Consider the following 127339-nt stretch of genomic DNA (forward strand, 5'->3'; position numbering starts at 1 on the left):
CTGGCAGGACTGGGCTGCCAGGCCAAGGGAGAGGCTTCAGCCTCTAGCTGCCCTCCCTGACAGCACCCGCCAACTCTGTACCATCTCCCCCAACTCTGAGCAGACACTGTACATGGCTCCCCCTGGACCACCAACAGCTCCTCCATCCAGCAGCCACCTGAGGGCCTTTGGCCACACTCAATGGCCTTTGAGTCTTGCCTCCTGCCCTGTTTATTATGCCCCCACACTGTGCCCTGGGCTTCCAGTTCCACAGCAATGAACTTGTTCCACCTTTGCAATGGCCCCATTTTACTAATGAAGAGACGGAAGACCAGAGAGGTTGAGTGGCTCACCCAAGGTCACAAAGGAAGTTAAAGAGGCAGGGTTGTGCCTTGATCCTCTGGCTCTGGGTCCAGTGTTTCTCCTGCTACAGTGGGCAAGATGACCCCACGTTCCCCTCAGATTTGCAACATGACCCATCCCTGAGGATCAGCTGGGAGCTGCCTGCCTGCCAGAAATCTGATTTCTCCTTCCTCAGAACTTGGGGTCCCCAGATCTGAGTCTCCCAGATGCCCGGGTTGGCATCTGCAGCAAACATGGGATGGGGAGAGGGAGCAAGTTTGAGAAATAAAGAGTGAGACATCAGGGCAGTCTTTGTGAACACACAGGTACCAGGCACACACACACACACGCACACACACTCACAGAAGGAAAGAGAGACGCACACACACATGGTGAGAGATGAAGCGTGGAGATGAGATGAGAAAGGAGAGAGAGGAAAGAAAAAGGAGGGAAAAGCAAATTCACACAGAGAAGGAAAAACAAAGAACCAGAAATAGCCAGAGGGAGAAAAAGACAGAAAAATACGAAATACAAAAAGACTGAAAGATACAAAATCACACACATGTACAAAGATCCAGGTAGACAGGCGCGTGAAGAGAGCCATTGTGAAAGGGGTTGAAATTCAGAAAGAGACAAAGGCTCAGAGAGAGTTAGAGACACACACACCCAGGAGACAGGAAAGGCCACCGCCAGACAGAGGAGGGATGGGGGCAAGGAGAACAGACGGAGCGAGGGAGACAGAGCTTGTGGCTCACAGCCCTCTTCCCCCATCCCTCCGCAGCCTGGGAGAGGTGAATTCTCCCAGGCCCAGCCCTCCAGCCACGGTCCACCTTCCGCCCCAGCGCCCCGGATGAAGAGCCCTGGACACAGACATCATCTGCACTGAGCAAACACTGCTTTGCCTTGAACCCAACACACCAATGGAAGGAGAGACACCTGCCTACCACTGCTCACCCAGCCCAGGCCTCAGAGCTGCTTGGTTCTTCCCACTGACTGCTGAGCCGCGAGGGTGCTGGAGGTGGGCACAACCCGCCAGCCCTCAGTGGGCCTCCACTAGGTGCCTCCCGCCCCAGGGATCCCCCACCTGGGAGGTAGCCCCCCCTGCCCACCCCCTGCTCAGATGGCCCTTCCTGGCTGCATGGCTGTGGTGGGTCACCCGACCTAAGCCTCAAAGTCCACGTCTGTGAGATGGGGATAATAGTGCCTACCTCACAGGTTGATGAGAAAATCAAAAATGGGTGCTGGTAAAACACCTGACACAAAATCTGGCATATAATACATGCTCAATAAACACTGGCTTTCTCGCATTGGGAAAGCCTGCAAAATACAGAGACAGAGGCAGGAAGGGAGGTCCAGCCGACAGGGGTCAAGGGTCCTGGGAAGGGAGAGGTCATTCCAGCTGCACCAGGGCAGACTTTGGGGGCACCTGAACCAGGCCTTGGAGCACAGGGTGTATTTAGAAGTGAGATCCAGAGATGAGTAGAGAGGGACAGGCACACTTGGTGGTGGGAGTGACACACACCAAGGCAGAGAGGCAGGGATTATCTCCAGAGCAGAGACCTACTCCATTTGGCCCAAGTGTAGGACATGTGTGGGGCATAGGGGGACCACCTAGTGCAATGCACATTTCACAGATGGGGAAACTGAGGCCAACCGAGATTAGGTGACTTCTCTAAGCTCACACAGCTGGCAAGTGACAGACCCAGCATGTGAAACCAGGCCTGGGCAACTTGGGAATTCTCCCTTTACCAAGATGCAGGTCAGCCCCGTATAGGTGAAAGCAGAGACTCGGCTGAGGGACTCTCAGGGCTTCAGAAGTTCGGTGTTTTTCTAACAGCTGAAGTCCCTGAAACCAAACCTCAGGTGAGAGAGAGTAAGTTCCTAACTACAAGGGTCAATGTCTCCCAGAGGAGCAGGTGGAGGGCATCATGAAAAGCCCAAACTTTGGCTGTGGATGCCACTGGGGTGGGTAAGGTGGTCCCGTCAGGCCTGGGGGCTAGAAGATGAGGCCAAGCCTGTGCCTGTGAAATCCTCTCCGTGTCCTGCATGAGGCATGTGGGGGTGGTCCTAGTGAAATTCCCAGGAGCCCCGGGAATTGTCTGCCTTGGGTAAGAACTGGTGTTGTTAACCTATGGTTTGAGAATGAGAGAAAATGAGGTTCAGGAGACCAAAATCCCCTGCAATTTGGTCCGACTTACCACTACAAATACATACACAGACAATTCCAAATGCTATAATGCTAATTACATTCCCCCGTGCCACCTATGGAGGGCGGGCACTGGTAAACCAGGTGCCCCGTTCTCCTGACCAGCTGGTTCGGTTTGGACCCACGCAGGCGGGGGCAGGCGCAGGAGCTGGATTGTTCTGCATGAGGAAGAGAGAACCTGAGGCTGCCAAAGGCCACCAGTGAAGGGGAGCCAGGGAAAGCAGGAGGGATAGGAGGGGAAGGCTGCCATGGTCACAAATCCAGTCACAGCATGTGCCACGGGCAGAGACTTGAGCCAATCTTTTCTAGAGCTGAGGGAGAAAATGGAACACTGGAAAGGTAGCCCAAATCTTATGATTACACAAGTGTACATTTTCCTCAAGAGAAAATCCATAATTTTGATCAGATTCTCAAAGGGGTCTGTATTCATCAGGACAGGCTAGAATGATGCTTAGTAACAAACATCCCCAAATCTCTTCAGCCAAAAGTTTCTCTCTGTCTCATTATCTCTCACTAACTGCACCAGGGCCAGCTGACGCCAGCTCCATAGTCTCCCATGTGTTGACTTGCCCTGGTCCAGATTGCTCAGAGCCTCTGCCTGACCCATCTCCATGTGCTGCCTCCATGATCTCTGATGAACAAGAAAGAACTGGAAAATCTTACAGGGGCTCTCCATGCCCACAGGCCCCAAGAGTCACACAGCTCGTTCTGTTCACTGTTCACCAGCCATAAATAGCAGTGTGGTGCGTCTAACTGCAAGGGAAGCTCAGAAGTCTTCCATGTTCCCAGAAACGGGAGGAGAACTGGATATTGATGAGTACTGGTTATATTGGGGACCCTGCAAAATGTTAGCAACATCAGGATTAGAGCAATGAGTCCCAAACTCGGATTTATAGACCAACTTTATCAGCCCTCTCCTGAGAGTTTTTGGGAAATGCAGATCCCGGGCCACCCCCTTAGTTACATTCTAGTGTCACAGATTGTATTTTTAACAAGGCTCACAGGTGCAGAACAGGTTTGGCAAAGCCTGGAGTGGAGGGTCTTCTGATCACAGGGCTAGGAGGTCATCCCGGACTCACATCTTTAAAAAAAACCTCCAGCCAGCTTGCTTTCCTCTCTCTACATCCCTTCATCCTGCCATGGAATTTCAAAGTGGAATTACGAAGCTCTCTGCAAGGATGACACCAGCTATCACTTGAAATTCTAGAACCTTGGCCTACGTTCCTCCTACCACCACTAGGATTGGGCCCGTTTTATTGGTGGGATGACTGAGGCACAGAATGCTGCACTAGACGTGGGATTGCTGATTCTCATCCCTGTCTGGTCTAAGGAAGAAACCAATCTCTTACCCTGAATACCCCAAAATCCATCCCCAGGAGATCTGCTTGCCTGGTATTTTCCAGGGCGGTGGGGCTTTAAGACACAGGTGCTCAAAGGTGCTCAAATATCCCCCATTCTGGTCAGTTCTCTCTTTGCTGCTGTTTAATTCCTCTGGAGAACGAGATTGGAAAGACAGTGCTAATTTAATTTCCCAGAATAAATAAAGATAAGACAGTAACAGAGGGTGATGAAGGGCTGGGAGCATGTAATTCACATCCCAAAACCCGGCTTCTTGCATCACAACGGCCCTCCCCATGCTGGAGCTGATTAAGCCCCAACAACTGCAGTTAATTACCTTCTTCTGTCTCCAAGGTAGGCTGGCTTCCCAGCCAAGGGTGGGCATGAAGGGGTTAGTTTGTAACCAGGCAAATGAGATATAGGGAAGGAAGGAGCCAGGGTTTGTAGACCCCTCCATTGCTCACAGATCACCCTCGTGGTGGGGGTAGGGGTGGGCATAAGGAGAATAGGTCCATTAGCCAGTGGGTCACCAATGAACCTCCAGAGCTTAGAGTCCAGTATTCCTGGAAGTTGTTTATGGGTCTCGCTGAACATGGGCTTAACAAGAGGCCGTCAAGCTGGGCTGGATCCAGGGTGCCAGCAGCAACATCATTTGTGTTCACAGGACAGCATCTCTGTGCACGTGGGGGCATTCATCTCCCTGAACCCAGGAGGTTTTCATCCCTGCACACAATAACGTTGCCCATCAGCAAAGCAAGGAGTCTTTTCATGAGACCTGCTGGGGTGCACTGTGGTGGGTGGGCATGCGGGAATACTTAGGGGCTGGTTTAGCTCTGTACACATGGGTGTGATGTAGTTAGAAGCAGCCATATTCATGCAGCCCTAGGAGTAATTTCCTGCCCTACTGCTAACTAGTTGTGTAACCTTAGCAAAGTTTCTTCTCTAAGCAAGACAGTAATAGCATCCCTGTTAAAGAGTTCTGGTAAGGACTTGAGAGATGGTGCCTGGAAAGAGCCCAGCTCAGCACCCAGACCACAGGAAGGGCTCCATGATCATGAGCTACTGTCAATGTAGGATCCTACAATGCAAGGAATCCTATGGCTCCTTCTCGGGTGAATGTAGGAGTTGTGTTTACCCATGAACACAGGGAGTGAGTTCACAGGGCCGGTTCATCATCACGGTGGCAACTGCAGCCACAGGGAGAGACCTTTCTGACACAGCCAAGGCCCCGTCCCACCTCCCTTTGTGGTCCCTATGACGAGGACTCGGTGTCTGGCCAGAGGAAGGGAACGAAGGCGGAAAGCTGTTCCTCCAGGGCCAGAGATGCTGACTTTTTGCAAAGCCGGAGACCCACTTTCCTGGAGCTAAAAATGCTTGCAGCAACAGGAAAGGAGGCCTCAGTGAGAGAGCAGGAGCCCCAGCACTGACCTGGCGGGGGACTGACAGTGGGAAGTGATTTCAACGCAGCCAAAGCCTGAACACACCTGCCGGGGAGCGGGCTGCCATTCTCACTAAATGAAGAACCTGCTGGTTGGGGAGGAGGCAAATCCCCACTGTCCTGAGACTTTGTGGCTGAGTTTTAATATCCTTTCTTGTGGAGACAAAAATGAAGACAGCTTATCTGGGGGCCCGGAAGAGAGAGATCCTGGGCTCTGGGTCAGATAGGGCTGGAATTTTTCTGGGGGTGAGGGAGAGGGTGGAGTCACAAAGATGGAAGGGATTTGGGGCTAGGAAGGCTGGACCAGGTCTGAGTTCAAGAAGGGACCTTGGCCATGAGTCGGGGGTTTAGGGAGCAGGAGCAGGTGGGACTGAGGAGAGCGAGGTGGTGGAGAGCAAAAGGGTCAGGATCAGACTGTGAACAGGGGACAGTGGAAGGTGGTGCCAACTGTGTGATGGGCTCAACCCCAGGTCACTGTTGGGCTCGATGGCCCCTCAGAAGTCTGGGCAGTTCTAGGTTGAGGAGATGGAATGAAACTGCACCGTTCCAGAGCCAGAGAATCACAGAGAGTTGGGGATGAGAAAGCTCCTGAAAAGAACCAGCCCCATAAGTAGATAGAAGGATTCCCAGGTCTAGAGATGGGAGGGATTTCTCCAACACCTCTTGAACCGTTGGATTCTTTTCAGCAAATATTCACAGACCGTGTTCTTGAGGCAGAGTGCAGTTCTCCAGCCCGCTGATGTAAGGCTTGGCCATGTGGCTTGTTCTAGCCAAGACAATGCAACAGGACATGATGTCACCCACTCTGAGCCAAGTCCTTAAGAAGGCGTCCTGTGTTGGGGCGCCTGGGTGGCTCAGTGGGTTAAAGCCGCTGCCTTCGGCTCGGGTCATGATCCCAGCGTCCTGGGATCGAGTCCCGCATCGGGCTCTCTGCTCAGCAGGGAGCCTGCTTCCTCCCTTCTCTCTCTGCCTGCCTCTCTGCCTACTTGTGATCTGTCTGTCAAATAAATAAACAAAATCTTTAAAAAAAATAAAAATTTAAAGTTAAAAATTAAAAAATAAAAAAAGAAGGCGTCCTGTGTTTCTGCTCACCCTCTTGTGTTTGTGCCATTTTGGATTAGAAGAGCACATCCCAGGAGCCACTGATCCACAGAGAATGAGAGACACGTGGAGCAGACCAGAACCCCACCCAAGGCACATCTGACTCATGTCCTGGGACAACCTGCTCCAGCGAGTCCCCAGACACACAATTAGGACAGACAACCACCTCACGCTGTAAGCCACTATGCTTCAGGTGGTGTCTTACACGTCATCACGGTGGCGATAGCTGTGGGATATTTTGACTTATAATGAATATATATCTGGTCTTCAGCCCCATTCCTGGCACAGAACTCCCCAAACTCTCGGAATTGTATAAGCGAAGAGAAAGATAAATGTGACTTTTGTTATGCTACCGATGACTTTGGGAACACATCTAAGGATGGGGGCTGGTAGCCAGGAGAGCCAACCATGTGACGAGAGGGTTGGCATGTCAGTCCCACTCTCCTGACCTCTGAGCGGAGAGAAGGGCTGAAGTTTGAGTCAGTCACCAGTGACTAATCGAGTATGCCTAGATCACAAAACCTCCATAAAAACCCAGAAGAACAGGATCTGGAGAGTTTCCAGGTTGGTGAACACCTTGAGATTTGGGGACAGGGCCTGGCATCCCCATGTCCTTCCCGCACAGCTTGCTCTCTGTGTGTCTTCCATCCAGCTGTCCCTGAGTTACATCCTCTCATTACAAGCCAGCTCTCGGGTAAGTATGATGTTTCTGATGAGTTCTGCGAGCCACTCCAGCAAATTAGTTGAACCTGAGGAAGGGGCCACAGGACGCTCTGATCTACAACAGTTTGGCCGGACGGTCAGGTGACAACCTATACTTGGCATCTGAGGTAGGGAGAAAGGGAGCAGTGTCGTCGGACGCCATCTCCAAATGAAGTTGTCACAGGACATCCGGCTGGTGTTGGCAGCCTCTGAACACATCATAGCTCAGGTCTCACTCCTAAGAGGCGGTGTTGGCCACTCCCACTGGGTGTGCTGAGGGCTCAGTTCTCCCTGTCCCCGCCCCTCCCCATCAGCCCTGGGAGGTGGGGCAGGGGGGCAGTGGTTCCCTCTCAGACCCTGTATGACAGTGGCGGGGTCACTAGGCCACTGTAAGGCATCGCAAGCTGGGGAGGAGGAGGGCTGGACAGCAGCACAGAAGGGGGGGGTGCCCAAGAGCTGGCGGGTCCCATCAGGGAGAAAGGGGCAGGTGCGTGGCAGACACTGCCCCCCGGGAACCAGTCCTCTGCAGGGATGAGCTTGGGTGTGGAGTGAGCAGTGGGGATGGCCCCTGCTCCACACACACTTCTCCGTGACCCGGGGGTCAGTTGTCTCACTGCTCTGAGCCAGGGAGAGTGACACGGCTCCCAGGGCCACAGAGGCAAGCGACACATCCTGAAACACACACCGTGCCCAGCCCAGAGCCGGGCTTATGAAGGTTCCAGGTAGATGGGGCTCCCTCCTGCCCACCCCCCACCCAGGAACATGGGCTCCGCAGTCACACTCATGTCCTGCTGCAGTGCCCCCATCTAGGGGACTCTGGGCAAGCCCCGCTCCTTCCCTGGGCCTCAGTTTCCTCGTCTACAAAATGAGGATAATAACAGTACCTCCTTCCAAATCAAGTGAAGACAGAAAATCCGCATAAAGTCTCTGGCGTGAGGATCAAAGACTGCCTCAGAGTTAGTAGGTGTCACCCCAAGCTGGGAGGACTGCAGGGGCCTTTTAAACCGTGAGGCCCTGCATCCACAGAAGGGTTGGTATTCCCACAACTGTCGTCCACCCCAGGGGTCCCCTCCAGAATTTCACATGGGCAGTTGGTGGCTGCCCATCTCCTGCCCCTGACATCTTCTCCCTCCCACCCCATCCAGCTTTGACAGGGCGGGTCTAGCTCTCTGTGGAAAGGGATTCTCCGTTCACAGAAAAATCTCATGGAAAACAGTAATATCTTCAACCTGACTAATGACAAGAGCAAAAGAGCTTCAGTATTCTTCCATCAGGCCTTTACGAACAAACGAGCTGTCCCTATATGTAAGAGGCTCATTAAAAACCATTTGGGTGGCTCAGTTGGTTGAGCATCTGATGTTTGATCTCAGCTCAGATCTTGGTCTTGGGGTTGTGAGTTCAAGCCCTGTGCTGGGTATGAAGCCTACTCAAAAAGAGAAAAAAAAAAAAACTATTTGGCAACACATGGCTCCTCCTTTTAAGCCACAGTGCATTAAAAGCAGTTCCCTCTCCACTACCTGTACCTTTTGCCTTTCTCTTCTTTTAAATGAGAGAAGACAGACACCTGGCTCTCCTCAGAGGTAAAGGCTCTGGTCCTTCACTCTGCGAGCTGGGATGGCAGTAGTGTCTTTCTCCCCACGAGCACACATACGTACACTCACACACCCACACCCGTGCACGTCTGTGGCACAGATTTGGTGCAGCCCTCAGAAGTCCTGCAGGGAGACACAGGAAACAAGATGGCGCCCGGGGCCAAGGACCTGGAAGTAGGGCTTTCGGGGTGAGAGTCTCTGTGACCAGGAGCCTCCATCTCTCCTCTGAGCAGAAGCAGGTGCTGACATCCCTGAGACTATTATCTGGTGGTCAAAGTCTGTGGCATTGGTAGCAGCTGAGAGGCATGTTGCGGAGAGGTGAGGGGGAAAGGAGGGATGGCTTTGGTTCCTCCCACCCGCATGAGGTCTGACATCTTAAAATTCACAGCATCACAGCATCTCAGGGCTGCAGGGACTCCCCTAGGCACTTATTGATAACCTGCCGTGGCAGGAGCAGGATTTATTAGGGTGTGTGTATTTGCAAGCATTCACACACGCATGCACACACACACACACACACACACACACGAGAACGTTATCTTTGCCCAGCCAGCTTCTCCCCTTCCCCTGCCCTCCAGACAAGAATGTTATCTGTGCGAGATGGTTTCTGATGTGTGTGTATGCACGTGCACGACGTCCCAGCAGGAGAATCAGCAATGGGGAGAGAAACAAAAGGAGAAGCCAAGACCACAGTCCCATAAAGAAATGAGGGAGGCGAAGAGAAACAGAGAAGAGGACAGGGCTCCGCAAATCTACTGCCTGGGGAAATTTGCGAGGGGCTCTGCGGATCCCTGATGCCAAGGGATGGGGCCCTGAGAAGCTTGTGCAGGATGCCCATGGCATCTCTGTCAGTTCTCTCCAGCCACTGCAAGCCAAATGGGAATTCCTTTTTAAATGACTGTTGGTTTGGTTTTCTCAGAGTTGAGACTGGGCTGCACAGAACCCGTTATGAGGTCACAAAGGACGCAGAGCTTTCCCTAAGGGCAGAGGCGGGGCTGGATGTAGGATGTGCGGCCCTGGGGGGTGCCCAGGACCTGGCCTGTGCCCTTGGGGTTGGAGGAGGGGGTAACACTCAGTCAGTCATTGCCCAACAAGGAGAAAGAGGAACAAAGAAGAGTCTACTGCTAGGAGTTCATTCTCTGGTCAGAGCATGTGGGGGACAAAAGTAATGAATAAAAGATGGTGCTGAAAGGAGTGAGCAAGTTAGCACTTCCCGGGTGCCGCACCGAGATCCGAGATCCTGAAGAGGACCCGCTCTACCTCCATTTTGACCTCAGACATTCTAACTGATTAAAGTTCTTGCCAGCCTATCTTTTAACTTGGGAGGGAAAAAAAAAAAAAAAACCAACAGGCAAAGCATCCTGAGATAGGAACTGAAACGAAACAACCTCTTGGAGCAACAGGGACAGCCCTGACCCCAGCAAGACCACGTGACTGACCCCAAGACAGTGACCGACTTGACCTTTACTGTTCCCCTGCTCTGACGCACCGACCTCTGTCCCACATTCTCCTAATACATGCCTGTATTATGGAGATATTTTCAGCACTTTGGAAACAGTCTTTGGGACACTAGTCCCCTGTTTTCCCCATGTCAGCCTCACTGAAATAAATCCCTTTCTTGTCCCACCACCACTGTCTCTCTCCCTTTGGATTTTTTCAGTGGCCAGTGGCCCAACCTGGTCTGTTTGGAGCCCTAGAGCCACCCTTGGGTCACAGTTATGTGGCTACAGTCTGGTCAGTGGGTGTCACCTCCCCCACCCCACAAATGAAAAAGTAGACTGACCCAAGGTCACACAGCCAGGCCAGCTGGTGCTGGGGGCAAACTCCCCCTGCCTAGCTCTACGGGTACACCCTCTCTACCCACACTCGGGGGGCAGAGGAGGGAGAGGCAATGTACAGTTTTGGGGGATCTTGGCAGGCTTGAGGGGAAGGTCACATGAGCTGAACTTGGAAGAAAGCTAAGAATTCTGACAGGCAGAGGTGACAGGACCCAGGTCATAGGGGAGGGAGGGACATTCCAGGTGGAAGAAGCCACAGGAGGAACAGCCAGGAAGTGAGGAAGCCTAGAACATCTTGGGGAATAGAGAGAAGTGGGCTTTGGTAGGATCAGCAAGTAACGGGAAAAGCAGGCAGGGGAAAAGTCCCTCCAAGGTCAAGGCCCTACACAACTCCCCCAGCCGGCCTTAATCAAATATACCAACTCAGTTTGAATCTGAGTGCTCAGATCTGTCTTTTCAGCCCCTCAGACACAGTTACTTCCCCTGCTGTCAACTAGCAGCCAACTCTCAGCCTTCTTCCCAGTCAGAAGTCAGAAGACCCTGACTTCTCAGTTGGCATGTCCAGCCTCTGCACGCCCTGCAGACTCCACCTGAGCCCACCCTAAGCCTATCACCCAGCCTCCTCTGGCTCTGTGCCCTGGACTGCTCTGAGCCAAGGCAGGGCTGGGGTCAGTGACGAGAATGGCTATTTCGAGATGCTCACCCTTCCTGCCCGTTGTTCAGATCAAAGCCACATCTTCTTACACACCATCAGAACGAGCCATTCCCCTGCTCACCACCCACCAACTGCTTGCCATCCCACTGCCCATGGCCATCAAAGCTGCCCATTCTCCCCTACTTCCCACCACCACCACGTCTCTCCTGACATTCCCACCATGGGAAGAAATACAGTTCGAGCTGTGAGGGCACTGACCCACCACGCCTAAGCTACCCACCAGCCCCTGCCATGGGGCACAGGCCAAGGCTGCAGACAATGTCTCTGTCTGATCACTACCAGGGCGTTTCTTCATCTACTCCCCCAGCCACTGCCCGTGGCGCCGTCATCTGCTTGCGGCCTATGCTCTCTCATGGAAGCGGGGGCTCATGCTTTCCTCTAGAGCACCCAACTGGGCATGACCATTACTCACTCTCTGAGACCCAGCTCAGGGCACTCCATCTCTGTCTGTGCCTGAGTTAGAGGGAACACCCATGTCAGCTCAGGGGACATGCTCAGCAACTCTGGGAGAAGGAGGAAGGTTTCTAGCTGGTTGGCAGCCAGCACCTGCCAGATGCCTGGGTTTCCACGGCGAACCTGCTGAGCCGTGGGTTCAGCATTGCCCCAGGCAGAGCGGCCCCACTGGAATGGAGATCCCCATGAAAGCAAACGCACCATGCTTCCAACGTTCTCCAGTTTCCCTCCCAATCACCTGAAGGTGCTGAACCCTGGACTCAGGCCTCGTCACTGGGCTCAGATGCTGACGTCACAGACCACACAGACTCTGGACCCAGAGGGGCCTGAGTTCAAGTCCTGTCTTGGCCACTCATGCCCTGAGTGACCTGGAGCCTGTCCTCAATCGCTCTGGACCTCGGCCTCCCACGTGCTTCTGGGGCAAAAGACGTGAGTGAAAAATGGCCCCATGGGAGGGAGAAGAGAATTCAGCTACTGTTTATTGAGAGCCTACTATGGGCCAGGCACTGTGATAAAGGCTTTGGGTGCATCCTCTTATTTCCATCTTGCAAGAGAGCGAGCTCAGCACTACAATTAGCCTCAACTTGCAGAATCACAAGAGAGTCCAATAGTGCCAGAGAGGAGAAAAGTCAGGCTCGGCTGTCAAGTGGACTTGAGGCTTGAATCCCTGCTCCAGCCCTTGACTACTGGGGGGTCCCGGGCGAGTTACTGAGCCGCTCAGAGGCTTGGTTTCCTCATTTATAAAATGGGCAGCGGCGATCTCACTGAGCACTTTTGAGAATCCTGAGAACAAATGGGTGCTGGTGTGTTGCAGTGTCCAGGCTTGGGATGCTATTTGCTGGCACTGGGAGAAGGGTGCCTGAAGCCTGGGCAGGCCTGGGGTCCTCACTCAGCCTGAGGGGCCTGTCCAGCTGTAGCTACCTCTTCTTGTTCTTCTGGCCTCCACTCCTGCCCTAAGACAACCCGTTCTCACCCTGACAGCTAAGAACCCTCCCAGCGCGCAACACAGAGCCTGGCACAAAGGAGACCTACGGAAGTACTCACTGAACAAAGGTACAGATACAAAGATTCTGTAATTCTAAGACTGTGAATTCTAGGATTCCATGGCTCAGCAATTAGAGAATCTTAAATTGCTATTATTTTTAACCCAGGGTCCCAAACTTGAGTGCCCACAGAGGCCAGACAGGGAACGTGTGTGACTCAAGCCAGATGTAAGTGTGAACACACACACCGTGTGAATAGGACAGGCTGGGAGGGCCTGGGGGGCCCCAACTCCAATCACATCTGTGGCCCGTTCTGACCCCAATGTGGCCGAATCTCCCGAGTTTTCAGGACATAACAGCTAGATTTTTCTTTTCATTTTTTTTCTTTCTTTTTTTTAAATTGTTGTTGTTGAATACCTCCATTTTTAAAAACCAGCATATTTTTTAAAGATTTATTTATTTTAGAGAGAGTGTGTGTGGGTGAGCAGGGGGAGAGCAGAGGGACAGAAGAGAAAGAATTTCAAACAGGCTCTCGCTGAGCACAGAGCCCAACACGGGGCTCAGTCTCACGACCCAGAGATCTTGACCTGAGCCTAAATCAAGAGTCCGACACTTAACCAACCGAGTCACCCAGGAACCCCCCAAACTGCCATACTTTTAAAACTAGTAATACGGGAAACTAGATGTGGGGTTTATGGAAACTCTCTGGACCATCTTTGCAATTTTCTGCAGATCTAAATCTCTTTTAAAATAAAATTTTTTTGTTAAAGAAAAATACCCACTACAGCGAAAAGAAATAGATGGGAGCTCTATCAGCCTGATGGGCAGCTGTTTGCAAACTCTGTTCTCAATCCCACAGACACTAAGGCTGTACACACAGCCACTGCCCAGGGTCTGCTCACCAGCTCCCTCACACTTCCTGGTCCAGCTGGGAGGGAGGGGCCCACAACCAGGGGCAGAGCTGGAAGGACAGAAGGGGAAAGCTGAGTAGAGCAGAAATGTCGTGGTGTGCAGCGGGGCAGTTCTGGGCAGACACGCTAGGTTGACAGGACCACACACTAGGAGAAAGAGGAGCTCTGGGGCACTACAGGTGGGACTGTAAATTGGGTCAGCCATCACTGAAACAGGGTGGAGGGGCATCGGGGTGGCTCAGCTGGCTAAGCATCCAACTTCAAGTTTTGGCTCAGGTCATGATCTCAGGGTCACTAGATGGAGCCCTGCCTGGGGCTCCAGGCTCAACAGGGAGTCGGTTTCTCTCCCTCCCTCTCCGCTGCCCCCACCCACCCATACTCTCTCTTTCTTTCTAAAACAAGTAAATAAATCTTTAAAAAAAAAAAAAGAAAGAAAGAAAGAAAACAGGATGGCGTTTCCTCAACCACTTAAAAATGGAGCTACCCTATGATTCAGCCATCCTACCTCTGGGTGTACATCTGAAGGAAATAAAATCACTATCTTCAAGAGTTATCTGCACCCCCACGTTCACAACAACATTCTTCACAAGAGCCAAGAACAAAAGCCACCTAAGTGTCCATGGGTGGATGAATGGATAAAGAAAATGCAGCATATATATGTCACATGATATATAATGAATATTATTCATCTATAAAAATTTTTAAAAAGGAAATCCTGCCATTTGCAATAATATGGATGGACCTCGAGGACATTGTGCTAAGTGAAATAAGTCAGACAAATACTGTATGATCTCATTCGTGTGTAGAATCTAAAAACAACAAACAAACAAACAAAAAACCTGAACTCATCAAAACAGAGAGCAGAATTGTGGCTGCCAGGGGTCAGGGGTACAGGAATAAGGAGATGTTGGTCAAAGTGTACAGACTTCTACTTAGAAGATGAGTGAGTTCTGGGGACCTAATGTACCACCTGGTGACTATAATTAATTATATGCCTGAAAGCTGAGAGGAGAATAGATCTTAAATATTCTCACTGCACAGGCAAAAAACAAACAAACAACGTGTAATTGTGTGAGGTGAGAGATGTGTTAACTAACCCTATTGTGGTAATCATTTTGAAATATATCTGGTGAATCAAATCATCACACTGTACACCTTAAGCTTACACGGTGTTGTATGTCAATCACATGTCAATACTGCCCCGGGGGAGGAGGCAGGGCAGAAGGTTGAGGCTTATCAGGCATTCACATGGAGAAATACAGTCGCCAGTTGGTGTATGAGCCATTTTCAGGGGAGGGGACCACTCCGGGGAGTCGTCAGTGTGTAGGAGGTATTTCTACGGGACTGGATGGTCTCCCTTTGGGGAAAACATCGATGGAGAGGAGGAAAGGGTAAAGAAGAGCCCTGGACTCTCCGTTATGGAGAAGACAGGAAGGTTGGAAGGATCCAGCTGAGGAGACTAAGAAGGACCAGCCCAAGGGATAGGGGGAAGCCCAGGGTGTGTGCCCTGGACACATGGATGATGGCGGGGGCGTGGTAGATTTTGCCATCTTGGGACACTCTTTTATCAGATGAGCAGTAATTCTGAGGGGATTCTCCGAGTCTCTGACTCCAGCAGGTGAGACCAATGATTAGGGTCTTCAGCTTTAGATTCAGACACGTCCTGACTCTGCCCCTTTCACCAACTGTGTGACTTCAGGAAAACCACTTTCCCTCTTCAGAGCTGTTTCCCTATCTGTGAGGCAGTAATCCCTTTGCCTCACCTCACGGGCCCCCGGAATCCACCTGGTCCCCGTCACGTCTGGACAGAGGGCACACAGCATCTCTGACTCCAGCCCTGCTGACAGCTAGCTGCCCTCCCTGGGGACACTACCCACATTACTGCAGGCTCAGCTCTGAGGCTTCTCTGCTTCTCTGTTCCAGGCCAGCCTTCCCTTTTGCAGGTTGTAGGCAGAACCTTGTATTGCTAGGAGCAGAGCAGGAATAGTTAAAGGAATGGTATAATGATCGTTGGCACACATAACTGGGACATCAGGTGGGTGGACCTGGCTTCAGGGATGGCAGGGGCGGGGGCAGAGGCTCAAACCATCTTCCCAGGGCTCTGTCTTCTTCCTTCTTTCTCTCAGTTCTGCATCCCTCTGTCAACAGCCCTCACAGACTGGCTTTCTCCTCACTGTGGGGAAGATGGCCACCAGCAACTCCAGATCCTTATAGCTTTCAGTCCCAGAGAAAGAAGGTCTATCTCTCTCCCAGGATCCACATGTCCAATCAGAAGATTGTGTTAATAAAAGAGAGGGGGAGGGTCTGGAGAAACACCTCAGAAGTCCTCTAGATGACCTGATGCCCCCCCTTTACCTGGAAGAACAAGGGTCTGTCTCCCTGGTGTGACCGTAGCCCCATGCAGAACGTGAGAGTGGGGTCCGTGAGGTCAGCAAGAGCAGAGAGGGGCTTGATCAAAAGGCTTAGAAGACATACTGAGTGGAAAACTCCAGGAAGCATAAGAGATGGGAAGACTGCGAGGACTGAACCCCTTATCACTGCCTCCACTGTCCCCACCCTCCCCAAGGCCCTGTTAGAGCCGATGCCCCAGGTGCTCTCCAAGGCTCTGGGCTGCCTCCTGCAACTGGGGGCAGAGTGAATAAACAACGGGAAGGCGGAAGCCTTAGAATACCCCAACTTCCTTCATCAAGGAAGCAGATCGCAAGAGGAACCAATCAGCAGGACCTCCACTCAACTGGACCAATCAGCAGGGATCCCCAGTCAGCAGGACCAATTAGAAGAATTCAGCTGTCCGGCCAATCGCGTTGAGCGCTGTTATGGGCTCCTATTAAGAAGCAAGTGGGTTGGCCTTGGTGGTGCCTCCATGTTCCCAAAGAAAGACCTAGGACTTCTGGGGATCTCCCCACCTCTCTCCATAGGGGGCACATCCTACCCTCCCCAGGAAAGAGGAAAAGGTATCCCACTGGGTGGCAGCCTTTAGAGGCATGGAGAGAGGGGTACTCTTGCCTGACATTCAGTGGCGTTGTGGATACCTTGGCAACTCCAGGCTCCTGAAGATGTCAAAATGTTATGATCTTCCTGGGAGAAGTGATGAGTGGAACCAGGTGGAAGTAGATGTAAGCCTGACTGGAGAGATGGGCTGTTAAATATGTTGCCATGGTGACCGCATCCCGGCTGCCTTCCCCACTCGCCAAGGGGGACACCACCCATTGGAGAAGAAGGTGCCTGTCACGTCCTCCTGGGGGGCCCACTCCCCAGTGTCAGTCTCATTCAGGACTGAGGACCTCCAACTTTGTTCATCCATTCCCTCACTCAGCCCATATATTTACCCAGCATCTGTTCTTCTTTGAACACCAGGGACTGTTCCCTGTCCTCAGAGAACTTGCAGTTGGGGAAGGAAGGAGACATAAAAAAACAATTGAATATAAAGTCAGGATGCTTACTGTGAAGCGAAAGAATGAGAAAACATGAGGGAGGAGAAAAAAGATGACACGATTTGGGTGTCCAGGGAGGTTCCCCTGAGGAGCCATTTGAACTAAGACCAGAAGCATCAGGAGCCAGGCGGGCAAAAAGGAAGGATAAGAGCTTTCCCAGTGCAGAGGAAACTGAGGCAAGAAGGAGACTGGAGCATCCCAGGAGCAGAGGCTACTAGCATGGCTGGAGGGAAGCTGGAAACGGACAGGGACCCAGTCAAGAGGGACCTCGCGGCCGTGCCAAGGTCTAGTGGCTTGTCCCAGGGCAGTAGGGACCATGGGAGAGATTTAAGTGGGTGTGATGTCACTGGCAAGTTTTTAAAGCTCTTTTGTCTGCACTGTGGGGAGTGGACTGGGGGAGGGGCAGGAAGAGAGAAGAATGTTCTAGGAAGGAGGAGCAGCTCAAAGGTGGATTGGACCGGAAGGAGGAGACATGTTTTAGGAACTGCCAGAAACTGGCGGCAGGCAGCATGGAGGGATGGAGAGATGCTAGAGATGAGGGTGGGGATTTGAGGCATTATGGTCGCAGCTCTGTCCTTCCCAGCTTTGTGGTCTTGGGTGAGCTCCTGAACCTCTCTGAACCTCAGAGCCCCAGAGAAGAGAAGTGACTGTCCCAAGTGTGACAGATGGTGGCAGCAGACAGCACCTGGGAGACTGAGAGCTAAGGATGGTAGGCATTAGGTTTGGCACTCTGGAGTCCCATGGACATGGGTTCAAATCCCATCTCCCACTCACCAGCTGGGTGCCTTGGTCAGGCTGCCTAACCTTGCTGGGCCTCCCATCACCTCATCTGTAATACAGGGTTGTCCTCACACTGCCTCCCTCATGGGGTCGCTGTGAGAGCTGCAGCAGGTGGTGGTTTCTGGCACCTTCATTTCATGCTTGGTAAATGGTAATTGTGGCGCTGGAATCTGGGACTTTCCCAGTCAGTCAGGGGGTTCAGACTGACTGAGGCCATCCCAGTGCAGAGCCTGGGACTCCTGCCAAAAAGAAGAGCATTAGGGCAAGACAGTGAGACACTCCCTGGGGAGAATCAGGGCCCCTCTGCCCTTTCTCTGCCCAACTCACAAAGCAACAACCACAGTGACCTCAAACAAGCTATGCATATCCCAGCCTCAGGACCTTTGCACTTGCTGTTCCCTCTGCTCCTGCTTCTCTCTGCTTTAACTAGGTTCTTCCCTTCATTTCATTTAGGTTTCAGCTTAGACATCCTCCCAATATTACCCACCCCAGCCTATCACTCTCTGACCCCTTGAATTTGACCCCCCAAATTCATGTGTTGAAACCCTAACCCCCAGTACCTCAGAATTTGACTATATTTGGAGATAGGGTCTCCAAGAGGTAAGAAAATTAAAACAAGGCTGTTAAGTGGTCCTAACCCAATTTGACCAGTGTCCTTTTAAGAAGAGGAGATTAGGACACAGAGAGACACCAAGGTATGCACATACAGAGAAAAGCCCTTTGAGGACACAGCAAGAGGGTGGTCCTCTACAAGGCAAGGAGAGAGGCTTCAAAGAAACCAAATCTGCCAGCACTTCGATCTTGGATTTCTAGCCTCCAGAATGGTGAGAAAAATTTCTGTTGCTTAAGCCCCCACGGTGGTATTGCATTATGGCAGCCTGAGCAAACTAATACACCCACTGATCCTGCTTTATTTTTCTCCCTAGCACTTATCAGCCTGGACATGATTTACCTATGTATTGGTTTATTGTCTGTCTCCTCCCCACCCCATACACTACAACAGGAGCTCACAAAGCCGCAACTTAACCTGTACTGTCCTCTCTCGCATCCCCAGACCACAGGACAGCACCTGGTGCACAGCAGATCCTCACCAAATTAAAAAAATTGGAGCCAGATATCCCTGAGCACCAAGGGTCTCATCTGCAAAACGGACCTAATAATCATGCCAGACTCAGAAGGGGTGTGAGTCTATGGTGAATAAGTGTAGGTAAATTGCCTAGCACCGGGGCACCTAGGTGGTTCAGTGGGTTAAGCCTCTGCCTTCGGCTCAGGTCATGATCTCAGGATCCTGGAATCGAGTCCCGCATCCTGCTTGTGCTCTCTCTCCTTCTCTCACTCTCTGTCAAATAAATAAATTCTTTTTTTTTTATTTTAAAGATTTTATTTATTTATTTGTCAGAGAGAGAGAGAGAGAGAGAGAGAGCACAGGCAGACAGAGTGGCAGGCAGAGGCAGAGGGAGAAGCAGGCTCCCTGCCGAGCAAGGAGCCCGATGCGGGACTCGATCCCAGGACGCTGGGATGATGACCTGAGCTGAAGGCAGCCGCTTAACCAACTGAGCCACCCAGGTGCCCCCAAATAAATAAATTCTTTAAAAAAAATTGCCTAGAACCATGCCGAGAACATAATGTACACTCCAGAAATAAGACCTGTAATTGTTGCTGTTGCTATCTTAACAGTAGTAAGGCCAATCATTCATTCATTCATTCATTCCCTCCACAAACACACACTGATAACTCTTCAGCTGCCAGGTGCTGAGGAGACAGGAAATCAGACTTGGCTTTTGACCTAGAGATGTTCAAGGTTTAGTGGGGAGACAGACCAGGGGATCAGTATACAAGGGTCACAGGTTTCACAGATAAAGGGATGTTGCTTTGTGTGTATCTGGCTAACACCCACCCATGCTCTATGTGGCTGGTGTGGAGCTGAGTTTGGATCGTGACGTAAGGTACCTGTAACACCTGGGAAGGGTTTCTCGGGTGAAGGGGTTTGGGGGGACCCAACCAGTTTTGTGCTACTGAGGATCACTCTGGTGAGTGGGCTGAAAGGGACTGGCTTGAGAATAGAGAGGCTGTTGGTGCATAAAGCTGGGGCACTGGAGGGCTTGGCCAGAGACCAGGGCAGGACCTAGTGGTCAGGACAGGCCCCAAGTCAGCTTAGAAGAAGCAGCCAGGTCCGTGGGCTTGACATAGAAACGCATGAGCTTCGCAGTGGGTTTCCCCTGCCAGGCAGAGCAGGGCTGATGGGTCGGGCTTGGTGACTGGGGTCAGAGAGCTGAGGAGGGTCGATCAAGGCATCACTTTCACAATTCACAAAGATGTCAGGAAGGAATGTTCTGTAACCAGAACCAGGACAGAAAACCTGACAGGACTAGAGAAGTTTCCTCCTACCTGAAAGCCAAAGGGAAACACATTTGTTTCCATGACACACTTATGTTTTCAGAAGACCATGTGATTGTTTTTGCACTGGAAATCTGTGAATGGAAAATTCCACCTGCCGTTCCTCCTCCAGGCACTAAACAATAGAGGAAGTTTCTGTCTGCAGCTTACTGGAGCCTGAAATTCTACCATTGGAGCTTCATTCCTATGGCTTGAGGCTTTGTCCTTTATTAAAATGCAAACTGCACGGAAGTCATGTCTTCAACACAGACTTATTTTCATTAATTCAACAAATATTTATTGACTTCTTGGTTTAAACCAGCAGTACCTAGAGGCTGGAAATAAAGAGATTAATTAAGACTTGTCCAGTTTTTTACCTTTGTTAAAAAATGATTATAAAGAAGACAACTTAGGTGATACAAACTTTATTTAACACTTCATAAAGCAGGCAGTCTCTGTTCCCAAGGACCAAAGAATTGCAAAATAGGGCAGAAGGCAGGAAGCTTTTATAGGATCAAGAATAAGGAATAAGAAAAAGAAAAAATAGGAAATGAATAAGGAAAAAGGAAATGAATGTAGAGCCCAGAGATGGTGGCATTTGAGGCTTGGCTGACTGAACATACTGCATTTCCAGTCAAGGAAACACTTAACAGTCACATGACATTTTTCTGAGTTTCTGTTTGCTGACCTGGCACCTTGGTCTGGAACAGCTCCATCTTGGACTTGGAAATTTATTTCAATACCTTCAAGGAACTGGCAGACTCTGTGTATGGGGGCTGGGGTGGAGGATAATGGGATCCCTGACCTAATGGGGCAGTGAATGATGGTGGTGGGAGCCAGGGGCTGTGGGAGCCCCCAGCAGAGATGGCCCATTTCATAGTTACAGAATGTGGAGCTTGAGCTGCAATCTAACGGATGAAGGGCCGGTGGGAGGTGGTTGAGAATCCCAGCGGGAGGGACCAGCCAGGGCAAATGAATGGGGTCATGGGCCAGGATAATGGGGTATGGGGACTACATGCCACTCATCTGGCTTGGATATAAGGTAGGACATGACAGGTGGGACCAGAGGGGTAGGGAGGGCTTCTCATTGATTGGATGCTACACGTCATCTCAGGCGGTGGCCTCTGTCCCAGCACTGTGCTACCGCCCCAGCTTCCTCCTCACCTCCTCCCACCAAGCCCACCAGACTCTCCTATGTGGAACTGCCCTGTGCCCCGATCAGTCTGAATGACCCACCGCCCCCCCCCCCAGCTCCAGAGGTGGGCCTGATTGGTTTAAATAGTCAGCCTACTCCCATCCTGCTGGTACCTGACGGGTTCAGGAAAGGGCACATGGCCCAGCTCAGGCCAATGAAAGGCCACATGTTTGCTGGGGCTCTGGGAAAGGGATCTGCCCCTCTCCTTCAAGAGAGCTCCCGGACACACCTGCTCTCTTCTTCTGGCTCCATAGAGGAAGGTGTTGGGGGCCAGGGGTGAAGGTGACGTGGGGAGGAGGGCAGAGAGGAGAGAAAGTCAGAGAAATGGGTTCTGGGTAGACCCACCCCTGCTGTCCTCAGCTGAGCCAGCAAATTCCCATTTGTTCAGCCCATTTGTTGTTACTTTCGAGTGAGAAATTCCTCACTGGTGCAGGGCATTTCTGGGGGACCGTCCTGCGTGGAACTGGAAAAGGAGGGCCTGCGGGTGCATGTACCTGAATGGGACGGTATTGGCCAAATCCTTTTCCTCTGGATTCCGTCTCCATGTACAGTTCTTACCACAAGGGAAGATCTTTTCACAGGAAACGTCTCCTGACCTCTAACACTGGCGTGACACCTAGATGCAAGTCCTGGGTGGAGAGCCCAGCATTAGGAGTCCTGGGTTCTATCCTAACCCAGCCCCCACTTGACTGAAGGGTCCAGTGGAACCACACACCCTTTCTGGGCCTCCACTGGTGATCCACTGAGCTCCCCAAGGGCAGGGATGATGACCAAGCTAGGCCTGCAGCCCCAAAACCCAGGACAGGCCTGGCACAGAATGGGTGTCAGTAAGGCTGCTGACCAATCAATGCAGGAACTGTACCTTCCTACACCAACCTCTGATGGTCAGGACCATGTGTGATGCTGACAGAGACCAGCCGCTGTTCCTCTGTCCACCCCGAGAGAGCCTCCTGAAGACCCCAGGCCCAAGTTAGAACAGCAGGAAGAGATTTAGCACTCAGGGTGCAAAGTGGAGGCCTCAGCTCACACAGAATCTCTAGAGCTGTTAAAGGCTCACTGTGCAGTTGTACTGCAGGGTAAGAAAAAAAAAGTCCCCCCAAAGCTCAACTCTTTACTTTCCAACTGCAGCTGATCTGGACAGCCATGCTCTCCTCAGTCTGCTCATCACAAGTAATGATGAAGAGCCCATGCCTGGAGATAAGACTCAAAGAATAAAATAAATCAATGGGGGCCAGCCCAGGTTTATTCCTTAAAAACAGCAAAGCCACTGCCCTACCATGCTGGCTGGCATGGGCTGCATCTCAGAGTGCAGGACACATGTCTGCATTTGCAGGCAGGATCAGGGAAGGCAGTGGCAGAGGGACTCATCTTCTCCCATGGAGGTGAGATACAACCTGAAGGCTCTGAAGGGTGAACAAGGGTTCAAGAAGATGTTATGTATGTGTGGGGTGTGTGTATGTGGTGTGTAGTTCTTGTGTGAGATGTAAGAGTGGGTCAGTGGTGAAAATAGGGATGGAAAAGGAGGAAATGGTGGATGATTATGTGAATTCCAAGCTAAAGATGTGAATTTCACCCTGTGGGCAATGTGCCCCACCACACACACACACACCCCAAAGGAATCTGGCAGTGTGCCCAGCAGTACAAGAAGCCATATGATAGACATGGAGTATCCTTCCTCTGTGCCAATTTTACTACAAAACCATGGAAAATGTCCATTATTTTGTATTTTATCCTGAAACACTCATGGATATGTGATAGAAGGCAAAATATGCATGGATTTGAACTATTAAATTGGAGAATTCAAATAACCTGTGAACTTGTGGCCAGGGTCTAGATGAAGCACTGTCTGGATGCAGATTTTAAGGTAACTTGGGTATTCCCATGTCCCGACGCCATTAGCAGGAAATTCCTTGTTTCTCCTTTTTTTTTTAATTTTTTATTTAAATTCAATTTAGTTAACATATACTATATTATCAGTGGTAGAATTTAGTGATTTATCAGTTGCATATAATACCCAGTGTTCATTACATCAAGTGCCCTCCTTAATGCCCATTACACAATTACCCCATCCCCCCCACAGACCTCCCTGCCAGCAATCCTCAGTTTGTTTCCTAGAGTTAAGAGTCTCTTATGGTTTGCCTCCTTCTCGGTTTTAATCTTATTTTATTTTTCCTTCCCTTCCTAAACTTGTCAAAATCAAACTTTGTTGTCCCTCCATGAGTGGAAGCACTCTGTCCGTGGTGCTGAAACAGGATAAAAACCATCTCAACAGGTGAGTTCAGACTTTAATGTTTCTATCCTGTCTCCATCTCTTGGAAGGTTATGAAAGAGGTAGGCTCAGAGAAGAAGCTAAACACCCTCAAAGAGCCAGGACAAATATTCATTATTATTTCCTCTTCACTTCAGGAGACAGAACCTCAGGGCAAGATAGGGCTAGAGGGTAGCGAGGGATGCTGGAGGAACAAGATTACAATTACTATGTATGACATTCACAGGTTCCAGAAAAAGCATTTTCTTGAGTTTGGAGACTTTTTCTGCTTCTTAAATACCATTCAGGGTTCTTGGAGAAGGAAAACAGCCTCAGAAGCCTTCCTTCATGGGCGCTTGGCTGGCTCAGTCAGTTAAGTGTCTGCTTTCAGCTCAGGTCATGATCCCAGGGTCCTGGGATCAAGTCCCACACCAGGCTCCCTCCTCAGCGGGGAGACTGCTTCTTCCTCTATCCTTCCCCTTACTTGTGTGTGCTCTTTCTCACTCTCTCTCGCTCTCAAAAGTGAATAAATACAATCTTTTTTTTTAAAAGCCTCCCTTCTTGAGTGTGTGTGTGTGTGTGTGTGTGTGTGTGTGTGGCTATGCATGCAGTAGATTCTATAGATGATGATATGTCTCTCATATTTTAAAAATTAACATCTCATAATTCAATTACTCAAGAGGGAAAATCTAGGACAAATATTTAGCTGACATTTTATCCCAGTTCAAAAATGTGTGCATCCTAAGTTGTTTCATCTCCACCCACAGCTCTGTGGCCATAGCCACTTGGGCAAATCTGCTAAGAAGAGAAAGCTCTGGCATCCATGTGGATAGGCTGTGCCCCTACTGAGGCTCGCTGGCGGGGGGAAGCCTGCAAGGATCTCATAATCCCAGAGAGCTGGAAAGCCAATAGCTTGGCACATCCATCCATCTGGCCCTGCAGACATGGTCCGTGGTTATACTTCCTGTCCAGCCCCTTTGGGCTACAGGGAAAGTATCCTCACCCTGATCACAAAACTCTTCAGTTTAAGGCTGCTCTGTCTCCTAATCCTGCTGGGCCAGAAAGGTCTGGTAAGGTCCAGTCCAAAGACTTTGTGTTGGCCAACTTTGATGACTGGTCAGAGCCCCAGCTTTAGACAGCTGGGTTAGTCTGGGCTTCACTCGCCCACTGAGGAATTTGGGAGATGTTATTTCACCTGCTGTGCCCCATTTGATATCAGTTGCCAACCCCAGTGTGTGCCCCAGTGTGGCTGCACACAGTCAGTGCCCCATCACTCCCTCTCCCACCTCTCTAATGTCACACCCATTGCTTATACACATGACAGTCATTTGATCATGGTTCTCCATTGACATTTCTTTGCAATTGATCTAATGACATGAAGTGTGCCTTATTATTTTTTTTAAGTAGGTCCCACACCCAGCATGGAGCTCAGAGTGAGGGGTTTCTGGGTGGCTCAGTTGATTAAGCAACTGCCTTTGGCTCAGGTCATGATCCCGGAATACCGGGATGGAGTCCTGCATCAGGGTCCCAGCTGCGTGGGGAGTCTGCCTCTCCCTCTGACCTTGTCCCCTCTCATGCTCTCTCTCACTGTCCTTCTCTCAAATAAATAAGTAAAATCTTAAAAAAAAAAAAAAAGACTTTTTAAAAAAAAGTGAGGCTTGAACACACGACCCTGAGATCAAGACCTTTACTGAAATCAAGAGTAGGATGCTTAACCAAATGAGCCACTGAGGCACCCCTGAAGTATGCCTTATTATTATAATCAGTTTAGCCACCATTATCACATAAATTGTCCTCACTAACATAATTGCTATTAGCCAAATGAAAATAATTTCTACTACCATCAACATAAAAGTTTGTTGACTCTGTTCCTTTGTGTGATCTAAGTTTTCATGCCTCTCCAGGATTCTCTCAACTTGGACAAACCCACCTTCTCTTCTGCATGAACAAGCTCACTTGTCTTCCTGCAACCTGTCAGTGGGAGGGATTCTCCAGCCCCTTCCTGAAGAATACACTAACTTACAGATTTACAGTAACTTGCCCTGCTTTGTTGCCACTCTAATTACTTTGTATTGAGAACTTACTCTGGGCCAAGCATGGTACTAAGCACTTGGACAAGATTATCCCTAAGTGAGAAACACTATTCTCATCCCTATTTTTAAGATGCAGAAATTGAAGTTTCAAAGAGTTGACCAATTGGCCCAAAGTCCCTTTCCCACCCCCCTGCACTGAGTGGTGGAGCCAGCCTTTGAGCTCAGGTCTTTCTAGAGCCCACACTTTCTGCTTGCATTTTGTGTCATGGAATGAAGATAGTCATCCTCTTCCAGATGTTTCTTCTCCTCTTCTTTGTCCTATTCTTCATTTTCTTCCCCTCACTCTTCTTTTCTTCCTCTCCATCCCCTTGTAAATCCCCTCTTCCTCCCCTTCCTCTTACCCACAGCCTAGCTCTGCCAAAGTCCCTATGGACAGGCAGCCTGAGATCTGATATTTCATATCACTTGCTGGGACTGAAAGGGAGATATGGTTTCAGAGACACTCTCCTTTATGGGGAAGAAGTTCAGGGTCTCTAGACTTAAACCTACCCTGAGACTCCCCCCGCCCCAGCTCCAAAGTCACTTGGCTAGGAGATGGCACACTGGTTTTCCCTTCACTCAGATGTGCACATAGGGCAACCCTGAGCCTCCCCTCACTGCAGACATGTGAGTGATGACAACACTGTTTGCAGATGGCTTTGACACTGTTGTATCAAAGGAGCATCTTCTGGGCTTCATGCTACCCTCAGGGCATCCTGAGAAGGAGAGCATTAGCCCCCTTGAATGGAGAAACAGGCTAAGAGTGATTTTTGAAGCCAAAGACTCTAGATCCTTCAGCTTCTCCTTGACAGATAAAGAAGCTGAAACCAAGAGAGCAGTGACCAGCGAATGTGGGGCAGGACCAGCCCCCAATGCCAGGGCCCCTTGTTCCCAGGCTGCTGCAGACACAGAATGGCGGGCATGACCCAGTCAGTCTGGGATGTTGGTTATTTTTTGTTTGGTTTTGCCTTTAGCTTCGGCACAGTCCCCAGCCTGCGTGCTCTTCCGAGAGTTTGGACAGGGGGAGCAGATCTGTCTGGATTCTGATCTAGCTCCACCACGGCCTCAGACTGTGTGACCTTGGGCAGCCCCCTCTTGGCCCCCACAGGCCTTGGCCTTCTCATCCCTGAAACCCCTTGCAGAACCAGGGAGCCGAGTGTTCATCGCTGGCGTCTGGATGTGCCCTGAGCATCCCGTTCCCCCAGGGCTTTCAAAGCTGGATGCAGTCGACAGGACTGCTTGGCTTGACAGCAACTGCTTCACTTCCCTGGCCGTGATTTTAACTCCTCCTGCCGGAAACTTGGCTCCATGAACTTGGGCTGAATAAGTTGATTTGTAGAAATTACCATTTCCTGGGGCTGCTCACATCGGAAGCAGCAGGTGGGTGCTCCGTGTGCTTCTGAATGAGCCCTGGAGTCCAGCTGGGACAAATCTATCCCTCCAAAGCGGCATCTGCTGGAAGGTGGCATTGAATTATGTCACATGACAACAGCATTTCACTGGGTTCTGGTAACCTTTATTTAACTGGAGGCGGGATCTCCCCTCCAGAGGCCCGCTTCCCTGTCTGGGGACTTTTCCTGGCAGGAGGGGTCCCGGGAGCCCACCGTGTTAAAGAGGACAGAATGGGTGAGGACAGCAGAGTGAGGGGCCTCGGAGCCACTGCAGGGGGCAGGGATTGGTCCCCTGATGGCAGAGAAGAGGCTGGCTGAGAGGGCCACACTGATGGGAAGACTGGTTTTGCCGGGTCTGTCACCCAGTGTAGACGCCCTGGACAGTGCTTGCTGTTCATCCATTCACTTTCTCAAATACTCACTCAACAGACACTTGTTGGCCAGGTATGGGCCCAGGAATGTGCCAGGTGTAGGGGATACAAAGGTGAATAAGACCTGAATTTTACCTTCAAGGGATTCAGTCTGACACAAAAGACAGACTCTGCCTCAAGAATTACATGGATAGGGTGCCTGGGTGGCTCAGTGGGTTAAGCCTCTGCCTTCAGCTCAGGTCATGATCTCAGGGTCCTGGGATCGAGTCCTGCATCTGGCTCTTTGCTCGGCGGGGAGCCTGCTTCCTTCTCTCCTCTCTCTGCCTTTCTCTCTGCCTACTTGTGACCTCTCTCTGTCAAATAAATAAATACAATCTTTGGGGGGAAAAGAGTTACAATAATAGACACTAGGGTGCAGGAGGAAAGAGCATGAACTCCCTCTGGGTAGGTGTGGGGCAGGTGGGACAGGTGTGGGGCAGATGGGGCAGGTGTGGGTCTGGTGGAGCAGGTGTGCGGCAGGTGGAGCAGGTATGTGACAGGTGGGGAAAATGTTGGACAGGTAGGACAGTCATATACCTGAGGGTGGATGCCCAAAGGCAGACCCTGAGATGAGGGCTCTGATGCCTATAGTTTATCTGGGAGGTGAGCCCAAGTGAGGGTATGGAGAGACTGAGCAAGGAAGAGAGAAAAGCCAACAGCACATGGATCAATGAGTGAGTCACAACGATGGGCACCTGGGACTCAGTCCTGCTGGGGGTGCTCCGAGGACCATGTGGAAGATGATTCAGAACCATCCTCTTGGATGGGGGGAAATGGCATTTATCCCAAGTCAGGGCATTAACTCCTCCTGTCTTCTGTACTTCTAGGTGGGACCTACTACACACACCTGTCACACAGAAAAGCAAGTTCTCCAAGTGTTAGAGAAAGAAGAAAAGAAATGCAGGCATTTGAAGTGGGGAGCAGTCAGCATGCCCTGAGTCTTCTGTAGTTCTAGGAAAACTCAGAAGGTTGAGGGCAGATGGGGTAGGACATTAAAGTGTCTGCTGTGGCATCTTAGAGAAGTTGACATTTGAGCTGAGTTGAGGAGTGAGTAGGAGTTTTCTAGCTGGAGTGGGCATGGGGAGAGGCTAATCCAGGTAGTTGGAACAGTATATGGATGGGAGGGGAAGACAGGAAAGTGGCTCCATGGGCCCAAGGATTTTGAGAAAAGAATTTATTTTAGAATTAATTAGGGGGGAAGATTTGAGCAGCCTTTATGCAAGGAAACCTTAGGTGGTGGAGTTGGAGGAGCTGACAAGGGGAAGAGAGACTGAGAGAGTAAGAGAGAGAGAGAGTACTCATTAGGGACGACTCCCCACACAGGCAGAAAGGAATGGATCCAAAGGACAGGAAGAAATTGGCCCTCCACGGGAGAGAAGAATTCTGTTCCTGAGCTGGTTGACAATAGGTTTAACTGTAGGAGAAAAGGGAGTACTCAGGGAATTCAGCTACCTACTGAGAATGAAGGAGTTGATGGCTGGTGGCAGAGGGTTTGGGGAGGATGGAGGATTTGACTAGTCCTTGAAGGTGAGGGGAGAGGGAGCAGACTGCAGGAAGGTCAGAGGAAGGATGGATGATGGCAGAGCCAGCTTATGTTGGCACTTACTACTTGGCAGTGTTGCTGGGACTCACTGAGCGCAGTGTTCCCAGCGGCTTCCCAACAGCTCGGAGCAGGAGTTGGGAAAGCAGATGGTTGCAATGGGAAATGGCGGAGTTTGGCAGGGCAGGGATGGCAAGAGGAAAATGCCATCCACCTGCAGGCGCGGTATTTCTGGGGGCAGGAAGCCTCACTGGCTTCCTCTCTCTTTTCCTACTCTTGCACCAGGAAGAGGAATGAATGAAGGTAAGAGTTGAAAAGACCCCAGCTCAGAGGAAAAGACCTGGGCTGTCATCCAGGCTCTGCTGCTTGTTTTCTGTGTAACCCTGGGCAACTCACTTCCCCTGTCTACACCTATTAATTTAGGGCTGCTCAACCTCAGCACCACTGATATCTGGAGCTAGATAATTCCCCATTGTGGGGAGCTGTCCTGTGCAGTGTGGTATTTCCAGCAGCAGACCTGGCTTTTCCCGACTCAATGCCAGGAGCACACAGACACACTCATTATGACAACCAAATGACCCCTGAGAAGCAAAATTGTTCCAAGTCAAGAACCACCGTATTTATTAGAATAATAAGAAGAAGAAGACCTATCCAGCCAACCCAGGAAGACAAAGAGGTCTCATGAGCAACACATAAAAGAATGAGAACAACGGCAGAAGAGGGACCTTTGACAGCTGATTAGAGCAGCTTGGATATGAGTAGTTATTTATCACAGCTTCTCTTCCATTTTCCCATCCGTAAAATACATGGATCAGTGGCTGAGCTGGGTCTACAATCCAGGCACTCTGCTCCCAAAGTGCAGGCTCTTTCCACTCTACAGGCCTTGTGAAATCCCAGCTTTTTGCCCTATCTCTTGAGAGGATGCCACATCCTTGTCTTTGCACAGTAACTGGATTGTTCCCAAGATGGATCTGAAAGAGCAGAGGTGAGGAGAAAGCTCAAGATGAGAAGAACAAGAGGGAGCCCAAATCCTCCAAAGACAGCGATGGAGGCTACCAAGGAGACCAGGCACCAGGATGGAGAGTGCTAAATCAGGGTCCGCTCAGGAAACAGAGCGCACACCAGTAAGTTGAACATGGAAAACTTCATATAAAGAAGTGATAATTAGGGCGCCTGGGCAGGTCAGTTGGTTACGTGTCTGCCTTCGGCTCGGGTCGTAATCCCAGGATCCTAGGATCAAGCCCCACATCAGGCTCAGTGGGGAGCCTGCTTCTCCCTCTCCCTCCGCTGCTCCCCCTGCTTATGCACACATTCTCTCTCTCTCTCTCTCTCTCTCTCAAACAAACAAATAAAAAATCTTTAAAAAAAAAAAGAAGTAATAATTAACAAAAGGGGGTTAATTACTAAAGAGAGTAAAAGAGGACTCTAAAAACATAGGAACAGCAAATGTAGAGGAAACTTACTACCCCTAGCCATGCCTGAGGTTGTAGGTGAAGAGGTCTGTGGTGTGTAAGAGTGGCCGCTAGGTGAGGAGAGCATAGCCTGAGGGTATGGTGGAGCTGGTCCCTGATGGCTGCTGAGCGGAATGTCACTGGACAGTTCCCACACTGAATAAAAGAAAACAGGAGTTCCAACACCAGGGAGAAATGTGCCTTCCACTGCTATCATCTTGCAATAATCCCTAGTCCCTCCAGTGCCCTCTATTGACAGATAATAACTTAGCACCAGCTGGTGAAGAAGAAATGTTTGTAGGGTCCTGCTCTAGTATCGCAAGGCAGGGCAAAGAAGGGTAGACTCAGCTGAGAGATAATAAAGTACTAGTGGCCACAGTCCTTGCCTTTGGCTAATCAACTTCCACATACACCTTCTACACACTTTTGAACTTCCATTCACAACACAGCAACTCTGTTTCCACATGACAAGACACCGTTGTCCTTTGTACAAATAAAGAAGCTCTTGCACTTGCCTCAAAACAAGATACATAGTACCAACATCACTGTATCCATCACTGGCTATGGGAAAGACTCCTCAAATTCAGTAGAGTCAGGCTATCTTTTTTCTAAAGTTAACCTCCAATAATCTGTATATAAATAATAATGGAAAGGAGAGAAAAGAAAATGGTTAACATACAAATATAAATTTAAGAGCATAACAGAGAAAATATGCAAGCCTACAATAGTCCTCACTTCTGTAACTGGTCACAAAGCATTGTTTTATCTATGGCTTTCTTCTTCCACTCCGCATTCCACATTTCCCCCACTCTCAACCAGAGCTTCAGCTAGTTGGGTGTTTTGGGTTTTTTTTTTTGTAACCAGGAAGAGTGAGCCAAACCTTTGCTTCTGAATCACATGAGTCATCAACTATCCTGCTAAGTTGGGCTGCTGAAGTTTTCCACTAACCTTTACGCTTGAACATGGAAGAACTAAGAGGTGCTCCAGAGAATCCTAAGTTCCAAACAAAGTCCTCTGGGCCCCCATTGTGTAGCAGCATCTTGATTTCCCCTTGGCAATCAGGATTGATCATTCCATCCAGTACAGTAACCATTTTTTTCAGCTTCAATGTTTGTTCAGTGACACAAGGGCCTTAAATGAGTAGTCTCATCCTTCCATTCATTGGAACCATCATTGTGTCCTCTCATATGCCCTCCTTGGGAGAAAAGGTCTCCAAGCCAGCAGAGTTCAGATTTGCTGAGACAAGAAGCAGAAATTGTGCAAGTGGGTGATTAAGAACAATAGTGAGAGGGGCTTGTGCCAGTTGTCATCTCTTGCTTCTCAGCTTCCAGCCCACCCTTCAGGGCTTGCTTGTGGTACTAGAACATTTCTCCATTGCAAGCATCATGTTAATCTTTGTCAACAGATGGCACTGGTGGACACTCTATCTGATCCTAGCGTACTTTGCTTCCAGTTCCTGCAGCACTAGGTGTGCACAGGGCACCAAGTGGAGCACATTCCTAGTGATATCAGCTGTAAGCCTGCAGCTGGCTTCCCAAAGGCAAGATTGTTGGGAGCCTTGGCTCTTTTCCAAGCATCCTATTCCCTGCCCTCCCCCAGACTCGGTGAGAAACTTTTTTTAAGATTTTATTTATTTATTTGACACAGAGAGAGAGAGAGCGAGAGAGCGCACAAGCGGGCAGAGTAGAAGGCAGAGGGAGAGGGAGAAGCAGACTCCCCGATAAGCAAGGAGTACAAGGCAGGGCTCGATCCCAGGACCTGAGCCAAAGGCAGTCGCTTAACCAACTACCTTCCCAGAAAGTTCAACAGCAGCCCCCATGAGCAGCTTCTGAATTTAATCAGCTCCTCAGCAGTTCTCTGCCCACTGACCTTGACCATCTCTGGCCTGGACAACCTAGTGAAGTTTCCTGCCAGCCAATAGGCTGCACCCACACCCTCTCCAACGTTCTGTATCTCAGCCATGGAGAGGATCCCCACTTCCTTTCCATATTTCATCTCTTGCATATTCTCCTTCAATTAATGGTATGCTTGAGAGTCCTCTTTTATTCCCCTCTAGTAGATTTGATGTAGTTTCTGTCTCCTGATCGGACCTTGACTGACACAGAACCACTCCCATTTCCACACCTTGATTACTGGACTCATGTATTCTAATAATGAGGGAAAGAGCACTGTACAATGGCGTCTGAGTCAAAGCGCATATGGCTACTATATGGGTTTGTCTTCCAACTGACACAGTAAGTCTTTCCACCTTAAAATAGCCATTCATTTCCAGATAATGAGTTATGTGGTAAAACCAGTTAATACCATAGCAATGATCCCACTGCTGCACTTGTTTTGTTATGAAATTAGTTCCTTGGGAAGAGGCCATTCTGGGTAGAATACCATAATGGTGGGTAAGGCGTTCTGTAAATACATGGATGGTGGTATGGACAAAACCATTACAGGTAGTAATTGCTAATCCAGATTCAGAAGATGATTCTATCCCATAAAGAGAGAATCTCTGCCCCGTGCATGATGGAAGAGATACAATGAAATCAACCTGCCACCAGGTAGATGTCTGGTCCATCCAGGGCATGGAGCCATATTGTAGGCTCATGTTGATCTTTTCTGTTAGAAGATTGAGCACTCAGTGGTGGGGTATACAAGGAAGCTCTTGGTAAGGGGAAATTCATGTTTGACACCATGAATATCCTCCATCTTTGCTACTATGGCCACTTTATTCATGGACCCATTGGATAAACACAGGGACAGTTGGGTAAAGAGACTAATCGATAACCACAAAGCACATCATACTGTTCACCTGATTACTGCAAGCCTGCACTGCAGCTGATTCCCTTTAGTGAGCATTCATGTGGAACACAAATCTTCACAGTCTGTGCCCATTCTGAAGAGTCCATCCACATACCTTTCCCCAGAATGTCACCAATCTTCTAATTATATTTCCTTCAAGTCCCTAACAATCTAGCCAAACCATCCCATTCATAACTGCTCATAAATAAGCATTGAGCCAGCCCTACTTCTGGCCATCTCTAATTCCAAAATGGACAACCAAATATACTGCTTAAAGTTTTGCCCACTGAAAAGACTTTTCCTTACCATTGTCCTTCAAGGTCACCACTGATGGGATTGTAATGCTGCAGTCTTCTGTTTTGGGCAGTACTAGCATATCAGGCAGCACCATCCATAAACCAGGCTTGAGTTTTTATTCCTCGGTCACCTGGTCATAAGGAACTCTTCATGAAGCCATAGGCATGATCTGAGAAATAGGAGGCAGTGAAGCAGGAGTGTGAATCACTGGCTCATACGATTTACTCATAGCTTCCAGGCTTGCCCAAGCATGGTTTCTTTTATACCACTCCCACCTGATGATAGACTGCTGCTGCACTAAAGCTAAATTTATGGCTAGTGGTGTCAAGGGACTCCTAAGTGAAAATCTCAGGCTGCATGATCACCTGATGTCCTATAGTTAGGCAGTCAGTCTCTACCACAGTTCAGAAGCAAGCTGGAAGCTGTTTCTCAGGGGGCAGGGGGCAGTGTTATCTGCATAAGAAGGAATATATTTACTCTAAAATCCTAGAGGTCTCCATTGTGGTACCCCTTTGGGGTCTTGTTGCAACATTCCTATTTGCTATGAAACATTTGAGAATCATTGGATCTACTGTATTATTAGGACCAACTGGTAGAAGGAATTGTACTGAAGCCTTTACTTGCTGCAGAGCCTTCTTGGGCTATGGCTCCCACTCAAAATTGAAGTCTTACAGAGATTTTGCCAATGGGGGTCAAAGTAGCACACACACAAATGCGAGGTTCCCTCCAAAATCCAAAAAAGCCTACCATGTGCTATACTCCTTTTTTCATGGTAGGTAATATAAGGTACAACAACTTGACTTTCACCTTGGAGGGGATATCTAACACATTCCATACCTTTGAACCCTCAGAAACTTCACAGAGACAATAGATCTCTGAGATTTGCTGGGATTTATTTCCCCTTCCTTGTTCACATGTGTTGTAGTTGTTACTTCCTATTCATGAGAAGCAATCAGCTTGTCATCGAGGGAGTATACCAGTGTGATGTTGTGTAGAACATCAAGATGATCACATCACCTGTGGACTATATAATAGCAGAAAGCAAGAGAATGGAGTTCGTTCCGAAGCAAGACTCTGATAGTATACTGTTAGTCCTTCCAGGTAAAAGCAAACTGTTTTCAGTGATCCTTCCCAACTGGTGTGCAGGAAACGGCAGTAGCTAGGTCAACTGCTACATACCAAGTGCTATACTAAGTTGCCTGGCTAAGGACACCATATCTGGGACAGCAGCTGCAACTGGAGTCACCACCCAGTGAGACATACAGTAATCTAGCCATTCCCCAAAGCCCATCCAACCTCTGCACAGGCCAGAGAGGCAAGCTAAAAGAGAACAGGACAGGAATCATCACTTCTGGGTATTGCAGCCTTCGTCAATATCTGAAATGTCCCCACAGATAGAGAAGTGCTTCTAGTTTACTATCATGGTAGACAGAGGAAGATTCAAGAACCTCTGCTTCGTTCTTCCTTCCATAATTGTCTTCATGAGTCAGATATGCCAAGTGGGAATTCTCCAGGTTGCCAGCTATGTCTTTTTCAATTATGCGTTCAGAAACTGGGGGAGGAATGACCCACTGGACACACCTGGGCTAAATATCTATCACCTGAATACCTAAGTCATCACTTCAACTGGTAGGTCATGGTGTTATTTTGCACCCACAAGAATTATCATAAATTCAGAGACATGGGGCACCTGGGTGGCTCAGCCATTAAGCGACTGTCTTTGGATCAGGTCATGATCCCAGGGTCGTGGGATCGAGCCCAGCATTGGGCTCCCTGCTCAGTGGGAAGCCTGCTTCTCCCTCTCCCACTCCCCCTGCTTGTGTTCCCTTTCTCACTGTGTATTCTCTCTGTCAAATAAATAAATAAAATATTTTAAAATAAGCTAATTAATTAATTAACTAATTAATTAATTCAGAGATGTGTCTAGTAATCTCCAAAGGCCTGGGTACCTTCTTTACCCAAATAGCAGTCACTCTAGTAAATAGCCATGGGTCCTTTTGGTGAAGGCTTGGAAGAAGAATTTGTGGTACATACTTATAGCACTGCTGCAGGAAACATCTTTAAGGGACCTGGCTTCCTCTTCAATCAAGGGGCTCTGATCTGAGAACTGACTTAGATCTTGAGACTGAAGAGAGGCCACAACTCTCCAACATGGTGATTCAACTCAGGTCCACCAGTCCCAGAGGTTGGGTAGTTGATTGGTTGGTTGGTTAGTTTTTCTGCTATATATAGATCAAGCAATACTTTAGTAGGCTATGCGTCTATTTCCTTCCTAGAAACACACTGATCAATTAGTAACCACTAAAGGCCCTTATGGGTTAAGGCATTCTGATTGCTAGTACCTTCCTGCTGCCTTTCATGATAAATGCAGTCTCCTTGTCTTTGGCTATCAAATACTGACACCCTCCATCACTCCAGGATCCTATCAACCCCATAAAATCAGGGAGCCCATCTTAATGACAATACGCTCCTGGCAATATCTGGGCTACAAAGCTGAACATTTACAGAACATGTTAAAGATGTAGGTTCTCATCTCACTAATACATTTCTCAATATCTTAGGAGAGTGTCTTGTGGGAATTTTCATGGAACATAGTTTGGGGGTGGCTGTGCAGGTCACACATGATAAATCCATTCCAATATATGATATGCTTAAGTCTTTGGGTTCCCTCTTCCACATCATTCCATAGAAGCTCTGGCATCTCCATTCATTAAACAAACTTGGACCTTCAGGTCCAAGTTTCAGTCAACCAGCCAAGTAAACTTTTGGATACACCTTCAGGTGCATAAGCTAACACATCAAATCCCAAATCCACATCCATGAATTCAAAATGATTTAGTATTATGTTCCACCCTTAGAATCAACTTCCATATATGTTCCCCAATATTATGTTAAATCTTGCCATTAGCAAAAATCTTGCCATTCTTCTATTGCATAAACTATCTCCTCCTGGATCCTAGTGCATACCTGACCTCTTGAAACATGCTGAAATTTGAGCCTTGTTATGGAGGGTCAACAAAGGGTGGCATGTCTTGAGGAGAATAGTCATCCCCTTCAAGGCATCTGCCCCATGGAAGGTTATCACAGGGTTTTCTCTCTTTTTTTTTTAAGGTTTTATTTGTTTATTTGACAGACAGAGATCATAAATAGGCAGAGAAGCAGGCAGAGAGAGAGAGGAAGGGAAGCAGGCTCCCTGCTGAGCAGAGAGCCCAATGGGGGGCTCGATCCCAGGACCCTGGGATCATAACCTAAGCCAAAGGCAGAGGCTTTAACCCACTGAGCCACCCAGGTGCCCCTATCACAGGGTTTTCAAACAAAAGGAAACAAATCTCCCCAGATACAAGAGGGAAAATTCTTTCCACTGATAAAAGGAGAGTCAGAGTGACTTCTTCTGAGTCCAACCAGACATCTCTATCTCAAGTTTCAGGATCCCATTCTTTCCTAATTTGTGCCCAAACTCTTATGTAAGCAGATTGGTGATGTTGTAAACTTAACTGATGTTTAAATTCTGTGACCCACACTTAAAGTTTATGTTTGATTTTCAGCAGTATCAGACCTGTGGCTACATGAAATAAGAGATTCTTGTAAGGATGCCAGGGAAGTTCTGTGGTTCTTAAACCATGATGTTTTTTAAGATTTTATTATTTATTTGATAGAGCACAAGCAGGGGGAGCAGCAGAGGGAGAGGGAGAAGCAGGCTCCCCACTGAGCAGGAAGCCCGATGCGGGGCTCGAATCCAGGACCCTGGGATCATGACCTGAGCCGAAGGTAGACACTTCACCCCCTCGAGCCATCCAGGTGCCCCAAACCATGATTTGAGCTAAGAATTAAATGACCCAAACTTATCATTTTCTCTCTAGTAAGTGCTTCAGTGCATTCGAGAATCCATCCCACGCCACAGTCCTTGCAGTCATAATTACTGATGTGATGATCGGGTGCAGGAGTCACCTGGGCTCCCAAGACACTTGCTTCACTTGGCACTGCATCCAAATCCATCACAGGTGATCATATAATTATGATGCCACTATGCTGTGGATTATTAGCATCCCAGGTGCAATTGACAAGGAGCTCAGCACTGTTCTCAAGCCCACGAGAACAACAAAACCAATCGAAATCCTAGACTTTGCTTCCTAGGACTACCCCTACTTGGAATTCTTTATCAATTATGACGCTGTCAGGAGACAGAATTCACATTTTGAACATGGAAATTTTAATACAAATAATTGTTCACAAGCAAAGGGTAGTTAAGTAAAATCTAAGGGACCCCCAGAGCAGCAAGAAAGAAGCATCCAGAAGAAAGAATGTTCTGAGAGGGGGAGGGGGAAGAAGCTATGTCTACAATGATGGAGAGTGAATAACAAATGAACTAAAGCCTGAGGAGAAGGTCTCCCCCAAGACTGACATTCAGACCTTTTTAATGAGGGAGTGGGGACCACAAGAATATTCAGCCTCTAAGTAGCTAAGAAACTTGCCAGAGAGAGTGGGCTAGCACTGGTCTGTAGAAATGGAGAGTGGGGCCAGAGGGTACATCTGGTGCTGGGCCACAAGGGCCACCAAGGTCTTGGCTCCTGCGCTGAGTTTTTTTGGTTTCTGTTTTTTTAAAAAAGGAAGGAGGACCAGAACTTGGAAGGGAAGTAATCACCTTACAGTGTCCCTCTAGCACCCTCTACTGACAAAGTCTAGCATTGCTCCAGCTAGCAAAAGACAACTGTTTACAGGGTCCAGCTCCAGTATCACAAAGCAGGGCAAAGAAGGGCGTATTTGGAGCTCAGAGATAATAAATCGGTAATCACCATGGGGCAAGGCAAGGGAGCAAAGTGTTTGTTAGGAAAGTCAGCTAAAGAAGCAGGAGATTCTCTGCCTGTTGTTGGGGGGGGGGGGGGGGGAGCAGGCAGGGACTGGAGCCCAGGAGAGAGACATCTGTCCTCAGCTGTCTTCAGAAAGAGAATGCAGTCACATAAATACACACAGCTTGAGAAAGCCCCATTGTCAGCTTTCAAATGAACAGAAAATAAAATTCCTGGACAGGTTCCCTCTTCCCACCTCTGGGAATAAGTAGGAAGTGATTTGAGATGCATTTCATTTTTCTCTAAGAGGCTTTCTCAACTCAGTGGCTCCCGCTGACTCAGGCCACCCCCACCATCTGCAGATTCAACAGATGCTTGAACACTCATTCAGCAGCATTTTCTGCAGACCTACTAGGTGCCTGCCATGAAGCCTGGGAGGCTGTTTGATTGCAGGCTTCTGCCAAGCCAGTCTGCAGCTGTCAGCGGTTGAGACAGGCTTAGCGTTAGGAAGGCAGACTGAGGGGCACTGGGTGGCTCAGTGGGTTAAGCCTGTGCCTTCGGCTCAGGTCATGGTCTCAGGGTCCTGGGATAGAGCCCTACATCGGGCTCTCTGCTCAGCGGGGAGCCTGCTTCCCCTTCTCTCTCTGCCTGCCTCTCTGCTTACTTGTGATCTCTCTCTGTCAGATAAATAAATAAAATCTTTAAAAAAAAAAAAAAAAAGGAAGGCAGACTGATTCATGAACAAGATAAATTGCCAGCAGATGACGTGGTTCCGGCTCCAATTTGCCAGGATTTCTGTGATGACTGAGGAGCAAAGGCTTTGGAGTCAAGTGACACCGCTTCTAATCTTGTCTTGGTTCTTTTCTAGCTGTGTGACCTTAAACAGTCTGCCTTACCTCTCTGGCCTGTTTCCTCATATCCAGTGGTCTTGGTAATATCTACTTCTCAGGACTGCTGGGGGGATCAGGGACAATGTCTACACTAAGTATAATGCAGGGAACTTCCAGCGCAGGTACCCAGCCTCATCAGACTAAAGCCCAAACCAAGGTTTCACCAGACAGAGAGTAGATGCTTAGGCCAGTGGCCTGATACCACTGAGCCATGTCAGCTCCAGTATCACTGATGTGGGACTAATGGTGCCCTACTTAGAACAGGCTCTTAGAGAGCACCTCGTCCCTCCTCCTCACTGGAGAGATCAGAAGACTGAGTTCCAGAGAGGGGAGACGTTTGCTCAAGGCCACACAGCATAGTGGAGGCCTAGCCAGCATCGGAACCCGATCCCATGGCATGAACATCTGGAAGACTAAAAGTAACATGCTTAGGAGGATGGGCTTCAGAGGAAGAGAGCTTGAGTCCCGGCTCTGCACCTGTCATTCACTCAACAAATCGTCACTGCGCAGGGGACACAGGGGGACCAGATGGACTTGGCCCCTGCCCTCTCACACCCTGGCGGGAGAGGCAAGGAACAACCAACCAATGAAAAGCCAGCCAGTCACCCACGGGGAGAAGGCCACAAGGGGCCTACACCGGCAAGGCCCTGAGAGTGACAGGGACAGCAGGGCAGGAGGCCACCTCAGTGCACTCAGGGAGGGCCTCTCCAGGACACACCGTCTGAGCTGGACCCAGACACCCAGAAGGACCAGCTGAGCAGAGGGAGGCCAAGGGCATCCAGGCAAAGAGCTTGAGTGGAGGAGGAGAAACAAGGCCCGAGCGAGCAGAGGAGCAGGCAGGAGGGACACGGGCAGAAGCAGGGTGGAGGCCACATCGGGCAGGGCCTTGGAGGTCATGGCCAGCCACTCAGCTTTCACCCCCGCAGAGCCATAGGTCACTGGAGGGGCTGAGTAGGCGAGTCATGTGACCTGGCTTATTTTTTCCAGACAGTCACTGTGGCTGCTGCGGTTTGTGTGACACCTGGTGGCTCTGTGACTCTGGGCAAGTCACAGGCTCCCTGAGCTTCGCTCTCTCCATCTGTACAATGGGGATGCCAGTACCGACCGCAGCGGCTTCACTGGAAGCTGAGCCGTGACCATCCACACGGGGCTCTTGGCAACGGGCCCTGGGCCTGGTGAGAGCCAGACAAAGCCCCGATCTGCTCCCTCACCCCCTCCACAGCCCTCATCCTCCTCCACCCCTGCCCCACAAACCCCCTCACCATTCAACCCCCACACCCCACCCCACACCCCCACCCCCGCGATGTAGCCCGCAGACACCTGCAGAAACCAGAGCTCCCTGCCCCCGTCCACACCACCCAGTCTCCCTGGCCCTGGGAGCACTGCGGGCCTGGTTGCTTCTCCTCCCACGTCTCAGAGGAGGCATGAAGGCCCACCAAAGGGGAGGATGGCCCCCCTGCCCCCGTGAGGAGGAAGCGCTCTGGCCCAGTCCGTGGACACCAGAGTCCCTGCTCTCGGCACCATGTGGTGAAGTGGGTTCTGCCCCAGCACGGACCCTGGGACCCCGGCCTGGCCCTAGGCCCCAGCATGTCGGCTGGGCTCCAGTCCATCCGAGGCCAGCCAGGGTGGGGGTCGGCAGGGGTCCTGGCATGGCCTGCTGTCAGTGAGGGCCGTGCAGGCGGCTTTCACGTCCAACCCCACCAAGATTCCGTCTCCCCAGTGCCCGGGATACACAGCATCTCCCAGGCAGGGGCCGCCACGGAGGCCGTGAGAAGTCATAATGGCCTCGGCCAGCTCCCACAGCTGGATTTACGATGACGCAGGAAGCAAACTCAGCTTCCAGCGCTAGTAGACAACAGGCCTGTCTGCACTTCTAGAAACGCTTTCTGCAGGGATGGGGGTCGGGGGCTTCTACCCCACACCTGCAAGGCCAGCGCTCCCGGGCAGAGCCAGGCTGGACCATCCATCCTCCTCAGGCCGCCGTGTCCCACCAAGAGGCCACCCCCGCCGACACATTGCAGAGCATTGGAAAATCAATGTTCCAGGCCATGAATTAGCCATTTGGTGCCGCATCAAGGGGCCCTCCAGCTTTCAGCAGCACCCAGAGCGGCCACAGAGCAGAACAGTGAGCGGCCCAGGCTGGGAGTCAGTGGAATGTGGGGTCGACCTGGAGCCCCAGTGGTAGAATGGCTGTGACCCAGAATGAGCCCAGTGCCTTCCCAGGCCTCTGTTTCCTCATCTCTGGAATGAAGAGACAGGATCCCCACTTTGAAGAGCCATCGTATGGATTAAGAAGGAGGTAAGGGGGCCGAATGAAAGGTCATGCAGACCGTGTTTAGGAGCCCGGACATCAGTATCCTGTGATGGCATGTACTGAGAGCCAGTCAGGTCACTACTGGACGATGCTAGTACTTTTAAACATTTTATCTCTAGACTACCTGCAAGTAGGGATTGTTATCTCAATTTTCTAGATTAGGAAACTGAGCCTGGGGTGGTTCTGAACAGGCGCAAGATCACCAGCTGGTGGCTATGCAGAGCTGGGGGAGGGACCTCAGCTCATTCTGGAGCCGGCCTTCCTCCTAATACACAGCCTGCCTTCCCAGATCCTCTGAAAAGCCATGTAAGGCCATCAGACAGACCCACACTCTCTCCTTCCTTCCCTCTCTCATGTCAACGTTTCTAGAGCACCAGCTACAAAGACCTGCCTTTGGCTCCGTAATGCATGCAGTAGGAGGAATGCAGGAACACTTCCCACCTTTTAGAAGCTCAGTACTCGATGTGGCAAAGAGTAAAGCCGCATCCACACCGCCCAGAACATGTATGTATCAGTCAGCTTTTGCTGCATAACAAACAATCCTAAAACTATGGCTTAAAAAAAAGAACAATTTATTATCTCTTCCAGTTCTGCGGTTGGTTGGGCTGTTTCTGTTAAGCTCAGTCATGCAGCTCTACTCACCTGAGAGGTCTGCCAGGCTGGAAGGCCCAAGACGGCCCCATTTGCAGTTCTGGTAGTTGGTATTGGCCATTCATGGGATGTATTCTTTTGGCTCTTCCCTGTGCCCTCAAATCTTCCAGTAGGCTAGGCAGGCTTCCTTACATGGCAGAGTTCCAAGAGGACAAAAGCAAAAGCTGCAATGCCCCTTGAGGCTTAAGATCCGGAACTCACCTGACATCACTTCTGCCATCTTCTATTGATCAAAGCAAGTCACGTTCTGTTGCTTGGCTAGTAGCTGATAGACATTTGTGATCCATCAGGTAAGGCTTAGTAGTCGATACAGACTGAGTGTGTGTGGGTTGAGGTGGTGTCTCATATACCCTAGCTACGTGGGATCATAATAAATTCTTAATTCAGATTAAAAGATGTTGGATCCTGAAGTCATTGAAACGGGTTGTATTCTCTTGCCAATGAAGAAACTGAGGTCCAGGAGTCAGGCAGTGTGAGAACAGAATCAGTACATCAAGGAGCCAGGTTCCATATGAAGAAACTGAGGCCCAGAAACACAACTTGTCTTGCCCAAGATGACACGAGTTTATGACAGAGGCAGGAGTGACTGGGATCCCTGACAGCCGGCCCTCTCCTCCTCCACTCCACCCCTAGCGGAAGCCCGAGAATGGCAACGGCTGGGATGACCATCATAGAGACAGCATGTGTCTGCCTCTGTTGTGTGTTTATAAACAGAGCCCTTTTGGCTTGCCTGGTACCATGCAAGGCTCTTAACCATGACCTCTTCTGATCCCACCAGGGTCATCTCCAGTTTACAGATGGGAACCAAGGCCCGGAGAGGGAGCTGACCTACCCAGAGTTTCACAGGTGGTGAGGCCCGTCCACCCAACCCCAAAGCCTGAGCCTCCCAGGCTATCCCCAAAAGAGCCTGACTCAGATCCAGGCCCCTGGGGGTGAGAGGCAGCTCTGTGGACCTCAGGGGTCTCAGGATAAAGCCCACTGCCTGAGAAGCTGCTTCAGAGGCCTGGGTGGAGGCAGCAATAGACAGAGTTCTCCAGAACCTGCCCCTGCAAGAAGGCCCCTGAGCGAGGCTCTGATCCACACTCGACCATTGTATGAATGGAAAAACCAAGGCCTGGCTGGACCCAGGACTCTGCCTCCCAGCCAGAGCCATCCCCCTGCACTACGAGGCTGGAGATAGGGGAGCAGGCCCCACTCAGGCTGGTCACACACACACAGGCTGCTCTGTGGCATTCAGAGAGCACATTTATTTACAAAGTGCTTTACAAACATCAGTTTATGCCTCCCCACAGCCCCCTGCGAGGTAGGTCAGTAGTCATATCTACAGTTTACAGATGGGGAAATTGAGGCACGGAATGGGGGGTGTGGCCTGTCCCATTTTAAAGAGATTTTCCCACCCACCCATGAAAAAAAAATCATAAAATTAACAAAAAAGAATTTCTCCTCCATCCCAAAATACATGTTCTTCCTCTGAACTGTAGAGGTTGCAAGCACCCCTGATCTAGCAGGGCCCCGTCCCCAGGGGGCGACCTGACCAGGAGCCATGGACACCTCAACCCCAAGGGCTGTTGTTCAACCTTGCAGATTGTCACTGGGCTGGGTGGAGCAGGACCCAGAAGTGTGGCCTGAAAAGTACAAGGGCCGAGGTGCCTTCCTTCTGCAGATGTTGGGTCAGGCAGGGAAGGGGCCCCACGGAGAAAAGGGCAAGGGATGGGAAGATCCCAGTTCGGAAGCTCAGAGCACACATCAAAGAAGTCATAGTGGGAGGGATCATGAGCAAAATATCCCGGGGCTGAGGGGGGGCAGCAGGGCAGAGGAGGGGGCCCATAGTCCCCTCTGGGGAGGACTAGTCTGATGGGTCCAGTCTCCCCAGGACCCTCAGGGGCAAGGCCAGGTGGAATTCCAGACACCAAGCCCCAATGCACCCTCTATCCGTGTCAAAAGGAAGCCACACTGGGTGGAAACCTTGTCCGGCCACAGGCTCTGCAGGGGCTCCCTCATCTCTGCCAAAGGTTGGGACAGAGTCTGAGGCTTGAGCCTAGAGTCAAGGAGCTTGAGCCTGGGTCCTCCCGAGCCAGCAGCTCTGAGCCCCTGTCACTCCACCAGGCAGTGCCAGACTCACAGCACAGATCTGCAGGGCCCTGTGGATGGGGGCTGGGCTGCGGACGCTGAGCTCCTCCTTGGCCCCCGCAGCCTGCCCATCGACAAGGTGAGAGGCCCCGCCCACAGCGGAAGGGGGCACCAAGACACCCCGGCTCACTCTACTGCTTTCCCCGCGGGAGTCGTCGTGGAGCAGAGTCAGGGGCCCAGGTGTTCCTCATCCAGTGCTGGGCCTGGCCCTGAGCACAGTGCGAGGGCCAGGCCAGGGGCCCCGCTATCTTGACTCCAGCCCCTCCAGGTACTCCAGCGCCACATCGTAGCAAAAGTGGTACTGATCCTGGGGAGAGGGAGAGGAGGACCCATGAGCCTGGTCCCTCTCCGGTACTGGAGAAGGGAAGAATGGGGGGCTAGAGGGCAAGCATGAGCCCTAGCCCATCTTTGGGGGGAAGGGCAAATGGGTTTAACTCTCTTGGCACCATCGGATCAGAACCCAGAGCCCAATGGGAGGAACCACATAGAGGACTGTGGTGTGGAGGGACATGGCCAGGCGGGGACAGGGAAGTTGGAAGTGGCCGGGCAGGGCGACAGGGCCTCTCACCAGGGTTTCCACCATATTGGGCTTGTAGTTCCTAAGTGTTTTGGCAGCAAAGAAAACATCCACCAGGTTGTGGCAGCGGATCATCTCCAGGACTGTGGCACAGGCGCAGAAGGTGCCACTGCGGCCGCCCCCGTTTCTAAATGAGACACGCATAAGGTTTGGGGTGGGGCTCAAGAGCGGCGGGGGCGGGGCGGGGGGGGGCGCACCTGGGGCTGGAACACCAGCGAACCAAGAGGAAGGAGGGTCAGGGCCTGGGAGCCCAGAGAAGAGGGGCGGAGCCAGGGAGCCCCAGAAAGGAGGGGCCAGGGAACCCCAAAGGTGAGGGGAGGGGCTTAGGGAACCCAGGAGGGAGGGGTCTGGGAGCTCAGACGCTAAGACTGGCATCTAGGCAACTAGGGAGAGAGCCTCCAGGAGAAAGATAGCAGGTTCTTAGGGAAAGGAGACTAGATACACTCCAAGAGAAAGCCACGGAGGCAAAGACAGAGATGGAGGAGGGCAACAGAGAAGCAAGCGAACACCAGAGAGCAGGATTGAAAATGAACATTGCAAGCACCAATCACCCCCAGCAACACAGACACGTGGTGAAAACACACACGTCCACACCCCCACTCCAAGGCAAACCGGCAGCCAAACACACAGAGACGATTCCTAACCCCTGTCTTCTCCCTCCTCTGTTCCCTGCAACAGTGGGGGGTGGGGTTCCCCTGGGGAGATGAGGGATGGACTAGGCCCTTGATCCCCATTTGAGGGGTCGCTCCCACTACAACCAAAGGCCACTGAGGGCCAGGCCCTGCCGACTCAGCTCCCGATCCATGTACCTGGAATAAACTGAGAGCATGAGAAGCTGGGGGTCAAAGGAGCAAGGGCACCCAGACGGGAGTGAATGCATGCATTTATGAACGGGGCATGGGAAGGAACGAATGACAGAAGCTGCATGCGTGCATACATGAACAAAGACTGGAATTCTTTGGGCTTCAAGTGTGCTACTGTCTCACGCAGTAAACAATTCGGACAGGACTCTAATTAAATTGATAAAGTCAGACACCCCACAGAGGGTTCTGGGCAGTTGCCCAGGGTTGAGTCCACACCCTGGAAATGGACTGGGTTCCTCCAGGGAAGACGGGGCCATCCTTGCCTGGCTGAGCAGAGTCTAGGCCACGGGCATCCGGAAGCCCCAGGGGGTTTTAGTGGCAGCCTTGAGGTCCTCTCTGGGCCTAGGCCTCCACCCCTCCCCCCGAGGAGGGCCTGCACTCACAGGCAGTGCACGACAGTGCGCCCGTCCCCATTCTCCGCCTGCCACTTGTCCACCTCGGCCAGCAGGTGCAGGAAGGCCTTCTTGGAGTCAGGTGTGTCCCGATACGCAGACCAGCGCAGGAACTGGAAATGCCTTACTAGCAGGTGTCCCTCCTGTAGCTGAGGGCACAGGTGGCCAGCCCGGCCGGGGCAGGAGAGGAGGAGAAGGGGATGGGGGAAGAGAATGTGAGCCCCCCGAGGTGACTTCAAGAGGGTCTCGTGAGGCTGCCCCCCAGCCACCACCCAGGTTCTCACCACGGGGCACCCAGGTCACTCACCCGAGAGACATTCTGCACCCGGAAGACACGGGCCACCAAGTCTTCATCCACGGAACCCGACACAAACTCCACGTCCATGAGGCCGTACTGCTGGCGGCCCGGCTCTGGCCAGTACTGCAGACAGGGCTGGGGACACAGACACGGAGTGGGGTGCTGAGCCGAGCCAGGCAGGGGCAGCTGCTGCTCCTGCCTGCCCCAGACCTCCACCCTGGCCCTGGGGCTCCCACACATCTTGACCCACTCATTGGCAGTCCACCTGCAGGGTCCCCCCAGCCTCTGCCACTCCCCTGTCCAAGTGCAGTACACACCTGCCTCAGCCCACTCAGGTCAGCAAAGACAAACCCTTCCAGGGTGCACGGACCGTCCTGGCTGGGCACAGTGAAAACACACACACACACACACACACACACACACTCTCACACCCCAGCAGGAGGCTGCCTTCTCTCAGGGATAGGCCTCATACCATCCCCGCCCACCCTGTCACCCCTGCCCCCCATCACCCCTACACCCCCCCCCAGCCTTCTCTCTCACTGCCTTGCTTTCCAGCATCAGCTCACAGAGGTGGGGTGTCCCTGAAGCAGCAACACAGCTCAGAACTCCCACTCCTGCCCTAGGACCCCACCATGGAGTCAGGGTCCCACATAAGCCTCCCCTCCAGGCCAGACTGGAGACAGTGGAGGGAGGAAAGGGGTGTCTCTCTCTCTCTCTCTCTCTCTCACACACACACACACACACACACACACGCACACGCACATATACAGACACACGTCCTCCAGGCCAGTAAGTCCAGAGCCCCAGCTCCTAGCCTCAGCTCTGACTGGAGTCCAGGTGAGGCTCTTCCTTCCTCTGGGTCCTGCCCACCATTTCTCTGTGAAACAGTCCCCTAGCTCCTCCCAGATGACTCCAGGCTCCTTTGGTGTCCCTCTCTGACCACGCCCACAAAGAGGGCACTACCTTCCTCTTTTTGCCTGGGATCCCAGCACTCCTTGTGTTTGGGCCTTTGCACATGCTGTTTCCTCTCCATGGATCACTCCTCCCCCATCTTCACCTGGTTAGCTCTACCCTCCCTATGCAGCTCAGCCTCAAAGGCCCCCACGGTGGGCAGCTGAGTCCACCCACTGGAAGAAGGCTACCTGGTGGAGGGGCACAGTTCTGCCCACTTCCCAGCCCTCTGGGTCGTAATCTTTTCACCCAAAGACCGTAAGTGCAAACCACAGTCCTGGACATACAGCAGGTGCTCAATAAAAAACAGCTACTTCCCTCCAATCTGACACCTTCATTCTATAGATGAGGAAACCAAGGCTCTGGGAAGGAGCGGGACCCATCTAAGGTCACTCGAGAACTAGGCGGCACAGCTAGGATCCACCCCGGGGCCCTGGGGACGTGCCCTGGAGCACACGACGCCCTGGGCAGCAGATGCCTCACCCAGGCGGTGTTGGACTGGTGCAGTTGGTTAAGCATGACAATGGAGGTGCACCCATAGTCATAGACAAGCCGCCAGAAGTCAGGCGTGGTGCTCTGCAGCGGGTGCAACGTCACGATGAAGGCCGCGCTCCGCGTGTAGCTCTGCAGGGAAACCAGAACTCAGAGAGGCCCGCTCACCATGCGACAGAGCCCCCACCACAGGCTGTCCTCCCGCTCTGCCCACCCTGAGCTGGATAGCTCTCCCCTCAGGGCCAGGCTGCCTCTGGGGGTCCTTTTCAGAGCTTGGCTGGTACACTGAGGTCTGAGTTGTTGGGTGAGCACCTCCCCACGCCCCTGGTCCCCATGCCCATGGCCTCTCGAACTAAATACAAAAGGTTCCCAAATGTGTGGCAATGGGAACTTGGGCACAGTACTTAGAAGCTAGCCAAGCTTGCTCTCTGCCTCAGGGCCTTAGCACCTGTGATTCCTGTTGCCTAGAACCAATCTCTGAACGTTTACACAGTTCTCCCTCTCACTTCTTTCTGCTCTTCAACAGTCACCTCCTCAAAGGGGCCCTCCTACCGTCTTATCAAAAATAGCCATATACTCCATACACACACTCCAAAGCCCACATTATGTATTTCTCCTGCCTGGTCGCTTTCTCCCAAAATTACCAGCGTCTGATATGCCACTGTATCTCTGTGTACTGACTGTCCCAAGCCATCACCCACATACAAAGTTCAGGAGAGCAGACATTTGGGGATATGGTCTGTGCCCAGCACATGGTAGGGGTTCAATAAATATTTGTGAATAAATACATCTCTAAGTCCCTTCCAGCTCCATGGAGGGAGGGTCTGAGAGCCCAGCCCAGGGCCCCAGGCCAGGGCCAGGCACTGATTCTGCTCCCAATCCCAGCCTCAACCCAACCAGAGCCCTCGGCTCTGCCGCCCTCCATGCCCCTGGGCTCTTGAGCCTTCCCAGATCTGGCCAGCCGCGGGAATCCCGGAGCTTTCTTCCAGGACTGAGCCCTCACGTCCGTCAGGGCCGCGTTGATGTAGTTGTTAGGGTCCCCATCGGTGGAGATGAGGAAGGGCAAGCAGCGATCGGGTGGCAGGACGTCCATGCTGCGGTTCTTATCCCGGTTCCGGGGGAGCAGGGCGATGCTGCACTCTTCCACATCCAGGGGCGGTGTGACCGAGTTCAGCGTCTACAGAGAGCAGAAGGAGCCATGGGGTGGGGGCAGGGGGAGCCAGAGGAGCAGGTGGGGAGGCGGGCAGGGCTGAGTGTGGACCTCCAGTGTTTGCTGGGCCTCCTCACGGCCCCATGAAGGAGACTAAGCTAGTTTGTTAGCCCCATGTCGTGGATGGAGAACTGAGGTCCGGAGAGAAGGGGGCGAGGACAGAGACCCCGGACCACACAGGCTCTGAACAGAGCTCTGGAGAGAGAGTCTACCTCCTCGCTCCCTGTGTAACCTTAGACAAGCCACTGTATCTCTCAGCATTATTTTTCTCAACTGTAAGGTGGTAGTAATATGCCTGCCTCGAGGGGCTATTGAGAGGATTGAGCGAGATACTGCCAAGGACCGAGCACTGCACCTGGCTCATGCAAGGCTCCACACATAAAAGGCACAGTGAGGATCCTCACTAGCTTATCAGGTGCTTTCAGGCAGACAAGGGCTGCAGTCCCACATCTCCCACAAAGCGGACTGCGGGGACCTGGCGGAGGCAGTCAGCCCTATCTGAAGAGAACGAAAGTCCAGACACCTGTCACAAGCCCGGGACTCTGGGTTATCTCCTCCACCTCATGCCTCCTATAGCCTAATCCATGGAGTCTCTGCTTATTTCTCTTGTCCTTGGGGATCCCTAACAGGGAACCCCAGTCTCTCATGATCCCCAACAGGGCTCCGAGGATCACAGGCAGCATTTCCCATGACACCAGTCTGTGCCGGCTCTCCAGTGTCGGGTGTCTAGAAGGGGCCAGCCCGCTGAACCCTGGCAGGAACCTGGAGTGTAGAGAATATCTGGGGTCCCTGCCAGCCCATGGACCATGCTGGGACTTCTCTGGAGAACCAGCCTTCCCCCATCTCCATCATGTGACATGCAGACAGTGGCTTCGCCCTCAGAACCAGGCCTGGGCAAGTCAATATGTTCCTAACTCTCTGGCCCCAGGGACTGGCTCAGGGATGGCACAGGAGAAAGTGGTCTAGGACTTCTGTTGGGGCTATAGGGAGTCCTTTTTCCAATCTCCTGACAGTAGTGACAACATGAGTCTGACACTGCTGGGGGCAAGGGTATGGGTCTAAGAAAGAAACCAAAAACAGAGGAGAGCAGTACCAAACTGGACAGAGACTATAGTGTGGCATCATAATTTAAGCTCCTGGATCCAGCCATAACTGAAGCTCCACCCTCTTTGGACTTTTCAGTTACAAGAGTCATTAAGCTGGATTTTTGTCACTTGCAACCAAAAGAATCCCAATGAATATGAACACTAAAGGGCAATATTGACATTCTTTCCTGGATGAGAACACTGAAGCTTGGGGAGCTGCTCACAACTACTTCACAAGCCTCCTCACAGCTCTTTACTGCGCCAGGACTTGAACCCGGGCTTTCTTGATTCAAAGCATGGGCTCTGCACCACTTGGAGAGGCCACCTCCTCCACTGTCTCCAAGCCCTTCTCAGTAGCCCTACTCTGTCCCTCTGTCTTGGTTCTCACTGACTCCTACAGCACTGAGGACTTCCCAATACAGACACACACACACACACACACACACACACACACACACTCCTGCCCTACCTGGAACTCTTCCCGCAGCTGGGAGGAATTACTCTGAGGATCAATGCGGATCATCTCCTTGTAGGTGGCCTTGAACTCGCTGACAGGGATGGTGGTCTCCCCACACAGGCAGGCCTCCAGGATTGCATCGTGAATGAAGATGTACTGCTCCTGGAGCAGGAGGAGAGAATGTGAGGAACCAGGAGGGGACTAGAACCTAGAGATTTGGGGGAGATGGCAGCAGGAAGAAAGTCCAAAGTTGAGGCAGGGACGCTGGAGTCCAACTAGGTATTAGTAGAGATTGGACCCACCCTACTTGAAGAAACCTTCACAGATATGTTCACTAACTTCATGTCTCATCCCTCTAATACCCCATAAGAAGCTCTGAAGGTGAGGGGAGAGCCCAGGGTCACACATCTAATGAGGATACAAATACCAACGGATCTTTCCTGCAAAACCTATGACCGTGGCCCCTTGGCTGTTTGACTCCACCCAGCCGAACACAGTGGAGCTGACTTTGGGAAGACCCTCAGAGGTCGGCAGGCCAAGTTCAGGGATCTCAGCTCTAAGGACACCCCTCTGACACACTCCACTGGCTCTGAATTCCTCCACGAAGGACCCAAATCCTGGAGCGGGCAGGGAGGGAGGGCGGCGTCTCCCTACCTCTGTCTGGATCATGTTGACCCGCCGGGAGCAGAGGGTCTTCACGCAGTTGTAAATGTCCACGACGCCCTCACACTCCGCCATGTCCAGCATCACATCCAGGACAATGTAGCAACCTGTGCGGCCAGTGCCCGCGCTGGGAAGAGAGCAGCCAGGGGCCCCATGAGAGCCTGGGGAGGGAGCCTGGGGCCTAGAAGGGAAGAGGGGGGCCTGGCCACATCTATACCACATAGGGCCCGGGGGACAGAGAGACACCCCACCCCAGCAGGGGGAGGAGCTGGGGAGAAGTCTGCAGCAGGAGCTTCGGTGAAATGTGACGCAAGGACAAGCTGCGGCCGGGCCATGGGAAGGAGGGAAGGGCAGGGGTAGCAACGGAGCTGGGCGGAGGACAAAGGTGATGCTCAGAGTTCAATCCAAGAATGTTCTTGCCTCCTAGGGAGCCCCAGATCCACACAGCCATCAAAGCCCCACACACTCGTACCTGCTCACGACTCAGGGGAGTCTCCCCAACCCACCCAGCAGATGTCATTCTCCTGAGCTCCAGGACAAATCCTGGGCAGGCTCTTATCCAACGCTCTTCCTGCTACGTGGTCATTGTAAATGGGACAGTCTCCCTGACCTGACCTGGAGCTCATCCCAAGCTGGGCTGTGTCGGACCATCTCTGGGATGCTCATGCACAGCCCTAGGGAGAGCAGAGCCCAGGGGTAGAGAGAGGACAGAAATGACTCCAAGATTTCAAGCTTGAAAATGGGGGTGTCAAAGCATTGGCAAGAGTGCGTGGTAGCGGGTCTCCCGGCCACCCCTGCTGGGGGCTGAAATCCGTACCACCACTTTGGGGGACTGGCAACAGCTACCAAAGCTGAGCTTGCCAGGCAGTGCTCCCCCCCCTCCTGTATGTATTCCCCAGAAATGCATGCATATGCTGGCCCATAGGCACGCCTTAGAACGTTCTCAGCAGCTGTATTCTTAACAGTTAACAACAGGACACAGCCCAAATACCTAGCCATCGAAGAATGGGTAAACACACTGTGGTTTACTCATCCAGGAGGACAGGCTATTAACATGGATGAATCTTACAAACATAAGCTGGAGGGGAAGAAGTCACGCAACAAAAAGCACACGCTGTGTGATTTCATTTATATGAAGTTCAAAAACACACAAAATGAATTCACACGTTAGAAGTCAGGAGCGAGACTGTTCTGGGAGCGAGGAGGTGGGCACAGCCCAGAAGGGGGCTCCCAGGGGCTTCTGGATGCTGTTAATGTTCTATTTCTTGATCTGAGAGCAGTGCTGGTTATTTCACAGGTGTGTTTAATTTACAAACACCAGTAAAGTTCCCCCATATACTTATTCTGTGGGCACTTTGCTTTAAGTATGTTATATCTCAATGAAATCTTGTTTTATTTTATTTCATTTTATTTTTTAAAGGTTTTACTTATTTATTTGACAGACATGGATCACAAGTAGGCAGGCAGAGAGAGAGGAGGAAGCAGGCTCCCTACTGAGCAGAGAGCCCGATGTGGGGCTCCATCCCTGGACTCTGGGACCATGACCTGAGCTGAAGGTAGAGGCTTTAACCCACTGAGCCACCCAGGCACCCTGAAATCTTATTTTAAAGACCGTATCTTAGGGGCACCTGGGTGGCTCAGGTCATTAAGCATCTGCCTTCTGCTCAGGTCATGATCCCAGGGTCCTGGGATCAAGCCCCACGTTGGGCTCCCTGCTCAGTGGGACGCCTGCTTCTCCCTCTCCCTCTGCCACTCCCCAAGCTTGTGCATGCCTGCGCTCCCTCTCTCTCTCTCTCTCTCTCTCAAATAAATAAATAAATAAAATCTTTATTAAGAAATAAAAATAAACAAAGATGATATCTTAAAGAAGCCTAAAGAAACCAAAGTGGTATGTGGAGGGCGGGCGAGGGAGGAGAGGGTCTGCTCTGTGGCGCTCGGGAAGCTGGGAGGAATCAAGCAGAGAAGCCAGGAGCGGGTACAGAGGCCAAGGACTTGTAGGCCCAGGGGAGTAGGTGAAACCCCAAGGTCAGAGGGAAGTTCCCCAGGAGGAGAGTGGGGGCAGGCACAGGACAGGGCCCTTCAGAGGCATGAGAAAGCTGGGGAGCCAGGGAGGAAGCAGAGCAGAGGAAGGGCAGGTGGGGTCACAGGGGCCAACTGAGGCAGGACTTGGAAGAGAAAGGGGTGATGGTCAGGAGTGGCACGGGGCATGAAGGCCACGCAGTGAGGAAAGCCCGAGGGATTCAGAGAAGGGAAGCTGAAGCCCTTCCCAGCACCTGGGCCAAACCCAGCACACAGGTGTGCAGTGCAAGGAAATGAAACCCAACCCACCTCGAGCCTCGCCAGCCCCTTACCCCCTCTGCCTCCAGGCCCAGGGCCCCCACGGGTCTCCGGCAGCACACACGGGTGCCAACCTCAAGCCACAGCTCGAAGGGCCATTGGGGGGTCAGCGTCTCCCGTCCTCTGTCTCTGAGTAGATGAACCCAAGCCCTCTCTCCTTAGGGGACCCACAACCAACCCCGCACCCAGTCCCCTTGTCCTTGGCACTCGCAGCGCCCCACCTGCAATGGATGACAACAGGTCCAGCGTCAGGCGGGGTAGAGGCCTTCACGCGCCGGATGAAGGCCAGCAGCCCCGTGGCGTGGTAGGGGACACCATGCTCCGGCCACGCGGTGAAGTGGAACTGGCGGACCTCGTGTCGGGCAGAGTAGCCTCTCTGTGGAAACAGTCACAGTCACTGCGGGCACCCCCCAGACACCTGCCAGGTGTCCAGCCGCCACGGCGAGCATCTTACCGCAGGATCTCCCTCAATGCGTCCCAATCATAAACGGAGGTGTGGGCGTTCGGGACGCATGGTGCCCGTGAGAAACCCGCAGACGGGAGAAACTGCGGGCCCGAGGGTCGACAAGACAAACACTACCCAGGAGTGGGGCCTGGGGATGGCCTGACACCTAAACCTAACTGCCAGTCGCCCGCCTCGGCCTCCCCAGGGCTGTGCCACCCAGGAGAGCACCAGGACTCTCTGGTCTTAGCCTATAGGGGAAAGTGTCTCCCTTGAGAACTTTTACAGAGGATCAAATGGGACCACAGACACAAGGATTCGGCCAGTCGCTGGCCATGTGGCCTCGTGCGTGACCCCAGCACGCCACCTCACTTTATTTGTACTACGGGACTAACAGAAATGCCGAATGCCAGCGCCTCCCGGGGCTTAACCAACATGTGCCACAGGCTCTGCACGATGCCCAGCAACGAGCAGGACCGGCACCACCAGCCACTGTTTTCACTACCATCATCTCGACATCCTCTGGGAGTCGCCGGCCAAGGCAGTTCCCGTCCTGTCCTCCCACAGCACTGCCTACAGGAAGGAGCAGCTGCCTTGCTGGGGAGGACAGTGGAGCTCTCCTCGCCCCTCCTCCTCCTGCCCTGGGAGGTCGGGAGGGATACTCTGCCCCACCCCTTCAGGCACCCCTGTAGGGACCAAAGTGACAGCAGACTTACCCGCTCCAGGGCAAAGGTGCGCACGACATACTCAGCCAGTGTCTCCGTTTTCACCAGCGTGATCTTGATGTCCCCGTACATGTCCGAGTCCTCCGGCCAGTACCGTGAGCATTTCACCTGGGGTCCCCACAGGCAGGCTCAGCAGGCCCTCTGCTGCCCTCCTTTGGCCCGCCTTACCCCCTCACCCCAAGGCCCTGCTTACCCTGCCCACCTCCACCAGCTTGGTGATCATGACAATGCTGGAACAGTGCTCCTGCCACACCATGCGCCAGAAGTCGTAGACCATCTCAGGCTTCGGCCCTGGGGCGCAGAGGGTGCTAGTCCCTGAGGCAAGGTCTCCACCCAGGGCCAGCACACCTGCTGCCCCATACCCCCACCCCAAGCCAGGAGGCTCCTGAGCCCCAATGAAGGCATCATGCTCACCCCACACACTCACCCCACCCAATGTCAGCTCGTCCCTAGAGGGCCCCCAGGGGGTGGGTAGGCTCAGAGAGGGCTGGCTGGAGACCCGGTATCCCAAATGAAACCAGGGAGGCAGAGCCGGGGGACTTGATCCTCAGTCTACAGTACCAGTGTCCCAGAGGAACAGACAGATGAACGGTTGGGGGCCAAGACAGCCAGAGGGACCCAGGCAGCCCCCAGACCCAGAGGCACAATCCACACTTGGCAGGACTGAGCCCGCCTACCCTTCTGCATGCACCACCTCAGGGACAGACAGATGGCCGAGGGAACTACAGGCACACGGAGCACACCAGGGAGACACGAGCACGGAACACGATGAGGGGCAGAAACTGGTGGGCAGATTCCAGAAGCCCCAGCCAGACAGTGGGACTCGAGCAGAGAAACAGCAGGGAGGCAGACAGGGAGTCAAGCAGGTCAGAGGGAAGGCAGAGGGGAGACGGCATTCAGCACGTGGGCGCACATGGGCAGAGCAGCAGGTACCTTGAGTGGCTATGAAGTGGTTTGACCTGTGGTAACCCTGGAACAGGAGAAGAGGCTGCAGTGAGACCCCAGAAGCAGCCCCTCGCTCCCTCTGATCTCACCTCCTCTGCCCTTTCCCAGGAGCAACACACACACACACACACACACACACACACACACGCACGGCCAGCGGCCTGCCCTCTTCCCCAGGACCTCCTAACGAAGGGGACCTTGTCCTCCCAGTCCCCCAGGAAGGATGGAACAGAAAGAGCAGCTGGGACACCAGTGTCTTGGGTCCAAACCCATCCTTACTGTGTGACCCCACAGAGGACACAATTCCTATATGCACCTAAAGGGTTGCCCCCCCCATAAACTGGGGGGATTAGCCACAGTCAGCTTACATCCCAGCTGTGTGGATACAAATAAAGTCCACGGTGATCCTGCCCAGGTTCTCAGGGTGTCCCCAGACCCCAGGCTGGGTCTCATCAGTCATCCCAGCCCCCATGGGGCAATCGGGGGGGGGGGCAGTGCCCCCTCCCCACTACATGTCATCCAGAGTTTGGGGGACCCAGTGACCCAGATGAAGGCTTCAGGTCTGAAGCAAGCAAACACATGGGCTACTCATGGCCCCCAGATAATATGGTTTTTAAATAATAATCATTTTTGAGATTGTGACCTCAATTAGGATCCCTATTATGATCACATACTGTGCTAAGCACTTTACTTACATGATCTCCCACAAAAGAGGGGAAAAGAGCTACTTCATCCTCCATTCCCAGAGCCCTCAGGCTGTGAAGAGGACCCAGTCAGGCCCAACTCCCACCCCAGGGCCACGGCCAGCCCTGCTGTCCTGCCCGCACTTGACACCCAGGGCACCCCTGCAGGCACCACAGCAGAAGTAAAAGGTGCGGCAGCACTGACGCAAGAGAGAACAATCAGGTTCACGCCTGCAGCCCAGCTCCCTGTGCCTTGGGACCCGAAGGAGCCCCGCAGTCAGACTGCCAAGGTTCAAGTCCCAGCTCGACCCCTTGCTAGCTGTGTTCCCCCAGGCAGAGCCCTTCATTTCTCTAGGCCTCGATTTTCACATCTACAAAATGGGAGCGATCACTGTATTTACCTCCTCGGGCCGTTGTGAGGAGTCAGCAAAGTAACATACCGTCAAGGGTCTGTCACCACAGCCAGCACAGAGCCGGCACCTGACCAACAGCACCTAGTATTACCGCTACTACTTTCAAGTTCAAAGAGAAGCCCCGAAGATTCCAACAGTATGGCTGTCAAGAATTCCCAGGGCAGAGGGTGGTTTACCCCAGGGGTTAAGAATCTGAGACCGGGGAGTCAGGTTGATGTGGGTTCCTATCACAGCTCTACAGAGCCGCTAAGTGACTCTGGCCATGGAAAGGGCACTCCGCAGTCTTTAATGGACACCCGTAGCTCCCAGGGATTTTGTTAAAAGGCAGATTCAGACTCAGACTCTGGCATGGGGCCCAGGATTGCACCTTTCCAACCAGCTCCCAGGTGGGACCAGTGCTGGATCTGAAAACACACTGGACTGGCCAGACTCAGTCTCCCAGAGCCTCTGCTCCCTGCTGCAGTGTGGGGATAACAGTGAGACCCACATACCTCAGAGAGACTGGAACTGGAACCCAGTTCCAGTCACCAGCAGTGAAGAGGGTCCCAGAGGCACTGGGCCCTCAGTGGTGGAACTGCTCCACAGCTGGCCGACCTCCCCAGCCACTGCCTCTACCTCAAGTCCACAGTCAAGCTGCTGGGCAAATGGGGTCCCAGGGGAAGGCCCAGCAAAGGTGCTGCCAGGGCAGCCCTCCCACCTCCAGCACCAGTCAAGCTGGGAACAGGCTACTCCACCCAAAACCTACTGGCCTGAGCATCCCTGCCTGAGAACAAGCATCTCTCCAGATTCAACAAGCATCTCCCAGGGCCAGCACCCAGGACAGCCCACAAATACAGTCCACAGCTGAGCAAGTTTTCAACAGAAACCGCACCCCCCATCTGCATATTAACTTCTTCATGCATAGGTGTGTGCCTGCACAATTAGAGAGCACTACAATGGAAAGTGTGAAATGATCAGGGGTGAAAGGAAGGTAAGCAGATCAACTGCTTGAGCTCACCCACTTTGGAGCACCTGAGAGCATCTGAGAGCGCACTGGTCCTCACCACCCCGGGCATTGCAAATCCTGGGCACCCTGCTCCTAAGGGCACACCCCCATGCCTGCCTGGAGCCTCTGGTTGGGTGGTGCTGGGGGACTGACACCTTGCATCCTGGACAAGCATCCCAGGGCCTCCTGGTGCTCCCCACCCCAGGGAGAGAACCAGAGTCTTGTAGGAGGGTCAAGGGCTCCCATGGGACTTGAGGCCCAGCTCCATGCGGACATGAGCAAGTCACTGAACTTTCCGACGGCTCTGTCATCTCATCTGACAAATGCCAGTCCCTACCTCTCAGAGTATGGGAAAGATGAAATGATGTGCCAAACGTGTTGTCACAGCGCCGGGTGGCCAGCCAATGATACTCTTGCTAACTGGCATTTGAAGACGGATTAAAGCCAAGTCTTCTGTGGCTACTGAAGAGGGTGGACAACCAAACAAGCGGGTGGGATTATGCGTTGTATGGAGACTAATGGAAAGAAATGCACCTGTATTCATCACCTCCTCATGGGGGCGCTAGGGCTGAGTATATCCACCCATTTCATGGGCCTATTCCATCTAAATCTGGGAACTTTACAAACTCTTGAGGCACGCTCAGAATAAGGGGGCTTGATCTCTGGGAGCACATCAGGGATAAAGGGTCGTCTCCAGCAGCTATAACTGTGAGGATCTTTCACTTTGTACAGACAGAAATGTGTGTCTTTCTGTATTGTCGGAAGGTTTGATAATGAACTGTACTTTTGCAATCTTTAAAAAAATATTTCTTATTTTTTAAAGGACATAAAATAGAAAGGTACCCACGAAATAGCACACAATCCCATCAGGCATCCAATATTATAAAAACAATATGCAGTTCACCCTTGAACAACATGGGGGTTTGGGGCGCTGACCTCCTGGGGAAGTTGATAATCCATACATAACTTTTGATGCCCCAAAAACTTAACTACTAATAGCATGGCTGACTGGAAGCCTTATCGAGAACATGAACAGTCCAGTAACACATATTTTGTATGTTATATGGTATTATATACTCTATTCTCATAACAAAGTGAGCTAGAGAAAAGAAAATATTATTAAGAAAATCATAAGAGAAAATACATTTATAATTTATAAATAAAAATAAGTAAAATGTAAATAAATACAAATTTCTTAAAAATTCAATAAATTCTAAAAAATTATTTATTAAAAAAAAATCCACAAGAACGTGGACCAGTGCAGTTCAAACCCATGGTGTTCAAAGGTGGAATGTATATTAAAAACCAAATTAAAGGCGCACTAGATGAATAGGACTTTTTAAAAATATTCCTAGAAGGCCCAGCGATGGCACAATTTTTAAAAATAGAATATCCAAACTGTTCCCCAAAAATAAAACATTCAAAGTAGGGCTAAATTGAGGGCAAAGTAGTTAGGGTTGAGTTTCAAGCAAACTGACCACGAAGGAACTTGAACGCCAGAGAAACTAGTTTTAAGGGGACTGGCGGGGCCACCCTTGCTTCCCTGAAGGCCCTAACCCCCAAGCAGCAGAAGACGGGGCACCCAGAGCAGCTTCCCAGCCCACCCCTCCCAGAGCCCCACAGAAGGTATGGCTAGTGAGACTCACTGGGCATGGGGAGCTGGGGGACAAAGGTGACAGAAGGCAGTGGCCGGTGAAGGGGGCCTGGGGAAGCACCCCAACCCTGATGCCCCATCTCAGGGAGGGGAAGGAATCGTTTACAACAGGGGTAGTGTCAGATCTGCAGCCCCAGACGGCCCCTGGCCAGGCTGCTGAAATGGACAGTAGGCGTTGGGCGCAGGAGTGGAAGGGAAGGAGGACAGAGACAGAGAGCGAAAGACAGCCAAAGACCATGAGAGAGTCTGAGATACCGCTGGTGAGAAGACAGGAGGAGGAGGAGACGGGGAGAGAGATACTTACTTCACGGTTTATCCGAATCTTAATGAGGCCAGTGAGGGAACAGTACAAAGCAAAAGAGACAGATATTAGGCCAGAGGCAGATGGAGGTGGACGGAGCACAGGAGTGGCCAGGATGGGCAGTGTGAGGAGGGGAGGCAGAGCAGAGATGGGGGCCGGGCTGGGCCAGAGAGCGGGGAGTGGCGTGAGCCTGGCGCGGGGCCCACGGGGACGCCAACTGGGACACTGAAGAGACCCAGAAGGGGCCCATCATCGAAGCTGCCCGAGTCTGAGAGGCCAGGCCCAGCCCGTATCCCAGTCAAGGGAGAGCATGGGAGGTGGGGGAAAAGGCAAGGAATTCCGGAAAATAGGGGGGCAGCGCATCTTTCTGGCCCCCAGAGGTAAAGAAGAGGGACAGGAGAGGTCTCCCGAGTCCCTGACTGTCCCACCTCCCAGGTACACCTCTTCCTCTCCCTTCACTCCTGCTGCTCCCTACTCCCACCCTTTCCTCTCCAGTCACCCAAACCCAGCTCAAAGCCCCCGCCTCCATGCAGCCTGCCGCGGCTAACTCTGGCCATACCACTCACTTGCTGTGTGACACTGGGAAAGTCAGTCCTCGTTTCTGGCCTGTACTTTCCCAGCTCATCTGAAATGGTTTTACCTATAGATACGTTCATGTGTCTCCCTCACTAGAAGCTACACATGCAAGGAAAGCAGGGATGGTGTCTATCTCTGGTGCCCAGCACAATGCCTGGCACGTGGTAGATGCTTGAAATAGATCTGATAAATGAATAAATGATTCTCTCCCAAACTTGGCTTGCTGTCAGGGTGGGAGAGTCTGCCCAGGGTCCCTGGGCCCTGTCCCATCTCGCCGTCATTCACACCTGGGGAGCAGACTCACCACATCTGCATGGGCCTCCTGGCTGCCCTGCCCTGGCCCTAGCCCCTTCCTCTGGTCCAGCCAGACCAGCAGCTGCTGCACTGGATGGCAGGAGAGCCTCATGGTTAGTAGCAAAGGCTTGAGAGACACAGACAGGCCGAGATCTGAGTCCCTTTTCCCCCAAGCACTAGCTCTGTGACCTTGGACGAGTAGCTCCACCTCCCTGAGTGTTTCCTCACCCGTAAAGTGAGGTCGCGATGCTAACTACCTCATGGCATGATTTCAGGGATTATAGAAATGAAATCTTTGATATAAAGTGCTTAGCACAGCGCTTGGCACCCAGTACCTGCTCCATAAACATGGGTTGTTATTCTTCAAGTACCACTCTGATCGCAGTCCAAATGCAGCAACTCCATGGGACCCCTAGGGAAAAGCCCCACCTCCTCGGCCTGCCTTCTGAGGCCTTCACCGTCCAGCCCATGCCTGCCTGCAGCCTTTCCATGAGTCATGCGAATCCCAGCTCCAAGACTCGGTCCCTCGGTGAGAGGGGCTCCTTCCTCAACTCCAGGCCTAGCTGTCTGCCCACTCCCCTTCTTTCTGCTTCATGGAAGCCCCCCCCCATCTGTCCGCCCCGCAGGAAGTTTTCCTGTGGCTTTCATCTGCCCTCCCCTCCTCTGAGCTCCCTGGCACTGACTGCAGGAGGAGGGGACACTGTGAACCCCCACGTATTCCCTGCCAGGTCGCTGGCCTGCCTGGGCAGTGAGCCTAGAATGGGCAGGGCCAGGCCAGCGGAGATGACGGCGAGGCACTCACGTCTATGTAGTTGGCGTTAATGGAGTCGGCATCGGGGCCTCCCATCATCGGGGGCAGTTTCACTCGGTGCCGATCATCTGGAAACACAAAGCAGGGGGGCCTTGGGGTGGGCAGGGACTGAGCAGGGGAATGCAGAGCTAGGGCAATGAGGGGAAGCTTCCAGAAGGCCAGAGGTATGGCACAGGCAGGAGAGCCAAGGAACCTCGAAGCTCGGGGCTGACCAGGAGGCTCTCAGCCCTGGAGGGGGCACAACAGGCCAGAGGTTAGAACCTGGGCTGCAGCACCAAGGGGGCCCAAGGTCATGTGCTACTCAGGCAAGTATTAGCTGTGTGACCTTGAACAGGGAGCTTAACCTCCCAAGCTTCAGTTTCCTTATCTGTAAAGTGGGGGTTATAATATGTGCCACATCACTGGGCTATTGAGGATTATGTAAAATAATGGTGTAATATTCAGCACATGGCTTGGCATGTGGGAGGCCCTCAGTAAGTGGCTCACTCCGGCTGTTCTCCACCCTCACCCAGGTCCCTCCCACCCACGGCCCCAGACGCAGGCCCTTCCCCAAGACTCACAGGCAGGCACGGGCTCTTGCCGGCTGCCCTTGACCTTGTCTTTCTTCTTTGTGGCATCCCAGCCTTCAAAGAAGCTCTGCCAGAAGGGAAAATAGAGGGGTAGTCAGTGGGGGAGGGAAATCCCTCCCCTCGTAAGACCCCATCCCGTAACAGGATGGGAGCGGGACCACAGATAAGGACCAGATTCAGGGTTAAACTTGGAGCCTGAGATCAAGTCACTGCATATCCCTTTATCAGCAAGGGACTAAGTTCAAAACCAAGCAGCGTGAAGGGAAGGAAGAGAGAAGAGTGGGGGGTGGGTATCAGAGTTCACAAGACACTTCAGAGCAAGGGTCAGGTTTAATGTACACGTAAGGGGTTTGAGTTGGGAAGAAGGCAAAAGTGAGGTCAAATTAAGATTAGAATAAGGTGGTGTCAGAGTCCAGGTGGAGGGAGAATGGGATTCGAATCAGAGTTCCAGCAGAATTTAGGATGATAGTTAGGGTCAAAGTCAAGATTGGGTGTTAGGTTAGAGGTCAGGGCCCCTCTTGGTGGTCAGAGTCATATTAGGGAGAGGATGAGGATCATGACCAGGGTCCAGATGGAGACTGAGAGAAGACTGGAGGTCAGATATCAAGTCACGATCAGGACGAGTGTCAGAAACCAGGTCAGTCCGGGATTGGGGTCAAGGTCAAGGTAAAAAAAAAAAAAAATTAGGTTGAGTTAGGGACTATCAGAGCAAAGGTCCATCCAGGGTGAGGCTTAGGGTTGCCAGGGTCTGGGTCCACAGCAAGCAAGAGCCAGGCAGGGCCCCGGCAAGGCATCCTGGCTGGCCGGGGACCCCACACCTCATACTCCTGCTTGAAGCCATAGCCCTCGGCCGTCTTCATCTGGTTGATGTGCTGCAGGAGGTCGGCCACACGCACCGCAGGGTGCAGCTGCCCCGTGTGGTATGGGGAGCCCTTCCGGCCACAGGGACGCCTCGGGGAGCCCCCCAGCAGGCTGCTGGCCTCGGTGACCCCACTGTTGCGCTGGTCTCCTGCAGTCAGAGAGAGGAAAGGGGGTTCCTGACGCACACTACCCCCTTGCCTGGGGTGCCCCATCTGGACTCAAGGTCGGGGAGGGGTGCATGGCCAATGCGGACGTGGTTCCTGGAGCCAAGCAGCCTGGCTGGGCCCACCCTGTGGGCCCCGGGGCAAGTCCCTTCCCGTCTGCATGTTTTTCCATCTGTAACATGAGCAGACTGGGTCACGTGGCCTCTGAGGGCCCTTCCGGCCCAGCCCTTCTGGCCCTGCTGTGATCCTGGGGTCCCTGACTCCCTCCTGTTGCTCCCCAGCCTGGACCACCCCTCTGTGACTTCACTGAACTGCCTGCAGGGGCCAGCGCTCAGCAGAGCCCGGGAGAGCCCCCCTCTTCTCCCTCTCTTCCAGAGAACAATCTGGAACAATTGGCAACTCCCAGTAATTACCCCCATTCAAAGACAAGCAAATCCCGAAATTAGCTGCTGCTGCCACCCCCTCCACAGATTAACGGGAGACACCTGAATAGCAGCTTTTCTCCTGCGCCAGCATTTCCATTGTCAGCCTGGGCGGTAGCCTCAGCCAACTGGGGAACAGGTCGAGAGGTTCACAGTGACGCTCACACGCACTCACAGACACACTCACACACACACACATACGCACACACCCTAGGAAAACTATCCCCTCCCTCCAGACCCACCTGATCCCCGCTCTTCTGGTCAGCATCCCCAGGGGCATCCCACCCTGGTCCCCCAGCTCAGGCCCCAGGACTGAGCAAAGTGCCCAGCTCAGTCACACCCACCTCTGGACACTCGCCCTCATACAATTAACACTCATTTCTGTCCTCCTGTCCTGGGTACGATGCAGGGCCTCAGTCAAGGATAGCCCTCCCCACTTCTCATGGCTCTTCTCTGCCCAGGTCTGAGCTGGCAGGGGCAGGTGGGAAACCCCCAGTGGGGCCCAGGTGCCAGCCCCTTCCCTTCCTACCACCTCCAACATCCTTCTCCTTCTGTTTCTGCCTGGTGAACTCCCACCCATCCTTCAGATCTTAGCCAGAATGAGCCTTCTTAGGGAACCTTCTCCAGCGCCTGGCCTCTGATTCCTACTCATGGCTGACAGACAGAATGACTTCATGACACCAGGACAGACTCCTGCACTGCTCAACTCCCCCAAACTCCAAGCCGTGGCTCTTCAAATCAGGGGGACTTCCATACCCTGCTTGGGTTCCCTGTGCCACAGTTTGAAAACTGCCTCAAGGCAGACAGGCAGTGTGAAGGCGCAGCCCACCCCACCTGCTTCTCTTCTCTGGGGAATCAGTCCCGAGCTACTGGTCACCCAATGTCTGAAGACAATTCCTTCCCATCTGATCCAGATTTTCTAGTTACTAACAGCTGGAGGGCAAGTCCCATGCCGGTTACACCATTGTGGGCAGATTCCCCAAGCCCTTAATTCATCAGATGGATAAACCGAGGCCCAAAAAAGAGACTTGCCTAATGCAGTGGTTGCAAAAGTGCATTCCAGAAAACACCGATCGTGGCAGATTTCTAAGTGCTACTCTATTAAAAAGGAGACAAGGAGGAGGATGAAGAGGTTTTAAAGGAATCTGTGAAATTCTGGCGGAAAGGAAAAGAAGTCTGTTTTTTCCCTATAAGACTTCCCAGGGCTTCCTACAAATTAGTGTGCATTTTCACTCCCCAAGAGATGAGCAGAAACAGCCACGTTTCACCACCATCTCTCACCACCGACAGCTTTTTTTGTTTGTTCCGGGAAACATCCTCAGGGGAACACAGGGATGATCATGGTGATTAAGACACATGCTCTGGAGTCAGACAGGCCTGAGATCAAATCTCAGCTCCACACGGGACCCTGGGGATGCTACTTACTCTCCCTAAACCTCCTTCTTCATGTGTCAAGGGAAGACAAAAACTGTTACTTTCCCAGCCAATGATACAAATATTAAATAAGATAGTGCGTATAAAACACCCAGTCCTGTGCCCGGCACATAGTGAGCACCTACAGACAGGGCTGTGAACACAACTAGTCCCAGAAAGCCAGGGCAGTTGGCTGGCCAGAGGCAGCCTTCCTTTCTCGGCCCTTCTCCACTGCAGGACCCGACAATTCTGAAGAGCATCTAAAACAAACACAAGCACCAGGATTTCACGACAAAGGCTATCAGCTGGCTTGACACACTGGGAGACAGAGGGGTCCCAGTGCTCTCTCTGGAAGCCATGCTGACAGCTCCCTGGAGGGCTCTCCAGGGTAGAGAAAGGGGCAAAGGAGGGCTTGGGGAGTCTAACAGCCCATCCCTGGGGACGTGAAGGGTCAGCCCTGAGGCATCCTCATAGCCACACATGGATCAGCTTTCAATGGCTAAAGACAAGAAAAAATCCCACCTGGTTGGGGTCCTGATGGGAAGGAAGCCAAAGCCAAATGTTGGGCTTCTGCCTGTGCCCAAGAAGGACATAAGACATTCTACAAAGACCACCAGAAGGGGTCCCTGGGTGGCTCAGTCAGTTAGGCATCTGCCTTCAGCTCGAGCCATGGTCCTGGGGTCCTGGGATTAAGCCCTGTGTCTGGCTTCTTGCTTGGTAGGGAGTATGCCTCTCCCTCTCCCTCTACTCCCCATCCCCTCCTCATGCTCTCTCTCTCTCTCTCTAGCACTCTCTGTCTCTCTCAAGTAAATAAAATCTTAAAAACAAAACAAAACAAAAAAAACCAAAGACTACCAGAATACAACAGGGTAATGAGCGACGATGTCTCCAAGAGGCTCTTCTCCTTCCTGGACGCAGAGAAGACTGGTCTCTGCTCTCCTCGTGCATGAATTCCCCTGTGGGTTGCAAGACACACACTCTCCCCTGCACCCCACCTCCAACCCCAAAGCCCAGTTTGGAGGAAGAGAGGAAGGAAGGTGAGAGCAGCCCTTAGCTTCAAGGTTACCCCCCAGGGTTTCTTCCAGATACTCCCCAATTCCATCATGATTGTGGGACACCTTCAGCAAGTAACCATTAGAGAGCTGAGGTTCTGGGAGGAAGGGTTGAGGCCCAGAGGGAAAAAAAAAACTCTGGGTCTGGAGTCAGAGAGACCCAAATTCAAATTCGGAGTCAAGTCACTTGACCTCTCTGGCTTCAGTTTCACCATCTGAAAATGAAAATCTTCAGACCTTCTTTAAAGATGAGCCCTTTCCCTGATTCCCATCTACCTCAGATGAAGAGAGGCCCCCAGTTACATGATCGAGGAACACTCCAGACTTTTCCTTCCCTAGTGCAATTAGGAAATAATTTTAAAGAAACATAGCTTATAATAATACCTAATAATATCTTACATATCAAGTGCTTTCATAGGCCTGGCATGATACTTAAGTCACTTAATCCTTAGACTATGTAAGCATTACTCTCATCCCCTATCCAAATGAGGAAACTGAGGCCCACAAGAGGTGAGTTACTTAGTCATTAAGCAGCAGCACCAGGATTCAAACCCAGGCCCATCGGACTCTGGAGCCCTGTTGTCTACCCTACTTTCCCTGTGTCTTTCTTCCTGGTAAAGGAGAATCTGTGTAGAGGAAAAGAACCTAGCACTTACTTAACAAACCATTTGGAGGACAGAACCCAAAGGCACCCACAGGGGTTAAGAGCTCCAGATGGACAGGGCTCAGAAGGGGTTGAGGGTTTTCACAGGCAGGATTTCAGACACAGCAGAGGGCCCATTCCCCCACACTGGAAACATCCCAGCCACCTTCCCCACAGCCAGCCTGCCACCATTTACTCAGTGTGAGAAGTCCCCACGGTGAAATTCATAGGCTGAGGACGCAGCAAAATCAACACGGCTTTCTGTTCCCTTGCACCAAAATCTGGGCTCCTCTGTTTGGAAAGCAACAAAGGAAATGGAGGCTGGACCAGCGCAGGGCATGGTCCTGCGAGACCAGATGGACCCATGGCCCCAGGCTCCTGTCCACAGCTCTGCCATAGCCTATGGCATGCCTGTGATTCCCACTCCCTCCAGCAGCCACATCTCATCCAGCCCAGCCCAAACCCTGACCGCCTCAGCCCAAAGGCGCATCTTTTTGAAACTCCAGCAGCATGAATTGCTCCCACCGTCCCCATGGCAATGAGTCTGGGTCCCGACTTCCCTAGGCCATATCTCCCCAGCTGTCAGCAAGCTGGCTGGGGGTGGTGCCCATGCATCCTGCTTCTCTGGGTCTCTCCAGAGGACTCAGCAGCAACGCATGCGCCCACGCTGCCCCCACTTCCCGCTCTCCCCGCCGCCCACCAGAGTTGCCTGCCCAATCACACCTCTCTCTGTGCTCACCTGCACTGGCTACCCCCTTGTCCATGCCTGCCCTTCCTTTCCCAGCTCTGCCTGTCCAGATCCTGCCCATGCCTGGCTCCTCTCTGCAACTCAGAAAGACCTGCATTTAAATCCTGGTTCTGCCACTTTCTACCCCTTTGTTAAGTGACTTCCCCTCTCTAAGGCTCTCTGTTTCCTCTCGGCTTCCTCATTTGTAAGGTGAGTTGATAATAGCTACCGTGCTGGGCGGGGTTGAAAATTTAATGAGGGAGATCACAGGGACAACATGATAAATAAGTGCATGTCAGTGAATTTGAAAACCTAAATGAAATGGGCAAATTCCTAGACAAATAATAACTTACGACAAGTGGCTTGAAAAAAATATAGTCTCAATAGTCCTTTACTCCTTTAAATAAATTGAATTAAAAGCTTAAATTTTTTCCATAAGGACTGTTTTATAGGTAAATTCCACCAAACTCTCAAGGTGTCAATATTCCAATCTTTCATAATAAGGGTAAAGGAGAAGAAACCTCGGTATATTCTACATGACTAACAGAATCTTGGTACCAAAAACCAGAAAAGGATAGTAGAAAAAAGAGAAAATCATGGGCCAATCTCACTCTTGAATACAGCTTTTAAATCCTGAGCATGATTTTACCTATACTGAATCCAAAAAGACATACAAAATGTAATGAATCATGACCAGGCTGAATTTACCCCAAGTATGGAAGGTTATTTTAGCTTTAAAAAATCTGGAAATGTCACTCACCTCCTTAACAACAACAACAACACACATATATATGATAGTGCAGAAAAAGTATTTGGTAAGTTTAATGCTCATTTAAATAAAACCTCTCAGCAAACTAAAAACCGAAAAGAACTTTGTTAACCTGATAAAACGTTTGTACCAAAAACTGTAGCGAACTTTATTCTCAGTGTTAAATGTCAGAAGCATTCCTTTTAAAACCAGGAAAACAAACAAGGATTTCTGATATTACCACTTCCATCCAACCCAGTGCTGGAGATCCCAGCCAGTGCCATGCAGAAAGACAAGGGAAAAAAAAAAAAAAAAAAAAAGGAAGGGAAATGAGACAGAAGAAACAGAACTGCCCATATTTACAGATCCTCTGATCATACTCAGAAAACCTGAAAGACTGTACAGACAAAAGAAAATTAACAAATAAGGTTCTCAAGGACTATGGATAGAAGATCAATATATATACATAAAAAATCAACTGTATTTCTCTATATGAGCAACAATTAGAAATGTAATATTTTAAAAGTGTACCATTTGTATTGGGAAAACTGGACACCCACATGCAAAAAAAAAAAAAAAAATGGAGTTGGACTCTTACCTCACACCATATACAGAAGTTAACTCAAACTAGAACAAAGACCTCAGTGTAAGACTTAACACTATAAAACTCTTCCAAGAGGAGCACCTGCATAGCTCATTGGGTTGACTGTCCATCCAATTCTTGATTTTGGCTCAGGGTCATGAGATCAAGCCTCATATCTGGGCTCTGCACTTAGCATGGAGCCTGCTTGAGATTCTCTCCCTCCCTTTCCCACTGCCCCTCCCCCACCCCCACTTACATGCTCTCTGTCTCTCTAAAAAAATGATAATTGTTTTAAGAGCCAAGACACCTTTCAACAGACGAATGGATAAAGAAGATATAGTCCATATACACAATGGAATATTACTCAACCATCAGAAAGGATGAACATCCAACTTTTCAACATCAACACGGATGGGACTGGAGGAGATAATGCTGAGTGAAATAAGTCAAGCAGAGAAAGTCAATTATCATATGGTTTCACTTCATTGTGGAACATAAAGAATAGCATGGAGGACATTAGGAGAAGGAAGGGAAAAATGAATTGGGGTAAATCGGAGCAGGAGATGAAGCATGAGAGACTGTGGACTCTGTGAAACAAACTGAGGCTTTTAAAGGGGAGGGGGCAGGGAGAGGGTTAGCCCAGTGATGTGTATTAAGGAGGGCATGGATTGCATGGAGCACTGGGTGTTATATGCAAACAATGAATCATGCAACACTACATGAAAAACTAATGAAGTACTACATGGCTAATATAATAAATAACAAAATAAAAATAAATACATTAAAAAATAAAAAGATAATTTTTATAATAAATCATATATTTTTATTTTATATTATATTATTTTTATAATATATTTTTATAAATTTTTATAATAAATAATATATTATTTATATAATAATTTATATAATTTATATAATTTATATATATTTTTATATATTTATATATAATTATATAATTTATATTTTATATTTAATATAAATATATAATATATATTGTATATATAAATATATGTTATTATATATATTACATATATTAATATATAAAAATATATTATATATTAATTATATTATATATAATTATATAATTATATATAATTATATGATTATATAATTATATAATTATATATATAATATATAATTATTTATATAATTATATATTATATAATTATATGTTTATATAATTATATATATAATTATATATTTATATAATCATAAATTATATAATTATATTTATATAAATATAATTATATAATTATATAAATTATATAAATTTATATAATTTATAAATTTATATAATTTATATAATAATAAAAGTTAATTTTTTAAAAAACTCTTAGAAGAAAACACATGGCAAAAACTTCATGACATTGGATTTGACAATGATTTCCTGGCTATGACACTAAAAGCACAGGCAGCAAGAGAAAAAAACAGACAAACTGGACCTCACGAAAATTTTTTAAATTTTGTGCATCAAAAGACATGATCCACGGAGTAAAAAGGCAATCCACAGAAGAGAAGAAAATATTTGCAAATCATATATCTGATAATGGATTAATACATAGAGTCCAGAGAGAACTCCTAAAACTCTACAGCAAAAAAACCCAAAAAACCCAATTCAAAACTGGGCAAAGGGCTTTAAAAAATATTTCTCCAAAGAAGATACACAAATGGTACGTGCCCAAGGTGGCATCATTCATCATTAGAGAAATGCAGATCAAAACTTCAGTAGGACACTATGTCATACCTACTGGAATGGGTACTATTAAAAAAAAAAAGAGAGAAAGAAAGAAAGAAAGAAAGAAAGAAAGAAAGAAAGAAAGATCAAAGATAATAACCAGTGTTACAAGGATGTGGAGAAATTGGAACCCCTATGCACTGTTGCAGGGAATGCCAGACGGTACGGCCACCATGGAAGACAGTACGGTGGTTGCTCAAAAAAATTAAAAATAGAATTACCATATGACCCAGCAATTCCACTTCTGGATACGTACCCAAAAGAACTGAATCAGGGTCTCGAACAGATATGTGCACACCCATGTTCACAGCAGCATTCCTAACAATACCTAAAACACGGAGGCAACCTAAGCATCCATGGGTGGATGAATGAATAAGCAAAACGTGGTCCATACATGCCATGGAATATTCATCAGCCCTAAAAAGGAAGAAAATTCTGAAAGATGCTCAAAGATGAAAGAAGCTTGAAGACACGCAGCTAAGTGACATAAGCCAGTCACAAAGAGACAAATGCTCTATGATTCCATGTAGATGAGATAATGAGAGCAGTCAAATTCAAAGACACGGCAGGAAGACCGGTGGTTGCCAGGGGCTGGGAAGAGATGGGAATGGGGAATTACTGCTTCATGGGACCAGAGTTTCAGTTTTGCAAGATGAACAGAGCTATGGGGTTGGATAATGGTGATGGTCGCACATAATGCATGTGTTTAATAACCCCCAAACTGCACACTTAAGATGGTGAATTCTACATGACGTGTTATTTTACCACACACACCGACACAATGTACCATTTGCAATGGAAATCAAAAATACAAGGGACCAGGGGCGCCTGGGTGGCTCAGTGGGTTAGAGCCTCTGCCTTCAGCTCAGGTCATGATCTCAGAGTCCTGGGATCGAGCCCCACATCAGACTCTCTGCTCCGTGGGGAGCCTTCTTCCTCCTCTCTCTCTCTGCCTGCCTCTCTGCCTACTTGTGATCTCTCTCTGTCAAATAAATAAATAAAAATCTTAAAAAAAAAAAAAAATACAAGGGACCTGAGGGTACATCTAACAAAAGATGTGCAAAGTTTTATGGAGAAAATTACCAAAAGAGATTCAAGACCTAAATACATAGGGTTATGTATATCCCCTCCATGGATGTAAAGACGATGTCCTAAGATGTCAGTTCTCCCCCAAACTGATCTAAACCTTTAATACAAATCCACCCAAAAAAGTTTTCCAAGTAATTTAAAAAGATGATTCTGAAATGTATGAGAGGGACAGGTGCCTGGATGGCTGACTCAGTTCAGCATCAAACTCTTGATTTCAGCTCAGCTCATGATCTCGAGGTTATGAGACTGAGCTGAACATCAGGCTCCATGCTGATCATGGAGCCTGCTTAAGAGTCTCTCTTTCCCGGGGCGCCTGGGTGGCTCAGTCAGTTGAGTGTCTGGTTTCATCTCAGGTCATGATCCCAGGGTCCTGGGGTCGAGCCCCACATCGAGCTCCCTGCTTGGCAGGGAGCCTGCTTCTCCCTCTGCCTCTTACCCTGCTCATACTCACTCTCTCTCTATCCCCCTCTCTTAAATACATAAATAAGATCTTAAAAAAAAAAAAAAAGATTCTCTCTTTTCCTATCCATCTGCCCCTCCCCTGTCCTGCTTGCACACAATCCCTCTCTAAATAAATAAATGAATGAAATGAAATGTAATGAAATGTATGAGAAAGAGAATGAGGACAAACATAGCCAAGACATCCTTGATAAGGAGCAAAGCCAGGAGAACCTGATGTACCAGATACAAGACTTAGGTAACTCTAGTAATGGGGAAATCAGGTATCAACAGATACAGGAATCACCAAAGTGGCTGATCAAAGAGAACAAGGAGCCAAAAAAATAGTCCACAGATATATGGAAGCATGATCTGTGATGAGAATGGCCTTCAGCATCACTGGTGAAAATACGCACTGTAACAGAAGCTAGGACATGAATTACTACAGAAAAAAAAAAAGAAAAGAAAATATAAAAAAAGAAAATCCTTCATTCCTATGACACGCCAAAATCAATCACAGATGGGTAAAGACTGAAATGCGCCATGCAAAATATAAAAAGGTTTAGAAAAAAGTAAAAAATATTTTATGACCCTGCAAAGGAAGTGGTTCTCGAAGAAAACACAAAAAGTAGAAATCAGAAAGGAAAAGACTGATGAACTTGACTGAATTAAAATAAAAACTTGTTCCTCCAAAGACACTATAAATAACCTGCAAAGATGAGCCACAAATTGAGAGAAGATATTTGCAATTCATAAGTGAAAAGTGATTATCATCCTAAATATATAAAGAACTCCTAAAAACCACTAAGAAAGCAACAGAAAACCTAATAGAAAATTAGGTAAAAGGCATGAACAGGCATTTCATGGAAGAAGAACGCTGAATGGCCAATAATGATTTGAAAAGATGCTCAACCTCATTAGTAATCAGAGAAATGCAAATTAAGACTATAGAGAATTACCATTTTATACAAACTAGTTTGGCAAAAGGGAAGAAGCCTGGCAAATTCTGAGCTTGCCGTGGGGCTGCGGAAGCTCTCGCTTGTTGCTGCTGGCTGTGAGCACAGGCAAAGCCACTCTGGGACACGGCTTGGCACCGTCTTCCAGAAGGAAGCAGAAAGGTGCTCTGCTATCCGGCTGCTCTACCTCGCAGATCTCCTGAGCAGAGGCACCTGGAGAGCCATGTAAGAACATTCAGAGCAGGCTAGTTTGTAATAACCAGAAAACTGGAAGCAGATCAGATGTCGCCGGATGGCAGAAGAGAGAAATCAACGGTGATACATTCACATAATGGAAAATGATACATCGGAGAAAAAACAAAAGAAACTAGAGAGAAACACCCACCTCGCCAAATATGGGAAAGACGATGCTGCATTGAGAAACAGTGCGATCGCATTTGTACGAAGCTCAAAAAGGAGCAAAGTTACACAATACGCCGTTTGGGGCTATAGGTACACCGGTGAAACGACTCCTGAGATGGTAAGGAAATTATAGACTCAGATTTCAGGGGGGTGCGGGGGGGCATAGTCTCAGGGAAGGACCCCGAGACAGTGTCCTAATTCACCAGTGTGGCTCACCCGTGCTTCCTGTATTATCACTGCATGACTTCCAGAAACATTACATATTTTCTTTTGTACAGATCAACACTAAGTAGAATAAAAAGATGTCTAAGGAGGTGATTGATGACAAGCTCTGGACACATACAGCTGACCCACCATATCCTGCCTACATGCTGGGCACAGCTCTCACTATACGAGATACATGTAATAGTCAGCCTGGTCTCCAGCACACCTACCAGTGAAGATGACCTTTAGCTCCATTTTGTACATGAAGAAGCAGACACCCAGAGAGGTTAAGCAGCTTGCCCCAGGTCACACAGCTAAGGGGATGTGAGAGGCAAACCCAGATCTATCTGACTCCAGAGTCATCTTTTTTCACCACTGGTCCCCTGCCTCTCCCACAGCAGGTGCTCAGCAGGCTCGAGACTGCTCTGGTCCCCTTTGATCACATGGCGTCACTCCTTTCTCTGACTCCCCGGAGCACTTCCCACAATCAACATGTGACCTCGAATGCCCCCCATCCAGGAGTCTATGTCTAAGTCCTCCATCTTCCTAAAGCTCCCCAGTGCAAACAGGTAATACCCATGCCTCCCCTGCATTGCTTTGTTTTGGGTTTGAGATGTTCCAGAACTCATTGGAGGTGCTTGGTCATCCTGGCTCAGATATGGAATCCAAGAGCCCCAGGGAAGGGCAGGAGGGCCACGCACTCACCTCGGGGGCTATAGCCATGGGTGTCCATGAAGGACAGACCCAGCCGCTCATCCTCCTGCAGGGTGCTCTGGTCCGTGAAGCTCCGGTCCACCGCACTCATCATGTGGGTCTTCTCCTGGCGGTAGTTGACAGTGGCCTTGGTCATGTTCACCGGCTTCCTGCAGAGAGGGGTCGACAAGACACATGGGTGCTGAGCTGGGCAGGGCAATACCCAGAGGTGGATGGGGAGGCCAAACAGTCAGGGGGCTTTGGCCCCAGGAGACTATCTAGAAGCATCTCCAGATATCGAGAGGGCTCTGTGTCTATCCTTTGCTCGCCAAACCCAGAGTTGCTGCCTCCCCCGCAAGGGACTGGGCAAAGTCCCTCTCCTGGGGACCTTTGCTGAGGACAAGGGATGAAGCCCAGTGGCCTCGGGCTGGAACGTGGCCCCTGTCACTGGCCTGGAGGGCTCAGGAAATGGGTAGGATAGTCACTCTGGAACTATTCTGGTACTACCGCAGTCACCCCATCCAAACTAGGAAGATGACCGCCCCAGCTCCAACCCCAGCGCGCCCCCATAGCCATCTTCCTTTCCCCCGTCCTCACCGAACATGCACCCTGAGAACCCCTCTTCCCCACAATGGGGGTGCACTACAGTTCTCCTTCATGGCAGAGAGTCTGGCTGCTACTTGGCCAGTGCTCAGGAGTTTTCCTCTGGGCAGGGGATGAACTCCAACTGGCTTCTTCCTATCCCCAGAGCCCCCAGGACAGTCCCACCGTGGGCCACAATGGACGTCCATATTCCTGCCACTGCCCACCAGTCCATCCAGCCACTGGAAGCAGCGAAGGGAGGAAGCAAGAGGCCCGGTCCCTCCTGAGAGCCTTGGGAAGAGGCCCCCAGACAAGGACGCTGCACAGCCCAGGCCTGTAGCCCAGCTTTGCAGATGAGAATGGCAGTGTGTGACCCCAGAGGACTGAGAGGGAAGTGGGAGGAAGAGCAGGGGGCATAGTCCATGACCAACGTGCTGAGCAAAAGGGAAAGAGGGAATGACTTGGGACCTGTCTTGAAACTCCAGTGGAGCCAATCACAGGGAAGGCTCAGGATGAGATAGCCATTCACCCTGCTGGGCCCCACAGCATGCAGGATGTGGGGCAGACCTGAGGGAGGACTTCCAGGTAAAGAGGGCTCAGGAACCTTGACCAACAGCGGAGATGAAGAGGCTAAGGAAGGGATCTTCCCAGAGGCAAATTCTAATCAGTCTGCAGTCTAGAGCTGTCCAAGGCAGGGAAGGACTGGGTGACCCCAACCACCAAGCTCTGGGCATCACTCTCACCATGGCCCAGGGCACAAATAAGAGAAGCCTCTGTGGCTGTGACCTTGACCACTGACACAGGAGAGAAGGCGGAGGGGGAAGGAGAGGGAGGTGAGGAGGGGGAAAGGGAATCAGGAGGATAAGAGAAGGAGGAGGGGGAGGGGGAGAGACTAAAGGGACCATGACAAGGAGAGAGATGGGGAAGAGGGCAGAGAGGGAGGGACAGGCAGACACCAGCAAACCACAGGGAGGACAGACAGAGGGCCATGGACAGAGGACAGCAGTCAAGCTGTGCCTAGAAGGCAATCTCCAGTGGTGTGCCCCAGGGCTCTGCTCCCTGCCCAGGCCTCTCGGTTCACTTGGGAGAAGAACTGCAAACACCAAGCACCCAGCTCCACAGAAGACAGAAGCCGAGGGACACGGGACACAGCCGCCAGGGGATCTCAGGGTGAGAGTCAGCAGATGGAGGGCAATCCTGACACTTGAAAAAGTTTTGCATTTAGGGTCAAACAAAAGCCGCAGGGGGTGTGGTTGCTGGAAAAGCTGGAGTGACCCTGGATGGTATGGATGCAAGTAGGGGGTCCAGGAGGAGGAGGGGAGAGACCCTGGTCCTCTGGGCTGTCCTGGGGGCACCTGAGCCTGCCTGCTCTGCAAGGAGGACAGGCATGGTTCCAGGGAATGTTCTGGAAGGCTTGCAGAATCAGAGAAGACAGAGGCAGAACACAGAGTACCATCAGGAGACCAGGCAGTCCGATGGGGCCCAGGTAGTAACCCCAGCTCTGGCACTTCCTGTGATCCAACAAGTCCCCTCACCTCTCTGAGCCTCGGTCTCCTCATCAATAACACGGGAGGGATCGAGGCACATGCTTCTCGGGGTCTGAGCCCAGAGGAAGCACCCAGAAATGGTGGGTCTGAAGAGCCTGGGGCCGCCCGGATGGAAAAGGGGCTCGTGCTGACCTGAGAGCTGTGTGCACCGTGGGGACAGCTGCCAGGCAGGGGGCGGGCCTGCCCCGGACACGCACACACACGTGCCTGGCTGTGAACCCCAGAGAGGGACTGGTACAAGGCCCTGCACATGAGGAGGATGACCTAGGGCCCAAGGGGGCGGGGAGGGGCTACTTACGGGTAGTAGGAGTAGGCATAGTGGTCCCTCCTGGCAGCATGCAAAGAGAACAGCACAGTTGGGCCCATGGTCCTGCCACAAGGTGGGCCAAGAGCAGTGCCCAGCCCGTGGGGAGGGGTCTGCTGCTTTCTGTGCTGGGGAGGGCGCTGGCCAGGGACCGGACAGGTCAGGAGGACCTTCCCTGTCCCAAGGCTGGCTGGGCTCAGTCACTGAAAACCAAGACCCGAAGCCTCTTCCAGAACCTTTCCCGAGACCACTGCTGGAGGGAGGAGGAGGTGGGGAAAGGGCCTGGGGAAGCAGAGCTTTCACATAGTCACACGCACAGACACAGAGAGAAATACACACACTTGCACACTCACACATAAACAGACACACTCACGTGGCTACGCAATCACACACAGACACCCTCCCTCACAGGCTCACAGGCGCCCCCAATCCCCACTGCAGCCCCACCCCTCAGACCCCGCACTCCTCACACCTGCAGGCCCCTCTGCCTCTGCGGGCTCAGCCCTCTGCACACACCTGTGCCTGGGAGGAAACCCTGGCTGGGGTGGCAGAGGTGGGGAGAGGGCTCCTACTGGACTCCAGGGCAAAGATGAGGACCACCCTCCCCAACCCAGACTGCCCCTGCGTGTGGAGTCCACCGAAGGAGCCGTGCTGCCCCCTCTGGGCACCCAAAGCATGGCTTGGCTCTGATCCCACTTCACAGGTCAGGAAGCTGAGTCCCAGAGAGTCATGATCCTCCTAGGCCTCTCTGGGGGGTCAAGGGCAGAGTTTAGACACCTGTCCTAAAACCCGGACCCCCAGAGCCAGCTCCCTCCTGAGGCCCCCTCCAGGCACATCCACAGGTCCTCCACTCACTGCCCCCACACCTCCCCACCAGCAGGGACCCCCAGGAATGGCCTTCCACAGGGACTCCTGCAGACTGGGCGAAGGGAAAGAGACAAGAGTGGGAGGCTGAGGCCCAGCGAGGGCAGGAGAGTGGCTAGAGGCCACACAGCATGTCTCCTCTCCTCCATCCCAGGAGAGAGTGGAGGGTGCAGGCCTGTGGCTGGTCATGGGGACCCCAAAGAAGAGAGGGAAGGTGGAAGGAATGGCGTCCTGATCTCAGCTGTAACGTCATGACTTCTCAAGAGCCTTCCACAAAGACTCCCTGATAATTACCAACTCTATTGTGTCACCTTTACCCTCTCTCTGTTACCCTCTCTTTTCACAATCTGTAATTATCTGTTTGTGCTGTTTCTAGTTTAATGTCAGGCTCCACACCAGCTCCAAAGGACAGCATCTTCTCTTCTGCCCACTGCGGGCTCCCAGAGCCCTGGACAGTGCCCAGGACAGGACAATCCCCCAATAAATATTTCATGGAATGGAGTCATCAATAAAGAGGGAAAATAAATAAAAGAACTCCACCTCTGTGAGCGTCCCTATCCTCCTCCAAAGGAGTGAGATTAACAACGACCCCGCCCAAGGGCCCACTGTCAGCCCAGCTCCTCCCTGCCTCTCTCCACCTGCTGAGCTGGGAGTTGGGGGGAGGGCGTCGGGAGGACCCCACTCCACTGGGCCAGGCCATGGGGATCCACGGCCAAGAGGACAGAAATTTCTCTGCCCTCATGGAGCTCTCAGTCCAACAGGGAAGAAAAACAACTGAGCCAAGCACTCTAAGTAAAAGAAAAAGTGCAGGGAGAAGAAAGCAAAAGAGAAGGGTAGGATTCTGAAAGCAGAACAAAGGTTATACCGGCCTGGGGAGTTCCCCAAGCACAGATGCCTCCAGGCTCATTGCCCACCCCAGCAGGGCAGAATGGGGAGCCTGACCACCCTCCCCCCTGAACCCCACCCAGCGTCCCCCACAACCACTCCCACCCTAGGCCATCTCCTTCCTCCAACAAGAATGCACAAGGGGGATCTGGGTATCAGCCTTCCCTCAGCAACCTCCTGACCTGCCTGCGACATTTAATGTGGGCACCTCCATGGCTGGCAGGCCTGCTCTGTCCCCTGACACAGTGCAATGCAGACTGGGGGAGCCCTGAGGGGCACAGTAGACCCTGAAGGCCAGGATAGGATTTCAGAGGTGGGGGTGGTGCATGAGGTGCTAGAGAATGGGACTGAATGGCTTTTAGAGGAAGGAAGGAAGGAAGCCTGGGGGGATCCTTGACACTCCGGGGGTAGCCTGGAAAGGTTTCCGGGGTAGCACATGTGCAGACTCACAGCTTCCTAATGAGGCTCCAGCAGCAGCTCTAACCCATCCTGTCCTGGGCCCAAGGCTCTCTGCAGAGGTGGGTGACACCCTCCACTGGGTCCATCCTCTCTCCTTGAGGATCAACTTCTAAGGCCTCAAATACTACCTGCAACGCCCCGGGATCTGACCTCTCCCCTACAGCCCTCACCATCTGCCCCCTCCCCACCCCACTGCACCCCAGTCCCCCGCAGAGGAGGAGTGCAGACATTTGCTAATTCTGGGCACCTACTGCACGCTGGCCACAGTAAGGCCCTTCACATCCGGGCCCGAAGGAGCCCGGGTTTTGTCGTCAGGACTGGCTTCAAACCAGGCCCTGTCACTTACCAGCCGAGTGACATGGTCAAATCGCTCAGTTAGTTTCCTCATCTGTGAGAAGGGGCTCAGACCTGCTTCGTGGGTCAGGATCCAAGAAGGAAGAGTTCTCTGATGTATTCTGATGCTAGAACAGTGCCCAGCCCATGGCAGGGGTTCAGTAACTAATGTTCTAACGGATGGGCATGTGTAAAGCCCTAGGCGCACGGAAATCCGCATTAAATGACAGAGTTTAAAGAGTTTATCTCAAGAAGCTGTGCAGGCACTAGGGAAGGGAAAAAAATCAGCTTCACGCCTTGGACGGGCCAACCCCACCTGGTCGGCAGACCTTACCACCGGACTCCCTGGGAGAGGTCTCTCTGCCGGTACCGGGCCTCGGGAATGGCAGCTCTGGCCAGTTCTCTGCTAAGTAGGCCAGATCCTACTTATCAGCTCCTGGCAGCCCTGAGATCCAGCAGCAGCCCCGAGATCCAGCAGCAGCCCCGAAACAGCTGTGCAGTGGCCAGGTCCGGAGAGGGCTCCCTGGGTGACCTCGGGCAGGGTCATGCCCCCTGGGACCTCGACACCTCCATCCTCCCATTAGTGTGCTTGGACCAGTGTCCTGGGGCTGCCTGGAGGGGAATGACGTGGAGGGGACGGGAACCAGAGTGGTCTCAGAAGCTTTCCTCACTGCTCCACCCAGAGGCTCTGCCTTCATCTGTTTCATGTACTGGGCCTCCTATGGGAGGTTGAGCTGGTGTTTTGAAAACAGGTTCTGTTGCTTTAAGACAATCTGAAAACCACTAGACTAGATGTCCTTGAACTACCAGGCAGCTCTCACCTTCTGGGCTCTGAGCCTCCACCGTTCTAAATTCTGAGATCCTTAGAATCCCAAATCCTGGATTTCTGGAACTGAAATTCTAAGTTGTGGATTCTAAGAGGTGCTGGGATTCATGCTGCCCACTGTAAGATGCCCTGGGAAAGGCAGAGCCAGACCTTGGAGGCCAGGGGGATGGGAGGGGCAGGAACAAGTTCTCCTCTGAGTCGTGGGCCCAGGGGGACACTACAGGGCTCAAGAGTACAAGGGTCCGGGGCAAGCTGAGCCCCAAGGAAGATGGGGCCAAGAAAGAACCGTGGTTCAGGTTCCTTGGCTTCAAGGGGAGTGAGCAGCACCCCCACTGCTCAGGGTCAGCACCACGACCCCATGGTCAGGGCAGACAAGTCAGCAGAAGGTCTGCAGGGAGCTGGAGATTCAAAGTCAGGTCACCTCCACACCCTCCCCCACTGGAACAGCCCAGCAGGCACAGGAGGGCAGTGCCCACTTCCAGCACAGCTCCTTGGCAGCAGGCATGGAACGCCCTTCCCTGGATAGTGGTACCTGGCACCAGCCAGACCTGAGCTCCAGCCAAGCCTCTCCAGCACAGTTTCATTCGCAAAGGCTCTGGCTTCCCATTGCCTGGTTTGGGCCCGTCCTTAGGCCTGATGCCCAGACTGGCAGCCTTCCACACTCACCAGGCGGCTGCCCTCCCAGGCCCCAGCCTCTGCTCCTCTATGCCCACCAGGCTTCTGAGAGAGCCTTGGGGGAGTCACGGCACCAGCCTCACTCACCCCTTACGGATGATGACAATGATGGCCCCCAGGAGGAGGATGAGGACAGCAAGTCCCCCCGCACAGATGCCCAAGATGAGCCCCATCTCCTCCGATCTCTGGGACACCTCCAGGGGTCGCTTGCTTTCCTTGCAGGCAGCTGGGGAGAATAAAGCATGACAGCAGGTCAGAGGGGAAATAGGGACCATCTACCTACAGAGTCTGAGTCCCAAAGAAGACACTAACACATGTGCACAAAGAAAACTGCTCCCTATCCTCAGCCCGTAGGCGGCCTTTCAGTCGGATCTGCCCCCTCACCATCCCTATAACTTCTGCACCCCCATGGACCCCATCAGGAAGAGCTCCCCGTCCTCTCTACTTTCTCAAATCCTCCCATCCTTCAGTGGACAGGGGATGGAGGCTGCCTGGGGCCTTCAGACTCACTCTCCTGCTCTCCTAGGAGGCAACAGTGGGGAGAGAATTATGTACCTAGGGCCTGCTGAGAGCATCTCAGGAAGGGGGACCAGCCACACTCCCTGTCTACACTGCAGGATCCACCTCTCCCCCACCGCAACAAAGGGGGCAGATACAGAGCCCAGCTCCATCACCCCCACAGCCCAACCATAATGGTCCCCCTCCACAGACCTGTTCCAGGCCCCTTCCAAAGCCACGTCTGTGACCATGAGAGGAGAGAGGGAGGTTAGCCCTACTGCCCAGGCTAGAAGGAGTCTTTCAGGTGGGACAAACAGGGACCTGACCCAGGTCTGCCGGACCACTCTCCTCTGCTCCCACAGCTCTGGGAGCTCAGGACCCACCCCCCAAGAGCCCAGAGGGGAGAAACCCTCTGCTAAAGGCCAGGAAGCCTAGGGGGACTTACCTTTCCTGGCGATGCGGATGCAATTCAGCCGGGTCTCCTGGAGGCAAAGATGGGGGTCTCAGCAAGTCAGAAGCCCCAACCTAACCCTCCCCAGGGGGATCCTTGGGGAGCTTGTCTTGGGCCTGGTCAAGGCTTGTCCAGTGCTCATTGTAACCAGAGACACCCCACCCTTCCCGGAAGGAAAGAAGGCCTGAGGGGGGAGCAGGGAGGGGAGGGAGGGCCCTGCAAAGAGGGCAATGACTTGGGGAAGGGGAATGAGTTCAGAGGGAGCAGGGGAAGAAATAGTGTGGGAGAGGGGTAGTCATGGGGCTGGTTAAGAGGGGCGTCTGGGGAGGAGAGAGCCCCGGGAGGAAGGAGCCTGGAGAAGGGCAGGGCTTCCAGGAGGAGGTGGGTGGTGGGCCTCAAAGTCTGAGGAAAGCAGGACCCAGAAATGGACCCCTGGAGAGAGAGGAGCCTAAGACAGACACCAGTGCCTCAGGGAGGGGGCAGAGATAGACTGGGGGCTTAGACATAAGAGAGTCTGGGGTAAAGGCTCAGGAAGGGGAGATGCTTTAAGAGAAGCCTGAGGTCAGGAGGCTCTGGGAAGGAGGGGGAGGGTTCTGGGGAGGGGGCGGGGCCGGAGGAGGGGCTCTGGCCTCCTAAGGGGCTGCTCAGATGGCTCTGAGGCCTTGTCCCCAGCCTATCCCCATCACAACCCCTGCCAGTCCCTCACCCCCTTCAGGTGGCTTGTTGCCTGGAAGTAGATGAGGTAGGCCTTCCTGGGCTCAAGTGGTGGGTTCCAGAAGCCGCGATAGGTCTGGTTGTCACCCACGGTGAAGGGCATGGCTTCCGGCAGACTGCTGGCCGCCAGTTCTGCCCCAAAGTAGTGCACCAGGCCACGGGCCAGCGCCGCGTCAAAGGTCAAGGGCACTGGGAAGCAGTCCTGGCTGCCTGGCTCCCGACGAAGCCTCCGCTGCCGCTCCTCCTCCACGATCACCTGGTACACACTGGACAAGGAAGGGACAGGGCAGTGACCCCAGGGCCAGGAGATAGGGAGAGCCATCCAGTGGCAAATGGCATGGGCTTTGGGGTCAGGCCCAGCCTGGGACTAATCTTGGCTCTGCCTCTTACTCGCTGGGCAATTCTCTTAACCTCCCTGGGCCTCAGTTTCCTCCTCTGTAAAGCGATCGTGATCACAGGACTGTTCCATGAACTAAATGTAAGGAAGGAGGCAAGTTTCAGAAGCAGCCAGTGCCTGTCAGCTGTTAGGCCTGTGACTAAGGCGGAAAGAACGCAGGCCCTGCTCAGTGGCACCAAGCCCTAGAGCCCCACCCTGGCTCTCTTCAACCCGTGCTCCTATGCCTGCCACAGGACCTGGGGACCCAAAGCCTCAGGCTTCACCCCAGTACCTACGGCTCCCTTCGGGCCTCTGGGAAGGACAGTCAGACACAGAATGTTCATTCATTCAGAAAGTGCCTGAGCTCAGACGCTGGGTCGGTGCTAGGTGGACACTTGGGGACCTAGGCTTTCTGGAACCGACCTCCAGTTAGAGAGACAGTCACGGAGCAAGCAAGCAAGGCCACATGAATCCTGCATCTGGTACTCCCCCAACCTGGAGGCACCTCGAGTCTGCAACTCGGAGCCCGTCATCTCCGGGTCCTGACAGCTGATTTGTGTTCCCTCGTCCACATTCCCTCTGATGTGTGTCTCCTGGTCCCGACTTGTGTGTTTCTATTTATTTTTATCAGTTTACTGAATGCCCTTTTGCTGTGAGCTCCTCCAAATCCTCGGTGGAACAAAGCCAAGAGTAAATAAGTGAGTGCTGACAAATTCAAATATTTCTAGTCACAGGCTCGGTCACGTCTTGGCGTGTGACACCCATTCTGACAGCTGCACTCTGGGAAGTAGCAATGCCTTTCCCTGGCTCTCCAGCTGTTTCTTCCGAGCTTCGAAGCTGTGGGGGAATCACCCCAGTGCCCTGGATTGGGGTCACACAGCTTCGTCCCCTGTCACTAGTGCACTGCAAACACCAGCCCAGGCCCCCCTCAGCCTCCATTTCCCAGGTCAAGGTCAGGCCTCCCCTGGCTCCACACCCCGCCAGGAGGTGATAACAGTCAACACTGAACAAAGCATCTTGACTGGGATGGTCCCCAGTATGCAGACAAGGAAAAGGAGAGGTAAAGGGACATGCCCAAGGTCACACAGCTACTACGCCTGCTCCCAGACTCAGCTGCACAAGGCCCTGAGGCTCCTGGAAATGCAAAATGCCCCTCAAACACCCTGATGTTGTCCAGAGAGTCTGGGAAGCAGCCCAGGACAAGCTCTGCAGTAGCAAATACAGGGGAGGAAAAGCAGGAGAAGGGGGGTGAGGACATGAGGGGGCGTCAAGGGCATGTGGCCAACCCGCTACCTTCTCAGAGACTTAGCAGGATCTTCCCACACCCAAATACAGACCATCACCTCTCCGGGTTCACACACCTTTGTGGGAGGACGGGGTAGACCAGAGGGACAAGGGAGGCTCTGTGACTCCAAGAAAAGGTACAGGCTGTGCAGACAGACCTGGTTTCCAAACCCCAGCTCTACCCCCAGCCAGCTGTGTGACCTGGGGGGCAAGGCCACTAAGCCTGTTCCCCAACGTGTGAAATAAGGAGACAACTCCCCCTGCCACAGGCCACCATGAGGATAAAATGACTTGTGCAGGTGAAGTCACAAACAGTGTCTGACTGACGGCAGGCATGCAGACACATCCCACAAATACCCTCACGCTCTCACACACACGCGCTCACACCTCCATACCACACATTGCACGTACACAGTATGTGTCTTTATCTCACACACACACACACACACACACACACACACACACACACCATCTTGTCTCCAGCACCTTCTCTCCAGCAGAGGTAGCCCCAGTTTTCTCTAGGGAGAAGAAAGTGGAGAAGCCAAGTTCTAGGCCACTCCAGAGAGAGAGCCCTGTCTTGCCGGCTGCCCCAGCCTTCTAGAAAGGCTGAGTCTCCCTGGCCAGGACCTTCTGGGGAAAAAGCTGGGAAGAAATAAGGCCCCCAGAGTTTCATTTCTCCAAGATGTCTGAGGGAAGACCCTCAGGAGAGGACTGGACAGTCACACCTCCCCAGGCTGATCACTGTCCAATGGTCTCACACTGATCACCATCAGACACCCATGGCTTCAGAGGGGAGCGGCTGCAGGCTTTCCACCTGCCCAGGATCACAGAACATGCTTCTCCAGACACTCTGAGCCCTGACCAGGAAAGTGAGGGAGGATGAGGATGCGCTGGCCCACGTGGTGGGGGGCTCTGGGTCAGAGGAGGGGCTTCCTCCCTATGGCCCTGACCTCCCACCTCTCCACTTGGGCTTTCCCACCTGATGGGCGCGCCACGGCCCTGTGCTGGCCTCAGCAGAACGGTGATGGTGTTCTCGGACTCGCCCAGGGGTGATGGCATGTCAGCATAATCAAAGCTGGGAGCTGGGAAAGGGGACAGGAACATAATCATGGAGCCTGGCCACTAGACCAGGAAGGTCGGGCCTCTAGCCTCCTTCCTTCCTGTCCTCAGATCTCTTCCCCTTCAGCCTTGTTCCCTCTGACCTGAGCTTCCCTGACTTCGGACCCCTAAACTCAGCCCTCAGATTCCACAGTCTCCTGACCCCTTGGACTTAATCCTCCCTGACCCCTGAACTTAACCCTAAATGGTACATTCTTCTCAGTGGGGGTCCTCTAGAGATATCCCCAGGACACCCCCCCACCCCCACAATGTGCCCTCTGCCTACAGAACCCTGGGATTGGGAACTACCTCTCAGGGGGTCAGGCCAGGGTTGGGCGGGGTTACCTGAGATGTTCGTGGTGATCTCAGTGAGTGCCGCCTGGCCAAAGCCTTTGCCTGTCCGGGCGCGCACAGAGAACAGGTAGGTGGTGCCTGGGTGCAGGTTGGAGAAGACGTGGTAGGTCTCGTTGCGGAGCTTGGAGATGGTACGCCGTGGGCCCGGCACGTTCACCGCCGGGTCTGACGACTCAATGCTCTGGTAGCTGATCTAGAGGTGCGACAGGCACAGGGATGGGGAAGGTCATCACTGGCCCCGTAGCCTCCCACCCATCGTAGTTCAGGAGAGTTGGGGAGAAGGCTAGGAAAATGGGAGAGGTTCAATGGGACTATGGATGCCCATAGCACAGACCTCTGGGCACCTTCACCTCTCTTCTTTCAGGGCCCCTGTCCCCATAACCCACAAGGCACAGACCCTGACCAGGAGAAGGAACCTCAGTGATCACTTCTGCCCCGCCATGCATCTCCCTCTCCAAGCTATGAGCCCACCTTCCACCAGGGATCCCCCACTGTAATGCAGTCCAAACCCACCTCATACTGAGTGATGAGGCCGTTGGGTTCCTGGGGCTCCTCCCACTTGAGGAAGATCATGTCCTCCAGGGGAGTGAAGGTCAGGGACTCGGCTGCGATCCCGCCAGGCACTGCAAGGGAAAGGTGGCCCAGAGCAAGGGAAAGCCGGCTTTGGAGCCAGACGCCTGAATTCGAATTCCAGCCTTGCTGTTTCCTAGCTGGCCTGCTGTGACAACTCACCCTCCCTCAGCCTCGGCTTCCTGGTCTGTGACATGGGCATGAAAACAACTCCACCCTCACCAAAATTAAATGATGCGATGTACACGAAGCGCCAAGGTAAATATCTGGAACCTCATTTGATTTCACCTGTTCCTAAGAACTCAAAGGAGGTAGCTGCATTTTCATTACTGAGCAGCCTGCATTCAGCAGAGAATGTCTGAATGTTCCTATTTTGTTCCAGTTGAGTGGTTTTCAGAAAATACAGACCTTTGTCAGAGAAATGGAAACAATTGCATTAGAGTGGCGGGATTCTGGGTAGGAAATGTTTTCTTGTCTAAAAATTTCTGATTACACAAAAACTACATTCAGTGAAGAAAATCAAAATGAGCATCAAGAAAATCAATGGCACCTAGAATGCCATCATCCGGAGACACCATTAGCATTTTCGCATAAACCCTTTCGGTCGCATTTGGTTTGGTTTTGCTCTAAAGCACCATCTTAACAGCAGTCACAGGGTATTCCTTCTAGGAAGAGAATAGTATTTGGGAAAACACCTTGATAAACCATTGTGCGGAAGCCAAAATCCTAAGGCAGGGAAACCTTAGGTAACCATCTTAAATGAACAGTCCACAAGGCAACCCCACCCTCCAACCGCCAATTTGATAAAATGAAAACGACAATTCCAAGTGTTCGTGAGGATACAGAGCAACTGAAATCTTCACACGCTGCTCGTGGGTGTGTAAACTGTCATCGGCACTTGGGGAAAACTGTCTGGATAGATCTACTTATTGTGAACATACATCCCATAACCTAACCATTCCATTCCCAGGCATTAACCGATTGGAAATGTGTGTATCTACAACCCCCTCCAAAAAAAAGAATCTACAAGGATTTTTCTTATAGAAAATTTTAAAATTTAAAATAGGAATTTTTATATTATTCGATTATAATATAATGTAATATAAATTAAAATATAATATTATTAAAATAAACGTGGTAGATACACGTAATGGACTGCTGAGTAATAAGAATGAATTCCCTAGAACTGGACACACTACACGGCTGGCTCCCTCAAGTGCAGTCAAGAGAAAGAAGCCAGTCATAAAAAGAATACACAGTGTATGACTCCACAGATAGAAGGTTCAAGACCAAGCAGAAATTAATCTATTGCATTATAGCTTGGGATAATGGTTACTCTCGGGAGGTTGTGAGTGGGAAAGTACATAAAGGAGGTTTCTAGGGAGCTGCTAATGCTTTTATTTTTTTTAAAGATTTTATTTATTTATTTGACAGAGAGAGAGAGAGAGAGATCACAAGTAGGCAGAGCAGCAGCAGGCAGAGAGAGGGGGAAGCAGGCTTCCCGCTGAGCAGAGAGCCTGATGCGGTGCTTGATCCCAGGACCCTGAGACCACAACCCGGGCCAAAGGCAGAGGCTTAACCAACTGAGCCACCCAGGTGCCCCGCTAATGCTATTTCTTGATCTGTGTAGGGGTTATCCTGGTGTGTCCAGTCTGCGAGAATTCACTGAGCTGTCCACTTCAGGTTAAGTGTACTTCCTAGAAGTACTTACACAAATACTTCCATGAAAAGTAAAAAAATATTAAGTAAAGAGCAGTTACTGGAAGGAAGGAGGAGAGGGACAGAGAAAGAAGGCCAAGCAGCCCAAGTGAGGCCAGGTCAGAGCCAGGTAAAGCAGCCATAACATACCTGGGGGAGAGGCGAGACAGAGGTCAACTGACTTTAACAAGGGAGGGGTCTGATGTTGAACCTGAGGCTGATTGTGAAGGGTAGTAGAATAGGCCATCCCCAAATATACCACTCTGGCCTAAGGATTACTTGGAACTGAATCAAGAAGCAGCAGATACAAGAAAACTTCTCTGCCCTCTGCATTTGCCTAAAAGCAGGACATAAATCTGTAAAAGTGCCCCCCTCCCCTCGCTACCAGGAAGGAAAGAAGTTAAGCACCAAGTCAACGCTAGACTCTTAGCAGCCCAGAAGAATCTGCATAAACTTTATGAACTAGCTCTTACCTACCACTAGTTTCCCCATATATTTGCCTCCACATAACCCACTGTCCCTAGAATCTCAAAGGCCTTTTCCCATCACACTGCTTCCCTAGAAACTCATTGTTCTTGTGTTAAGATGCCAGGTAAGCCCAAGCTCCAGCCACTCCTTTGAATTACGCATCACTGAGTAACTCAGTGTGTGTGTGTGTGTGTGTGTGTGTGTGTGTGTGTGTGTCACACACATGATAATAAATTCCTATCTGTTTTTCTCTTGTTAATGTCTCTTCTCAGGCTAATTTATAGGGCCCCAACCAATGAACTTAAGACAAGTAGAAAGAAAAAAGTTAAGTTTTCCCTTCTCTGCATTTGCAATGCACTTCAGGGTAAATCCCCGCAGTCCTCACTCTCACCCCCAGCAAAAAATCAGCACATCAGCACAGGGCCTAGGGCAGACACATTGCCATGGGTAAGGGGGCTTTGTGGAAATCAAGGAAGGAGCTGAATTTTGTGTCTGGGCCACTGCTGTGCAGAAGAGAAAAGTCCACATGTAGAGAGTAGAGAAAAATTGTCAACCAAGGAGCTCTGAGAACCTGTAGATCTACAGGAATCTAGGGGAAGGCTTGGGATCTATGCTGGTATTACAGTACTGTCATTAAGAATGAAAACTCTGGGGGCACCTGGGTAGCTCAGTGGGTTAAAGCCTCTGCCTTCAGCTCAGGCCATGATCTCAGGGTCCTGGGATAGAGCCCTCCATCGGGCTCTCTGCTCAGCAGGGAGTCTGCTTCCCCCTCTCTCTGCCTGCCTCTCTGACTACTTATGATCTCTCTCTCTGTCAAATAAATAAATAAAATCTTAAAAAAAAAAAAAAAAAGAAAGAAAGAAAGAAATACTACACTCAGGGAAAAAAAGAAAAAGAATAATGAAACTCTGAAGCAGACAGCCAGGTCTGAAATCCAGTTCGGCTACCTATCTCCTAGCTATGTGACCTTACCAGTAAAATGGGTATAGTATATAGTTGCCTACCACCTAGGCTTGTCATGGGGCTTATATGAAAAGCATTCACAATAGTGCTTGACATGTAATGAGTGCATTATCAGTATTGGTTTGACAAAAGTGGAACACTGCACCCGGCAAGAACAGAACACACAATTTTTTCAGTTACACATGGAACATGTCCCAAAATTTAACCATACATTGGGCCATAAAGCAAGGATCAAATTTCAAAAGACCAAAATTATTTAGAGTATGTACTCTGACCACAGAGGAATTAAGCTAGAAACCAATCACAGATAATTATGGAAGTCTTAAAAATCAGGCAATGTAATTCTAACTCTTGAGTCAAAGAAGACATCACAGCAGAAGTTAGAAAATATTTTGAACTGAATAATAACAAAGACAGAACACATCAAAACTCATGGGATGCAGCTAAAGCGGGGCTTCAAGGGAAATTTATAGCTTTAAATACACCTATAAAAAATAAAGAAAGGCTCAAAATCAATGATCTAATAAGCTTCCACCTCAAAAAGCTAAAAGAACAGCTAATAAAATCTAAAGAAAGTATAAAAAAGGAAATACAGAATAGAAAATAAATATACAGTAAAGCAACTCAACTAACCCAAAAGTTGGCTCTTTGGGAAGATTAAAAATGTACACACCCCTAGCAAGAAAACGGTGAGAAGACACAAATTACCAAAATCAGGAAAGAAAAAGGGGACACAAGCTATTGATCTTACAGAAATTAAATAAATATAATCAGAGATTATAACCAACTTTATGTCAAGAAATGTGACAATTTAAGTGAAATCAACAAATTCCTTAAAGCCCAGTACACCAAACAGATACTAGAATGGAAAATCTTAATATCCAAAACCTATTTTAAAAAATAAAACTGTGATTAAAAAACATTGCCACAAAGAAAACTCGAGGCCCAAACGGCTTCACTGCTGAATTCTTTCAAACATATAAGGAAGAAGTATACCCATATAACCCAAAATCTTCCAGAGAATAAATATTAGCCTTTGCTGTTTCCTTGGGCATTCCTTCACTGTTTTAATTGTTTGAATCTTAAGCAAAAAATTTCCGAGAAAAATTTCAGCCTGGGGGCGCCTGGGTGGCTCAGTCCATTGAATGCCCAACTCTTGACTTTGGCTCAGGTGGTGATTTCGGGGTTGTGAGATCAAGCCCCAAGTCGGGCTCTGCACTGAATGGGGAGTCTGCTTGAGATTCTCTCTCTCCCTCTCCCTCTGACCTCCCCCACCCTGTGCTCTCTGCCCCCCACCCCACTCACTCTCTCAAAAAAAAAAAAAAGAAAAAAGAAATACAGTATTTAAAAAAAAAAAAAAAAAAACATTGCAGCCTCACATAGGGTGTCTGTGGAAGGCACTGAGTACGCCAGGAACCAGGGCTGGGATTCTTACCATCCTCGTCCGTCTGGAAAGTGACCTCCTTGCCCTCCTTGCGCCCCTCGGGGTTAGCGAGGATGAGCCGCACGTGAACATTCCGGTAGGGCAGCAGGTTCTTGATGGTGTAGCGGCTGGCGCCCCGCTCCATCTTCACGCACTCCCGGACGGTCTGGTTGTGGCTGCTGCCCAGCGTGTAATGATAGCACAGGGACACCGCGTACGTGTGGCAACGTGTCACGTTGTAGCCCAGAGGTTCCCACTGCAGGGTCAGCTGGCGAGCCTGGATCTCAGCGAAAGCCAGGCCTTTGGGGGCCCTCATGGGTTCTGAGGAACCCAGGAAGCAGAGAGCAGAAGGTAGAGGAAACAGGAAGAGAAGAAGTGGGACAGAAGAGAAAATATCAGCCACTGAGATGATCCCTCCTTTGTCCTCCAGAGTTCAAGAGACCACCTAGGACACTGAACAGGAAGTAGAAGTGTGTGCGCTGGAGTCAGGTGGGGCCACATCTGAATGCGACCTCTGCCCCTTGCTGCTGGCAACCACCAGCTGAGTCCCTTTGCCTCTCAAGCCTTAGTGTCCTCCCCCACAAAGTGGGATAATATGCCCTACCTCACAGGACGGTTGTGAAGTTAATGTGGGCAAAGCACATATGACAATGGCTGATACACAACAGGCCTTCAAAAATGTTAGCTACACTTTTTTTTAAAGATTTTATTTATTTACTTGACAGAGATCACAAGCAGGCATTGAGGCAGGCAGAGAGAGAGGGGGAAGCAGGCTCCCTGTGGAGCAGAGAGCCCGATGGAAGGCTCGATCCCAGGCCCCTGAGATCATGACCTGAGCCGAAGGCAGACGTTTAACCCACTGAGCCACCCACGCGCCCCTACACTTTTTCTTTTTTAATAACACAGTTCACCTTCTATTTCAAGATCATCCTGGAGGGCACTGGACAGTCTGAAACAACAAAATGCTCTATTTTTCTTAATTTACTAATTCCAAACGTTCTGAAACAGCTCATAGGAATACGTACGATACGATAAGATACAGACATCAGGATGATGGGGGAAACGACAGCCAAATAATTAAATAGCGCCAGAGAATGTAAGGGAAACAGAACTGTGTGCCATTAGGTCCCACACAGGTCTAAAGAGAAGGTTCAGATTGGGTGGTGAGTTTTTGCCAAAGCAAAAAGGGAAACACAATCTGTTCTGGAAGGGCAGTCTCAACAATGGCAGGGGGCGCCTGGGTGGCTCAGCCAGTTAAGGGTCTGACTCCTGATTTCAGCTTGTGATTTCAAGTTGTGATCTCAGGGTTGTGAGATCGAGCCCCTCTTGAGATTCTCTCTCTCCCTCTCCCTCTGCCCCTTCCCCCAGCATGTACTCACTCTCTCACTCTCTCTCAAATAAATAAATAACAACAACAACAACAACAGCAGTTAACAGGTACTGGGGGCTTTGCCTGAGCCAGGCCTTGCTCTAGAGGCTTGACAATGCTTTACTGCTATGAATCCACCCTGTAATCCAACAGACAGGGGCCATTATTAGCCCCGTCACACAGATGTAGAAATGGAGGCACAGAGAGATTAAGTAAGCTGCCCAGAGTCAGTGGCCCGGATAGTCACATGGAGAAGCTGAGAGGCAAACCTGGACAGGCCGGCTCCAAAATTCAGACTCTTAACCACAACCTGCCTCGCCCTGAGGAAGTCAGTGTCCAGGAACAACCAGCACAAAATCACACGGATGCCTCCCCACCCCGCCACCGCGCATGGGAGGAGCATACTGCTGCGATTCACAGCCTCTGGGTGCATCTGTGAAGCCACTGATAAAATGGTAAAGGACCCCGGAGGCTTCCCAAGCAAAGTCAGGATGGAGCCCAGGTGCTCAGCCTCTAGTCCTCCATCTGCCTTGACCAGCTGCGTGATCTCCAGGCTCTGGGCCTCAATTTCCTCATCAAGGAAATGATGGAAGAAGCCAAGATTACTGGCGATGACGAGCACCCAAACTCTGTGAGATGCAGATTACACACACACACACACACACACACAAACATATATAATATATATTACCCTCAAGTCCCATGAGCACCTGCGAAGCGTCCCCAGTTAGAGACTCTCGGGACACGCCTTAGTGAACAGATGAGAAAACTTGGCTGCTTGGCCTCTTGAGATGATTAAGTACGACCCTATTACCGTTTCTACAGGATTCATTTGCTCACGATGCTCTTTACAAAGAAGACACAGAGGGAAACACCAGCCCAGGCTGCTCTAGACTCAGTACAATGCCAGCCCAAGTACAGCCCAAGACAAAGTTCATTTCCACCAGAGCTTTCCTTCCTTCCCCCGGTCCACGGGCAAGTGGCGGCCTCCAGTCATTTATCAGGCCACCAAAGAGGTATGTCAGCACCTGCTGGGAGCAAGGCCCACCTCTTGACTTCTTGCAAAGTCGGGCTCCCTGCTCCCCACAAGCAAGGCAGACCCGATCCCCACCCGACATGAACGTTGGGGGTCTGGTCCCACTGCTCACTGTGATCCGAGGGTTGCTAGCCACAAGCCCACTGACCACGCTTATGTTTCCTCTCCTGTTCCTAGCCCCCAGAGATCTCCCTCAGGTTTTTCTGTGTGGTTTTGTTTTAACCCACACTCTTAGGTGCTTGGAGAGGACGGGGGTGGATTCTGTGTGCGCTCCCTCTGCCATCTTGTTCAGAGATCCTGGCTTATTCCCTGACTTCCAGGCTCCGGTCCTGGCTGCCCCGTGTGTACAGTGTGTCCCTGGGTGTCTAGGGAACCCAAGTACCACTGATTTATTTGCTCCCAGCAGCTCTGCTCACATCCCCGCCCCTGGGGACACTGGCCCCTTTCCATCCTTGCAGGACTGGCCAACATACACGGCTGCCTTTGCCCTCCTGCAGCATTTAAACAAAGGCACAAGAAGTTACATGTGAACTGGTGACACAGGCTGGGCTGGGACTATGACAAACAGGACAGTAAGTGTCCCATCCAAAAGGGACAGCTGCTACTTAGCTCCAGGCAATATTCCCATAAAGGACTATAGACTCAGGATGGCCAGATCCTCCCTTCAAAAAAAAAAGATTCTAGTTTTAAGTAATCTCTGCACCCAACGTGGGGCTCAAACCCACAACTTGGAGATCAAGAGTCGCGCGCTCCACCGACTGAGCCAGCCGGGCGCCCTGAGATCCTCCCATTTTTTAAGAGAAGCCAGAAATTCAGATTTTTACGTGAAACCTCCAGATTTTTAAACACTGGCAACCTACTTAGGTTTTGGTAAAAACCACATCGTATGGCAAAAAATAACAGACGTCTAACCTAAAGGCTAAAATTCCACCTTCGTGCTTGGTGCCTCACTCTCCAAAAGCCATGTTAGCCCCCACCGACCTCACTGGACTGAGGGATCTTTGAAAAGTAAGCTCACTCTCCTCTTCTCTCTCCCCCCACTGCCCTGATCGAATCTGGGCAGATCCAGGGGCTCGAATAGTTTGTTGACTACAGACTGATATGTTGATTGAAGGGTGTGAATTCATGAGTCTCTCTGTTTCCAAAAACCATCTGGCACCCAGACGTACTCGCTTCAGCTGCCAGGACACACTGGCAAAACAGAACTTGGGGCTCTCGAAGCCCCATCCCTCTCCAAATTCCACAGGGCTGCAGGCCACTCAGAGATCAAAGGTCAGATGCGTGGCGGGGGAGGGGGTCTGGGGCGGGGAAATGAACAAGGAGGCTCACAGTTAACACCTGTTACATTATACCAAAATGTGTTGATTTGAATAATTCTAATAGGATGCATTAATCCTAAACCACTCAACTGTTTCTCTCCTGGAAGGGGTTTCAGAGCAGGGCCGGGTACCCCCAAGTTCAAATCCGATGGGCTCTCCAAAGTGCAAATTCTATATAACCATTTGTTAAAGCAATATATGTGAGCTTCGTGAGCCACTCCTGATTATCCTCAAGAAATTACTCAGAGGGGAAAAAAACACTACAAGCCCTAAGATTTGCAACGTAGTCTTACTTATAATAATAAGGATCTGGAAACGTAATCGTTCAGCAATATGGAGACACTGCCTGGACTTCTATAAGCCAGTAAACATAATTATAAACAACACCACACATGGGACACCACGAAGCAGAGGAAGCAGACTACAGAACGCTTTCTACATCCCAATGACAAGGGTGTAAAACTATGTACCGCAGGCATATGGGCAGAGATTCGAAGAAGACTGAAAAACTAGGCAAGGATGGCAAGGTTTAGAGTGGTTTTTTTTAAATGCCTTTTCCTGACGTTATATTACTGTTTTTACAGTAAATCATATTGCAGGAAGGGAGTTGTAGGACGATGGGGGAGAGGACAGCACAGCTGGCCAACAGCAAAACTGCTGACCAAGGCACCTAAGCAGGGAGCTGGGGAAGGGGGCAGGGTACGTCAATGAACCAAGGGGAGCATGTCATTAAGATGCGGAGGCGGAGTCATTTGGGGTTTGTCTCTCTGGTCCTGGGCCCCAGTGTCCATCCTTGCCAGCCTGTGGGACGTGTTCAGCAGCGCTTAGCACAACATGGCCACGTCAGCCCATGATGGTACCTGCTGTCCCCGTGCCTGCTGTGGTTTGCAAACACTTCCCTGGAAATCGGGATAGTCAGACTTCCGTTCTGACTGCTCTGGACTCACTGGGTGGATCTGGAAAAGTGACTAACTCTCTAAGTCTCAGCATACGCATCTGTAGAATGGGAGTTCACTACCACTGTCGCCACGCAGCCTGCGGTCCGGGCCCACTGTACCATCCCCAGACAAGTGCCTTTCCCTCTCTGGGTTTCATTCCCCCATCTGTACACTCAGGAGAGGGGAAGAGAGGTTGTCTGTGGACCCCTTTGCTCTGATTTCTTTTATTCTGAATACCAGAGCAGAATGGGCAACTGTCCATGACAACTGTCATTTGCTGGGTGTTCACTGAATGTCAGGCCCCATCTTCACTTGGATTCAGCACAGTTATGGCCATTATTTGCACTTAACACGAAGCACTGGGAGGCACGAGGGTGCAGGCCTCCCACCTCCTCTCCTTCCCATGTTCACTTATTCCCTAAAATCTCAGGACTAAATCCGGGGTTCTGAACCCTGGCACCACTGATATTTTGGACTAGATAATTCTCTGTTGTGGGGGCTGTTCGGGCACTGCAGGATGTTCGGCTGTTTCCCTGGCTTCCGCTACCCTTCAGATGCCATTATCACTCCACCCCCAGTTGTAATAACCCATGTCTCCAGACACCGCAAATGTCTCCCGGGAGACAAAAATCACCCCCAGTTGAGAATCAGCAGGGTAAAAGATCTCATCCAGTCTCGTGGCTTTAAATACCATCTATGTCTATAGTGATGACTTTCAAATTTATATCTGCAGCCTGAACCTCCTCCCTGAGCTCCACTCGTAAATCCATCTGCCTGATGGATATCTCCACTTGAACGTCTAACAGGCATCTCAAAGTCAACTTTTCCAGCACAGAACTCCTGATCTACGGCACCCCATCACACCTGTCCCTCTGCAGTCTGCTTCTTTCCAGTAAATGACAACTCCATCCTTCTAGCTGCTCAAGCACAACACCTTGGAGCCATCCCTGCCTTCTCTCTACTTCCCCTCTCACGTATCGCACAGCGGGTCCATCAGCAAATGCAGTCAGCTCGACCTTCACAATAAACCCAGAGGCTAACCACTTTTCACCACCTCCTCCACTTCCTCCAGCTGCCAGCCTCCATATCTCGCAGCCGCCCTGTTACAGCAGCCTCCTCACTGGTCTGCCCTTCTTGGCCCCTCGCCCTCCTAGAATCTATTCTTTGCAAAAGGGCCAGAGTCATCCTTTTAAACAAAGTAGGTGATGTCACCCTGCTTCCCACCACCACCCCCCCGCCACCCCAAGCAATTTCTCCAGCTTCCTGCGTGGCTCAGTCCTTCTCAGTCCTCAGTCCTCAGTCCTCAACTCCTTCAGGGCTTGCTCAAAAGTCACCTTCTCAATAAAATGGTCCTTGAGGCTTTTTAAAACAACAATCCTCCTATCCCCACACCCAATCTGCACCCCCACCCCAGCCCACCCTGCTTTACTCTTCGCAGCACTTATCATCATCTTACAAACTATATATCTCACTTGTTTTACTGTCTGCTCCTGCCACCATGTGAGTTCCATGCAGAGTTCCTGCAGGGCAGGAGGAACTCACATGGCCTTGGTCTGTCACGGTCATATCCTATATCCCTATATTAGTGCCTGACATATAACAGGCACTCAATAAACATTTGTTGAATGAACCTTAACACCAGCCCTGTGTGATGAAGACTTGTATTCTTCTCATCCTGTAAAACAAGGGGACAAAAGCTCCAGGAGGTTAAGTAACCTGACACAGATCCCTCATCTAGAAAGTAATTCCCATTGAACACTCCAACCCACCAGCCAGGGTCTCTTCAAATGTGACATTCAACTGGATTTTAGATGGCTCCCCCAGTCAGCTTTTAAAAACACTTAAGAATATAGACTGGCAAAAAATAAAAATAAAAACCTTGCATCTTAACCAAAAATTAACTCAAAACGGATCACCGGACTCAATGTAAAATGTAAAACTGTAACACTTTTAGAAAAAAAAAGGGGAAAAAACAGGAGAAAATCTTTGAGATCTAAGGCTAGGCAAGAAGGTCTTAAACTTGACATCAAAAGCACAACTCATAAAAGGAAATGTCGACAAACTGGCCATCATCAAAATTAAAAATGGTTGCTCTGTAAAAGCCCAGGTGACGAGTATGAAAAGATGAGCTAAAGCAAGAAGAAAATATTTATACACTGCATACCCAACAAAGGACTAGTACCTAGAACGTGTAAAGAACTCAAAACTCAGAAGGAAAGAATGAATAATCCAATTAGAAAATGGGCAAAGACATGAACAGTTCACCGAAGAGGATGACAGATGGCAAACGGCACATGGACAGATGTTCAACATTAGGCATTAAGGAAATGCAAATTAAGACCAAGATGGGATATCAAGACACACCTCTCAGAATGGTTAAAAAAAAAATAAAGACAATTCCAAATGTGAGCAAGGATGCAGAAAACTGGATCATTCATACATTGCTGGTGAGAACGTAAAACAATACAGCCATTCTGGCAGTTTCTGATAGAACTAAATACACAATTACCGTGCAACTCATCAGTCACACCCTTGGGCATTTATCCCAGAAAAATGAAAACTCATGTTTGTGCAAAAATCTGAAAACAAATGTTCACAGCAGCTTTACCTGTAATAGCCCAAAACAGGAGCCACTCCAGATGCCCCTCAACAGATGAATAATCATTCATCTGTTAAACAAACTGCAGTATTTTCACACCATGGAATACTACTCATCAATAAAAAGGAATGAATGACTGATGTACATAACAACTTGAATGAGTCCTGACCAAAATAGCCAATCTTAGTGCCAAGACAATGCAATGGGAGAATACTGTCTCCAACAAATGGTGCTGGGACAACTGGACATCCACATGCAAAAAGAATGAAGTTGGTCCCCTAACTCACACCATATGCAAAAACTAACTCAAAACGGATCAAGGTCCTAAATGTAAAATTTAAAACTATAAAAGTGTTAGGGAAAAAAGGGTAAGTCTTTGTGACTTTGGATTGGGCCATGGTTCCTTAATATGACATCAAAATCACAAACAGCAAAAGAAAAACAGACAAATTGGACTTCCTCAAAATGAAAAACTGTTGTGCTACAAGGGACACTGTTTAGAAAATTAAAAGACAATCCACAGAATCAAAGAAAATGTTTGTAAATATATTTGATAAGGGTCTAGTATCCAGAATATATAAAGAACTCTTACAATTCAATAATACAAAGACAAATATTCCAACTTAAAAATGGGTAAAAAAAAATCTGAGCAGACATTTCTACACAGAAGACATCCAAATGGTCAATGAGCACATGAAAAATTGCTCAATATCACTAAGCATCGGTGAAATGCAAGTCAAAACCCCACTGAGATACCATTTCACACCCACTCCAAAGGTTATAATCAAAAGACAGATAATAACCACTGTTGGTGAGAATGTAGAGAAATCAGAACCTTCAAACACTTTTAATGGGAATGTAAAAAAATGGTACAGCTGAATACAATATGCTATTGTCCGGCAGTAAAAAAGGATAAAGGAAAAAACGTGCCACAACATGGATAAACCTTGAAAATATGAGTGACGTGAAAGAAGCTGGTCATAAAGACTATGTCTCGTATGACTCCATTTATACAAAATGTTTAGAAAAAGGCAATTCTACAGAAATGGAAAACAGATTAATGGTTGCCTAGGGCTGGAGGTGGTAGGAAGAAATGTGGAGGGTGCTAAAGAGTACAAGCTTTCCTTCTGGGGTGATGAAAATGTTCTAAAATGGATTGTGGTGATGGATACACAACTCCGAATATACCGTAAATCACTGAATTACACACCCTAAGGAGTGAATTTATGAGATGTGAATTATATCTCAATAAACCTGTTACCAAAATTTTAAAAACCAATTTCAAAAGCATATATTCTCTATGATGTCATATTTATATAACATTTTTGAAATGGCAAATATTAGAAATGACGGGCAGATTAGTGGTTACCAGGAGCTGAGGTGGGAAGAAGGGAGGGAGGTGAAAATAGATATAAGAAGCCACACAAAGGAGTCTTAAATTGACTGAATGGTATCTTGACTACGGCAATAAACACACAAACCTACACATGTGATAAACTGTATAGCACTAAAGACACACACGCACACACACAAATGGGGACAAGTGAAATCAGAGAACTCTGAAGAAGATCTGCGGATTAAATAAATGTCAATACCTTGGCTGTGATATTACACTACAGGTTTGCAAAATGTTACCATTGTGGGAAACAGGGTAAAGTGTGTGGGGAATCTCTATATCTTCTCCCCCCCTTTTTTTAAGCACTCTCTATACCCAACTTGCAGCTCGAATTCACCACCCGGAGATCACAAGTCACATGCTCTACCAACTGAGACAGCCAGGCCCCCTGCAGTTTTTCTTACAATTGCATGTGAATTTATAATTATCTCAATAAAGATTCCAATTAAGGAACTACATTGAGATCTGTTCTGTTCAAGTCTCAATTTCTCTTCAAATTAAACAAGAGCGTCCTTTGATACAGAAGTGCCATAGCTCCTAACAGTTGCTTGCACCCTTTTGGACAAAGAAGAGCAGACCTGAGGCTCAAAAGACCCCACACGAGAATCCAGCTGAAATTTAATAACACACTTTTATTTTATGGTATATAGTCATTTATTAGATGTTATAATGCAGAATTAAGAACACAAATTCTGGGGCGCCTGGGTGGCTCAGTGGGTTAAGCCTCTGCCTTCGGCTCAGGTCCTGATCTCAGGATCCTGGGATCGAGGCCCACATCGGGCTCTCTGCTCAGCGGGGAGCCTGCTTCCTCCTCTCTCTCTTTCTGCCTGCTTCTCTGCCTACTTGTGATCTCTGCCTGTCAAATAAATAAATAAAATCTTAAAAAAAAAAAAAAAAATTCTGGACCCAGCCAGTCAAGGATTCTAATGCCAACTCTGTCACTGACTAGTTATCTCACCTTGGGCCAGTCACTTAACATCTCTGTACCTCAGGCATCTCATCCACAGAATGGGTATGACAAGAGTAAGTAGACCATATCATTGTGAGTTTTCAATGTCTGTGTGTGTGCCTATGTGTTTACACATATATGTGTGAGTGTCCGGCACAAAGTATTAGCTATCATTATTACCTTTACCACAACAAGGACTGGGGGGAAATCATGACATTTTATGTTTCAGAGGCTCAAGTGCGAGCCATATTACCTCTCCTAATGAGCCCCCTTGGCCTATCTCCGTTAGCCCTGAGCCCATACCCAGGTGTCCCAACGACGGTGTTGGGCCAGGAGGCACCCACCTGCACACTTGGTGCGGCTGATGAGGGGCGGGCCAGGGCGGCCAGTACCGCCGTCACCGGGGCGCGTGAGCAGCACGCTGATCTCATACTCGGTGTCCGGGTCAAGGTGCCACAGCTTGTAGGTCTGCAAGCTGACGGCGTGCACTTCGGCCCACGGACCGCGAGACATGCGGTACTCAATCTCCTTACGCACAATCGGCCCGTCGCCAATGATGGAGTTGGTGTTGAGCTGGATGATGAGGTAGGTGGGCCCCGCGCGCAGCAGCTGCGGGGGCGCGATGGGGGTGGGGGGCTCTGCGAGGGCGTGAGGGAGAGGCGGAGCCAAAAAGATGAGCTGTGAGACCCTGCCCCCAACTCTGCATGGCAGTACATCCAAATCTCCAGTACCCCTCTCCCTCTCCTCCCAGGACCCTGATGAAGCCCCCAGACCCTCAACTAGACCTTCTTGCCTACCCCACCCCCATTAAGGGGCACCCGCTCCAAAGGCTGATCCCACATTCACCCCTAAGCCCTGTCCCTCATTCCCCTCTGAATCCCCAAGTTCTAGCGTTCAGGGGCTGACCGCAGGCGGTTCGGGTCAACCCCAGGTCCCCACAGCCAGACCCCGCCTAGCCAGGGCTCACAGCTTAACAGGATCTCCCCGCCCTCCTGCCTCTCAGTCACACCCCGCCCCTCGATCAGACCTTCTTCCGGCGGAGAAACTGTCCCTTCCGCAGGCCCCGCCCCCGGCCACACCCTGCCGGTCACACCTTTCTGCAGGCCACGCCCCCTCGACCCGGCCCCTCGGAGGAGGCATCCCCAGCACCCACCCCCGGTACGCGAGCATAAGCCAGCTGACCCTTGACGATGAGCTCCGCGAAGTTGGAGACGCCCGCACCTCGCGGGGCCTGGGACACGCAACGATACAGGTCCTGCTCCGAGCGGCTCACGGAGGCCAACAGGAAGGTAGCCAGAAAGCGCCGGTGGCTGATGTGCCGCACGCCGGCGGCGGGCACCAGCACCCCGCTCTGCCGCTGCACAAGGGCAAGGTGGACAGGGTCAGGAGCACCGGAGAGGGAGGGTCGTGATCTCGCTCTGACCTGGACGAGGGGAGCAGTCCCTAGTACTCAGGGGACGCACGGGGTTCCTGGAACTAGCTCCGCCCCGGGAAGGCGCGGGATAAGAAGCTGATTAAGGGAATGCTGTCTCTGCCTCTGATAGAGAGAGGTCTGGGGATCCTGGAGCCACTCTCTGTCCTGGGGGTATAAGAGCCCCCAAGAGGGCAGAGCAGAGCCTAGGTGAGGGCAGGGAGGCGTAAGTACGGGTGCTGGAAAATGCAGAAACGACTCAGCAACCCCCCTCCCAAGGAACCCAAGTGCCAGAAGAAGTCTCCCACACCCCATAAGGTCCCTGCGCCCCTCACCTGCAGGAGAAAGTGCTCGGCCTCGGCGGCTCGGCCTGCTGCCATGCACTGGAAGGAGGCGTTCTGGCCAGCGTTGACCTCCACATCGCCCAGGCGGGAGAAGTGCGGGGCCTTCGCTGCGGGAATAGAGCCTCCGCGTGAGCCGGACCTGTGCCCCCCACAGGCGGGAGCCATGGCCACCACACCCCTCACCCTGCACCCCCCCGTGGGCTGGGACTCACCGCAGGGGTAGCTGAGAAGCAGGACGTCATCTAGGCCCATGTAGCCCCTGCGGTCTGGGGAGATGAGGGCCTCAAACAGCACCTGGGGGAGGCGGGAGGGTCCCTGTCATATCCCTCCAGCCCTACCTGGGGAGGTGCCCACAAGGGACCCCTTTAGCTCTGCTCCAGTCCAGGCTCCTCAACCAGCAGAGGTCAGTCCAACTCACAATGACCTTCCCTACCAAGTCTGCTAGTTGTGGGAGGGGAGAGTCAGCAGCCAGAGCTAACAAGGTCAAGGCCAGAGGTTCCATCCCAGTTCTGGTCGGTTACCTTCAAGCAGGAAAACTTTTCCCAGCCAGGCAGGGTTTCCAGGTCAGCGCTGTTCCAACTCACTCTTGACTCCAGCCACTGACTATGTCCTTTGACAGTGATCTCTGATGCTAAATCTGGACCACAGCAGCAAAGAATAACCCGATGCTGACCACAGACTGACCCCTGACCTTGACCACATATTGACTCCTGATGCTGAACACAGACTAATTTCAACCTTGGTCACTAGCTACTCTGACCTCAGGCTGACACCGCTCTACCCCCACCCCTAAGCACAGGCTGACCACAGACCAAACCCAACCTACCTGATACTCATTGGGCCAGAAGGTGCTGACAGCCAGCTCCGCCTGGTGCCACTGACGGCCATGCGATCCTGTCATGTTCCAGACGGCACTGCCCAGGGGACCCCCATTGACACGCACATAGATGCCCAAGGTCCCCGGGCTGTGCCCATCCCGGCTGTACAGGAAGTAGCTGAACTGCACGCAGTGGGTATCATTCTCGCTCAGGCTCTGGAAGATGACATGAGCCCTCTGGCCTGGAGCATGCTGGGAAGCATTGACCATCAAGTAGGAGCCTAGAAAGAGAAGAGGAAGAGGCATGAGCTAAGGAGGCTTGGAGAGGACCAAGGTCAGGTGAGTAGAGGAGGGGGGCAGAAACAAAGGACTGCAGACATTTGGACTCACTGGGAGTCAAGGGTTCTGAGTTCTGGTCCCCCCTCTGACTCACTAGGTTGAGTCTCTTCACCTCCCTGCATCTGTTCCCCGGAGGAGAGAATTGAAGAAGCAAAAAACACACAAAAGTGACTCTCTCAAAACCCTTTATGGCCCCTCACCACCTACAATCACAGTCCAAGCTCATGCTCACCCATGACTTTCCCCATATGCTGAGCTGCCCTTGGAGGTGGAAACTAACTAGGTCATTCGTCTTGGAGTCAAGAGTCTGGCACATGACAGGCCCTCGAAAGCTCCCTTTTCTGAAGCCCTCCCTCCCTATCCCTCTACAGGCTTCTCTCCTGGCCCTTGGATCATTAATAAAGTGTAGGTCTGTCTCCCCAGCAGCCTGTGATGCCTCCAGGTCTCCACTGGGTCCCCAGCACAGGTCTGAACCCAAACTGAATGCGTGTGTAGAACAGAGACTGAATGAAAGTACTCTAACTTCCCTTCCAGCCCCCACCCTGGGTCTAAATGCCTGGGATACAATTCTTTTGATTTGCAACATGGAGAAAGGCAGAACTCTCCTTCCCCAGATCCAGATCCGGACTGTGCATGGGCAGAGGAGTGGAGGGGGGCTGGCAGGATGAGAGTGGCTGGACTCCTCAGGACCTGGCTGGAGGATTATGGCTTCCCTTTTGTGGGGAGAAGGCCCCAGCAGCTGCCAAGAGGATGCCCACAGCCACCCAGCGCTGCCTCCTCCCGGGGTTGGCTACCAGCCAACACAAGCTCATTCAGATCCCAAACCACGAGCCTCCCTGCTCTGGGAGGGCTCCCCAGGGACTCCACTGGAGGGGATCTCATTCATTTCTGTGAGCCAGAGGCCTGTGAAGGCAGCTCCTGGATCAGTCTTGGTGGGGTAGTAAACAGAACCCCCCAATCCCCATCCCCACCGAGAAAGCGGTACATCCTGACCCCCAACAGTGCCTCCTGTCCCACTCCTCCATCCTCCTCTCTCCTCTCCCTGTGAGCAGCTGCGTGTGTCTCTCCCCCTTTCAGTCTGACACTTTGTTCTTGCCTCTTCATCTGGCTTCCTCTGCCCCTCTCTCTCCTCTCTTTTCCTCATTTCACTCTGCGACCCTCTCCTTCTCTTTCATTCCCTCCCTTCATCCAGGTGGTTCTTCCTTCTCCCTCCATCCCCACCTCCCTTCCCTAGAATATAAGTACCAAGAGAGCAGGGACTGTGGCCCTCTCGCCAACCACTACAGCTCCACGATCCAGCACAAGGCCCACACTAAATACTAAAAATCTCTCTCCCCTAGCTCTGCAGGTGTGAGAGAGAGGCAGAGCCCACACAAGGTCCCTGCCATGGTGGGCACCTTACAGATCAGTCACACAGGTCAGACTTGGATACCCACTAGCACAGAGCTCAAACAAGGAGTTGAGGGCTGTTTGTGCAAAGGCAGAGAGAAGTGCCCCAGGAAGGGCACAAAGGCAAGAGGGGGAGACAGGGGCCTCCAGAAGGCAAGGTGAGTGGTAGGAGATGACCCTAAGGGCTGCCCGTGTCAGGCTGTGCAGGGCCCCTCTGGTGGCTTCAAGTCTTGGCCTCACCACTGAGAACTTTTGCTGACTCTTCCCAAACTCCTGACAGCAGGTGCAATTGCAACCATGCTGTGAGCTGAGTAGCAAAGGGCCTGGCCCACTACTATGACAGGGCAGAGGTTGAGGACATCCTGAAGTTTCTGCTTCTGAGGTTCCCTCAGCAAGCCCATTTGTTCTCATACTATGCTATGTCTTCCAACCTAAGTGAATAAAGTTGATAATTTAGCCTCTATCTGTCTTACCCTTTTCTGGATGCCCCGTTGATTCTGCACCCAGTGAAGGGGTGCTGGTAACTGGACCCCCTCAAATACCTCCCATAATAGCAACTAAACATTAATTGAATGCCTACATGCCACTCCCATGTTATGCACCTTGTAGACATTATCTAATAACCCTATGAAATGGATTACTGGGCTCTCCCCCTTATAGTTAAGATAATGGAAGCTCAGAGAGGTTAAGTGATTTGCCCAAAGTCACACAGCTGATAAGGCCAGGATTTGAAGGCCAGTCTTCATGACTCTGGAACCAGTATACTAGAGGCCATCATCAGAGTAGGACTACAGTCCACATAATTAGACTCCTGACTCCCATCACAGTGCTCACGACGCCGGAAGTGCCTCATCCTGAAACAGGGCAGAGCAAGGTAGAAATTGGGAAGGATCCAGGACTTCCAAGAAGAAGGGGGCCGAGGAAGGAAGGTTTTGCACACACCCAGCCCCCCGGGTTACAGCTCAATCAGCATCTTCAAGTCCTGGGAGTCAAGGATGCAGAGGCTCTCAGGGAGAAGAGAGCCTCCCTGAAGGTGGGGGGCTTAGGAAGACCTGAAGGGAGTAGGGTGGACCCCGAGCTAACCTGTAGCAGAAATAATGGGAAGTGGGTTTTAACTATCCTGGCTATAAGTGCCTTTGATTACTTGAACCCGCACCCATTTTACAGGTAAAACTACCTGATACACACAATTGGACAGTGTCCACAGAGCCCCACATTCATAGTATCAAGTTTGTCATTACAGATGCAAAAGCAGATGAGACCCGGAGAGGTTAAGGAACATGTCCAAGGGCACATAGCAGGGAGCTAGAACCGGAAGGAGAGAAAGAGGAATGGTGGTGGAGAGGAAACTCACCATGGGGCAGATCCGCCGGAGACCGGGTGCCAGGGTGGACGTGCACTTGCTCCCATTGGAAGTCATCGTACTGGGCCTGGCTGTACTCACAGGGCACTGCTGGGTCACTCACTTCCTCGAAGGTGCAGCCGGCTGTGAAGGCAGGGCCTGGTTAGCCCTGGCTAGGGAAGGATGCCTGGCCAGGAAGCCTCCTGGGGCTCCCCTCTAGGCGCCCCCACTGCACCCTCCCACCCAGGCCCACCCCCCTTCCCTCCCTCTCCTGGGCCCCTCTCCACTGCTCCCTCCCTCCAACAAAACTCTCCCTCCTCCAACCCTTTCCCTCTTCTTATTGTCTCCACCAATATCAAGAACTCCCCACACACCCACCCCCCACGACTCGCCAGGACCCCACCTTGCTCAACCACCCACCAAAGACCCTCCCCCAGGAAAACTAGTTAACGTTATCACTACATCATTAGGGCTTCATAACTCAGGATATCAGATCTGGAATTATCCCCATTTTACAGACGAGGAAACTAAGGCCTTAAGGGCACACAGCTCAGGACTGGCAGGCTGTGAGCACACAAAGCTAGCCCTGACGATCTCTCCTTCACAGTAACAATGGCCACCGATCATTCTAAGCCCTCCACGGCGCTAGCTACCAGCTCTTGGCATGGCATCTCATTCAGGCCTCAGGTCCTGAGGCAGAGACCCCTATGATTCCTGCCCCAAAGGTGAGCTTCGGGGAGTCACTTGTCACCCAATCACCCAAGTCAGGTCTCCGCCTGCAGGCCTGGGACAGGAAAGGGCTGCATGTATGACTAGAGAAGCAGTGTCCCGTGATTCGGATCCAGTATTTATAGTGGAAACGAGAAGAGGAAGGGGGAAGAAGGCGGGGTAGAATCAGATGTGAGTCCTCTGCCTGGTAATGAGGTCCATGTTTCTCAGCTCATCGGAGCCCTGAGTCAGGCACCTAGTACACATCAGAACGCCGCTGGGGGGGGAAGAAACTGCAAACTGGTTCCCATGCCCACCCCCGCAAACCGCGGTGCTAGTGGGCCCGTAGTGGGCAGTCCAAGGCCTCAGGGACTTGGGAAAAGGCCTGGCAGTGGTGAGGAAGCAGGGACACGTCAGGCCAGGCCCCATGCGAGGTACCTGCCAGCGACCCAATCTGACAGTCGACGTGACAGAGGCCCCGGGGTATGAAGGGCTCTGTGCACAGTATCCCAGGGTGGGTACGTGAGCAGGCTGTAGCATCAGACAGACTTGGGATTGAATCTTGACTCTGCAATTTGCCAACCCTTGCGACTGTAGGCAAGTCTCCTCCTGTTCCAAGCCTCAGTTTCCATATTTGCACAAGGGGCTGTTGGGGATGCGCCTATCACCAGGCCTAGCGCATGCAAGCTCTCAGGAAATGACCCTTCACGGGTGCCTCTGGAGCCCACCGGAGCCACAGAATGGGACTCGAACCCGCATCAACCGGAAAGCGGAGCCCGTGTTTCCTTCACTAGGAGAAGGAGCGCATCCGAGCTGCTTCCCGGGCTCAAGAAGAGGATGGAAGAGAAATAAAGAAGGAAGAGAAACTGGGGGCTGAGGGCCACATGTCGGGCAGACCCCTGCACCGCAGCAGGGACTCCCCTTTGGGGGGCTCAGCTGTGTCACCTGCTACAGGGACCTCTCTCGGTTGTCACGCAGATCACCTGAAGTAGCAAAGGGGGACACACTCAGCAGAGCGGGGCACGCAGGGGCTCCCGTTCCTCTTCCTGCACCCTCTCAGAGTGTAAAACAATGAGATGTGCGCATGAGGCTAGCACCGAGTGGATGCGATGAAATAACAGAAGCCTCTCTCCAGAGCTGGAGCAGGACCTTGACTGTGCTCTTTGCCTCTTTGTGCGAAAAGCCCAAGTCAGCAGCATGCCCTGTGGCCTGTGGGAGGGAAGTTTTAAACCAGCCCGTGCCGGGAAGGCCTCAACTCTCCCTCCAGAAAATGACCCACAGCACAGCACAGAGGGAGGCCCATGGCCCACAGGGATGGTCAGGGAGGGCTTCCTGAAGGAGGAGACCGCTGACTCCCTTCAGCCTGAGCTGAGTCTGCAGTCTGCTCCAGAGGTTCTTGGCCAAGGCCTCCCTAAGGCAGAGGGACTGCCGGAAAGGGAAGCCCAGGATCCAGAGCCTGGGTGGGGCTCAGGCCCTTCCTATTCCTTTAAAAGGCAGGTTCAAGTATAAGGTAGCTTCCCAAGGATGTCTCATCCATGGCCGTGGGGCAAGCCCAGGAGTGCCAGCTCTTTGGCTTCCCCCTGTCCAACCTCAGCCAGGACACATGAGGTATCAGGACTCCCAGACTGCCCCAGGTCAGCGGCCCCCAGACAGGCTGACCTCAGCCAGAGTGGCCCCCAGCTGACTATCCCCGGCCATGTGGCCCCAACAACATCCAGACCACCTGACTTCGACCAGAATGACCACCCGATTGCCTGACCAGCCACAGGCCAGCTGACCCTGGCCAGAGTGTTCCCCGACCCCTGCCAAATAATGACTCTTACAACTGATCTCAGCCAGCTTAACCTCCCTGGCTGACTTTCTCCCTCCACAGTGTCCCCTTAAGCAGAATGATTCCCCCTCCCTGGTCCATGTCTATCCTCAGCCTTGTGCCACTGGGCCAGGCCCAATTCCAACCATAGCCCTTAGGGGATAATACCTCTGGGTTCAGGCTCGTCGTGAGAGCCCCGTCCCCACATTCTCCCCAGCTCACTCTGGGGTGGGAACCATCAGGCCTCCTAGGTCCTGAGGAAAACCCTATCCCCTCCAGTCTGGATGGCTCATGATCCACAGCCCCAAAACCAAGCCCCAGCTCCTGCTAGAGACCCAGCTCCTGCTGGAGGCCACCAACCTGGGGGGAATGAGATCAGACTTTGGATTCAGAGCAAGAATGGTAGCAGGAAATCCCCCTGGCCTCCATCAACACAGACACAGGCCCCAGACACGCGCACGCACATGCATCAACACCACCCTGAGACGGCTACCACTGCCACCTATGCCCAGGAAACTCCATAGTAATTCGTAAGGTCAGTACTAGTATTATTCCTGTTTTACAGATGGAAAATGAGACATGGAGAGATGAGCCGGCTTGCCCAAGGCCACGCTCTAAGTCCCAGAAGCTGGGATTTAAGTCACCTATCTTTATTCAAGGAGATTAGGTCCAGACAGAATAAGGCCCCGGTATTCTGCTGGCCAATGTGTTAATTCAGTTCCATTCACAGGAAATTCGTCCTCTAGAAAGTACAAGGCAGGTCCCAGGCTGACACTATTAGAGGCACAAGGATGATTAAGATTCTGCCCTGCCCTCAGGGACCTCCCAGTCTGAGTGGGGGTGACGGAATAAGACAAAAGCAGAGAAGGGTCAAGGCCACGAGGGGGGTTCAGGAGAAATACTTTCTGGAGGTGGGTGCATCTGAGTAGGGCCCGGAAGGATGGTTATCATTCTGGCCAGAAGAGATGGGCCGAAGGGTATCTGAGCAGAAGCAAAGGAGGGCAAGGAATAAACACACAGTTAGTCCAGAGCCTAGGGAAGAGCTCAGACTGACCCAAGTAATGGGAGAGAAGGCTGGAGAAAGGAAGGCCAGACCTCGGAGGGAGCGCCTTCTGTGTCCAGGTGAGAAGTCTGGCCTCATTCAGAATTGGGAACCCTGAGCAGGTATTTGAGCAGGCTTCGGGTGAGACAGTGAGACAACCTCTGTGCCAGGAAGAGGGCAGGTGTGTTCTCCAGAGGGCACAGGATCTGGAGGGAGCTCAGTGGGACAAGCCCCCATGCGGTCCAGTCAGATGTCCAGGACTGCTGAGGAAAGAAGCCTCAGGTCCCTATCCAAGATGCCAACGGCACACACACTAGTCACACCCAGAGGAAGTAACACACACACACACACACACACACACACACACACACACACACACACGCCTGCAGCCCCACGCTCCCTTCCCCCAGCCTAGTCCAAGCCTCAGGGACACGGTCTCAGCCAGGCTAGGGCCAGGGAGAAAACCAGACTCCACCACGGGTACCCCATCTCTGCCCCGGCCTCCCACAGAGGGTGAGCTGAATCAAGTCGGGACCCCCACCGGTTCCCCCAACCCCAGCTCAAACTGGCCCAGCTACATTCCTCAGCTAATCTCCCCAATCTGGCAGGCGGTTGCTGAGGCAACCGTCAGCCACAATTTGGGAAGGCAGGAGGATGGCTTATCCACATCCGGCTGGGCTCTGATGGGGCGATGGAAGGGGCAAAGCAACCTCAGCGGGAAGAGTCAGAGTGTGGGAAAGGGGTCTCCCCAGCAGGAAGGTCTCCACAGCTCCACATGCATGTGTTTCCATATGTCAACGTGTGTGTGTGCACGCGCGTGTGCACGGCTGTGAGAGTGACAGCATGGTACAGAATCTTGAGCACCCAGCTGGCAGGAAGGAGACCTGGATCTATTCCCCCGCTGAGCCTCTAACTCCCTGTGTGACCTGCAGCAGGTGACCTGCCCTCTCTGAATTGCTGCTTCCTCACCTATGAAATGAGAATGGGGACCCAGGTGACCTCTAGGGCTACTTTCACGTCTAGGATTCTGGTTCCATTCATGCAAGTATGGACGTGAGCAAGAATAATGTGAGGGCTGGGCGCCTGGGTGGCTCAGATGGTTAAGCATCTGTCTTCGGCTCAGGTCATGATCCCGGGGTCCTGGGATCAAGTCCTGACACCAGGTTCCCTGCTCAGCTGGAGCCTGCTTCTCACTTGCCTTCTGCTCCCCCTGCTTGTGCTCTCTCACTCTCTCTGTCAAATAAATAAGTAAAAAAGAATCTTAAAAAAAGAAGAAGAAGAAGAAGAATGTGAGGGCAGAGAGAGACTATGGGGCAGAGCTTTGTGAGGGTGACCACGGGTCTCTGAGTGTGGGTCCCCCAGGCACTGTGCTGTGAAGTTGAGGGTGTGCAGGCACAGATCTCCATGCAGAGTATTTGGGCACACTCAGTACTAAGCATGTGCCTACAGGGGAGGAGGGTATATGCGGTGGGGGAGCGTGGAGTTGTGCATGTATGTGTGTGTGTGTGTGTGTGTGTGTGTGTGTGTGCACCCCTGTGTGAGCACCAGACTCCTCCCCACCAGACACAGAACAGTGCTCTGTGCCAACTGTGGCTGCCAGCCACCGCCAGTATTTTCTGAAGGACCCTAGGTAAACAGAGTTTGTTTGCAATGAGATCTTTGTTCTCTTTGGTTTGTCAGTAGACCATCCAGTTCCCAAGGGTGGCCCCAGGAGAAACATAACTTCTACTGCCAGACTGCAAGTTTAGGGGCTGGGATCATACTCAATCAGAGGCACAGCCCCAACCCTGGCCCAGGGAAACCAAACACAACGCCAGTGACAGCCCTGGTCTATTTCATCATCTGAAGCTACATCCCTATGCTAAGGTAACCCAGCCCAACCCTGGAACCAACACTGGCCTCACCACTGGACATTCTTGCCCAATCCAGCCCTATCCTGTGTTCTCCACCCCAACTACAGCTCCAATGTCAGGTCCGTCTAACCCCACCCTCTCCTTTCCTAAGGTCAGAGACTGGCCTCCAAACCCCATCCCCAAGCCCTGTGTATAGCAGATGGCCAGCAGTGGCTAGACTCACCGACCCCATGATCCCAACTAGTCTGATGCCAACCAACCCCACCCAGTCTCAGGCACCATGACTTGAACCCAGAGACCTGGCCCAGTGCATTTCGCTGCTTTTCTTGCCCAGATCGATACATCCAGACATCAGCCCAGGTTCCCCGGGCCCAGAATAACCAATGAGTAATTAATTAAGGGCAGAGGTGACCACCTTCTAATCACCCAGGATTCAGCATGGCCGCAGCCAGGAAGATCACGCAGGCAGGACCACGGAGAGAAAAATCTGAGCTAGGACCCCTTCCAGGAGCCAACACAAGGCACGGTGATGCCAACATCCTTCCACCTCAGCTGAGGATAGAAGGAAGCCAACTACAGTAGGGGGACCTTAGGCCAGTCACACTCCCCATCTCCCTGATCACCATGCACCACAAATCCCAAGATTTGTAGTAGGGCCACCATGGTGGTGGTAGAAGAGGAAGGGGCGGGGTGGTGCCTGACACCCCACAGAGGCAAAGGGCTGAATAGGGAGCTGTGCCATCCAGAGGTACATGGGGCAAAGAGTTCACAGACCCCTGCAGTGCAGACACTCTGCGTCATAACAAAACACAATGCAGCCGACCAGAGAGGCAGAAGGCCAGACACAAACCCATGCGGTGGGAAAATCTGCCCTTTATTGCGGTCCATGGAGACAGAGAGATGTGTGGTGCCACGGCGTGGTTTGCGGGGGGCACAGGGCAGCAGCTCTGCCCGTTACAGAGGTGGAACATGGTCATACACCACAGGGGAGCAGAGCACACAGCGTGCATGCACCCCGGTACTCACCCCCGGTGCGGCACGGCGGAACCAGTGCAGAGGGGCCGCCTCCATCGTGGACCCAGGGCTGCACAGAGGCACAGCGCACCAGGACAGCGCATCCAGTGACACACTGGGCTGGCACTTAGTGCTGTGTGATAGCTGCGTGGAGGATGCCAGGGCACAAAGTTCAAGCCCTACCAGCTCTTCTCCCTCTCCAGACACTAACACAGGGCCAGGGACCTCATTGGTGCTCCGTGACCTCTCACTGCAGGCAGGTGTCTGGTGCAGGCATGCGCAACAGTACAGAGACGAAGAGGTGTGGCACGGAAGGACCCACTGGGCGGGGCAGCCTCGTCCAGAATACAAACTCAATACAGTCCCCGGGAATGGAGTACGTGTAGACTCAAGGGCAAGGGTAGAAAGTGGCACAGAACTGCCGTGCGGAACAATGAACTCGAGGCAAGGGCTCTGAAGTCCTAAAATCCAGTGTTGTGCACACAACCCAGCCGTGAGCACGCGCAGTACATGTCAGGGCTCGGGGCGGTAACCCCGTGCCGTGCACAGATAAGCAGATGTAACGCTAAGGATGGTGCAAATGTGCTACCTGCAAAACCCGCCAGTCCTGGAGCCCAAGAAAGCGGCTCTGAGCCACAGCATGAGCACAGACTGAGCAGTGTGCAATGCAGGGCAGAGGGGCGTGCAGGGCAGGCGCTCGCGGCAAAGAGGTTGCTCAACTGCGGCTGTCGACGGGAACCTAGGGGAAAGGGCACAAGCAGACTCCCCAGCGGGAATCCCAGGAGAGGCTGAGGCTCCATAAGAGGCAGCGTGGTGGTGGCCATGGTGCGGTGTCGTGTGAGGGGCTTGGCCGGAGGGCCCCTATCCAGCGCAGTGCAGGAAAGCAGTGGGACTGAAGCATTACATGCAACAAAGGCGTGAGGTGCTGGTGGAGTGCAAAGGTGGGACGCAGAGCAGCTGTGCCCAGAGACTCAGGAAAGGCCGCATAGCCAACACAGTGCAGATCCCCACTGCAATCGTGCAGTGCAGAGAGGCACGTGACTTAGAGAGGCAGTGTGGCCTGAGCCTGCCATCTGTTGGCACTGAACAGTGGCAGAATGCTAGGAGCTAGCCCCAGATCCCTGGAGAGTCCACAAATGCGGGGTGGCGGTGTGGGACAGGAAGACGCGGCAGAGGTGGGAGTGGAGGGCACGGACCCACAGGAGTATCCACATAGCCAATACAACACAGGATCCCAGCACAGTCACGCGGCGCAGGGCTGAATGCGGCATAGTGCCAGGACACCATGGGCCCAGGAACCCCAGAGAGCATCCGCCCACAGTGGGCCAGCGCCGTGATGCAGTGCAGTTAGGCAGAGACACAGCACACTGCCAATGCCACACGGGGAGGTCGCGCGTGCTGTGACGCACTGGACAGCAGGGACGCCCAGACTCCTGGAAAGCCCTGTGCCTCCAGCGATGCCAGTCTGAGCTGGCTAATCCACGGCTTGCCTGCTGAGGCCTCGTCTGCCCTGGGGACTTCCTTCTACCCCGTCCCCTGACCCCAACATCTTCCACCCCAGTGACTCTCCAAGGGCACGGGATGAAGCCATTGCTGGACGGGCGGCCAGAACTGAGCACATGGTCCAGGTATTTCTATCCGAGCAGGGCCCCAGAGTGCTGGCAGGCAGACAATGAATTCTGATTCTGCTGAAAAGGTTTTGGGCAATCAAAGCACCTCCCCTGGCCCCCAGCCCAGGGCAGGGCGGTGCAGGGCAGGACAGGGCAGAGACAGAGAGGGGGACCTTTTGGACTATAGGCCCTAGTACAGGGTGAGCAGGAAGCGGGATGAAGAACAGCGGGGAGGAGGTGAGAGGCGAGCCAGATGCAACCAACCTGGCTGGTCACTGCTGCCCTCCCCACCTCTACCTCCTCCAGGGCCTGGACTTCATCAGAAGCCAAAAACAAACTTTTCTGAGCACGCAGGATGCCCACGCACATACACTCACGGGCTTAATAATTGTTGGTACTTAACGCAGTGCTGACTAGGTAGCAGGCCCCATTCTAACTACATACCTACGTGTATAAAATACATCCTCATGGCAACTGCGTGCAGTGTGTTAAATAATTACCCGATGTCACAGATGAGAACACTAAAGACCCAGGAAGGTCAAGTAACCTGCCCAGGTGTTACAAAGCTAGTAGTGGTGGGGCTGGGGTTAGGACCCAGAGCCCGTGCCCTTAACCACGCTGGAGGTAAAGCACATGTTTACACACAAGCACAACCACAAGGGTGCACACGTCCACACATGCAGACACACATATACACGCATTCTGAGCAGTGTATCCCCCACTCTTTCAGCTGAGACCCATCTCTCCTTGTGGTCCACATAACTTTCTGACACCTCCCAGTTGTCACCTCTTTTTTTTTTTTTCCAAAGAGAGAGAAAGAATGTGCATGCGTGTGGCAGGGGGCGGGTAGGGGGAGGCGCAGGGGGAGCAGAGGGAGAGTGAGAGAGAGACTGGTTTGTTTTTTTTTTTAAGATTTTGTTTATTTGACAGACAGAAATCATAAGTAGGCAGAGAGGCAGGCAGAGAGAGGGGAAAGCAAGCTCCCTGCTGAGCAGAGAGCCCGATGTGGGGCTCGATCCCAGGACCCTGAGATCATGACCTGAGCTGATGGCAGAGGCTTTAACCCACTGAGCCACCCAGGCACCCCAAGAGAGAGAGACTCTTAAGCAGGCTCCATACCCAGTGCGGAGACCCACGCAGGGGTTGATCTCATGACCCTGAGATCCTGACCTGAGCCAAAATCAAGAATCAGATGCTTAACCAACTGAGCCACCCAGGTGCCCCCAGTTGTCACCCCTTATCCCCCAACTGCCCTATGCCCCTCTGTTCTTTCCATCCTCCATCTGTCCCCCGACCCTTGGCTGTTCCCCCAATACCACCTGTCAATCCCCTTGGCCCCAGCTGTCCCCAGCCTCCAGATAGATCTTCATTGCTCGTTACCTTCCATCCCCAGTTGTCCCCTATGCCCCAGCTGTCACTCTGCCCCCAACTGTGATCTTAGTCATCAAATATCCCCAACCTTACCCCTTCCCAATTTCCCCATCCCAATTCTTCCACCCAGCTTCTACACTTCTACACTCTACTCCAAAACCTCAGGGACCCTTCCGAGTCCCTGCTTTCTACAACCTTCTGATCCTCTACTAGGTCCTGGGATCTGCGTCCTGGAAATCTGCCCAAGACTTCCTGAGCCAGCCAGCAACAGCCTCTTCTGCACTGTCCGCGTCAGAAGTCCTCCCCTAGCCATTCTTCAGGCAACGGCCATCCTGCCCGGACCAAGTCCAGGGAGCATACTGGCCCCCATCTGTGACTGCCCTCTGGAGCCCAGCTCCACCCTCCACCTGCTCCAAGCCTTCCCTGTGTACCCCAGGGTTCACATCAATGCAAACACTGAGAGGGCACTAGCCATATACAAAGTCCTGGAAGTGCTGGAGAGTTGACGGCAGAATGCGGACCAAGGAGGACTACTGCAATGGTCCAGGCAAGAAATGATGGGCTAGGAGGAAGGGAACATGGATTCAACAAAGCCTTCTTCAATGGCTACTGACTGATGGTTCTATCAGACCACTTCCACCCCCAGAGGTGTCCAGTCCTCACACCTCCAGGACAGCCCCGTCCACAGGACTTTCTGCCCTGATACAAACATCCGCTCCTGCACCGACCAATGCAATAGCCACTAGCAACACGAGATTCTTGAGGACTTGAGATGTGGCAAATGTGACTGAGGCACTGGTCTGTATTTTCATGAATTCTAACCAATTTACATTTAATAACCACATGTGAGTAAGTGGCCGCCATATTGGAAAGGGCAGGTAGAAAACACTTCCATCATGGTGAGAAGTTCTATTTGCAGGAAGTTCTATTGAGCGTCAGCTCTAGACTGACTATGGAGAAGCAGAAGCATTGGGGGGCCTTCTCCAGAGGCTCCTGGCCTTGGGGTCTGAAGGGAGATCGGAGTGGCAATCCCCCAGGGAAGGGGGTATCAGAAGCTGAGTGGCAGAGGCCCTGCTACAAAGCTATACACAGTCACCAGGACACTCCCTACCCAACACATGCACACCCCATTCCTGGAGACAGAAACTCCAACCACAGCGCACCCCACACCCAGACTCACGAACACCTGGATAGTCTAATGCATGGGCTCCCTGTTGCCGGACACAGATACCCCCACAGTCCAATATCCAGAACCCCACACCTAGACATCCAAGTACTCAGACAGCCCCACATGTGGACACTACACAGAGACACCCCCGTACTTGAGCACCCATGAACCTGAGGACTGACGGACACCCGGGTATGCCCACCTTAAGATCCAGAGACACTGGGCCATCCTCCCACAGCTTGGTCCTGGGACACCCACATCTGGATACTGAGATGCCACCCACCCAAAGAGGTATGCACCCAAACTCCGGGAATTTGACACTTAGATACCAAGACACCCTAGCAGCAGGCTCCCCAGGGATCCAAACAGCTGGTCACCTCCCTATTCCAAACTCAGATCCTGCCACAGGGTAACCAGATGGCCAGACACCTTGACAAGCCATACATATGTCCTGTGTGCCAGGATGCAATCATACAATCACACACATACGCACCCCTCATCTCATTCTGACTGCCCTGGATTACACCTGCACACCCCTCAGCCAGACTCTCATAACCCCACCTGCAGGGGTCACTACAGGGAGCAGCCCCCCTCCCCTCCCTGGAGCTCACAAGCTTTGGCACAAAGGCTGCGACCCCACATGCTTACTCTAGGATCTGGGACAGAGAATTGAGGGAGTCTCCCCTTCCTGATGCAGGGCCTGCCCTCCCTCCTCCCAGGACGCTCAGCTCCAACTGACGGTTGGGATTCCATGCTTCGCACCACCTGCCGAGGCCTCCAGCACAAAGGCTGAGCCTGGGGGCAGGACGGCCTGCCAGCTGCTGGGGGGCGGGGTTGGAGACAGAATTGGAAGCTGGAGAGTGGGGGGAATGACAGGCAGGAGACCGATCTCTTCAGTCTCTTCCAGGGACTCAACCTCCCCAACTCACAGCACCCAGATGACTCTGTACGTGGCCTTTCCACACACAACACCATCCCACCGCAGAATTTTCCAGATTCCTGGAGGGAAAACCGAATTCTTTAATCTCTACTTTCAGTGGAGTCAGTGCGCCCCCATCTGGCTTCTCCGGCTCAGAACTTGACCCACTGGACCTCATTCATTCTTTCTTGCCACATTTATTCAGTGCTGGTTGGCTAGGACTTAAACCAGACATTAAGGACTCAGAAGTGACCTAAATACCCAGTCTCTGTCCTCACAGAGTTCATGGTCTGCAAGGGAGAAAGGACAAATAAACTGTAATTGCAATAATTACAATGCTGTGAAAAAATCTAATCAACCCCCACTCTCCCTTCCTGAGCTAGAACAGGGAGTAACCAAGGAAGGCTCCAGGGAGGAGGAGATGCCTGCGCTGAGACCTGAAGGACGAACAGAAGTTCACCAGGAGAAGAGGTGGAATTAGAAAGCTCTGGGGGAAAGCACAGCTTGGAGGACAGAAGGGAGCTGCGGGAGGAAGGAGGGGCACAAGGCACCCCTAGCAACTCTAGCTAACCCAGCCCTGCATGAAAAAACCACCCCACAAGTCTAGCTTAGCAGATGACGGCAGGGAAGGATGACAGCATGCCTCAAAGCAAGCAGTTGTCCACCCTGAATTTTCTCTGAGACTTGAGCTGGGCAGGAGGCCGCCAAGGAGCTCAGCACCCCCCACCCTGGCCACTCTCACCACCTCCTGCTGAGTCTCCGCCCCCCCCCCCCGCCCCAGGGAGAATACCTTCCATCCGTTACCTTCCATCCAGCTGCTCAGACAAGCCTTTATTGCCCAACCTGAAACCACTAGGCAGCCTCTCCCTCATTCCTGTTGTCCACAACCCCAGGAACCAAAAGGACAAAATGAGCTAGAACACAGAGGAATAAATTATTGCAGATTTGCATGCCTGCAAGACATCACACACCTACTTTTGGTGGGCAGGGGATACAGGAGGCATTCAGGGAGCTGGGCTGATCTTACACAGGTTGGGGGCAAAGATAGATTGTACCCCTTCTACAAAGTGTTTATAAACGAAGCCCCAAAGCTACAAGGGTGCCAGGAACTTTAAAGTAAAGTGATTTGCCCAAGGTCACAAGGACAGCAAGTGGCAGAGGTAGAATTTGAACCCAGGCCCCCCTGGCTTCAAATCACAGTTTCTGGGGCTCTGTAACAGTCCTCAAAGCCATCTTTTGTTCCCTGGCACTCACAGATAGAGCCTTACTTTATAATCTACCAAGTACTATGCACCATTATTATGATACCCATAAGACATATGAGGAAACCAAGACTCCAGAAATGGAAGTAACTTGCTCAGGGTCTCACTCCCATCGGAAACCTCAGTGCTTGACAGTCTCCCCCCTGCTGGCAAGAGGTGGAGCACAGGAGGGTTCTTGGAAGGGGGAAGGCGTGGAGGGGGGGGGCATAGTAATCTTCCGGTTTGATCTCAGGGTGGGGGAGGAGCAAAGTTGCTGGGGAGGGGTTGGAGGGGGAGAGGAAGCCAGGCCCCAGCTCCCAGCCAACGGCAGGAGCAACTGCGGGAGCAAGAGGAGGTCTGCCTGAGAGGCCCGAAGGGACGGCGGGGCGGCGAACTCGACTCCGGGGAGGCCAGTTCTCCGAGGCCAGCAGCCAAGAGGAGTCTCTCCGGGGCCAAGGTGGCCCAGCACGTGCTTTGGCTCTGATCTCTGCTTGGGGCGTCTCCCCGTTACTCCGCGCCCTGGGTACCAAGCTGGAGACACCCAAACGGTGGAGATGGAGAGGATGAGGCCACGGGAGGGGACCGGGCCACCCCTGCCCCAGGGGACCGGTAGAGTACAACTCCGCTGGAGGGGGCCACAGTCCGGGATCCCAGGCCCCAGGGAAGGAAGGGCGGGGCGGGGGGGAGTCAGACACACGCACACAGCGACACACGCACACAGCCGACACACGGTCCACAGCACACACGGACACACAGACACAAGCTCCGGATACGCACATTCAGATCCACGAACACAAACACACACACACACACACACACCGCGCGATCGCACAGCATACAGAAACACGGAGACACACGTACACACTCACACACACCGCGGTCCGGGCCGCCCGAGAGGCCGCACAAAGTTGCGGAGTCGGCCAAGGGAGTGTCCCGGGAGACCCCGGTGTCCGCGGCGCCTCCTGCCCGCCACGGGAGGGGGCGCCGTCCCGCGCCCCAAGGCCAGGCCCTGCCCGCGCTGGGACGTCGCAGCCCCGCCCGGCCACAGCGCCCGCCGCGCCCCCCCCCCACCGCCCGCCGGGTGCAGCCACAGCCGAGCCCCGCAGCAGCGCCCGCCCGCCGGCCCCCGGCGCCCGCCTCCCGCGCCCGGCCCTCCCCGCCAACGGCCCGGACGCCCCGCGGCCCCAGCGCCGCCTCCGAGCTGCCGGCCGCCAGCGCCGCGCAGAACTTGCGAAACAACAAACAGCCCGACATGTCGGAGTCTGCGGCTCCGGGGCCCCCTTCCTCCCTCCCGACCCTCAGGCCCGGCCCGACCCGGGAGGGGAGGGGGCGCCGCCGCGACAACTTGTTCCAGGCCCGCGCGCCACATACGAAAACACGCGGGGCGCGCACACACACACACACACATCCAGACACCGCCCCCTCGGGCGGCCCCGGGCCCCGGGCACACACTCGGCCACCGCCCAGGCGCGCACCACACTCGCAACATTCCTGGACACGCAGCCAGCACGCACGGACACACTCACACACTCACATCCGCTCCAGACACGCTCCTACACACGCATTCCCGGCACACTTGGCATTCGCTCGGACCCACGCAACCCCCGGCGGCGCACACCACCAACCCCAGACACTCCCACACGTACACATCGCGCACACAGTGCACGGACACACACGTTCCGGACCCGTTCCCACGCCTTCACACACGTACATGGACCTCACAAGCACACACACCACACACGCGTTCCCCGATCCATACGCGGGCACAATCCACAGAGCACTCCCGGTCACACGCATAACACAAACACACAGCACATTCGCGGACACATAACAGGCAGCACTACCTGCCACGACATACAAAATGCAAACAAATGCAACACATTCGCAGGAACAACTCCGGCCACAGAACCAAACTCAGATGCACACACACAATCTACTGGCCGCACAAACACTACTCACTGGCAGGCGCACAAGACAGCGCACACCCAATGCCTCGACGCACACAACATTCACCCCAACACGCTCGTAGACGCACAACACACACAGCACCTTTTCATGCACACATAACTCACGGACACACAACATTTACAGACACACAACACCCTGAGCCCCTGGTCGCACATCCAACACTCAGACACACACAGGGAGCAGGCCTGGAACGCCCGGTCACCTAACACTTACACTTTCTTGAGAGCTACGCCATGAGCCCCGGGGTTTCCGCGGGGCAAGCTCGGTCGGACCGACGCGCGCTTACCTGCGGGAGTCTCGGTCTCAGGCGCGCAGAGCTGGAAGGTGAGCGCCAGGACCAGAGCCTGGGCGCGGACCATGGTGCGCCGCCGCCTGCCCCGGAGCCCGGCGCAGGGGGTGCCGCCGCCAGAGCCCCAGCCGAGCCCAACCGGAGGCGAGCCGGAGCCGGAGCGAAGCGGCGCGGCGCGGAGCGGGACTGGCGCCGAGTCCAGAGCGGGAGCCCAAGCAAGCGGGGCGCTGACGTCAGGCCGGCCCCGGGTTCCGCGGTCTCGCGGCGCCCCCTGCTGGCAGCCTCCGCGCTGCAGCCGGTCCGGTCTCCGACTGCCCGGGCGCGCCCCTCCCCCATTCCTGCAAACCACCCCACCCCCCCAACCCCACCTCGCCCGCCGGGGGGTCCCGCCCACCGCCTCTACACTCACCCAGCACCGACTTTCTCAAGCCAGCATGCTCAATGCCCACACTTAGCTCTGGCATAGCGCTCTCGGGGACAGAAGACCCAAAGACACCCTGCTTCTCTGTCCCCTTTGATGTTTGCATTCCCTCTTACCGAGACCCCTCCAAATGCACATTCAGGCATATCTCCAAGGACAGAGTGCTCATCACCTACTGTAACCAGATGGTTGGGTCTTTGGAAACGCTGGCTTTTAAAGTTGTCCATAATATTCTTTTATTATCCTTTTAATATCCATGGGATCTGTAGTGATGTCCCCTCTTTCATTCCTGCTATTAGTAAACTATGTCCTTTGTTCTTTTCTTAGCCTGATGAGAGGCTTATTGATTTATTGATCTTTTCAAAGAACCAGATTTTGGTGGAGCTTATTTTTCTCTTCCTATTTCCTGTTTTCAATTCCACTGATTTCTGCTCTAATTTTTTTTCTTCTGCTTCCTTTGGATTTAATTTGCTCTCCTTTTTCTAGTTTCCTAAGGTGGAAGCTTAGCTGATTGATTTTAGATCTTTCTTCCTTTCTAATGTTTGCATTCAGTGCTATAAATTTCCCTCTGAGCACTGCTTTTGCTGCATCCCAGAAATTTTTATAAGTTGTGTTTTCATTCTCATTGAGTTTAATTTTTTTTATTTCTCAACATTTCTTCTTTGATCTATTTGTTATTTTTTAAGGATTTATTTATTTATTTATTTGAGAGAGAGAGAGAGAGAGGGTGAACTTGCAGGGGGGGAGGGGCAGAGGGAGAGGAAGGGAGAGAATCTCAAGCAGACTGCACTGAGTGCAGAGCCTAATAAGGAGCTTGACCTCACAACCCTAAAATCATGACCTGAGCCAAAACCAAGAGTCAGACACTCAACAGAGTTATCCAGGTGCCCCTGATCCATGTGTTATTTAATCTCCAACTCATTTAGAGTTTTCCAGCTACCTTTCTGTTATTGATTTCTAGTTTAATTCCACTGTGGTCTGAGGGCAAACATTGTACGAGTCTGGTCTTTTAAAGTTAAGGTGTGTTTTAGAGCCAGAATGTGGTCTATCTTGGTGAATATCCCACATGAGCTTGAGAGGAATGTGTATTCTGCAATTGTCGGATGGCATAGCCTATGGATGTCTATGACTGATGGTGGTGTTGAGTTCAACTACATCCCTACTAATTTTCTGTCCACTGATTCTGTCCATTTCTGGCAGAGGAGTGTTGAAATCTCTAACTATGATAGTGAATTCATCTATTTCTCCTTACAATGCTGGCTTTTAGAAAATTATTCCTTTTCATGCCATAAAGTCTGCCTCCATCACTAATTCTCCTTGGTCCTTGTCTACCTCTGGCTACACGGGTTAAGTATATTTGGGGCTCTACCCAGTACAATGTTGCCAAACTTGCTGCCCATTACTATGTCCAGACGCCTTCTATGTACTTTACCCACATAGACTCATTTAATCCTCACCGCTATTATTTTTTACTCCCATTACACAGTTGAGGAAATTGAGGTACAGAGAGGCGACTTTTTCAAGGTTGTGCATCAGTATGTAGTGGGCACCAGGATTTGAATCAAGGCCATCTGGCTTAACTTGAGTGGAGGCTGAGAACTGCCTCCCATCTGGAGCGAATTAACAAATACCAGATAGTGATTCGTTTATTCGACAATTCCTATAAGCCAAGGTGGAGTTATGAAACAGACAAAAATTCCTACCCTCGTGGAGTTTATATTCCAGTGGGAACACAAGAACAATAAACAGCCATGCAAGCAAATTCTCTGGTACATGAGATAGTGATAAACCATGGCTTCTGGTATTTGGGACAGAGATATACCAGAGAAATGGAGGGAGAAACAGTGAGGGGGGAAGAGATTATTGCAGTTTTATTTTTGTTTTGTTTTTTTTAAGATTTTATTTACTTTTGCAAGAGAGAGAACGAGACTCTGGGATCATGACCTGAGCAGAAGGCAGCCACCTAACAACTGAGCCACCCAGGCGCCCCCCTAAGGGCAAGAATTTTGTCTTGCATCCCAGAGCTTGGTGTCTAACATGTAGTTGATGCTCAAAAAAATACCGAATGGGTAAATAAATGAATGCAGACAGACATGGTCTTTGCCCTCATGAGGCTTACACTCTCAGGGAAAAGAGCAACAGCAAACACGCAAAAATATGTCATTACAATCTGAGATGCGCATTCTAAAGAAAATGAGAGGAATGTTGTGATAAATAATTGGGGAGGATATTCTACTTGAGTTAAGGGGATCTGAGAGGGATTTCCTGAGTAAGTGAAGTGGTAATATTTGAGCTGGGACCTGAAGTAAGGGAAGGGGCCAGCAATCAGTGGGGAGGGACACAGCAGCCAGAGAGGACAGCCTGTGCAAAAGCAGGAGCTGGTGTGTTTGAGGAACAGTCAGTCCAGCGTAGCTGGAATGGAGTGGGGAGGAAAGAGGAGCCAGATACAGCTGGAGAGGCCGGCAGGATCGGGAGGGCGTATAAGACATTATGGCACTTTGGGTTAAACCCTAAGAACAGTAAGAAGCTATTGGAGCCTTAAACAGAATAACATTACTTTTTTTTTTTTTTAAGTCTTCAGATGAGCCAAGTGGATAACAGACTGTAGAAATAGAGACCCATGGATAGATGGTTCTAACTAGTGGACAGTGATACCGGATAGAGCCTAGGATTTCAAGGTCTATCTAAGACCTCCCTGTGCCCTGCCTCCACTGCAGGCTGGCTACTCACTGAGGGGGGCACAAGTGATATTGGCCTGCACCTGGAGGAGGCAGGGCGGAAGGCTTCTGGGCTCTTGATCCTCTCTCTTGTGAGCCCTGATGAGCCGGAGAAGGGGCCAAACAGACAGAGAATTTGAGCGAGAATCACAGGGAAAAAGTCAGAAGCAAGAAAAGGTTGATGGGGAAGAAACAGACAGATACAGGAAGAGACAGGAAGGACTACCCAGAACAAGAAACTCAAGGAGAGAAATCCAGTGAATAGAAGAAACAACCAAAGGTGATGCTGCTTGCAGAGGACTCCTGTGAGAGCTTTGTGACAAGAGTTTACCATGGATCCCATGTTTCTGTATGTGGACACTGAGGCTCAGAAATTATGTGGCCCTTGTCCGCTTTCCCACAAAACTAGTAATTGATGGGCCCAGGATTCAAATCTAGACCTGACCAACTCCACACCCCGTCTTGTTCTTTTTGCTGGAGAAGACTACAGGGCAGACACCGTCATGCAGGGAGAAGGAGAACATGAGCAACAGGTGGACAGATGAACAGATAACAGTCTGCTTCACTTGGAAAAGATCAAAGACTTCCAGAAGCCTTGAGTGGCCTGGAGTGACCTGTCTAAATCTAGGGGAAAAGGAGACAGCACCTCGGACAGGGCCAGGCCATGAGGAAATTCAATTACTTTCAACTCATGGAATATTAATGACGCCTACCCTGGGCCTGGCCCATATTGGGTGCTGGTGTCATGGAGATGTGCCATACATGACCCACTCTTGCCCAGAGGGGGAAGTGGACACGTAAACAAATAAGGGACTGTGTCCTAAAGGCCATAACACCAATTCAGAGAAAACACAAAGGCAGCAAAGGTTGACTCAGCCTAGGGAGCTGGAAAACAACACCAAAGAAACAATATCTGAATCTGGAATTTCCCAGGAAGGCAAGGTCAGAAGAGCATTTCAGGCAGAAGAAGAAACGTGAATAAAGATACAAGACATGGAATTGTGTAGAAAGGTGGGTATCAGGTGCTGTTGGATCATGGGCTACGCACAGTCTTATAGCAGGAGATAAAAACAGTGTGGGACTCAGAGTGCAGAAGCTATTGAATACAAGGCGTGAAAAGTAGACTTGAACCCCTCAATCAGTAGTTCTCCAACCATGTCTTTGGGGAAACCAAGGGACTCCTCAAGTTAAGCTAAGGGGTTCTGCCACAGAATTAAAACTATAGCCATCTCTTTCTAACTTGCAAGAAGGTAACTTAATTACTTTGAAGAGAATTTTCTTTGTTTTAAGGTGCTTTTCCTCCATATACTTTTCTAAAGATTTTAGCATATGGCCGTTGTGCTAGAGATTGACAGAGTCAGTATAGAATCACTGTTTCATTTTGTTTTTTTTTACAGTTTTAACTTTAGCATGTCAATAGTTCATTGTGTTCTAAAAAGAATTGTGGCTTCTGTATCTACGTATTGGGGAGTCACAGAAGGACTTTCAGCAAGGAAAAGAAAATCTGATCTTTCTGTTTAAAAAAAAAAAAATCATTCTGGAGATGTCTGGCTGGCTTAGTTTGTAGAACATGAGATTCTTGAGCTCAAGATATAAGTTCCAGCCCCATGTTGGGTGTAGAGCTTACTTAAAAATAAAATATTTTTAAAAAATCATTCTGGAGGTCTGAGGAAGAAAGAAAGGGGAGGGAGGAAAGGAAGGAAAGGAAAGGGGAGGATTTCAGTTAGGAAGAAGGCTGCTGACACAGTTGATGTCCTGGACTGAAAAGGGGGGCTATTGGGATGAATGAGGGAACTAAGTCCAGTCTCCAGGAGGCAGACCTACTAGATGATTCTCCAGGATTTCCAGCCAGGCTGTCCAGGGAATTCAGAGGAACCAATTTGGTAGAGAAGCTAATGTCAACAGCCCAAAGTCACCTAGAGAGTCTTCAACAGAAGTACATCTATGTGTCACAGTGAAAACAGAAGGTAAGCAAAACTGGGTATTTTGTGCATGTGTGTGTGTGTGCCCATGCACATGGGCACTCACATAAGTGTGGGACCAAGTCTTTGTCCCATCATGGGACATCTACTTTCTCTAATAATAAAAACAGGTATAAACATTTTTTGAGCACATAGTATGAGCCAGACCCTAGTTTGGGTGTTTTACATATGATATTTCCCATCTAATCTTCACAATAACCTAATAACATTTATCAAATGCTTTCATGTGCCAAGCATTGTGCTAAATGTTTCAAGTGAACAATAGCTCACTTGATTTTCACAATGGCCTCAAAACAAATACTACTATTTCCTTCATTTTAAGGATAAGAAAATGGAGACACAGAGAGGCCAAGTGACTTACCCAAAATCAAATGGCTGGAAAATGGCAGAGTCAAGACTCAATGTCAGTTCTGCCAGAATCCAACCACCTGCAGCTTTCATCAGAGCACTTTGTTTTCTTCTCTTCCTCAGAGAAAAGGCCTTGAGCTGGCAGGCTTTAGGTCAATAAAATCTAGAGAAAGGAACTCTTCCTTATCCTTCAAAGCTCTGGCTCAGTGTTTGTCTAAGCCAGTTTCCTAGGTCACCTGCATCAGGATATTCTTGAAAGCTTGTAGGAATTGTAGATTCCTGAACCTATCTCCCAAATTCTAATTCAGTAGACTCAAGATGGGACCTCAGGTAAATTTTATGCATACTGAAGATTTTGAGTGGGACAGTCTCCAACAGCACCTCCTGCAAGAACCCCCACTCCACCCTGGCTCCTTCCAGAGCACCTTTCTCCTCTAGACTCCAACAGTGTCCTCTGTCCTATTCTATCAACTAGAGTTTTAGCTATCTATGTTCATGTCTTACAGCCAATAAAAATGTGATTTAGTGTTTTTACTGGGTTACATCTGCTTACAAAGCACTTCCACTCTCCCACTAAATCCCTTCTACAATGTAAGCATTTTGAGAGGGGGCCCGCCTCCTTGTGATACCTCCTTTATATCTGAACACACTTAGCATTTTACAGTGTGCTCTCCTATCCACTATGTTATCCTATTGGTTCATCCAATCCTCACCACAGTGTTGAAGGAGATATATTGTCCCCCAGTGTACCCATCAGAAAAGAGCCTGGGAGCTTTGGACACCTGCCCAAGGTGGCCAAGCTAGGAAGCAGAAGGACTAGGAGTTGAACCTAAATCTTCTAGCTCCAAGCCCAGTGCTGTTGCCTCCACATCAAGTTAAACCTACTCTTTTCAGTGGTAGGGAAGTAAACTTTGCTTCCCCATGCTGTTACAGGATAACAGGGAATAAATGAGGTGATGTCTTAAAAGTTCTGGCACAGGGGCGCCTGGGTGGCTCAGTGGGTTAAGCCTCTGCCTTCGGCTCAGGTCCTGATCTCAGCGTCCTGGGATCGAGCCCCCCATCGGGCTCTCTGCTCGGTGGGGAGCCTGCTTCCCTCTCTCTCTGCCTGCCT

At 51.5% G+C, this 127339-nt stretch overlaps 1 protein-coding gene across 1 annotated transcript; it reads right to left on the reverse strand.

Annotated features, from left to right (window-relative positions):
* Positions 1–43385: 43385 nt before the first annotated feature.
* PTPRU (protein tyrosine phosphatase receptor type U) lies at positions 43386–119757 on the reverse strand (the record flags this gene model as incomplete). Its single annotated transcript, XM_080801724.1, has 30 exons — positions 43386–44601; positions 44863–44998; positions 46118–46275; positions 46434–46559; positions 47859–47999; positions 48871–49044; positions 50632–50781; positions 51274–51409; positions 53841–53995; positions 54778–54894; positions 54980–55077; positions 55720–55756; positions 61440–61516; positions 62009–62084; positions 62836–63026; positions 74160–74317; positions 80710–80848; positions 81566–81602; positions 82278–82551; positions 84925–85027; positions 85389–85590; positions 85911–86020; positions 90532–90840; positions 100470–100763; positions 101308–101482; positions 101872–101987; positions 102093–102174; positions 102707–102978; positions 105780–105911; positions 119373–119757. 30 exons carry the CDS (start codon positions 119755–119757, stop codon positions 44539–44541), a joined length of 4623 nt encoding a protein of 1540 aa, XP_080657850.1. The 3' UTR covers positions 43386–44538.
* Between the last annotated feature and the right edge of the window lie 7582 nt (positions 119758–127339).

Source organism: Martes martes (genome assembly GCF_963455335.1).
Source record: "Martes martes genome assembly, chromosome: 4".
Taxonomy (NCBI): domain Eukaryota; kingdom Metazoa; phylum Chordata; class Mammalia; order Carnivora; family Mustelidae; genus Martes; species Martes martes.